The following is a 143,076-nucleotide window of genomic DNA, read 5'->3' on the forward strand; positions in this document are numbered from 1 at the left end:
CTCTGCCGGGAGCTGCTGGCTTCTCACGGGGGGAGGGAAGGCCTGGGAGGAAACGGGGGACAGTGGGACATCAACAGGGGGAGTGACAAAAGCTGAGAAAGCACACGTCTCGGCGAGTCCCGTGAACCCTTTCCACTACCCCCTCCCCGCAGTCACAAGACAGGGCTGGACCCCTTCCTAGGCCCAGTTCTCCGGGCATTTGACTCCTTTGCATAAATGTTAGGGTTGGTAGCTTTCCAATATTTCTAGCTGGAGAGCACTGGGACGGGTAAAAAAGGAAATAATGATGGATTTGCAGTCTCTTTCTTTCGATTCCTCTTCATTCATTGGCTAAGTGTCGGTTGCCTAGGAAACCGCGTGCATCTCGGCGGCAGAGTCGGCTGGCAGGCTACCGGGCCTGTGAGCTGTTTATTAAGTGGTGAATGCAAGCAGGCAGTGGGAAAATCCGAAAGCTGCGAGTCTTGCAATCTCAGTGTGTGTAAAAACATATATCTTGCTTTAAGAAAACGACGCTTTAAAAATTTACTACCAAATCAGCTATGTAATGTCCCCTTTCTATCAGACTTCAATTAATTAACACAACTCTGTGGCCACGTAAGAGATAAACGCAAAACCACTTGAGAATGTGCTCCTGAAAATACTCTGAAAAGTGTGAGAGCAAATAGGATTTTAATAGCTTAGCGGGTACCTGACTCACCTCGGCCACACAATGCTATTCATAAAATAAAGGCTGAATTTTATTTTACATGTGTAATTTCTACAATGGTCTCAGGAAGGGAAAATTTAGAAATGTCAGTGCATCATTAAAGTTAATAGCATGTAAGTGATGATGAAATATACTGTTCTGACGCCTTCGTGTCTGATGTACAACGACCGAGACGGAGAGGAATTGTGTGTAATACACAGACAAACAGAAACGCTTGGATGCTGGAGGACCCAGCTGAGAGCGATTTGTCTTTCTCTTTGAAAGCCCTCCACCAGCCTCTCCTCTGAGAGCTAAGCAGAATAAGGGTGATAAGGGTTGGCAGATAAACTGAAAACTTCAGGGGAAGACTTGGCTGTCGTCAACACATCCCTCCGACACAAAACCAGCTCCTCGTGAAAAGTTAAATGCGCAGTATCGTACTTCCAAGTTGGGGAGGGGCCGTGGAACAGTTAACGAGAACGCCCGCTCGGTAGAGGCGGGGATGCGGGACAGTACCGGCAAATGGTGTGAAATGAAGGCAGGCCTTGAGCCCAAAGTGCTGAGTCCTCAAGGGCATCCAGGCTTTCGGAAGGATGAGTTCCACCCTCGCCTTATCCTAAGCCCCTTCCCAAAAAAGAAACCCTCGAGGAAAGGGTCCTTTTATCCACGTAATCTTGAACACGCGTTTCCACGCCGGGCCCTCCGCGGAGATTTGGCGGTGAAACGGGAGCTAAGAAATAAACCGTTAGGTGCGGGAGCTGGTGGGGCTCAAGGTGTCGGGCGAGGAGCTCATCCCCGGGAGCGCTGCGCTCGGCGCCCGGGCGGGGCTCTAGCCGCTCGGCGCGCGTCCACACCAGCAGTGTGTGTGCGGCCGTCGCTTGGGTCCTTCCCGCGCGGCTCGGTCCCACCCGAGCCGCCACCCCCAGGTCCGGGTGCTGACACTAGGCACAGCCCTTTCTGCCTGGACGCGGTCCCCTTGCCCAGGGCTGGGAGCCGGAAGCGGGATTCCGGCCTGAGTCTTGTCTTTAACTTGCTGTGTGACCCCGGGCATCACTCGCCCTGGACGCTTCTGCATCTGTGGGAGCTGGGTTAGTAACTCGGGGTCAGGGGCTGGAGCTCCGCAAGCGGGCATGTGGGCCGACCTTCCGCCCCTCTGCCCCCGTCCGACCCCTCCCAACCCTGGCTCCGGCCGCCGCGTCTGGGGACCTCTGCCCAGAGCTGCAGTCGGGCACAAGGGGTGTTTGGGGGCGGCTGGGCTTTTGTTCTCTCTGTCTCTCTTTGTGCGCAGGAATTGGGCTGAAAGCCCCCCTTCCACCCCCAGCGGGAAGGGAGGCGATGACAGCTTGCTGACACTTCTGGGAGGGTCTCACTCAACAGCTGCGGGCTGCGCTCCGCCGCGGGAACCCGGCTCATTCGGGCCCTCTCGCCTGAGGATGAAAAGGGGTCACGTCACCTCGCAGAAGACCCGTCAAGGGTCAGGGTGGAGGAGGGGAAGCTTCACGCCCAGAATTGCGGGAGCCAGGTTCCAGCGCGCGCTCTCCTCCTCTCTCTCTCTCTCTCTCTCTCTCTCTCTCTCTCTCTCTCTCTCTCTCTCTCTCTCTCTCTCTCTCTCACACACACACACACACACACACACACACACACGAAAACTAACAAAGAGATCAGCTCCTTCTTGGACTCTGTAGAAATTGTGGGTTTGAAGGAGTGTCTGGGCTGAGCCTCTGCGCACGCGCGCGGGAAGCGCCTCGGGGTCTCGGGTGACCTCTACCTCGCGGTGCTGCAGTTTTCAGGCGTGTCCCTCACCCGCAGCAGCGGCAAGAAGGTCGGGGACCACGGGGCCGCCTCGAGGTCCGGCGCCTGATGGATGACGAGAATGTTGGCGGTGGGGCGGGCGATGACCTCCCTTGGAACCCAACCCCTTTCTGGACAATAGATGGACTGAACCCAGTGCTTTTTAAATGCTCAGCTCTGGGAGGGTAGACCACGCATTTTCCAGCTCTTTGTTCTGCCGCAGCCCCGCCCCCGAACCCCACCCTCTTCCGACCGCTGGACAGTCTACCCCGCGCGGCCGGCCACACCCACCCCATCCACTCCCAAGGAACAAAAGCCGACCCGCGGGGTGGAGGGGGCCTGGGTACCAGCCGGGGAGCTGTGGACTCTTGGAGAGGGTCACGCAGGGCGGAGGAGGCGCGGAGGTCGCCCCAGCCATGGATGCTGCCGCCACAGAGAAGGGGCCCTTGGCAGGAGACAAAAGAGAGGACGCGCGGATGTTGGGGGGGGGGCGGGGCGGAGGGCACCCTGGGGCTCTTGGGCCTTAGGTGTCCAAGGTCACCGCCTTCAGACCCCAACAAACTGATCACACAGGACTTTCTCCTGGGGCAGCCTGTCCTCTCCCAAGACTCTGTGCGACCGAGGTTCGGCCGCAGGACAGCCGTTGGCCTCTAAGCGCTGGGGAAAGGGGCAGTGGTCTCACCAGGGAGGGTGGCTTAGGGATCTCCGGCCCTGGGCGGAGGAGGGCCGCAATCCTCGCTGGTAGCGAAACCTGCGCCACCCCGCCACCCCTGACACCTGCCAGCACCCGGAGCACAGCGCTCTCCTTTCTGGCGCACCTGACACCCTCTCCACGGGCTCCAGTCCCCTGGCTCCCACCCGTTCAGTGCCAGCTCTCCCCCCAGACACCCGGCCTGCCACCCTGGTCGCCCTCGCGTCGCCGCCCTCCGCCCTCGGTTCCGCCACCCACCCCGCAGTCGCAGGGCCCAGCTTTTCCACATCCTCCCCACCCATCCTAGACAATGCGCACGCCCCCATCCTACCCCCCGCAGCCCCCATGCCTCGCCCGTTCCGCCAGCCTGTGCTGATTGGCCGCGGGCCCGTGGTCCAGCCCCTTGGACGGTCCCTGGGGCCCGGAGCATTACGTCAGCGGGGCCTGGAGAGCGCTAGCCCGAAGGGGACTGGGGAGCTCGGGCTGGGGGCGCGGCCTGCGCGGGCGGCCCCTCCCTCCTCGCATAAAAGGCCGAGCCCGCTGGGCGGACGCTCTCAGCCGGCTGGTTCCCGAGCGCGTTCCCGGTGACCCCGCAGTGGGTGTGTAGGCGGACGGACAGACTGACCAGACGCCGACCGGGGCCAGAAGAAGCGAGCCGGCACCATGCGTGAGATCGTGCACATCCAGGCGGGCCAGTGCGGCAACCAGATCGGCGCCAAGGTGGGCGCGGCGCCCGGGCGGGGCCGGGGTGGGGCCGGGGTCGCCGGCCTAGCGCCCTTCGGGGTTGCGGGCGCTAGCGTGGTCCTGAGCAGGCCCGCGGCTCGCCAAGCGCAGACCTTCCCGGCTGCTTTGGGCCGCAGAGCGGGACGTGGGCCCGAGGCGACTTTCGGGGGGCATGGGGAGGAACCTCGCAACTTTCTGCTGTAACTCGTTTGGAATCCCGGTCCCACGGCCTCCCTTTCCTCCCGGCTCTTCTCCTAGCCCGGCACGCGGGCCTGAAGAGCGCGGGGGTGTGTCCGCCGGGCTGTGTGCGCGGCTTTGCGGGCGGGGCCCCGACGCCAGGAGAATCGATTTGACGCGCTCGAACCCGACTCGAGCAGCGGGGGGAGGGGCGGAGAGCGATCTTCCTGAGGTCTCTGGATGTGCTTTGAACCTAAAACCCCCCTCCTTCAGCCCCCTCCGGTCCCTGTTCCCCTGCCCGCCCCCTAGGCGCCGCTGGGGTCCCTGCGCGTCCGCCCCTCCCCGCCAGACCCCCGCCTCCTGCCGCGAGCAGCTGTTCGCCCGGGAAACGCCCAGTTTCACTTCCGTGGCCTTGCGAAATGCAAGCCCTGCGGCTGTGCAGGTCCCGCTGCCTTAAAGCTCCTAGAGGTTGGGTTATCGGAACTGAGATCGGGGATTTTCACTTTGAGTCGCGGCCTCTCTGAGGGGTGGGGCGTGGCTAAATGCAAGCTTTTTGTGTCTCAGTTTTGGGAGGTCATCAGCGATGAGCATGGGATCGACCCCACCGGCAGTTACCATGGAGACAGTGACCTGCAGCTGGAGAGAATCAACGTGTACTACAATGAAGCCACTGGTGATTGTCTTTACCCCTTCCCCTCTCCCCCGGGGACTGACCCCAGGAGTGTGGCCCCAGGGGAGGGTGGACTGGCGGATTTAGGATTCCCATCTTTCCCTGAGGTTTTCCAGCGGGCGCCCCTTTGAGACTCCTGTCATCCTATGTCCTTTGTTTGGGGGAAACAAGCAGCGCCTGCAAAAAGGAAGCTGGTACCAGGCCCTCCTCTCCCGAGCTCTCTGCCTGCAGGTCTGAGTCCCGCTCTGTCCCCGCAGGTAACAAATACGTGCCTCGGGCCATCCTGGTGGATCTGGAGCCGGGCACCATGGACTCGGTCAGGTCTGGACCCTTCGGCCAGATCTTCCGGCCCGACAACTTCGTGTTTGGTGAGTGACTGCCATGGCTGATGGCCTGGGAAGCACATTTTACGCTGGACAGCTCAGGGTGGAGCGGTGTGACTGCCTTGGAGAACGTATAGAGTTGTGTGTTGATTTTGTCTCAGTATACCCTAAAACAAAATGCCGTTCAACCTCTAATAGCCAGGTCCCTAACCCTCCTTATTTATCATCATGTCCACGACCAAATATTTTAATGTCTGGCCATTTTAACGACAACCTGAAATAATCTGCTCGGAGCACTGACTCCCCGAGCTCTATTAAAGGGTTTAGGGAAAAAGGAATCGAAGGCAGTCATCAGGGACTTATGAAGACTCTTTCCCTCCGGCAGGCCAGAGCGGTGCCGGCAACAACTGGGCCAAGGGCCACTACACGGAGGGCGCGGAGCTGGTGGACTCGGTCCTGGACGTGGTCCGGAAGGAGTCAGAAAGCTGTGACTGTCTGCAGGGCTTCCAGCTGACCCACTCGCTGGGCGGCGGCACTGGGTCCGGGATGGGCACCCTCCTCATCAGCAAGATCCGCGAGGAGTACCCCGACCGCATCATGAACACCTTCAGCGTGATGCCCTCGCCCAAGGTGTCGGACACGGTGGTGGAGCCCTACAACGCCACGCTGTCCGTGCACCAGCTGGTGGAGAACACGGACGAGACCTACTGCATCGACAACGAGGCGCTGTACGACATCTGCTTCCGCACCCTGAAGCTGACCACGCCCACCTACGGGGACCTCAACCACCTGGTGTCGGCCACCATGAGCGGGGTCACCACGTGCCTGCGCTTCCCGGGCCAGCTCAACGCCGACCTGCGCAAGCTGGCCGTGAACATGGTGCCCTTCCCGCGCCTGCACTTCTTCATGCCCGGCTTCGCGCCGCTGACCAGCCGGGGCAGCCAGCAGTACCGCGCGCTGACGGTGCCCGAGCTCACCCAGCAGATGTTCGACTCCAAGAACATGATGGCCGCCTGCGACCCGCGCCACGGCCGCTACCTGACCGTGGCCGCCATCTTCCGGGGCCGCATGTCCATGAAGGAGGTGGACGAGCAGATGCTCAACGTGCAGAACAAGAACAGCAGCTACTTCGTCGAGTGGATCCCCAACAACGTGAAGACGGCCGTGTGCGACATCCCGCCCCGCGGGCTCAAGATGTCGGCCACCTTCATCGGCAACAGCACGGCCATCCAGGAGCTGTTCAAGCGCATCTCGGAGCAGTTCACGGCCATGTTCCGCCGCAAGGCCTTCCTGCACTGGTACACGGGCGAGGGCATGGACGAGATGGAGTTCACCGAGGCCGAGAGCAACATGAACGACCTGGTGTCCGAGTACCAGCAGTACCAGGACGCCACGGCCGACGAGCAGGGGGAGTTTGAGGAGGAGGAGGGCGAGGACGAGGCCTGAGCCCCGCGTGCGGCTGGACGTGGCCGGAGGCCCTGTGGCCGGAGGCCGGGAGGAGAGCGAGGGGGAGGGGGGCCCGCGGAAGGAGAGAAGCATGGGCTGGGGTCACCGCGGCCGGGCGCTGGTTCACAGGTGCTCTTCACTGTTGCCCGTCCCTTTTTTTTTTTTCCCTCTTTGTAATATTGATGACATCCATGTAACATCTGAGATCTTTCTGAACTACTGTTGGAATGGCTAAAATCACATAAACGTCTGTGTCCTAATGGTGTCCTCTTTTCTGTCTCTTTATTATCGATTTAAATGTCACTTTCAGAACACATTATATTGAATCCTCTCAGAAAAGCGAAGGGATGGGTAAAATCTCACATGAATTTACTGTTCAATGTGGTAAAACTGAACCAACCACAAGCATACCCAATTTAAGAGGGGAGAGCAATCCGAATTTTAAGATGCCTTCAAGTAAATATGTTAGAGTTGAGAGACGCCTGCTTGAGAGCACACCGACTATTCCCATGGAGAAACCCTACTATACCTTTCTTTCCTCTACAAATAGTTACTACATGCGCACAGCACAGAATTCTAAAGCACAGAGAGTGGAAAGAAAGCCTCTCTTCCTCCTGTGTCTCTTGACGCATTTTCTTTCCCGGAGGGCAAGCATTCTTATATTGTTATCTTTCTTGCGTCCTCGCAGAAATTTTCCATGAGTCTTGAAACCTACTGAGATTATTCCCTTTTTCTTTCTTCACAGGTTATGATACCAATACTGTTCTGCTGCCTCTTCTCACTAAACAGTGTATCTTTAAAATACAGAGCGGCCGCCTCCTTTAAGTGGATACATAGTATCCGTTATGTAGCTGTACCGCATTTTATTTAATCAGTTCCCTACCAATGGACATGTAGGTTGCTTATGCTTTTATCTTATAGTGCCACCGCGAATAAGTCTGTGCATATATCATTGTGTGAAGTTCTCTAAGTGGAATATTCTGTCAAAGGGTATATGATGCTGTGACATTTTACGTTAATGAACTCCCCTGTACTTAGAAATCCCAACAGATTTATAAATTGTTAATAGACTAAAATTCCCAGGCAACCTTTCTCCCAGCAATTATGTTTATACTACGTTACAAACTATTTGCACATTAACTGCCTTTGGATTTGTATGAAATTATAAATTCTGGATTGTTGGAGAGTTTTACTTTTAATAGGTAAGCCACTATAATTTTCAGTTTGTTGTGTTCCTACCATGCAGCTTTGAAATTTGGGATTTGAACCCAAGCCTGCCTCTAGACTTGAACTCAATCACCAAAGAAGCTGTGGGATTTTAACAAGTGACTTTTAGTAAAGATTATATGCTTCTGTGGGATCAGTTATACTTTGTCAAAATGTGCCAGTGTTCTGCCTTAATCCGGGCCAGTCAGTTTCTCATTTTGGGAAGAGAAGTGAAGCGTAATAAGCAAATGTGCAAAACATATTTACGTACCCCTCTAGGAAGAAAAAACACCAAGGAAACTAGGTTTATGATTTTTCTCTAATTTTTAGACAAATTCAAAATTAGAGAAAATATTACTTTAAATCTGACCCTGTGTTCATTTCATTCTGCTTGGTTCTATTCCTACTTAAGTGTGTTTTTTTCTTAAAGAAGAAGAACAAGGAGGAAGGGGAGGGGTGAAGAGGCTGAAGTACGAAAACAGTTTCAAAGAAGAAGTGCGAGCAGTGTCATTCTAAATAGTGTGAAAATAAGCTCATTCTACCAAATGCCCCCCAAGTGGGAATGAGGAGCGCTTTGCCTTCTGAATATTATACATCATAAAACTAGAGCCAGTGATGTGGAGGGTCAAACGGGTCAGGAACAGGGGATTCTGCTTTAATTTTCTACATTTAACAATGAACAGGCAGGTGCATTTCCTGCTGAGCTAGTGTAAAGCTTCCAACAACCTCACTGAAGCGGAACATTGGTTTGAAGAGCTCTGATCACTTGGGGCAGCTGCCAGGGCCCCCTGGATCCGCCCTTGGCCATGCCTTCCCACAACCTGTCAGACACATGATGGGTAACTTTGGAGACGAGAGGGAATCCTGCCAGGTGCCTCTTGGCATCCTGTAAGTGTCCTGCTTCTCTTTCCACCTTGTGAGAAAAGAGCTGACAGGAGGCACCCAGCAGGCCAGCCTGCCAGCCCGTCGGCACACCCACACACGCACACTGCCAGGGCTCGCTTCTGCCTGAGTGGAACAGGGGTGCCAGACCGACTCGTCAAGCAGACGCTACAGGGCGAAGCTTTAGAAGCCCATTTGTATAGTGACTTGAAATGCACACATAGGAAAACACTGCAAAAGTAGGAAAATGCACAGAATAACGGCTGAATTACGAGATACTTTTTGAAACTGCTACTTTCGCTTGTCACGTCAGCATTGTGTGATGGGATTTAGTAGTGGGGGTGATGGTGACGGTGTGTGTTTTCGACACCATTTCTACAGAGTAATTCTTCCAGCCCTCCCTGAGGTGCCACCGGGAGGACATTCACTTCTGGTCAGGCATGGTACCCGAATTACAAGACCCACTGGGATGTGACGCAGGATTCTGAGGCTGGGGTTAGGGAGGGTGAGCTGGAGTCACGCCAAGCATCTGAGAAGGAACGGGAACCCCAACGTGCTCCAGGTTTGCCTGCACCTCTGCCTCAGCCCTAAGCTGATGACCTAAGCTGAGCTCCCATTTCATCACTCACAGTGTTAGATTAATAGAAATTTGAGCTAAAAGTAACCTGAAGAGGTCATCTAGTTGGACTTCCTTATTTTGTAAGTAAGGAGACGGAGGCTCAGAGAATTTTGTCTCATTTCACAGAACTTTCTGTACAAATCAGATTTTGGACTCTGTTCTTTTCTCTATGCCGTACCTCCCAGGTCCTGTTGTTTACAAGGCCACACGAGGATCATGAAGGAGGGAAAGAGAAGTGTCCCGGCTTCAAGGAAAAACCCAAAGGTGTCCCTGGGCCCACACTCAACCTTCCCACATGGGCTGGGCACAGAGTCCAGTGTTTTGTCTCTGACGGGGTCAGTGTCAGGCAACGCTGAATCTCCTCATTCTAAAACAGCACACGTACGTCCTACTGCAATTATGGTTGCAAGAAGAATACGCCATCAGGGGGTACTTATTGTGAAAATGAGTGGGAAGCTCACGAGTATTCCTTGGAGTACCGCTTTTTACCCCATTTTCACCGTCTACGCCGCCTTTTACCCCATTTTCACCATTTACGCCGCCTTTTACCCCATTTTCACCATCTACGCCGCCTTTTACCCCATTTTCACCATCTACGCCGCCTTTTACCCCATTTTCACCATCTACGCCGCCTTTTACCCCATTTTCACCATTTACGCTGCCTTTTACCCCATTTTCACCATTTACGCCGCCTTTTACCCCATTTTAGTTGTAACGCGTACTACACAACACTACTCGACAACTATAATAATGCTGATTTGTTTCCAGTGTGTAAGAGAAATTCTCTTGCAAGGTCATGCTTTTCTAAATGGCTCAAAGTTGAGCCATTTACTTGAAAACAGACTCATTCATACCTGTGCTTCTTAGAGGCGTTTTCCCCTACCTCCCCGACCCTTCGTGCTTTTCTTAAGGCGTGCGTGCCGACACGTACCCTGAGAAGCTTAGCTTGGTGCGGTCTATTTCACTCAAAATGCTGCATAGTCATTTTCTATTTTTCTATTAACTGAGATATGATTCACATGACACAAAATTCACCATTTAAAAGAGTACAAGCCAGTGGGTTTTAGTATATTCACAGAGCTGTGAAGTATGACCACTGTGTGATTCCGGAACATTTTCATCACCCACACCCACGTGCCGCCCCTCCCTGTTCCCCTCTCCCTCCAACCCCTGGCAGCCACGGATCTGTCTCTACAAACTTGTCTTTTCTGGACATTTCATATACACGGAATCACACAACATGTGGTCTTTTGTGTCTGGCTTTTTAAATTTAGCATGTTTTCAAGGGTCATCCCTGTCGTAGCAGGTGTCAGTACTTCATGACATTTTACGGATGAATAATTTTCCACTGTGTGCAATGCCACCTTCTGTTTATCCATCCATCAACTGATGGACATTTAGGTTGCTTCCACTTTTTAGCTAGTAAGAATAACACTGCTATGAGCATTCATGCACACTTTTTTTGTGTATGTGTGTTTTCATTTCTCCTGGGTATATACCCAGGAGTGGAACTGCTGGGTCACATGGTATAAATTTATAGTCCTCGTGACTCCACCTAGGGATGTAGATGCCTTCAAGTTTGCCCAGGAGGCCAAGGTGGAATAGAGATCTGGTGAGCCTTAGGGTTTTCGTACTTGTGCATCTGTATAGAGTCTTAGAAACAGAGGGAACTGTAGAGATGGCACATGACTCCATCAGCTCATAAATTAGGAAACTAAGGCTCCAAGTAAGCAATGTCCTCAGGTCACTCTGTCCAGTTGAGGCTGACGTTCAGCTCCTAGCAACAGTGGCTTAGAGTTATTTTTTTCCTCTAACTTAAAACAGTCTAGAGACACCCAGTCCAGGCCCTTAGCTCTACAATATCTTCTTTATGCTCTACCCATTGCTGCCATTGGCTTTCAACCTCGAGTTCTTCTTGGGCTGCAGGATGGCTGCTGCAGCTCTGGTCATGGTGTCTGGGTTCTCGGCAAGAAGGGGGAAGGAGGGGGGTAAAGAGGCACCTTCTGGCTGAGTAGGCCACTTTAAAGACTTGTGCCAGGAGCCCCCTCCATGGCCTCTGCCTGCATTTCACTGGCCACGTTTTTTTTGCCGTGGGTGCGGAGAGAAGTAGGCTTTTAGACGCGCACACATTATCCCCCTGCCCCCGCCACCAACTCAGAGGTCCTTTTAGGAAGGAAGAAGTGGAGAATGGACACTGGATGGGTAACCAGAAGTTTCTCCCATAATCAGAGCGGGGGCTAAGGAGTGACATTAACCCCGATCTCTTAGCTCCCGCTGCAGGGCTCTCTGCAGACATGAGTTTGCAAAGTGTTTCATGCCAAGAGTTCCCATTTTCTAAAACAGGGAGCTGAAGACTGAATCGAAGAAGATTCTTGATTCAAATTCCTGGATCGAAACGTTTACTCCTCTCACATCAGGACCTTCCTAACTTTCAGTCAACTGATGACAGCACATACCCATGGCTTCTAGGGAAATTCCTTTCAATGATATGTAGTGCAGTGGTCATGTCAGCTTGCACCGATTGTGAACGTTTGTTTGGCCAAAGCAGTGGGATTTTTTTTTCATGAATGTGTTCAGTGTGACCTGCACACCTGGTCACTGAGGAGAATGAACCAAGGCGACTCTGGTGAATTGGGTGGGAGGAGAGGGTACAGGGCATACACGGGGCGTGAGCGGCTGGGGGCCACCTGGGTCACGGGGACAGCCTGCCCAGGAGGACGCTGGTACATGCCAGGGAACAATGCAAGTCAGTGTGCTGGAGGGCCAGCCGGGGCGGGGAATCTGTGGGACAGCCACTTCCAGACGCAGCGGAGACCCCGGGGGGACAGCTGAGAGGGACGAGCCTTCGGAGGCTAAGACGGGAAGATTCAAGCCTTGAGAAGGTCGGATCCTTCAAAGGTAATGCTCTGAAGAGCAAACTATGCTGCAACGAGCTAGAATCAAGACAAGCAACCGTTCAGCTTCTACTTTCTTTTAGATCTCTGGGCGGACAGGCATGATTTAGGGTCTTGTTTATAGGAAACGGGCAGGGAATCAACATTTACCAAGTGCCGACCGCGTGCCAGGAATGTTACTGTGGAGACCACAGTGTAGAGGGAACACAGCTCTCAGTCACGTCATTTACTAACGCTTAGTGAGTCACTTCACCTCTGTAAATTCCTTCATAAAACAGAGTCCTTACCCTACTTGTACAGAGGGTCAAAGGGCATTAGCTATGTGTAGTGATAAGAAAGTGATGACATATGCAGGATTTATTGAACACGTAGGTCACATATTTGTCTCATTTCATCCTCTCAGAGATGCTGTACAGTTTAGGTGCTTTTCATTGTGTTCAAAATCAATTCAAAATTTACTTACAGGGCTTCCCTGGTGGCGCAGTGGTTGAGAGTCTGCCTGCTAATGCAGGGGGCACGGGTTCGAGCCCTGGTCTGGGAGGATCCCACATGCCGCGGAGCGACTGGGCCCGTGAGCCACAACTACTGAGCCTGCGCGTCTGGAGCTCATGCTCCGCAACAAGAGGCCGCAACAGTGAGAGGCCCGCGCACCGCGATGAAGAGTAGCCCCTGCTTGCCACACCTAGAGGAAGCCCTCGCACAGAAACGAAGACGCAACACAGCCAACATAAATAAATAAATAAATTTATTAAAAAAAAAAAAAAAAAAAAATTTACTTACAAAAGGGGTAAGGTTGGGAGATTGTTGGCTCACGTAATTTAAAAGTCCAGGGGCAGACCTTTCTGGCTGTCTCGTGGCTGCATCTGGAGCCTCTAAATAAGTTCTCAGAACGTTGTCCTTCTCTGTTGCTCTCCTGGCTCCGCAGTTTTCCGTTGGGTTTCATGCTGCGGCAGGGTCTCCCCTCCTGGTGGCTACTCTAGGTTCATTCCACCCTATTCCTAGAGACTCAGAGAAAAGAAGAACCCAGACCGGCCAGACAGATGTTGTGTGCCCATCCCTGGATCGGTCATGTGGTCAGAGAAAAGCAATGCTGGTTGACTAGCCTGGACTACCTGTCGTCCTGTGAGGTGGGCGAGTATGGGCCACATGCCTGGCAGTCTCACCCTCCCTTAGGGAACTGACCATTCCTGGTAGAACTCGGGTTAAGTGACTTGCCCTCAAATCATTCAGCCCTAAGTGGAGGACCTGTGTATAAATCCCAGGGTTTTCTGAGTCCAAAGTGCGTGATGTTATATATAGTTTTAAGAGATTAAAAACTAAGAAAAACAGATTTATCCACAATATTTACCAATTCAGGTCACTTCATCTTTGTGGGTGGATCACATCTCCTTCTGCCTGAAAAACTTCCTTTACGTTTCTTGTAGTGCAGACCTGCTGGCCACGAATCTCTCGGCTTTTGTTTGGCTCAAAAAGGTATTTTGCCTCACTTTTCAAAGATATTTTCACTGGATATAGAATTCTAGGTGGACAACTTGTTTTCTGTCAGCACTTTAAAGACATAATTCTATGGTCTCCTAACTTGTGCTGTATGAGACATCACCGATAATTATCAACCTTGTTTCCCTGTATGTAATGTTTTATTTTTCTGTCTAGCTGCTTTTAAGATCTCAAGATGATCACTATTTTCCAGCAGTTTTAAGGTGATGTGCCTTGGGGTGCTCTCCTCTTTTTTATTCTACTTGGGGTTTCTTGAGCTTCCTGAATCTGTGAGCTTATAGTTTCATCGAATTCATAGAATTTTCTACCATAATTTCTTCAAATATTTTTCCAGCCCCCTACTTTATTCTGAGATTCCAACTGCATGCATTTTAGACTTCTTTTTCAAAAAATTATTTATTTATTTTTGGCTGTGTTGGGTCTTCGTTGCTGCGCGCTGGCTCTCTCTAATTGCGGCAAGCGGGGGCTACCCTTTGTTGCGTTGTGTGGGCTTCTCATTGCGGTGGCTTCTCTTGTGGAGCACGGGCTCTAGGCGCGCGGGCTCCAGTAGTTGTGGTGTATGGGCTCAGTAGTTGTGGCTCGTGGGCTCTAGAGTGCAGGCTCAGTAGTTGTGGCGCACGGGCTTAGTTGCTCCGTGGCATGTGGGATCTTCCCGGACCAGGGCTTGAACCCGTGTCCCCTGCATTGGCAGGTGGATTCTTAACCACTGTGCCACCAGGGAAGCCCCATTTTAGACTTCTTGACATAGTTTCACACTTTACTGATAATCTGCTCACTTTTTGTTCAGTCTTTTCTCTGTGCTTCAAGTTTGGGCTGCTGTGCCTTCGATTCACCGTTCTCTGCTGTTAATCTCATACAAGTATTTTTCATCTCACATGTATATTTGATTTCTAGGAGTTCTATTGGTGTCTTCTAAAAACTTTCCATTTCTCTCCTCTTCGTGTTCATGTTTTCCTCTACTTTCTTGAGTGTATGGAGCATATGATACACTAACTGCTTTATGGTCCTCGTCTGTCATTTCATCATCTTTGTCATTTCCAGATCTATTGCTATAACTGATCCTTCTCGGGGTTATGGGCCATATCTTCCTGCTTCTTTGTATCTTTTGATTGGATGCCAGACATTGTGAGTTTCATGGTGTTGACTGCTGGATTTTGTTATAGTCCTTTAAACGTTCTGGGACTTTGTTCTGGCACACAGTTACGTTACTTGGAATCAAATGGTCCTTTGGAAACATGCTTCTAAGCTTTACTAGGGTAAATCCAAAGTAGTCTTTGATCCAGGGATAATTTAACCCCACTATTACAGCAATGCCCACGCATGACGAGGTGTTTCCAGTCTAGCTAATAGGAACACAAATCATTCCCAGCCCTGCATGAGCTCTAGGAGCTGTTTTGTCTACTGCTTTCCAGCAGTTTTTCCCCCGTTCTTGAGCAGTAGTTTCCGACCTTACACTTGCACATTTGTTCTCAGCCAAAGACACGAGAGGCCCTCTCTGCAGACCCCCAGAGCTCTCTCTGTGACGCTCCTTCCTCTTCTGTTTTCTGCCTTGTGCCCCCGCCTGACTTGGGCCCTCTGAATTCTGATGTCTCGGTCCTCAACTCACTGAGACCACCGAACCCTGTTTGGCTTCCACTTCCCCCCGTCCCCACTGCAGCCTGGAAGCTGCCTCCAAACCGTCAGCTGGGGCAATCCCATGCTAACTTCATCTCCCTTTCCTCAGTGGCCATTGATTGCCTGGTGTCCAACATCTTGAGAACCATTGTTTCATATATTTTGCCCAGGTTTTTAGTTGTTTCAGTCAGGAGGGTAATCCAATTCCTGTTGCCCCATCTTGGCTGAAAGTAGAATTCCTCTCTTCGTTTCCTTTTGATTAAAATGGTGGGGTTTTTTTTTCCCCTTCCAACTACTAATTCTCTTACGGCAGTATCTGTCCTGTGTATTTGCTCTTGTATTCCTTTGAGTTTGGACTTCATTTATGATTTTTCTTTCTTTTTACTTTTTTTCTCACTTCTTTCACCTATGTAGAAATTTTTTCCCCAAGAATCTCATTTCAGAGTTTTTGTAACTTTAATGCATTTTTCTTTCATGTCTGTTATCCTTTGCTTGATTTTTTTCTTTTTTAGATAATTTGAAATTTTAGGTTACAGTTTTCATCCATTTGAATCTGTTGTGTTTTTGGCATACTTATCTGTACAGACATTATTCTGCTTATAATTCTCCTCGCTTTTATTAATAATTTTGTATGAGATTTGAGCACGATTTTTTTCTGTTGCCCTTTTTAAAGCAAAATGGGTTTTCCTGTAGTTTTAGGCGGAAAAGAAAGGCCAGGATAGTTTAAGAGCTGCATGGCTCTATTGCTCCCCCTTGTGTTGTTTTCAGAAAGTGATTTTTTTTTTTTTCTTTAACCAGCTTACTTTCTGAGATCTGCTTCAATCTGTCTCCCTCCCTCATTTTTACCAGGACCTTTTCTTTCCTTTGATGCTGTTAATCCCATCTTCCATATTATGGACTCTGCTTCCAGCAGCTTTTCTTACTATAAGGCTAGTTCTGAAAGGGAGATTTGATTTTTTAGTTTGATTAGGGTCAGTTTCTTGGCCTGTTTTTGATGGGGGCAGTGACAGAAGATGGTTGAGGGAGACTCAAAGCTGTGACCCCGCCGCCGTCTTCCAAGGACCCTGGGATCCAGTCATTTCTGAAGTCTCGCTTTCGATCGTCACGCTTCTATTTCATCATCCATTTACTTCGACAAATAATCTTTGGGCACCTGCCCCGAGCGTGACACTGTGCTAAGGATACAGATAGGAATAAACACACTCCAGCCTTCAAGGAGTTTCCAAGCCGCTGGGGAGACAAATAGAAGCACAATTAAGTGCAACCAGGGGTAGCTGCTGTAAAGATGCCATGGAAACACGGAGAAGGCGTCAACGCACCCTCATTGATTTGAAATCAGGCCAATTTCCATAGAAAAGCAACATTTACATCCCCCCAAACTGGAAGGTCTAATGTGACTCACATATTAATGAGAATCAGGGTTCTTGTAGGAGACAACGGGCTGGTTTAAACGATAGCTCTTGAAACAGCCAAGCTGTTATTATAGAAAACGTGGCTGTATAATTAGTGCCGTTTCCTTCACAGAGCTGCGTGCTTGTCACCATCACCATGAGCCTGGCCTCCCTCGGCTTTGTTTTCCTCTTCCCCCAGCAATCCTGACAGGTGTCTGGGATGAAGCAGCGTGGCTGTGCTTGGTGTAGATGCTATCTCCTGCTCTTGGTGGCAGACACCCCAGACTGTAGCTTTCTGTCCTTCGGCGGAAAGGAGTCCTGCACTGAGTCCACCTGCATTCCTGACCCGCGCCGAGCCTCCCCGGCCCAGCCCCTCCCATCACCCCCGGAGGCCCACAGGCTGGCTCCTTGGCTGGCATTTCACACAATCGTGCCCCTTTGTTTGGATATTTCTCAGAAAGCCAGCGGGTGGATGTGAGTGCTGGCACAGGACGAGGGCAGGCTGCCATGCGCCCAGCCTCCACCCACAGCAGTCTTTGTGGGCAGATCTTCATTACACGGCACCGATGTGCGTGTCTTGCTTCTCTTTGTAAGAGTGAAATTTTTTGGTTGTTTTTGGGTTTTTTAGTGTTGAATCTGGTATTCAGTTGTGCAAAGGTTAAGTGAGAGATTTTAAGGAGACGTTGATGTGGTTGTGCTTGGGAGCCAGCAGCATCTCCATGTGCAATGCCTTCCTAGAGGTCCAGGAGCTCAGAAGCAACCCCTGAGGCCAGGAGGCGGGAGAGGGATGGTGTAAGCAAGGCCTTCCCCGTGTCAGCCTCAGCAACAGCATCCAGGAGGGGAGCCCGCTGAGGGCAAGCACCGCCCAAAGCTTTTGACCAAAAGTGGCGGGGGGAGAGGATAGGAGTGTGGGAGAGACGGGGTCGGCGGCCCCACCCCCGGCCGCCCCTCCACCAGCTGCCTTGGCTCACGGCCAGGCCTTGAGGAGGTCACTGCAGGGCCAGCGCTGCTCCTGGCTTCTAGGGGTTCAGCGACACCCCGACTCGTCATACAGGGGAGGAGTTCCCTTTGCCAGATAAAGTCTGTAAGATGAGGTTAGAAAGTTCCTGGAGGAAATGAGAAATTCTAGGGCTTGGAAGCAGAGGACTTCCAACCTCCGAGAGGCTCGTCCTAACTCGAGCGTCTCCCACGTGGGCTCCCTCCCACCTCCCCTTCCTGGCTTTGACGCTGCCTGAGATGGTCGCCAACCAGACACGCGCGGTCATCGGGGCCATCGTGGACCAGGGACGGATCTCCTCTCTCTCTCACCCCCGCCCCGGCGGTTCTGTTCTGTCCCCTCAGTTACCCCCAGACCACTGAGGTGAAGGCACCTCCCCGTGGGGGCTTCCTGGACAAAGTCTTCAGGGACGTCTCTCCTGCAGGTCTCAGGCCCTGGCCTGGCACCCCTCCCCCACCCCTGCCCACATCTCCCGTCCTGTCCAGCCGTCCTCACTCACAGCTCATTGTCTGTGATAGCTGTGTCCTTCAGTGAGGTCCACGTGTCCCAGGGACACGGGCCAGACTGATCACACCGCAGACTGTGGGACTCAGGGGGGCCCCTCGGTTCCTGGGAACATGTCTGCCCACAGTGGCATGGATGACCAGCTTCTTTTCATGTCCTCGCTTTCTTCACCCACTTTTAGACCGTTCACTGTGTCTCTGGCTCCCCTGAGCCTTTAGCGTGTATGCCCAGCAGGAAGTGACCAGAAATCTTGTGCTGTCAGAGCGCCAGGCAGCTCTGCCACCAGGGCCCGGGTGCAAGCACGTGTCATTCCACTTAGAAGCTGCGGGAACTGGGCAGGTACTTAATGCCTCCGGGCTTTCGTTTCTGCGCCTACGAAATAGGAGCGGTTGTTATGCCTGCCCCGTGGGTCACATACAGACGCGGCCCCAGAACAGCGCCTGGTACGCGGCAGCACCTGATATTACCATCCGTGGTCATTGCTGTTGTTGGTAACATTCGAGGTGGTGGTGAGAACTGTCACCTCCCGAACATGGTGCCCTTCTGGAAGCCCTGGCCATCTCTCAGGAGGCACGGCTGGTACCCAGGTCAGCAAGCGGGAGGTGGTGACACCGCGCACTGGGCGAGGAGGGGAGTGTGGAAACACTCTGGACGCTCCCCAGGTGTGACGCTGAACCGTACGAAGTCGCTGGGGCCCGAGGAGAAAACCCCAGATTTCTGTTAATGTGACCCCACGTGTGTCCTGAGCAGCAGGGTCTCCCAGGCTCTCCTGACGGCTCATCACAGGAGCAAGAGTGTCTGCGTCCCCAGGGGCTCCTCAAACTTTAACCTGCCGGCTCTTCCCTGGGGATGTAGATTCTGACTCAGTCTGTCTGGGGCGGGGCCCGAAATCCTACATTTCTAACCTGCGCCCAGGGACGCACTGCTGCCCCACCAGCCAGGGAGGGGCAGGGCCCCTGGATGATGTCGGTGGGTGTTGAGTTCTAGCTGCAGAGATCCCAGAATAAATGTTTTCCTTGCAGCATTAGCATATTAAAACCAAGATGAGACAAGGGGGTAGCAGAGTCTCTAGCAGCGTGTCACACTTCCACACCTCACCTGCTTGAAGGGGTCACAGTCTACCCATTTTGCTGCCAGCCCACGAAGCCTATTCAAAAGGACGCTTTTCTTCCCTTTCCTCACTGACCACTCACCGCAGACATTTACTGAGTGCCTCCACGTGAGAGAGGCTGGGCTACCGAGCGTGGGAAAATGTCTCAGTCATTCGGCATCCACACCTTTTTGCCGAACTGCATTTTGGTGTAAGCGCTCTGCCACCTGGCAGGGATCCCTCTGCCTGTGAAGATGCCTGTGGATGCGACCTGCTTCCAGGCCCTTCGCCCTGGTTGCCCTGCCCAGGCTAGAGACAGCTGAGGACTGGAAATGCTCCAGGGGCCTATGCGTCTTCCAGGGAGGTGACCTTTCACAGCCCAGCTGTTGGGACAGCATCCATAAACCTGTCCTGACCGACACCAAGCAGGCAGAGGTGGGGACAGGACCGACAACCCGTCACATGTACAGAGAGGTGGCCAGGCACTTAGCTCTGCTTCCCCCTGGAAACCCCTCAGATTTGGATATAATGAGATGAAAAGGGAATTCAGACGCTCCGCAGCTTCTAAAACTAGTTCTGTCTTGCTTCACCAAATGTTTGGAGCAGCTAATCTTCACTGATTTTGGCAGCTTTGTAACCATTTCACTTTTATGCCCCTGAATTGCTAAAAATCACTTCTTTCTTTTTATGAGAAAAGGGTTTTGGAAAATATTTCATTTGCTTGCTCTTCTCTTGAAACCCTCCATTCACAACTTCCACACCCATTCAAAAATCACACACATGAAAACACAAAAGACCCCAAAGAGCCAAAACAATCTTGAGAAAGAATGAAGCTGGAAGAATCATGCTCCCTGACTTCAGACTATACTACAAAGCTACAGTAATCAAAACAGTATGGCACTGGCACAAAAACAGACACACAGATCAATGGAACAGGATAGAGAGCCCAGAAGTAAACCCACACACTTATGGTCAATTAATCTGCAAAAAAAGAGGCAAGCATATATAATGGAGAAAAGACAGCCTCTTCCATAAGTGGTGCTGGGAAAACTGGACAGCTATATGTAAAAGAATGAAATTAGAGCACTCTCTAACACCACAGACAAAAATAAACTCAAGATGGATTAAAGACCTAAATATAAGATCAGAAATCATAAAACTCCTAGTAGAAAACATAGGCAGAACACTCTGATATAAATAACAGCAATATTTTTTTGGATCTGTCTTCTAAAGGGAAGAAAATAAATGCAAAAATAAACAAATGGGTCCTAATTAAACTTAAAAGCTTGTGCACATGAAAGGAAACCACAAAATGAAAAGCCAACCTACTGAATGGGAGAAAACATTTGCAAACGATATGACTAATAAAGGGTTAATATCCAACATATATATCCAACATATATATGTTAATATCCAACATATATAAACAGCTCATACAACTTAACATGAAAAAAATCAAACAACTCGATTGAAAACTGGGCAGAAGACTTGAACAGACATTTTTCCAAAAAGGACATTCAGATGGCCAACAGACCATGAAAAGATGCTCAATATCATTAATCATCAGGGAAATGCAAATCAAAACCACAATGAGATATCACCTCCCACTGATGCTGTCTCATGATGTCAGAATAGCTATCATCAAAAAGAACACAAATAACAAATGTTGGCAAGGATGTGGGGAAAAGGGAACGCTTGTACACTGGTGGTGGGAATGTATATTGGTGCAGTCACTGTGGAAACAGTATGAGGTTTCACAAAAAACTAAAAATAGAACAACCATCTGACTGAGCAATGCCACTCCCGGGTATAGATCTGAAAAACAAAAACTCTAATTTGAAAAGATACGTGCACCCCAGTGTTCACAGCAGCATTATCTACAACTGCCAAGAAATGGAAGCAACCTAAGTATCCATCAATAGATGAATGGATAAGGAAGATGTGGGGTGTGTGCACACATGTGTGCACACACGCACACGCACGCACACACACACGAATGGAATACTACTCAGCCATGAAAAAGAACGAAACTTTGCCATTTGCATTACCCTCTGCCTAAAGCATCAAGAAACACAAGCAAACAAGTGTGGCTGTGTGCCAATAAAACTTAACTTAGAGCACCTTTTTGGTAATAAACTTTTTGTAAATGACTGCTGACTTCTGCTCTATTACATTAAAATCTATTGGTCTATCTTGTACTTGGAATGGATGATTTTGACCATGCAGATGCCCTGAAAGGGTTTTAGGGACCCCCAGGGGGTCACTAGATCACACTTTGAGAACTACTGCTCTAATATTCTTGTTACACAAGGTAGTAAGTTTCTTAAGATGAAAGCTACCTTCAGTTGGACCTTCTGTTTCTTGCAGCCAAAAGCATCTTTGCTGATAAACTCCTAGGTAGTTTCTCAAGCCAGAAATCGGAAAACCAGCTTCTATCTTGGATCCTGGGAAATGGCAAAGCCCACCACATTTCCTCCTACCAGTTTGCTGTGCCGGCAGGAGAGGAGACATTGCTGATGCATGTCCAGACTTGGGAGGTCCCGAGAGCCCCCAGGAGCCTTGCTGGGCCCCAGAACATTGCAAGAGAGCTTCAGAAAGCTTCCATGTTTTCACTGGGAGGAGCATATGTAGCTGGGAGAGAGCCAGGAGAACCAAAGAGACATTGTTTAGACAACAGGTATATTAGTCAGGGTTCTTCAGAGAAGAACCAACAGAATAAGGAATTGCGGGCCAGGGAAGTCCCACCACCCGCCATCTGCAAGCTGGAGGTGCAGGAGAGCTGGTGGCGTGGTTCCAGTCTGAGTCCAAAGGCCTGAGAATCCCGAGAGTCGATGGTATGGTCCCCAGGCTGAGGGCAGAAGAAGACTGATGTCCCAGCTCGACAGTCGGGCAGAGAGAGCAAATTCTCCTTCCTCCATCTTTTAGTTCTATTCAGACCTCCGAAGGATTGGGTGACGCCCATCACATTGGGAAAAGCAGTTTGCTTCACTCACTTTGCTGATTAAAATGCTGATCTCGTCCAGAATCACCATCCCAGACACACCCAGAATCACATGTAACCAACTACCTGGGCACGCCATGGTCCAGTCACGTTGACACATACAGTTAACTGTCACAACGGGACCAGGAGGGTAAGTCAGCACGAACTCTCTCCTGGGGGACGACGGGATGTGGGTACGCGAAAGGCGTGAGCGTGGGTAGATGACAGTGAAGGGGGAGAGCAAGACCCCCTCTCTGTGGTGCTCTGGCATCACATATTCCGGCCCTAACGCGGAACCAGCCTCAGGGAGGAGAGGGGAGGGTGGAACCCCCAGTTGACAGAGGGTCTTCTGAATTGACAAAGATGAACCTACGTCGACTAAGCTGAGGTTGTCTTTTCCGCCAAACAGAGTCGGGGGCTCTTGAGATAGAAACTAAGGTTGCTTTTAGAAAATTTAGGAAACTTTAAAACATTTTAATAAACATACATTTTTAGTTTATGTGCTAAAAATTCATCTTCTCTAACAATGGACATCATCAAATTCAAAAATTTTGCCAATCTGAAGAAAAATGATCTCACTCTCATTTTATTTATGTTTCCTAATTATCAGCAAGGATAAGTACCATTCGTATGTCACTGGAGGCATTGTTTTTGAATCCACTACAGTGCTTCTGAATTCTGTGCAATTAATGGTCACAAAATAGGATGCTCTAGGATCTGAAGATGAATGCACGGGCACAGAAATGGGTGCTGCTACTTTTACCTTTAAATTGAATAGATATACAGTTTGTCCAACATTAAGTAGACTGCTTACGGGATGAGCTCTTCTAGTTCAAGCTGACCTCTGTCTTTGTGTGCCCTGCTCACCATGGATACTGAACTTTGTTCCAACACGCACCCCTCCTTGCCCACCTTCCTGCTCCCTCCGTCAGCACCTGCTGGGGCCAAGGCCACGGCACCAGGCTGTGTTCAGGATTCTGCTACTTCCAAAGCCTCCCTTCTCTTTCCCAACATTCTAATAAGAGCAACACGCACTTCTCTGAATCTAGATTCCACATGGACTGAGGCAAGTCATTCTCCGTGCTGTGCTATTTCTTCTCTATATTAAACAGCCTCCATTTGCTTGCCTGCGGGGGTCATACTCATTTATAAGTTACTTTTATTAAAAACAAGATGCTACACGGGATAAAGAAGGCTGCCTCAAGTCTCACCACTCTAACGCAAGAGTTTCTTTCTTTTTTTTAAATTTTAGTGTCTAATCCTTCCTCAACAACAGACTTTTACATGTTGATAATGCTGTATCGTTACCTAAGTATTTCCCTTGTAAGCACTGGACATCCATCTGCTATGTTTAGTCTACAAACATGATAAACCATAAAAACAATGGTATTACAAATTTGCATAATCCTTGGCTGTTTGTAAAATTCAACTATCATCACATCTCTTTATTTTCCTTTTTTCATTTACTTATTTATTCATGTGTCTATTCAACAAATTATTTATGGTGCTGGGCAATGGGGGTTCACCTATAAATAAGACAGACACTGTCCCTGCCCTTAAGAACCTCACAGTCTGGGAGGGGAGACAGACACCATCGTGTGATTTCCACGCATTTACCCATTTGAGCCAGGCATTCGTGTTGTATTTGCACAAGCACCAAAACAGAGAATACGTGTTTTCTAAATGATTTGCTGTTCGCATACAAGTGGCCAGAAGAGTGGCTGTCCTGTGTGTGTTTTAGCTGATGGAGTCATTTCCTCAAGGCCATAATAAAAGCAGAACCACGAAAGGGACCTGAAGACTCGCCATCCACCCCTGGGGTTTAATCTCCAGATACCACTCCCGCCCTCTTACTGCGGCAGGACCGGCCAGTCAGATAAAAACGCTCTTTTCAATGAGGAAAACAATTAAGCACTGAATATGTGAGAACAAGAAAACACGAGAAACACGAGATAAGAATAGGACCCACCAGCCGGCTTTGTGAGACGTATTTCTAACGGAACGATGTGAATGCAGCTCTCTCGCCAGAGTCCATCCTTTCTGGACTCTTCCGCGTTAATAAAGAGGAAGTCGGCGAGACAGTTAAGAAACTACCACTTATTCTAGTTTAACTCTAGGCCCGTTACGAGGAAAACTGTTTCACGTCTCAGGCCTAGGACTAATCATTAACCCTTGTAAAAACTTATTTAAAAAATAAAACTTAACGCCTACAAGCTGAAAGGAGAGCAGCCAGCCCTAACCCTAGGAGGCCTTTCGCTAATTTCAACCGGTATTAATGTCCCGCCCACTTTGTGGCACTGGCTTGTGCGTATATTTTTTGCTGAATTATTTGAACACAGATTACAGACATCACAACACTCCCCCTAAAGTGTCAGAGCACACCTCCTGAGGACAAAGACACCCTCTCCCACGACCGCCGTGCTGCTACCACACCCAGGACGCGCGTCACCAGCTCACAGGCTCACCTAACATGCAGCTGCGCTGCCCAGGCGTCGTGTGCCGGCTGGAACTGGCTGCCGGCCCTGCCGCCTGGGCACTGAGCCCTGTCTCCACCCTGTCCACTGCCTTCCAGAACCAAAAGCCCGACTTGGGGATGAGGCTGTCCGGAGACGTGCCAGGCACCTTCGCCCAGCAGCTCAGACCCCTGATGCGGACGCCTCCCCACGCCCGCGTCACCGAGGTCACGTCCCGACCCTGTGGGCCACCCTGACCCGGCCCGCGCTGCAGCTGCGCAGGCGTACTTCAAATGGCAAGTGAAGATGTTAATCGTGCATCGCAGGACTGGACACAGACATTCCGACCGCGGCCTGCAAAAACGTTGCCGAGAAGAACGGCTCTCGGCAGCAACGCCCGGGAGCTCACATTTCACTAGTATTATGTCAGCAGAGAGGTGCTCGTAACAGCAAATGCGTTTCAGCTTCGTAGAAAAGGGTAAGGAAATGCTCTGGAGGGAGGAAGATCAAACCGTTGAAGGCGGGAGGGAGGCGCTGCCCCATTCTCCTGTCCCTCGCCTATCTCCCCTCTCCCCGAGCCTGTCCCAGTATCAGCGCAGGGGGTCAAATTCCTAAGGTCCCAGCGGCCACCTGCAGGGACCATCACAGGGCAAGCACGATGACAAAGACTCAGCGCCAGGATGACGGCCCCGTGGCACAGACACTTGCTGGCCCTGGTCACTTGCAGGTCAGGGCAGGATGTGGGCCCTGCAGGGCCGCTGCCCGCTGCCCGAGGGGAAGAGGTCCTGGGGTCAAGGGCGCAGGCTCTTTGGAGTAAGGCGTTCTCACGGCTGTGGCGCCGGCAAAGGGAGCCTGCTGTGAAGACAGAAAGCCTGAGGGAAAGGGAAGGGCAGGGAGTGAATGACAATAGAAACAGGCTCACTGTTCTGACAGGCGAGACGCTCAATGAATGTGGTCCTTCAGTGAGAAGGAGTATCTTGTTGGACATTTAATCCCACCGGCAAGCTTTGGGCTTTCTGTTTTTGCCCTCGGTAACGCCCCCCAACAAAGGGCTGCAGCCTTGCTGGTGCAGGAAAAGAGGGAAAAAGTGGACACTGGATGGACCACCCCCCTTCCTTTCATGCAGACGGTCCTGCGGGCTGTATGGTGGTTACCTAGGAAACAGCGTGGATGTGAAACTCCAGGAAATGCGTGGTCAGGCGGCAGGAGATGCAATTGATTTTTTTTGGGGGGAGGGGGGGCATTGCGTGATGCCAGGCCATTTTCTTAACCCCTCCGCACCAGTTTCCTCATGTCCGAGGAGGAGATCAGATCTACCTTGTGTGTGTGTGAGGCGCCTCGGCCGGCTGGTGGACACAGGGGGAGCTCAGTGTGGATGCTTCCCTTCTATGCCCACTCACCAGGCACCACTGAATAACTGGGATGCAGATCTGGTAGAGAAACAGCTGAGGCGATACACGTGAAGAGCCGGCACTGTGAACTGGGCCTTGCCCTCTCCACCGCTGGGGACCTTCCACCACCATACGAAGGAGCATCGCTAACCTGATGGGTGACAGACTGCTGGCCCAGCTGACGTCACGCTGACAGCCAGACAAGACAGCGAGTCACTGGACCAGCGAGCCGCTGACCGCCAGCCCTAGTGAAGTTGCCCAGGACACGGGGCCCCAGAGGGACTGGCCCTGGACAAATCGCACTCAGCCACCCCTCAAACCTGGCTTAATAATAAGTGCTTTGTCTTAATCCATCAAACTTGAGGGCGGTTAGTTACAGAGCAAACGATAGCAGAGGGGCTTCCCTGGTGGCGCAGTGGTTGAGAGTCCGCCTGCCGATGCAGGGGACGCAGGTTCGTGCCCCGGTCCGGGAAGATCCCACATGCCGCGGAGCGGCTGGGCCCGTGAGCCATGGCCGCCGAGCCTGCGCGTCCGGAGCCTGTGCTCCGCAACGGGAGAGGCCACAACGGTGAGAGGCCCGAGTACCGCAAAAAAAAAAAAAAAAAAAAGACAGCAGAGATAATCACTATTATTAGGGCTTTCTTCCCGAGATGGCCACATTCCCCAGAATCCCCTCACCGACATCCTGTTCCCTACACCTGGCTGCCAGCGTGCTGAGAGCCAAGGAGAAGCCTGGGGGCTCTGAATACAGTAGTAATGCTCACCACGTCCCCTGAATAAATGAGGGCCAACGACAAAGTCTGGGCGGGGGGCACGGTGTCCACACAGAAGACTGCCCTCACTTCTGACAGGTCCAAGTTTGAGGGGTTCCCCAAACCACCCTTAGTTTCAATAATCTGCCAGAAGGACTCACAGAACTCACTGAAAGCTGTTCTACTCCTGCTTATGGTTTATTACAGGGAAAGCACGTGGGTTAAAATCAGCCGAGGGAGAAGAAACATGGGAGGTATCCCGGAGTGTCCGACAGAGGGCCAAGGGCCCCGTGGTCCTCTCCCCGTGGGGACACGGACACATTAAGCTCCTGCCGTCGACGTGAGACCACACGCATGGAGCATCGCCCACGAGGTCGATGACCTGAGCCTGTGAGCCCGGAGTTCCTACCGGGGCTTGACCACCTCCCGGCCTACCCAGCTGCCTCTCGCCCCAGCTCCTCCTGGACGCTGAGGCCTTTGGTCTCTAGTTCCTGGGAGGTCTCACCTGGTACCGTGTGGCCCAGAACGCCAACTGCAAGTCACTCCTTAGACACTCAGTGGCCAAAGCCCCCCAAGCAAACAGCTCACTCACATCAGGCAGGACGTTCCAGGGGCCTGGAAATCACCTCCCAGCAGCCGAGGGAAGAGACCAGACCTCTCTTGGGTAAGATTAATTCTTCACCACACAGGCCAGCCCTGGCTTTTGGCCAAGGCTCTCTTACAGCAAAGCAGTCATCTTTGAGCATCTATACTTGATCCAGTATTTAGCAGACTGAGCAATAGGGAACCACCCATCGATTTATCCTACAAGGCCAGTACATATATTTCCATCTTTTTGTACTAAGTTGATTCCTCTTTTCCCCTCGTGATAAACTTGTACGGCATAAAAATTAGCTGATGGTTGGGTCAACCCCGTTCTTCCGAAGCCAGTCACTTTATTGCGTCCTGAACGGGCTTTAACTCCATTTCTCACTGTACTTGATCATCGGCATCAGCATTAACATCAGACGTGCTGACATAAGGTGGCTGAGTCTCACCAACAAGGCCCGCGTCACCCCCGTAGCACAGTGTGGCAGCCTGACAAACCAAAGTCAAAAGGTCACACTTCATCAGAGTCCCACTGAGTCATCGACAATGGGACCAGGGCGCCGTCACAGCCCACGACGCTCCGTGAGTGATGCCACCCAGTTCTGTAGGCTTCCACTCGACCATTCCGGTTTCCAAAGCAAGCGTGGTGTCAGCAACAGACAGCCCCCCACCCTCTCGGCAGCCGGTGTACCCGGGCTAAGCGCCCCCGCCATCTCGTGTTCCGAGTCTCTCTCGAGGCACCAACATAAACGTTGGATTTCCTTCACTGCACACACCGTTTACTCACTCACTCCATCCTCAGCTCCCGTTCCACATTTACCATTTGAGTTCTAACAGACTTGTCCACCTCTGTTTGGAAAGGATGCTAGGCTCAGCCTCCGTGCTGGGTTGGCAGCAGCGATGGTAGTCTGGCAAGTCCCCCCTTCAGTGCTCCCGTCCTCTTCCTCGTAGGGGAGGGTTACAAGGCCCTGGAAGGAGAGGGCTTTCTCGGCCGCCAGGCAACGCAGCTGCATATTCACTGTTAACCCCGGTTTTGCCAGACAAGATCAAGGCACAACCCACCCGCTCTGGCCCTTAGGGATTCTGACATAAAGACGGGAGGGTACAGTGAGAGTCTCTTACTTAGGCATCAACCCTACTACTGGCCAGTGGTTGCTGCCCTGGTCCCAGGACCACTGCATCCAGAAAACGGAAGTTGAGGTGATGTGGGAAACGGCTGTACAGTCGTATCAGCATCCCTCCCACGTGTACCCCAGATGCCACAGAAAAGTGGAGGAACCTCCCCGGTGGACCATCCACGGCCCCCTTCCTGTTGAGTGTGACCACACATTCACAGAGGTGTGTAAGCCGGCCCTCCTTACAGGAATCATTGCCTGTTCCAGTGATCTACCCAACTATTTCTCAGGATGAGAGTGGGGTCCTCGATCTGAAGAAATGGGACTCCATGGTCCATATTGGTACAATACCTTCTATTCCAGTCCTTTTACAGTATTTTGTACAACTGCCTCTTCCACCAGGCATGCAAAACCTAACTCAGAGTGTCCACTACCACGGCGGGGCGGGGGGGGGGGGGGGGGCGGGCGGGTGGGAAGCAGCAACAGCCCCACCTGACGGCTGTGGGCATTACCTTCCCCTGGAGCAGCCTCCGTCCTTCCTGCACAGACTGTACGGCTGCCATTTTGTGCCTCAGAAGTATATCTAGATTCAGCCCATCTCTGCATCGCTGTGGTACCCACACGTCCACCGAGTTCGTGGACCCACGAGGCCACCTCAAGGATGGCCACCTGCCCGTCCCAACCTCTCCCGATCCCCGAAGGGGGAGCTTCTCATGGGCAGCGAGCACGCCCTACACTGATGCACCCCTCAAACTCCCAGAGTGACTCCTACAGGGCTGTGCCCCATGCGGGCGGCCCTTTAACAGGCCAGGCTCCGCTGCCCGTCTGCCTGACCCTAGGGCCAGGCCATTGGCCACAACCCCTGAGTCATTAAAAGCCCAAACACAGAGGCAAGTAGCTCGCCTTCCAGGCCGCTGAGCTGACTGCTTCCTTCCTCCTTCAGTAGAGCGGCAGCTCTCCAGACGGGATGCTGTGCGCTCGCTTCATAACTGCCAGCCACAAACCAAGCGGCCCTTTGCTGGTCAGGGGAGTTGCTGACAGGGCGACCCAGGTGGCTGTAGAGTCCAGCGGCGCCTCAGGCGGCTCCAGAGTTAGTCCTGGGGTAGGTGCCCTCTCCTCCTCGTGTTCCGTCAGCACCCTTTCCTGTACGAACCATCTCCATCCACTACGGGACGCTCTTCGCACGCCCCTCTCTAGAGAGCATTTCTCTGACGTCACCCAAGACATTACGGGTCTTTCAGGTTCCGAGGTTATCTTAGGTCCTTCAGCCATCGGGGCAGTTTCAAGTAATGTTCAAAGCAGGCTAGGAATGATCTTTGCAATGGAAATTTTCCGGAATTCTCCAGTGGGAATCCCAGCGGTCACTGCCAGGCGGGATCCACAGGCTTCTGTCGGAAGCCCCGGTCTGCACCCCACGCGGGTCACTGGACAGATAATCTCTCCGTACTTCGCCCCGGTCGCGTGAGCCAGCTGGGGGCTTCAGGCCATCTCGGTGACTACCCCTTGGCTGTCGAATCAACAGTTATAAAGCTGGGGGTGGCTTTACCTGCCTCCTGGTTTACAATACTAGGAAGGGGAGGCATTCTCCAGTCAGACACAACATCTGTCCCCACGAAACATTCAGGTAAAGGACACACCACCACTTCACAGAGTCTCCTGGAACATTTCAGTTTTCATCCAAACTTTCACCTCAGTCCCACCGACTCTTTCCTCCCTGTATCCTCCGAATCTAACTGTAGCTCTGGTAGCAGAGTGCACGCACGGGCCCCCGTGTCAAGGATCTCCCAAAGCACCTCCTCCCCACCGCCCCCCCCCCCCGAGCCTTCTGCCCCCTCACAGGCACACATCCTGGGCTCCCAGCTCGGGGCAGGGGAGGGGGATTGCCCAAGGGACCCGGGCTCTTAGCCAGTCTGTGCCCTGATTAGACTATGGGGCCGTCACCTCATGAAATTCTTGGTCAGCTGTCTCATTGTCATCTGTGCCTTCCGGCTTTCAGAATTCCTCCAAACCAAGGCGAACGAAGCAGATTTAAGGCCCTTCAACGTGGAGGAACCAGCAGAGGCTCCCATGGGTCCATCCGACTCCTGAGCGCTGCAGCAAGCCCTTTATTCTGATCCCATCAGCGTCTGCTTAACTTACCCGATAGTAACCGCTCACAGATTTGAAGCCCACTGGGACCGGCTCCGACCTTCCCCTTCGTCTCTTCCCCGTTATCTTGCAGACCTCAGCCATCTGTGTCTTTGGCTTAACTGTCCCGTTCGGTGGCAGCCCTGAGTTAGCTCAGAGCAGCCTGAATCCAAGCGTGGCGCAGCCTCAGGACGCATCCTAACAGCCCACCTTCACCGGGCTTACTGCAGAGAACCACCACGCAGGGATACTCATTCGCTTGTTCTTTGTTTCTCCGCATTTCTCACGCGTCCAGTGAGCTAACTTCTCAGGGGCTGGAGCCGTGGTGCGACCTCCACCTCCCATAACTAAGCGCAGGACAGCTCCAGTTCTGCACCTTGGCTGCCCTGGGGTCCCCTAGGAACCACAGGTCCATCACCCTCCACCCCATCATCCCCCCTCTCCTTGAACCATATGTTTCCGTGAGTCAGGGTCACACGAGCAAATGTCACTTCTGACACCAACTGTGAAGCATCTGGGCCAACTGTGAGGTTGGAGGGAACGGTCTCCAACACTATTCTTGCTTCAGATACCAACTGCAAGGTCAAAGGTCCCCAAGAGCACCCTCAGGTTTGATAATTCCCTAGGAGGACTCAGAACTTTACCGAAAGCTGTTATCCTCAGTTACAGTTCTGTTTTGTTTTCACAGGGAAAGGATACAGGCTAAGATCAGCCAAGGGAAGAATGCAAAGGGCTGAGTCCAGAGATGAACCAAACACAGGGTTTCTGTTGTCCTTCCATGGAGTCAGGACACGGCACTTCCCTGCATCCACGTGTGACATTGCGCACGGAGTATTGCCAGCCTGGGGCGCTCGCCTGAAGCTCTGTGTTCAGAGTTTCTCTTGGGCCTCAGGGGCGTGTCTGTGGACATCCCAGCCCACACACCAAACCCCACCACTCCCTCTCCCCACACGGCCTCCCCTTGGTCCTAGAGGTGCACACGGCAGGCATCTTTTTTGTACTAAGTTTCAGTAACCTGCCCTCAGGAACACCCTGGGAGAGAGGCTCATCTCTGCGCTAGAAGTGGGCTTGGAGCAGACTAGGCAGGAAGTTCAGACATCCTAGGATGTGGGACACAGTGCAGGGTCTGGTGGATATGACCTCTTGGCTCTACAAATGTCTCCCATGGGGCAGGGCATGGCCCAAACTGGGAAGACCATGCCTGCGGTTGGCTCAGATCCTGTTACTAGCGAATCTTACTGGCGCTTATCAAATTTTTAAACAGACTGCTTTCTTTCATCACCACAACTGTACTATTACCTCTGATCTCAGCTTTCAGGCACTAGATGATCCAAAAGCTACCTGTGGCTATCTTCATGGAACAGAAGCATGCTACAGCTACAAGGCTACCTGCAGAATCCGGGCTGCAGAAAGAAGCTCTGACTTTCCTTCCTTGCCAGGTTCTCAAGAAGCCTTAGAACAAGAGGCTAAGGGATTGGGAGGGCTCTCAAAAGGCTTGACCGCTGCAGATCACGTGCGGACGTGTGTGTCTGGAGCTGCGGCCGGTGGGCCACGCAGCCAGTTTGTCAGAACCTCTACGCTTTCCTCCTCTGCTTCAGGAAGTGACCAGCACCGTGCACAGTCTTACCGAGGACACACATCAACACGAGAGAACTCCAGGAACTCAGTGAACGGTCCTCAACAGTCGTCTGCCATTGGGCATGGTCTGGGCTGCCCAAAGGGGCCCTGGGGCAGAGGTCAGAAGTAACGGCTGTGCATGCAATCCCATAAATGTCTATGCCACCGCCCGAAATATTTACCGCAAACCGAGAAATCCATCAGATTGCCACTGTTGCTCTCACGCTGCCATTTAAATACGCTCCAGGCCCAACGTCTTAGAGCCTTCTCTAAGCCAACTGCCCTCCAACTTCAGATTGTGTTTTTACTCCCTCATTTAACCTGTAGTATTTTTTTAAAATAATATTCCTAAGCATACCTCTTGTGAAACCCCTGGTCTCTAAGAGCCTCTAACACCTGCCAGTCCAGGAACGTGCTCAGCAGATGGTAACAGCTGGTCCTCCAGGGCCACCAGGAACCTGGAAGCCCACCCAGCCCTGACAACTAACCGAACCCACGTCAACCTCACACTTACTCATCCCTAGTAGCGTTTAACCACAGATTTTGTCTGTATAAAACAACAGGGGCAACGACCAGGCGTTCACAATTGCCCACCTCTTACCAAACTTCAGTCCGTCCCGCCTCCACGGCCCCCAGGCTGAAGCAAGCACACAGGTGAACGCTGTACCTGTAACAGGCTGAGGGTCTGCTGACGACAGAACACTCTTCCGGCTGCAGGGAGCTGATTTCACATCTGCTTGTCCCACCCTCTCTCCCTCCCTGCCCACAAAGTTCACGCTAGCCCTGTTCACCCCTCCCTGCCAGAGAAAAGCCTGTTCTCTTTCATTCTGCATGCTTGTTGCACATTTCTGAGATCGAAGCACTCTCCCTACGGTAACACTCTTTTCAATTAAAGTTGCTCCATCTCTAAGTCTGAATGTGTTTTACTTGACAGTAGGGTCCCAGCTCTGGCCACTGCCCCCAGGGGTGACCCGTCCATCAGCTGGGGTGCTGACACTCAGCCCTGCCGGGGGTGACAGCCCCCGCAGCTGTGCCCACTCTCCTCCTTCGGGGCTCCTCCCAGCTTTTCAGCCTGTCCCCATAATATGGCTGATGCGCGGCGGATTCCTGAGCCCCTCAGCAGCAGCTGCTGGAGGATCAGGGCGGGCAGCTATTGGTCTGTCTGGGTCTCCTTGACTGTCTGACCACAACGCCGCCGTTCCAAGGACAGGAGAGGGAGAAGGGGGCCATCTTTACTACTTCGGATGCCAGGCCGTCACGCGGTTTTCTTTATTGCCAGTTTTGGGAGGTCATCAGCGATGAGCATGGGATCGACCCCACGGGCAGTTACCATGGAGACAGTGACCTGCAGCTGGAGAGAATCAACGTGTACTACAATGAAGCTGCCGGTGATTATTGGAAGCTTTCCTGCCCCCTCACCTTGCTTTCTGTTCTGCGGCAGACACAATGTATTAGGAACATGCAAATGACAAGGAAAGGCTTCCTGCATGCATTTTTAACTGCTCAAAAACACACTTCAGAGCTCCTGAAGTCTCCTGCATGTTTGTCATGACGAGGCAGGCCATTATCTCCCTTTGCAGAGCAGAAACCGCCTCTAATCTCCTCCTTTTGTCTCATGCTGGAATTTTCCCTGCTGAATTCTGCCGTAAAAGGCCCAGAGAGCAGGGCACTGTCTGTGATTCCTTTGCCGACCGCAGGTCTGAGTCCCGCTCTGTCCCCGCAGGTAACAAATACGTGCCTCGGGCCATCCTGGTGGATCTGGAGCCGGGCACCATGGACTCGGTCAGGTCTGGACCCTTCGGCCAGATCTTCCGGCCCGACAACTTCGTGTTCGGTATGTAGCGTGGTCCCCGGGCACTGGCTCGGGAGGCCCACTCCCTCCTAAGCCCCGTGGAGGTCACAGCTCACTGCTGAGTGCCCCGCTGGAGGCTGCGTGTCCACAGAGGCCCTGAGTCCTGGCCTAACTGCCTCTGGTCCACGGGCTGTCGCTTCTCTGGCCCCTCTCCGCACAGCTCAAAGGACGGGGTCCGCCTGCAGAGGGTCCGGCCCACAGCAGAGCAGCCTGGGGAGGGCAGAGAATAAAGAGCGAAGGGAAGCTTCCAACAGCAGCTCCCAGGTGACTGGTCATCTCAGAGGACCAGTGACAACAGCCAGGCATTTCCTGGAGCGAAGGCCAAAGGCACAGGTTAGGAGCGGCTGAGACAGCTGCTTGGGGCGGCCTCTTCTGATCACGTGTGCCTCCACCCTGCCTGTTCCTTGTAGCTGATTTAAGTATTTTAAATACTGAACGCAGGCCTGAGCAAACCGGCCGTGATCACGGGGCCCTTCCCCCAGAACCAGGCCCAGGTCCACCCAGTAATGAAACGTCCTTCCCCTACGATCCCAGCGCTACTGGCAGAGCGGCAGGAAGGGTGACATGGTCTTTGCAGCCCCACAATGACGCAGGACAACTTCACCTGAGTTGCCAGAATGAGGCGGCTGCCTGGAAGCTGACTCGGTCAGAGCAGCGCTGGTGACAGCTCTCAGCTGGGAGCCACCCAGCCAGTTCTGGGTCCAAAGTCCCCCCACCCGACCCCAGATTGTAGAGGACTCAGATTCCTGTTTCATGGGGGTCCAGGAAGAGACTGGAGATGCTTAGCTAGTGAAGAGAGCACCTGGGGCACGCAGCATGAAAACTGCAGGAACTGACAAGCACGGAGAAGACAGCGTCACCAGCTAAGGGCCCCGACCAGGACCCCGGGCTACGTGGCCTGTGTCGTTAGACGGGGAGGTACCTCCAAATGAGCACCTCCATAGCTGACTGTCCTTCCCAGGCCCCCTTCTGCGTGCCTTGCCTGTAACACCCCTCTGGAAGGAGACCAGTCAAGGACAGACTGGAGGCTAAATAGCCCAGCTTCCCTGACTCAGGGGGGCAACTCAGTGATGGGGTCTCTTACGGAGCCCAGTGCGGAATGCCGCTTCCTTCCTTCCTTTCCCCGCTCCGTCCCCACTGCCCTCTCAGGCTTCCTGGGATCAGCCCCCTAACAAACTTCCACTCAAATCCTTGTCTCAGGCCCAGAAACAAATCCAACCACCTACAGTCAATCTTCGACAAAGGAGGCAAGAACATACAACGGAGAAAAGCATCTCTTCAGCAAGTGGTGATGGGAAAACTGGACAGCCGTGTGTAAATCAATGAAGTTAGAACACACCCTCTCAACACACAGAACAATAAACTTGAAATGGCTTAAAGACTTAAACACAGACATGACACCATAAAACTCCTAGAAGAGACCATAGGCAAAACATTCTCTGACATAAATCGTAGCAATATTTTCTTAGGTCAGTCTCCCAAGGCAACAGAAATAAAAGCAAAAATAAACAAATGGGACCTAATCAAACTTAAAAGCAAGGGAAACCATAAACAAAATGAAAAGACAACCTATAGACTGGGAAAAAATATATGCAAATAATGCAACCGACGAGGGGTTAATTCCAAAATACATAAACAGCTCATACAGCTCAATATCAAAAAAAGAACAAACAACTCAATCAAAAAATGAGAAGACCTAAACAGACGTCTCTCCAAAGATATACAGGTGGCCAACAAACACATGAGAATATGCTCAATATCGCCAATTATCATGGAAATGCAAATCAAAACTACAATGAGGTATCACCTCCCACCAGTCAGAACGGCCATCATCAAAACGTCTGCAAATAACAAATGCTGGAGACGGTGTGGAGAAAAGGGAACCCTCTTGCACTGTTGGTGGGGCTGTGAATTGGTACAGCCACTGTGGAGAACAACATGGAGGTTCCTCGAAAAGCTAAAAATAGAGTTACCATATGGTCCCAGCAATTCAACTCCTGGGTGTATATCCGGAAAAGACAAAAACTCTAATCCGAAAAGATACATGTACCCTAATGTTCATAGCAGCACTATTTACAATAGCCAAGATATAAAAGCAACCTAAACGTCCACCGATAGATGAATGGATAAAGAAGATGTGGTACGTATATACAATGGAATATTACTCAGCCATAATAAAGAATGAAATTCTGCCATTTGCAGCAACATGGATGGACCTAGAGGATATTATACTAAGTGAAGTAAGTCAGACAGAGAAAGACAAATACTGTATGATATCACTTATATGTGGAATCTAAAAAAATAATACACATGAATTTATTTACAAAACAGAAACAGACTCACAGACATAGAAAACAAACTTACGGTTTCCAAAAGGGAAAGGGGGAGGCAGAGGGATAAATTAGGAGCTTGGGATTAACATATACACACTACTATATATAAAATAGATAAGCAACGAGGATTTCCTGTAGAGCACAGGGAACTACATTCAACATCTTGTAATAACCTATAACGGAAAAGAATCTGAAAAAGAAATATATGTATATATAAAACTGAATCACTTTGCTGTACACCTGAAACACAATACTGTAAATCAACTGTACTTCAATAAAATAAATAAAATATTTAAAAAGAGCATTTTATAATTAAAACTAATAGAGTAAAATCCTTGTTTCAGGGCAGGGGCACTGACCTCAGACCAAAGGGGAGGCCGCGGTGCACTTTTCTCGTGCACGTGTGAGACACGCTGCCGCAAGCCCGATGGCGGGACCCTCATAACAAACCTACGGCGTCTGGCGGGGCGCAGCAGGTTCTCTGCCGACCGTCCAGGCTGCTCCATCTGCAGCTCGGGTCCCCCAGCACCCCTCAGGTGGTTAGCAGAATCCAGTTGCCCGCAGTCTGGGGTCTGAGGCCCCTGCTGGCTTCCTGGCGGTCGGCCAGAGGCCGTGCTCGGCTCCTAGAGGTGCCTGCCGACACCAGTACGTGGCCCGCAACACGGCAGCCTCACCTTCAAGGCCACCAGGAGAGGACCTCCACTGCACTGAAACTCTGAAGGCTTCTGCCACCAGCTGGAGCAAATTCTCCCTTAAAGGGCTCACGTGATTAGTGAAGGCTCGGCCAGGTAATCTCCCTATTTTAAGGTCAACTGATTTGGGGCCTGAATTACACCTGCAGAATCCCTTCCCTCAGCACTGAGATTAGCGTTTGATTGAATAACTGGGAAAAGGTGTGTGCACCCCGGGGCTGGTGAACTTTGGGGCTTCGAGTTCTGCCTACCAGGAACGGACAGCCTGGGGACCGAAGCAAACATGGTTCCTGGAACCTCGGTTCCGACGATCTGGATCTGCGTTCATAAAGGACGTGAGTTTTCTACTTAGTAGCTGTAGGGCTTTAGGCAAGTATTTTAATCTCTCTGAGCCTTAGTCCTGTCCAGGAAGCTGCTCCAGAACAGGCTTTGTGGCTTCTTGTCAGGAATTCTGCACAGGGGACCGAGACAGGCTAGGTCTGGAATATCTTTCACTGTTTGAATATTTGATTTTCAGGTCCCTTTGACCACAGAAGTCTATGCGTCTATGTGATCATTCTTGTTAGAGTTAATATACTTGCTCATCAGAATAAGGCCTTAATGGATTGGTATTAAATTATCTTCTTGGTAAGGATTTTCATGAGGGGGTGGAGCCTGTGTGCTCAAGGTGGGGGAAGGGCAGCAAGAGGTGGGAAAAAATGAAAAGGGGGCTGAGCCAGCCTTACAACCTCCCTGAGGACTGGCTCCAGTTCAGTGGTTCAAATTTGCCAGTGCAGGAAGTTAGGACGGAAACTTCTGTCTTAGGCTCTGGACTCACAGCAGCAGCCCCGCAGGGACAGGCCCCACTCGGACGTACGCCTGCGCTTCCTGGTTCCCTTGTCTTGCTTTCACATCACCTCCTTTCAGCCCAGCAGTAAGGCCGGAGAGCAGGTCTGGGCCTGCGTTAACACTGGTCAGCCTCGACAGTTCACCTGTGCCCCATCCTCGGCTTCATTCCTCCGACCTCAGTCCTGGGATCTCAGAGGGACCCAAGCTCGCATGAATTACAAAACTACGCAACCAATGAAATGAGAACACTTTGAGAACACAATGAGAAATATCATACACAAAAATAAACTCAAAATGGATTAAAGACCTAAATGTAAGACCAGACACTGCACAACTCTCAGGGGAAAACACAGGCAGACACTCTATGACATAAATCACTGCAAGATCCTTTTGGACCCGCCTCCTAGAGGAATGGAAATGAAAACAAAAACAAACAAATGGGACCCAATGGAACTTAAAAGCTTTTGCACAGCAAAGGAAACCATAAACAAGACGAAAAGACAACCCTCAGAATGGGAGAAAACATTTGCAAATGAAGGAACTGACAAAGGATTAATCTCCAAAATATACAAGCAGCTCATGCAGCTCAATAACAAAAAAACAAACAGCTCAATCCAAAAATGGGCAGAAGACCTGAACAGACATTTCTCCAAAAAAGATATACAGACTGCCAACAAACACATGAAAGGATGCTCAACATCACTAATCATTAGAGAAATGCAAATCAAAACTACAATGAGACATCATCTCACACCAGTCAGAATGGCCATCGTCAAAAAATCTACAAACAATAAATGCTAGAGAGGGTGTGGAGAAAAGGGAACCCTCTTACACTGTTAGTGGGAATGTAAATTGATACAACCACTGTGGAGAACAGTATGGAGGTTCCTTAAAAAACTAAAAATGGAACTACCATACAACCAAGCAATCCCACTACTGGGCGTAGACCCTGAGAAAACCATAATTCATTGCAGCTCTATTTATAATAGTCAGGACGTGGAAGCAGCCTAAGTGTCCCTTGACAGACGAATGGATAAAGAAGATGTGGCACATATACACAGTGGAATATTACTCAGCCATGAAAACAAACGAAATTGAGTTATTTGTAGTGAGGTGGATGGACCTAGAGTCTGTCATACAGAGTGAAGTAAGTCAGAAAGAGAAAAACAAATACTATATGCTAACGCATATATATGGAATCTAAAAAAAAAAAAAAAGGTTCTGAAGAACCTAGGGGCAGGACAGGAACAAAGACACAGATGTAGAGAATGGACTTGAGGACATGGGGAGGGGGAAGGATATACACTGGGACAAAGTGAGAGAGTGGCATGGACATATATACACTACCAAACGTAAAACAGATAGCTAGTGGGAAGCAGCCGCATAGCACAGGGAGATCAGCTCGGTGCTTTGTGACCACCTAGAGGGGTAGGATAGGGAGGGTGGGAGGGAGACACAAGAGGGAGGGGATATGGGGACATATGTATACGTATAGCTGATTCACTTTGTTATAAAGCAGAAACTAACACACCATTGTAAAGCAATTATACTCCAATAAAGATGTTAAAAAAAAACACACAAAACTATGCAACTGTAAAAGTCACCTGCAAATCTGCACAGTATACACGTACTCCACGAGTTAACAAAAATTTGACTGTGAAACACCTAGTACACAGAAGTGTCTGGTTGCACATTGCTTCTCTATCCTGTAATTCACCAAATCTCTCCCCGCTTCACCCAAAGCAAGCAAGCGGTCCTCGACCATACGCCCCCTGCCGGCCAGTGAGGGGAAATGACTGGTCCAAGACGTCTGGTTTCCTCCCAGGCAAAGCGCACACACGTGCCTCTCACTCTCCCTCTTCACAGCTCTGTTCGAGCTCTCTCAGGGCATCCCTTTCCTATATAATGCGTCTCTATCTTCTTTAATCTCCATCTTTCTTCTAGTTATCAAAAAAATTTTAATTATTCCTTTATATCCAGACAGTGATACTAATTGTGAAGGGTGGATGATCCAGTTGTTTAAGGGCTGTGTACATCTAAGATACTCTTGCTCCTGGAGGCGCCGCCCACATCATATCAAAAGTATTTAAATTTACGTTTTGTAAAATTTTTACTTTATTATAACTTATATGTTATGATATAAAAGTTAAGTTGCATTTGACTAATTGATGTGCTATGTTTCATTTAATTAAACATTAATTTAACTATTGCAGGTTTTTCTTTTCATATTTTGGAGTTGTCACCTCCACACCCCATCTTCTCAGGTCCTGAAAACTAGCACGGGCTATGCTTACAGGTACCCAGTGGAAAACTGGCTTTGCTGATAAGATTAAAAGAGTAGACCTAACCAATACTTCTTCTAATTAAGAAAAATAAGAAAATATTGGCAGCAAGTTACAAAAGCATCAGACTACAAGTGTTCAACAAAATTTGGTATAATCAAATAATAAATGTAACAAAATTAATCCGCCCCGTAGTTGAAATGATGCTTGTTATGTTTTTGTACCACATGACAACTAGGCATAGATAATAACTGATGATAAACAAGCAGCATTTCTTCACAGTCAAATAAAGCATGTCTGGGACTTAGCTGGCAAACAAAGGAGGGGACTGTGAACAGGAAAACAATTTGGGGGTTTCTCTGAAGACTCCTGGCCGCACTAGTGAGGAGGTCCCGGAGACTGGATTTTTCCAGAACTTCAGTGCTCGAAGGTCCGATAAACACTCTTAAAATGTACCTCAGTATGATTTTATAGTTAAAAAAGGCGCTGCATATTTCACGTGCATCTTCCCTGGCGGATTTTACAAGTTTGGTGGTAGGTGGCTGCTTGCCCCTCTGCAAAGACTATTCTAGAGAAAGCTGTGCAGACCACGTGGTGGGGGGCACGGTGTGGGCCGGGAGTCTTGTGTTACAGGTGAAAAGCCTGGCAGTTGGGATGGGGCATGGGTGAGCCAGGGAGCCCCCGGAGAGCAGAGGGCGGTGACGGAGGGAATAGGACCGCAGCAGCCTGGCTGGATGCCCGATGCCTACTTGCTGTTCACCTCTGCCCTGCACACTTTCAGCAGAAGACAGAATGATTAGGCTGTGCAGGGCTCACTGGATTTCTCACCTCGGAGAGGGGAATACCGACGTCAGTCTTTTCCATAATCTGTTTGCCTTGAAAGTGAAACAGAGCAAACCCTGGGCTCTGGAGCTTCCGAGAAAATGACCAGCACCCCGTCTGTGCCCAGCTCGGCCCCGTGGCCATCAGCACAGCTGGCCTCCCCAAAAGTCTCTGGCAACTCAGATTTTGGTGTGAAGAAAGCCTGCATTCAGAAGACAGGTGGCGAGGGAGCCAGAAAGTTGGAAAGTGGGTGGGGGGGAAGGCTCTCTCGGGTTTCATGCCTCCTGCAGGGGCTGGTCCAGTCCGTGCCCTGCCCGCGGGGTGCCTGTGCTCAGTTCGGGGACGCCCATCGACCTGCAGACCCTCAGGGTTTGGGGGTGGGGAGGAACATCCTCAGCTCCCCGCTTAGGAGCTCTGCAGCTCGTCATTCCCACAACACCTTTCCTTGCTGTGCGCAGCCTCGTGGACTAGGGGCCAGGATTGTAACATGGAAGTGTCTGCACCGTATTACGAGGCACAGAGGAGGGCACATCGCGGAGAGAGTGACATTGACGCTGAGCCCTGATTTATGGAGAAGAGCTCCCTGGAAGGAGGGAAGGAAACAGTGATGCCAACTGCAATAGCTAAGATTGCTATAACACTATACAGTCTCCGGGACCTCCTCACTTGTGTGGTCAGGGGGTCTTCTAGGTGCTTTCCCATATTAATTCACTCAGTCCTCGAAACCGCCCCAGGAAGCAGGTACTGTTATTATTCCGCTTTACAGATGAGGCAATAGAGGCACAGAGAGGTCAAGTAACTTGCCCTAGATCACACAGCTAATAAGTGGCAGAGTCAGGATTCGCACCCACTCCATCCATCCAGGGCCTGTGCTCTTAACCACTCAGAGAATGTGGGGTGGGCTGAATAGGGGAAATTCACTCCAGTCCTGTGAACAGCCTTGGCCATGGGAAGCAGAGTTTGCTCAGAGAATTTGGTACTGTCCAGGTTCTCTAGGTTACGGGGAAAATGGTAGCGTTTGGGAAAAGATTACACATATTTGAGAATTTGTGAGATTATGTCTCATTTAAGTTATAGCAAAAGAATAACAGTATTTTTCATTCTCAATGTCCAAGACAAAAATGACTGAAACCATGTTTTAAAGGAGCAAACAAAAACATCTAAATAACCCACGAAAGGGAAAAAAAGGAAAATATCAAACATGAACAGTGAAAAACATACATCTAGAGGAGTGTGGAAAGACATACTTGTGTTCTTTAGTATTTTATAAATTTTCTAATTTTGTATTCAGAAAATACGTATACATGAAATGCGTTCTTACCACAATAAAAATATATATGTATATACAATGTATGTGTATATTACACACACAATATACTATACATTTTTTTCAATTATGAAAGGTCCAGATTGACAATTCTAGTAAAAATAATTCATGCTGGGACACGAAACATTCCAGAAGGTAGCTGAGAAACATTACATATATTTACTCTAAATTATTATTGTCTGGGGCAAAAATGTATAAACTGGTGGAGCTGACATCTTTAAAGTAAATTAAACTGGAGTTCAGACTGTTTATGCTTTAGACAGTCTTTTTAAAAAGGAAGCACCTCAAACGCTTCAAGCAAAATTCCTCCTTCATAAAGAGATGCTTTTACTAAAAACCTGAAAATGTGTGCAAACAGTCAAGGGAGCAGGCAAGGCTATTTTAGATGTTTCAGGGGAAAGAGAGATCGAGGTGCCTCATCCCTTGGGCCTTCTCTGAGGGCACAAACAAATAGGATGTGACTGTTCCAGGATAATGGATACAATTTTATTGCTAAGATGGTTCTTGGGTTTTCATTATTCTACAGAGGAAGCTGATGTTCTCAAAATTTCAGGACCCCAGCTAATATATTTCAACTAGATCCCATCAGTCACTTAGCAACGCATCAACCAACGGTAATTACCACCATCACAGTACCAGGCATTCAGAGGGCACTTTCACTAAGAGGCTCTCAGCGAAGGCAGGAGAGGGGGAAGGGCAGGCAGAGCCCTTTAGTAAGACAGAGGCCTAGCCTTCCACAGGGAACTCACACCTTCCCCTTCCAGTGTGAACTTTGTCATGTCACCCCAAAGTCCCTTAGGGGTGGGAGTGGCCCAGACGCAGTCGATGACATCAGGCCCAAAGCAGGAAATGGCCCACGGTAGGCAGACACTGACTCACCTCCCCCATCACCCTGCCGACAGCCAGAAGAGCTGTTCCTTTTAGACACAGAGAGAAGCCGGGATCAACCCCCTTCTCCCCAGACCTCGTCAAAGCCTAAGCCAGGGAACGGAGGTTCCGTGGGCCCCCTTTCCTGCTGTTGTCTGCACAGCTGCCGCGTGCCCATGTGGTGGTGTTTGGGACGCGCATGCGGCAGAGGAGGGCAGCTCAGAGTCCTCGGGTGTGTCACCTTAGGTCGGGCAAGCACTATTTCCAACTCTGCCCGCGTGCTTCTCTGATTATACAGGGACAGACATGGGGCGGGGGCCGGGGAGGAAGCAGGCCGGGTGCACACTGGGTGGCAGTGAGGCAGCCTTTGCTACCAGGGATCCCCAGGGGCCCAGGCCTGCGGGAATCAATGCTGTCACTTAATATTTGTGAACTCAGCAGTCAGCGAGTAAGCATCTCTCATCTTCACAACGTAACAAAACGACCCGACCAGGACACAGAGAAGTGGACACCCTCCACGCGTAGAGAGATGCCCACCTGTTAAGGTCCCCTTGTCCCCAATACCATCCCTTCCAGGTCTCATCTTCTGCTTCTACTCGGCCCCAAATCCCCACCTTGAATGAAACAACGAAGGCCAAGACACCGTAATCTCTAGAAAATCTTTGTGGAACTGTGTAATCACAGAAGTTACCTGGAGCAGAGCTGTTCTCTAGAGAGGTTCTGGAAGGCTCCAGCTGGTCGTGAAGAGCCCAGGGAGCGGAAGCTGGGGGTAGCGGTGGTGAGAAGGTCAAGCCAAGCCCTAGGCATGGGGGTACAGCATCAGTGGGATGGGCTGAGCGAGGGGAGCCCAGCAGCACCGGGAGGGAGAGAGGAGGAGGGAGCCTAGGAGACCCACCCCTATCCCAGGAGGGGGCACCAGGCACCTGCCTGCCCGCAGAGGGACTCCGAGGACTGGCTTCCCGAAGCAGGGGTGATGAAGCTGTGACTTTGCCCACCAGTAACATGACAAATGGGCTTAATATGTATAAGGACAGGATCACCTTGGGTTTTATGCGGGCATTTTTGCTCCATAAACTTGACCCGCTTTCATATAGAGCTTCTCGATTCCCACTCACAAAGCTGGCTGCAGGGCACCTATAATTATCATTTTATAGCTGGAGAAACCGGTCTCAGAGAGAAAAAGAGAGAAGGAAGCAGTCCCTGGTCTCCGCTCCCTGGCCACCCGTTCAGGATGGTTCGTAGGGATAATTAAGGTTGGAACTTACCTCACCCTGACTAAGCCTTTGAAACTCACCTGGGCTTTCTCTTTGTAGAGGGAAGCGAGATGCCTTCACTTACAGGCTTTGTGGCTGGTGGCTGGTCAACTCTTTGAGCCTCCTTTTCCAAGCCGTGAACTTGGGATGGTAATAATGTTTACTCTAGAACAGCAGAAATAGAATGTGAGCCACGTAGGTAATTTAAAATTTTCTAGTCATCACCGTGCGTCTGGCAGTCATTTAAAAAATTTAACAGAAGCAAGTGAAATTAATTTCAAAACTATATCCAAGATATTCTTTTGATAAGTAATCAATATACAAAATTAGTAATGGAATATTTTACATTCTTTAAACTTCGTGAGTCCATGAAACCGCATGAGTATTTTACACGAAAGCACATCCCAGTTCAGACTCCCAGGGTTCAGGTGTTGAGTGGCCACATGCGGCTGGTGGCCTGGAGGTGGAGGTCGAGCCCCATAGGGTGGCTGTGGGCACGAGGGGACACAACGCGTGGAAGGCACGTGCTCGGGCTGACGCCGGGATGCCGTGCTCGCTGGGACACCCAGGCGCGCACGCGATATTCTGCACATGTAAGCGGCCTGTGCGAGGACGCAGGACCCAAAGCACACGCGAGACAGGCCCAGGCGCCCAGGCACTTCTCCCGGCCCCTCCCCCACCGACCGCCTTCCACACGTGGGCAGAGGCGGAGGGCGCCCACCCCGCCATCCCCGGCCTCCTCGAAGACAGCCGCTCTCGGGCCGCACCGGGACCCCCATCCTCCCCGCCCCGCAGCCCCTCCCCGCGGCTGCACCCGCCGCCATTCCCACCCCGGAAAGGAGGAGATCGAGGCCGCGGGTCCGGGACCCTGCCCGGGAGGCAGGGAGCCTAGGGACGCCGCAAACCCCACGGGAAAGGCTGGGCTGCCCACCCCGGGCACCCCGCGCAGCCCACCCCGGCCCGAACCTCGCGCCGCGCCCCGGCTCCCCCTCGCGGTGCCGCAGTCCCCTCGCCCCGCCGCGCCGCCCCCGCGCCCCGCCCGCTGACGTCACCGAGCGGGGGCGGGGCATCCGCTATAAAAGGCGCGGCCGGAGGGGCGGCGGCAGGTTTCTGCGCCCGTGTCCGCCGCCTCGCGCCGCGCATAGCGTAGCCTAGGGCCCGCGCCTCCACCCGCTCCGCAGCCGGCACCATGCGCGAGATCGTGCACATCCAGGCGGGCCAGTGCGGCAACCAGATCGGCGCCAAGGTGCGCGCCGGGGCGGGCCGGGGAGGGGGCGGCGGGTCCCCAGGGTGAAAACCGAGGAGGGGCCGCGGAGGGGTGGCGGGTCCCCAGGGTGAAGACCGAGGAGGGGTCGGGGAGGGGTGGCGGGTCCCCAGGGTGAAGACCGAGGAGGGGCCGGGGAGGGGTGGTGGGTCCCCAGGGTGCGCTCCAGGGCCGGGGAGGGGGCGGCGGGTCCGCAGGGTGCGCGCCAGGGCCCGGGAGGGGCCCGGGAGGGGGCGGCGGGTCCCCAGGGTGAAGACCGAGGAGGGGGTCGGGGAGGGGTGGCGGGTCCCAAGGGTGTGCGCCAGGGCACGGGAGGGGCCGGGGAAGGGGCGGCTGATCCGCAGGGTGCGCGCCAGGGCCCGGGAGGGGGCGACGGGTCCCCAGGGTGAAGACCGAGGAGGGGTCGGGGAAGGGTGGCGGGTCCCCGGGTGCGCGCGAGGGGCGGGAGAGGGGTGGCAGGTCCCCAGGGTGCGCGCCAGGGCCCGGGAGGGGGCCGCCGCCCCGGGTGGCGCGTTCTCGGCGCGGGCTCGGGGCGGGGCCCAGGAACCACAGAACCTGCCGCGGTGCGCGCGGCGACGCAGCTGTGTGTGATTAATCAAGGCCCCTTTGAAATTTCCTCGAACCCGGCCCTTCTGAGGGACGCGGTTGGTATTTCCCTGGCTGACTAGCCTCTGAGATTTGGATAGGGCCTTTGGTCATGATAATCCGGTGGCCTCATATGGAATTTAATTTGTATATTTTGTCTGCAGTTTGAATGAAAAAATGCAGTGTCATTGGGTGACAGATGTTATGGAGACTTCTCGTGGGTCCGAAAGACAGGGATGTTAGATCCCTTAATGCGAGCACCAACTAGACAGAATGACGTATAACGTCGGAGTCTGATTCCCGCCTGCGCGGCGGCAGGTGGCCGTCCTGGGCTGTGACTGTCGCCCGCAGTGGGCGAGGCGCCACGGGCATGGTGCATGGGTGTGGGCGGGCGCCTGCACGAGGACGTGGTCTCTTTCAGAACCGCCATATTGCCCCCCCCAGCCCCGCCACCCCCTTTCCTGCTGCAAATTCACAATGCAGCCTGCAGCCTGCACCGTGGCCAGCTCCAGCCACTGCCTCCCGCGTGCTCCTGGGCTCCTGCCCGCGCTTCCCCACCATTCCGCTGCTGCAGTCAGTGGCCGGAGGGCAGTAAGATGTCAGCGCCTAACACTGCGCCGCTTGGAGAGCTGGGTCGGGTTTGTGCCAGGAAACAGGGATCCCTGCCGGCAGCCGCAGGGCGGGGTCCACCTGTGTGGGTCCTGCCAGGACCCGTCCATCAGCTGGGGTGCTGACACTCAGCCCTGCCGGGGGTGACAGCCCCCGCGGCTGTGCCCACTCTCCTCCTTCGGGGCTCCTCCCAGCTTTTCAGCCTGTCGCCATAATATGGCTGATGCGCGGCGGATTCCTGAGCCCCTCAGCAGCAGCTGCTGGAGGATCAGGGCGGGCAGCTATTGGTCTGTCTGGGTCTCCTCGACTGTCTGACCACAACGCCGCCGTTCCAAGGACAGGAGAGGGAGAAGGGGGCCATCTTTACTGATACTTCGGATGCCAGGCCGTCACGCGGTTTTCTTTATTGCCAGTTTTGGGAGGTCATCAGCGATGAGCATGGGATCGACCCCACGGGCAGTTACCATGGAGACAGTGACCTGCAGCTGGAGAGAATCAACGTGTACTACAATGAAGCTGCCGGTGATTATTGGAAGCTTTCCTGCCCCCTCACCTTGCTTTCTGTTCTGCGGCAGACACAATGTATTAGGAACATGCAAATGACAAGGAAAGGCTTCCTGCATGCATTTTTAACTGCTCAAAAACACACTTCAGAGCTCCTGAAGTCTCCTGCATGTTTGTCATGACGAGGCAGGCCATTATCTCCCTTTGCAGAGCAGAAACCGCCTCTAATCTCCTCCTTTTGTCTCATGCTGGAATTTTCCCTGCTGAATTCTGCCGTAAAAGGCCCAGAGAGCAGGGCACTGTCTGTGATTCCTTTGCCGACCGCAGGTCTGAGTCCCGCTCTGTCCCCCGCAGGTAACAAATACGTGCCTCGGGCCATCCTGGTGGATCTGGAGCCGGGCACCATGGACTCGGTCAGGTCTGGACCCTTCGGCCAGATCTTCCGGCCCGACAACTTCGTGTTCGGTATGTAGCGTGGTCCCCGGGCACTGGCTCGGGAGGCCCACTCCCTCCTAAGCCCCGTGGAGGTCACAGCTCACTGCTGAGTGCCCCGCTGGAGGCTGCGTGTCCACAGAGGCCCTGAGTCCTGGCCTAACTGCCCCCGGTCCACGGGCTGTCGCTCCTCTGGCCCCTCTCCGCACAGCTCAAAGGACGGGGTCCGCCTGCAGAGGGTCCGGCCCACAGCAGAGCAGCCTGGGGAGGGCAGAGAATAAAGAGCGAAGGGAAGCTTCCAACAGCAGCTCCCAGGTGACTGGTCATCTCAGAGGACCAGTGACAACAGGCAGGCATTTCCTGGAGCGAAGGCCAAAGGCACAGGTTAGGAGCGGCTGAGACAGCTGCTTGGGGCGGCCTCTTCTGATCACATGTGCCTCCACCCTGCCTGTTCCTTGTAGCTGATTTAAGTATTTACATAAGGTTCTTTGCTCTTAATTTTAAACCAATTGGGTTTTGTTAAACCATCTTCTTAATTAACTGCCTCATATGAACTAACCTTTTTGCTTTATTAGATCTCCAGTGTTTTTGAGGGTCACTGGTATATAGAAAAATTGTTCGTAGGTAGGAAGGGTTTCTAAAAGAGAAGAATCTGTCATCTCTAAATCTAGTGCAGAGTCAAAATGACAGAATCTGGAATTCCTTGCTAAAGTTTTCGTGTCTGATATTCTCCTTTCCCTCCGGCAGGCCAGAGCGGTGCCGGCAACAACTGGGCCAAGGGCCACTACACGGAGGGCGCGGAGCTGGTGGACTCGGTCCTGGACGTGGTCCGGAAGGAGTCAGAAAGCTGTGACTGTCTGCAGGGCTTCCAGCTGACCCACTCGCTGGGCGGCGGCACCGGGTCCGGGATGGGCACCCTCCTCATCAGCAAGATCCGCGAGGAGTACCCCGACCGCATCATGAACACCTTCAGCGTGATGCCCTCGCCCAAGGTGTCGGACACGGTGGTGGAGCCCTACAACGCCACGCTGTCCGTGCACCAGCTGGTGGAGAACACGGACGAGACCTACTCCATCGACAACGAGGCGCTGTACGACATCTGCTTCCGCACCCTGAAGCTGACCACGCCCACCTACGGGGACCTCAACCACCTGGTGTCGGCCACCATGAGCGGGGTCACCACGTGCCTGCGCTTCCCGGGCCAGCTCAACGCCGACCTGCGCAAGCTGGCCGTGAACATGGTGCCCTTCCCGCGCCTGCACTTCTTCATGCCCGGCTTCGCGCCGCTGACCAGCCGGGGCAGCCAGCAGTACCGCGCGCTGACGGTGCCCGAGCTCACCCAGCAGATGTTCGACTCCAAGAACATGATGGCTGCCTGCGACCCGCGCCACGGCCGCTACCTGACCGTGGCCGCCATCTTCCGGGGCCGCATGTCCATGAAGGAGGTGGACGAGCAGATGCTCAACGTGCAGAACAAGAACAGCAGCTACTTCGTCGAGTGGATCCCCAACAACGTGAAGACGGCCGTGTGCGACATCCCGCCCCGCGGGCTCAAGATGTCGGCCACCTTCATCGGCAACAGCACGGCCATCCAGGAGCTGTTCAAGCGCATCTCGGAGCAGTTCACGGCCATGTTCCGCCGCAAGGCCTTCCTGCACTGGTACACGGGCGAGGGCATGGACGAGATGGAGTTCACCGAGGCCGAGAGCAACATGAACGACCTGGTGTCCGAGTACCAGCAGTACCAGGACGCCACGGCCGACGAGCAGGGGGAGTTTGAGGAGGAGGAGGGCGAGGACGAGGCCTGAGCCCCGCGTGCGGCTGGACGTGGCCGGAGGCCAGGAGGAGAGCAAGGGGGAGGCCTGAGAACTTCTGAAATAGGTCGTGCATCCTTAGTGAACTTCTGTTGTCCTCAATCAAGCATGGTCTTTCTATTTGTATACTATGGTGCTCAGTTTTGCCTCTGTCAGAAATTCACACTGTTGGTGTAATAACGTGGGACTCCTCTGGAAACTGCCGTGTTGTCTAAGATATCTAAACTAATAAAAAAGCATGTGTCCAAATCCCGTGGTCTCTTAATTTTTATTCTTTCACTAAATGTTTCCTAAGTGTTTCCAGGTTTAGTAATTTTAAGAAAACAGGATTATTTCTACTTTCATGTTTTTAATTAATAGCCTTTCCGCTCTTTTGGTAAAGAGAGACCAGAAGGCATATTTTTAGCTTCACTGGCCCAAAGTATTCAAGGAAAGGAACCCAGGTGTGTGGAGGTGGATAGAGATGTGGGGACAAAGCCGGCCTTCCTCCTTGGCTTGCTGTGGTTCCAGCAACCCCGTGAACGTGTGGAATCCAGGGCCCCGGGCGAAGACTGTCTTCAGCTTAGCCACTTCTCTGTGAACAATGTGATGAATACAAAGACCAGTGCACGCTTGCACCTCTCAGATAAAAGGCACCGCGTAAATTCAACTCAGAGGAGCGGTCGTGAACACTACAAATGCTTCACTGAACGTTAACCTGAAAGTAAAGTAAATCATGATAGCAATTTATTTTTTAAGACAACGGTAGAAATTAACAACACTGAAAAATCAGGTTTCATTTTTGTAGCTATGAAAGCTAGAAGATGCTTATAGTATGTCATCATTGCTGTTGGATTAGGAGCAGTTTGTGGGGAGGCGCGGGGAGCCTGGAAAGGCAGGTGAACTGGGGGGTGACCCGCAGGCGGGTTTCAAAGGCAGCCCCAGGCTCTGGATTCACAGGTCACATGTCCTCGGGGACACGGTCACTGTAGGAAGTCTTCTGCTAACTTGTTGAATTCACCTGCAAAACGTAAATGCAGGTTGTGCTTGCCTTCTGGCATCAGATGCAACCTAAAAAAGAAAGATTATGGTTAATGGCACATCCCTTAAAAACCTGTTACCCTCCCTGTTGTTTCATGAAACCCTCAAGTGAGAAACTGCCCTGGTTTTCTTTCCATCACCTCTATTAGGAAGAAAGTGTAAGGTACATCTTATGAATGGTCCCAGAAGAGAGACGTAACAGTGACAGAGCACACACACTGTGCTTGGAACTGAATCAGGTAAGAAATAGTTTGACTGCAAACCTGACAGAGTGGGAGATGTAATTGGTGGTTACCTAAGAAAAAAATTCTTTTTAATAACATTGGTCTTGAGAGAGAGGGTTGGAAAGATGATAAAAAGATGAAGTGTGCAGAATCCACTGGATTGGAGCCTCTTGGAGTATCTATGTAGTGGGAAAACCCAAATCAGAATTCACAGCCCCCGTAGGCCTGTTGTTCAAGGTTCCAAATCACCCCGTCATTTTGGAGGATTGAGCAGGTCTGCATACAAGCCACCAGACAAAGGGTAAGTAAATGTTCCTGAAGCTTGTGAGGGTGGCAGGAACCTGCATTAGCCACCCGCCCTTGGCTGTGCAGCTGTCAAGACACCTCACCATCCTCGGGAGGCTTCTTCCTTTCAACAGGGCTTTGGTCAAATGTGGCTGGTCTGCAGTTTCTTTAATAAAGGCAGACTTCTGAGTTACACATTTTATTTATTGGCTATAAAAGTGAAGACAATAAGTTTTAAACAAATTAAAGGTTCTAGGATATAAGCACAAGTCTGACTTGTTCTGTCCACAATCCAGTTAGACGTTAAAAGGACTACACTGGGGCAAAATGCCAGTTACTGCATTTCCTGCTTCTCTGTGCTTTCCACGGGGTGGGGAGCTGAGAGCTCTAGGGACCTCAGTGAACATGAGGGAGGACGCATGGCAAGAGGGAGCTTGGAACAGAGCTGTCCCTGTGCGATGCTGGGCCTCCTGCAACCAACCACACGGGGACTGGGGGTGTGTGAGGGAACCCAGACTATCAAGATCACTGGCTTGAAAGGAGGATCTGCTGCTGGCATCTTTCTGAGGCCCTGGGGAAGGTTAATAACGCCACTAACAATAACCAGCGCATTTCCAAGTCAACGTTAATGCTATTCAGGAAAGTGGTATGAGCTGTACCACCGCAGAGAAAGGACCAGCTGCCCTCCAGAGGGACGGGGCTCACAGGGACAGTCACGGCCTCTGTTCTCAGGAGACAGAAAAGAACCAACTGCGAGGATGCTGGCAGTCACAGAAGGGCATGTCTGGGATACCTTGCACCTTCCAACGTGGACCAAGCTGGACCCTGAAGCAGAGACCCACCCTGCCAAACCTGCAAGTCCTCCTGTGTGGGGAGCCAACCCACTCCTATTATTTGTTCAGACGCCCAAGAAGGAAGGAGAGACAGCAGCTGCGATCCCGTCTTTTAGCCTCAGTGCTGTCTGTGTTCTCCCAGTAGTAATCTCAGTCTCGGGAAATAAAAACTGGGCTCCTCGTTAAAAATATGGGAGCCCTGTTCCGAGGCATCTACATTCAGAACTGCACTGGACTGAGGACGGGCAGACAGAGGGACGGACAGACAGATGGATAAATGAGGGTATGAATAAGACAGCTCTGCTCCTTGATAGCTGTTGGGATCATTTCGGGGTCCTCAACACAGCCTTCCCTAAGGTCTGATACAGAGGTCACTATCCCTGACATGTGCTCCTCTTGGGGCAGCACTGCCCCGGACAGGTGTAAATACGGGGCTGCCAAGGCAGCGTGGCCACTGCTGCTGACCCAGACTCTCACCCAGTTAACAAAGGATCAAATCACACGCTCCTGGAGAGTGGTGTTCAAACAATCACACTTTCCAGGAAAACGAGTAGGAAATTCCCCACTGCCAGACACACGGCTCAGCTGGAGAGGATGGACCCCTCGGGGGTAGATGCTAGATCCTATTTGCTGGGGCAGGTTCCCCACTGCATTTGGCACCTTTAGAAAAAGAAATGTGACTCTAGACCTTTTGAGGAATTCAAGTCCCTCTAGTCTCCCTCCACCTCTCCTGGACAGTCCTTGGACGATGCTCCCTACGTGCTAGTGGGCGAAGGAGAAACAGGCTGAAGGCGCTGGCTATTATGGGGGCAAGACAACCCAGTCTGACCAACGCAGGCTCTTTACCAGCAAGCGACAGCATCTCCCTGAACCACAGCTGCTCACCTGGAAAGTGGGGACAGTAACAGTGTCCACCCCAGAGGGTTATTCTGAAGATGAAATTATCTCTGGGCGCACAGTAGACACTTAAGACACGTTTGCTATTCGTCCATTATTCTATCTGTACTGTGCTTCACAATGTAAGCAAGTCGTTATGAAGGTTCCAGTTATGTACAGCGTACCAACAAAATGTTCCAACTTGGAGACAGTTTATTTACGTTTGCTGGCGACCACAATCCACCGCAGTTGGAAAATTCTTACCTTAAAGAGATTTTAGACCTAAATGTAAGGCCAGACGCTATAAAGCTCTTAGAGGAAAACATAGGTAGGACACTCTATGGTATAAATTACAGCAAGATCCTTTTTGAACCACCTCCTAGAGAAATGAAAATAAATGGGACCAAATGAAACTTAAAAGCTTTTGCAGAGCAAAGGAAACCATAAACAAGACGAAAAGACAACCCTCAGAATGGGAGAAAATATTTGCAAACGAAGCAACTGACAAAGGATTAATCTCCAAAATATACAAGCAGCTCATACAACTCAATATCAAAAAAAAAAACCCATCCAATCCAAAAATGGGCAGAAGACCTACACAGACATTTCTCCAAAGACGAAATACGGATTGCCAACAAACACATGAAGGGATGCTCAACATCACTAATCATTAGAGAAATGCAAGTCAAAACTACAATGAGGTATCACCTCACACCAGTCAGAATGGCCATCATCAAAAAATCTACAAACAATAAATGCCGGAGAGGGTGTGGAGAAAAAGGGAACCCTCTCGCACTGTTGGTGGGAATGTAAACTGATACAGCCACTATGGAGAACAGTATGGAGGTTCCTTAAAAAGCTAAAAATAGAACTACCATACGACCCAGCAATCCCACTACTGGGCGTAGACCCTGAGAAAACCATAATTCAAAGAGAGTCATGTACCACAATGTTCATTGCAGCTCTATTTACAATAGCCAGAACGTGGAAGCAACCTAAGTGTCCATCGACAGATGAATGGGTAAAGAAGATGTGGCACATATACACAATGGAATATTACTCAGCCATAAAGAGAAACAAAATTGAGTTATTTGTAGTGAGGTGGATGGACCTAGAGTCTGTCATACAGAGTGAAGTCAGTCAGAAAGAGAAAAACAAATACCATATGCTAACGCATATATATGGAATCTAAAATAAAAATGGTTCTCACGAACCTAGGAGCAGGACAGGAATAAAGATGCAAACGTAGAGAACGAACTTGAAGACACGGCAGGGTGAAAGGAAAGCTGGGACGAAGTGAGAGAGTGGCATGGACATATACACACTATCAAATGTAAAACAGATAGCTAGTGGGAAGCAGCCGCATAGCACGGGGAGATCAGCTTGGTGCTCTGTGACCACCTAGAGGGGTGGAATAGGGAGGGTGAGAGGGAGACGCAAGAGGGAGGGGATATGGGGATATATGTATATGTATAGCTCATTCACTTTGTTATACAGCAGAAACTAACACACCATTGTAAAGCAATTATACTCCAATAAAGGTGTTAAAAAAACGATTTTAGAAAATGTCATGGGTGAGATTTGTCTAGAAAGGATGAGCCCCCCCTTCCCCCCACTGTGAGACACCAGGACCCGGCTTTGTAAGGATGAGGCTGGACCTGTTTGGAGTTAATCCTGGAAACTGGCCCTAAAGCGGTTCTTGAGCTGCCTGCAGTCAGAGAGGAGGAACTAGAAACAGCAGCTGAGGAGCGGGTGGGAAGGGTCATCCGGGCAGCTGAGGGGGGTGCGTCCCCCTTCCTTCGGTATCTGCCAGGCCCCCTCTCCACGGAACCGGAACGAACCTGCTGCCAGCACAAGACTGTTTACTTCGCGCCCGCAGGGGCACACCACCCCCCTGCCCACCTTGGAGGTCTGGGGCCATCTTCCCACCGCTGGCCAGTGGACAAGGCCAGGAAGCTGCAGAGCGAGGCCCCTCCTCCCTCCTGTGATCAGACAGAGGCCAGCACCTGACCCACGACCTGGGGAACCCAGGCACCCTTAGCGCTACCACCACCAGGCCAAGACCTCTGAGGACAGCTCCTGCCAGCTGCCCTCCACCAGGGTTGGGTTTACGTGTCAACTTGGCTGAGCCACAGGTGCCCAGACATTTGGTGAGACATGATTCTGGGTGTGTGTGTGAGGGTTTTTCGGGATGAGAGTCACATCTGAATCAGCAGACTGAGCACAGCAGACTGCCCTCCCCACATGGGTGGGCCTCATCCAATCAGTTGACGGCCCAAATAGCACAAAAGGCTGACCCTCCCCTGAGCAAGAGGAACTCCTCCTGCCTGTCTTCAAACTGGGGCACTGGCTTTTTCCTGCCTTCAGACTCACACTGCAACATCAGCTCTTTCTGGTTCTCTGGTCTTCAGAGTCAGACTGAACCACAGCATGAGCTCTCCTGGGCCTCCGGGCCTCCAGCTGCTGACTGCAGATCTTGGACTTCTCAGCCTCTGTAGCTGCACGAGCCAATGCCTTACTCCCATAGTAAATCAATCCTCTCTCGCTATAGATATATTACATGTCCACACACGTATACGATATATAAATACGTGTGTGCACACGTACAGCTGACCGAGGGCGATGCGCCTGACTGCCCATCGAGCTCTACCCTGCTGTCTCCTGGGCCCCAGACCACCTACACCCACACCAGCATTCCATCCACGAAGGCAGCTACCATGTGCCGAGTTCTTATTCGTCTGAACTTGCACATACATCCCCATTCATTCCTCAGAAAGTTATCTGAGATGACAGGCATCCCCATCCCCACGTGACACACAGGAAACAGAGGTACAGAAACACGTCCACCTGCTTACGAGCACGATTCATCACCAGCACCGCCCCCCCCCACCCCCGGTCCATCTGAGCCCCTGCTGTGCTGTAGCCACCACGGCTGCAAATGCTGCTCAGGGCCCCCAAACCCTGACTCTGGTCTCCAGGCGCGACTCTGTTTCCCACCCCTCCCCTCTGGCCCACACAGAGCCCAAGGCCCCACCTCTCTGCACACGTGGACTCCGGCCCTCGTCCTCTCCTTCCGGGTCTGTTCTCTGGCCCCAGAACCTGCAGGTGGACTCCACAACACACTTTCCGGACCTGAGTCACCACTCAGGGACCCCTGCCACCCACAGATGTGGCCGTGCGATGCTCGCATTCTTCCTTTCACTGTGTACCAAGTGCTTTGAGGCTGAACTAGACCGCGTCCGGGACAGAGGCTGGCCTGCTCGCTGCTGCTAGTAAGGTGCCAGTAAGGGGCCGCGTGGCCTCAGAACGGTAAGTGGAGGAGCAGAAAGAGACAGCTAAGCTGTGCCCGGAGGCTGGGTGGCCCTGGCCAGGCAGGGAAGGGGCAAGGGGCTGGTCACACGTAGCCGGGTCTGAAACCAGATCCTGATCTCTGCTGGGCCCCCAATTCCTGAGATCTGAGAACCTCCTCAGAAACGTAGTGTTGTGGGCTGAGCCGTGCCCCCCAGTTCGCATGTTGAAGTCCTAACCCCAGTACCTCAGTGTGACCGTGCTTGGATATCAGGTCTTTAAAGAGGTATTATGTTAAAGTGAGGTCACACAGGTGGGCCCTAATCTAATCTGATGGGTGTCCTCATGAGAAGAGATCAGGACACAGACGCCCACACAGAGGGACGACCGTGTGAGGACACAGGGAGAACATGGCACCTGCACACCAAGGAGAAAGGCCTCAGGACAGACCAACCCCTTGCCACCCTGGTCTTGGACGTCCAGCCTCTAGACTGTGAGGGCCTCAACGTCCGTAGTTTCAGCCGCCCAGTGTGCGGTCTTTGTCACAGCAGCCGGAGCTGACGACCACGCACGGCGAGCACCCCGTGTCTCCACTGCAGCGCGGTGGTCACACCCTCCGTGAAGCCCCACCCTCTCCTGAGCCAGATCAGCCCTTCTGCTTCCAGGGGCCCGTCCACGCCAGCCCCGGAGGGTCCGAAGGGCGCAGGCTCTGCTCAGCGCCAACTCTGACAGCAAGCTGGGTGGCCCCGAGGACCAGGCGTGCTCGGCAACTGGAGGCGCTCAAGCAGAGGCTGGCTAGACAGGCAGGCGGCGGTGTCAGTGCTGTGCGATCTAGGAGGGAGGGCTGGCCGAGCGGGGGATAATCACAGCGACCACTGTCTTATGCTTTGTATCTGGGACTCCTGCAGAAGAGTTTGTTAGGAGGAAGGGCTCAACTGCCTAAAAACAAAATCTAAAGTCACTGAACTTGAGTGATCTCTGAGGTCTCTGTCTCCAGGAGATGCTGTGGTTCTTCTCCAGCAAAGCGAACAGAGAGAGACAAATTGTCACAGGCAGACAAATTGTCACAGGTGGGCAGCACCCACCCTGCACTCGGCCCCCTTCCAGGAGAGAAAGGCATTTGTTTCACACCTGATTATCTATTTGTAGTACAATCTTGAGCGACACACTTGTGCCTTTAATTCTTTAATCATAAATGTACCTGGCAGGGAAATGAAACCCCAAGTTCGTCAAAAGCACCTGCACTCGGAGTTGCCCCCCCTGGGGTGAGAGGCCTGTGCACAGAGCCGGAGGGCGACCTTGGTGCTCAAGGAATCAACCCTCTTTTTGTGGGTCCAGAATTAACCACCGTGTTTTAGGTTCACGCCCAACATAAACGGCTCTTCTGACAGAGGAAGGGAGCAAGTGTAACACTTTACTCTCAACTCATTTTTTCCAAAGAATCCTGCTGTAAGAAAATGACCTTCCATAAGAGAGTGTACTAAAACCATTAACATCTGAATGGCAAGGGAATATTTTTCTCCCATATTGATGTATTCTGTTGCTAGGAGATGGGTCTGGAACAGAATTCCTAAATTAAACTTTCTCGCAGACTTTTACTGAACCTGGCTCTCTAAGGGAACACACTGCATTTATCACGAGCCTCAGTGTGCAAAAACCTGTCATTTCTGAAGTTAGAAGACAATTAACCAGGTCAGCAAGTATATAATACAGGCATCTTACCATCATATTAAAATAAGAGTATGTTTATGAGAGGCAGCTGTGCTGTGGGGGGAACGCACTACATTAGGAGGAAAAAACCCTCGGATTTGTCGTTTACTAGCCATGCAACCTTGGAAGATTACTTAACACGTCTCAGCCTTGATTTTCTCATCTGTAAATTGGGACAAAATCTTTTCCCATAAGGTTGTTGTGAAGTATGTAATCATATGTGAAATGCCTTTTAAATATAAAATGCTCTTTGAACACAGGAATTAGACAGGAATTGTAGGAATGCTATTTTACTGCAGAATAAGAAGCGTGTCTCCCACATTTAAAAATTCTCTGAGACATTTGTTAAAATCGATCACGGAATAACTAGTATGATTAGGAGGTAGAGGAGCTGTTTCTACTCTCCCTGCTGGACCGTGGGGACTCTCAGCTCAAGGACCACCACTGACCTACCAGGCTGGGCTGGCCTGCAGGGCATCAGAATCGGCTCATGGAGGGTCAGGGTGGGGTGGGGTGGGGGAGGGTGTTCTTAGGTCACTAACAACGCCAATTTCCAAAGAATTCTGTACAATTCCAAAGACGTCCTGAGTAATGACAGCAGCTCTGGAATTCATATACAGTCTCTGAAGGGATCAAGGCTCACTTGGGTATTTATTTTCCAGGAGGTGTGCTTAAAAAAAAACAAAGCCAGGCCACTAGCTCCTGGTCACACCCCATTTTCTCCTTTAGGATGTGCACATCACTGCATATCAAGGAAATTCTGAGCTTGCCCAACGTGGAATTTTCATCTGGATATAAGCACCAGCAGAAGCTGGTTCCCGTGTCAGCCAAAGTATTTAAATTATAAATTTCTGTTCCATATAAAAAATAATGGGATTGAAGAACAGAATTTCTGCTGACATGTCTTATTAGGTTCTCTGGTGTCCCCAGGCTGGTTGGCAGAAACGGGGCTACACAGACAAGGAACGTGTCTCTGCCATTTAATCGAATGGGCCACCAACATAGCTGGCTTGGCAGACGCTGCTGTTTCGTGATTCTGAATAACAGGTTCTCCTCTGATGTGTACATATTTAAGGCTGAAATAACACGAAAAGTTTACAACATAATTTTAAGTGGGGGAAAAAGCAGGAATCAGAGTTGAATATGATTGTATCTATGTTAAAAAAACTAGAAAGGAGTAGTACACAGAGATGCTATTAATGGAGGTATTTAAATGGATGGTAAGCAACAGGCGATCTGCTTTCTTCTTTTGATTTTACAAACTTTCTTTACTGGGTGAGTAGTGCTTTTATAACGAAAGTTCCCAAGTGATAGGTGACTGTTTAGCTTGATGTGCTGCAGCCCTCAGAGCTCCTGCCCTCGGATTCCAGGGCTCCTTGGCCCCCTGTTCCCTAAACACAGCAGGACTGTTGGTTCACACGGGACAAAAATCCCTCCTCTCGGGCGGGATGCACCTGAAAAACCCAACCCTCATGCTTCTTCTCTTCCTAGAGCTTCTCCCGTTTACCTCCCAAGCCCCCAGGGCAGAGTGCTGGCTCACGCCGGACTCACCGTGACCCCTTCACGTGTTTGTGTATGAAGTCGGCATGGAAGCTCGGGACCAGAGGATCCTTCTCACCGTGCACGATTAGGGTGGGGCACTGAACCAGGGGCAGCAGGTGCCGACAGATGTTACCTGAAAGACACGGAGACTGTTTTCCCATGACCCTCCTAGGGGTGCGGAGGCGCAGAGCGCGTACAAACCTCCCCCACCCCCACCCCCCGCCCTTAGCATCTGTCTCTACGAGACTGGCCTGGATCAGTCGGGGTCTGAGTGCCTTCCAGCTCTAACATTCTTTGGGTTTCCTTTTCTGTTTCTCTCCTGGCTTTTTTCTTTTAAGCTCTACTAGTGAACAAGCACTCTTGCCTGATTTAAATTCATAATTCATGGAAAACAGTAGTTAAAACAAACAAAAACCCTACAAGTCTCTATATTACGTGGGGCCGTTCGCTGTCTGCCAAACGATGGTAGGCGCTTGCTACCTGAAAAGCTCCTCCCTTGAAATAGTGTCTTCAGTGGGGCCCTAAGGCCCTCAAGCCTGTGTCCCTCACGGTGAAGATACAACTGCAGCTGTGCAGAAGCTGCTGTCCATCCATCCCGCCCCGACACCCCTGACAGAGGCCCTCACCCTGATGTGTCACAGCATTTCTCAGGCTCACATGGCACAAGTCAGGCTCCACTTCCTGTCCTGCCATTTCCTGCTGGGGAAATCTTGGGGGTGCCCTAACTCCATGAGTTTTTTGGCCTCTCTCGGTTGATCAGGGACAATCATACATCCCCGGGGTGGCTGTACCACTAAGAGGAGGCACCCTGCTCCCAGCAGGCACCCCAGAGCTAGCCCTGTCCTCCCCAGCTGCCCTGAGAAAGCCGGGGTCCCTGGGTGCTGTCCAGGCAATGGCTCCTCCCTCCTCTTGGGTGGGGGTCACTGCCTGCTGGCCCTGGGGGGGGCCACACCCGCTACTGAGCAGCCCCGTGGCGATTAACGCCAGTGTTCCCGAGCCCACCCCGCGTGTCAGGAGCCGTCCCAGTGACTCGGCACCTGTGAGCCACAGGAGGTACAGGCTTTAACTCATACAGTAGGTACAACTGCTCGTAAATCAAGTATTTTTACAATAGTAGTGGTTAACTTTTTACTAAGCACTCACCCTGGAGTTGGTACTGTACCGAAGCCGAGCGTACGTAACCTCACGTGACATAACCTCACATATGATAATACATATAAAACCTCACATATATAGCCTCATGTATAGTATATAATCTCACATAAAATATATATATATGAAGCCTCACATATATAACCTCACATAGAATATATATATAAAACCTCACGTATGTAATCTCACATAGTATATAAAACCTCATATATATAACCTCACATAGTATGCAAAACCTCACTTATATAACCCCACATACTTTACATACACGTGTGTATGTATAAAAACACCTCACCTCACCTATATAATCCTCACAGCAGCTTCCTGGGGTAGTTCCCAGTATCTCCAGTTCACAGACCCAGAACTGCTGCTCAGAGAGGCTAAGTGACCTGCCTGAACCCACTCAAACGGCAGCCGCGTGGCAAAGCCAGACTCCACCCCGGGCCTGACTCCAGATCTGGCGATCAATCCCTAAACTGAACTGAGCAGCCAGAGCCTTGAGTACAAGAAAAGGGCTCCTGTCAGAGGAATCAGTACTGAAGGGAGATAAGTTTGTTAACAGCCTTGCCGTAAGACGATTCATACATTTCCAGATTCTCTGTATCATGACACTTTCTCCCTCGCTTTCTCTCTTTAACACACTGCATTTTTTAGAGTTTTAGGGTTACAGCAGGACTGAGTGGGAGGCAGAGAGCTCCCACGTACCCCTAACCCCACACACGCACAACCTCCTCCATCGTCGATACCCCATCAGACACTTCTTACAACAGATGAACCTGCACGGACGCACCATCACCTCCCTGAGTCTGGGGCATCCCCCGGGCACACACTCTTGGTGGACACATTTGGTGGGTCTGAACAAATGCGTAATGACGTGGATGCAATGATGATATCATACAGAGCATTTTCACTGTCCTAAAATTCCTCTGTGTGGCTACTCTAAGATGTGTGCAGTGGGATCTCGTTGTTGTCTGGCCCATCTTTTATTTGGGTTGTTTTCTTATTGTTCAGTTTTAAGCGTGTTTTGTATATTTGGATACAAGTCCTTTAGCAAATATTTTCTCCCAGTCTGTAGTTGTCTTTTCGTTCTCCTGAAATACATTTCAAGGACCTGTTTCTATGGGTGGATACTGCATTTGAACAGGATATACTTGCTGTTTTGAACTTAAACCAAAAAAGTAACATTTCCCAATGTCCTTCTCATTATGAAAGTTTTGACAGATGACTCATTCTGGAAATGATTACTGAATAGACCAAACTGGTGCCTGAATCACAACAACTTTGTATCTGAATGTGCTTCAAGATTAGATCTTACCTAGTCTCGATTCTTCTAGCAATTAGAAAAGTGAGAGACTACAAATGTAAATAGCTATAAAAAACAGACTTTAATTCAGAATTTCTCTTCAGGATGTCAATTCTTCCTGTTACTGGAAACCATGTTAATTTTTCAGATAAAGACAGGAAGACATCTGTCACAGCTAAAGCGACACAACTTAGCTCGGAACTTGGGAAAGGACTGAATACTTTCTTCCTCATACTAATTCTTCTGGGGCTGAAGGTCATGACAGAGAATCCCTCCTTTTCTGTCCTAGTAACAGAAGATGTAGTGGGGTGACACCTCTAAATGTGAAAAAGAGAAAATCTGGTGTCTGTTTTCTAATTACCCATCCTGGAATTAGAAAGTGAAGAGTATCTGAGGCTTCTGGAGAATGATTTTGCCATCATACACACAAAGGATTCGAAGGAAAAAGAACAGTCTGCTATGAGAGACTCAACAATGTGACCCTTTGTACACATGGTCTGTCTCTGGTGCAAGGCGGGTCTATCACACAAGAACTCGCATTGTACATGATCACCAGCACCCTCTGTTCACACATCACTGTGGAAGGACAGTGGGCGAGCGTGTTAATCCCCGAGGAATCCTCGAGCATCTGGGGGACTCAAGCAGCCTCTCTAATGAGCAAAGGGACCGTTAAATAGCTCATGTAACCTACCATCTGGAAGATGCTTAAACTGTTTTATGCCATCCACCCACTTTTCACAGGTTCTGGCAAAGTAGTCAAACCCATAGAGGGCTTCCAGAGGCTTTCTTGTTCTCTCACTCCATTTAGACACGTCTCGGATACCTGAAAGACAGATGTGTGGGCAAGAATGGGTTTAGTCTCAGATTGGAGTTCATCCGTAAATACTCCAAGCGCAGTGCACTCAGAGCTGCGGCACTGGCTGTCCTGCCAGCTGGGAGTGTTCCCCCAGTCTCCTCGTGGCTCACGCTGGCTTCGCCCAGGTCGGCCGGGCCTTCCCCAACCCTGCCCTCCATCACTCTGCTCAGGGCTGGTCACTTTCAGTGGCTTCTGTGTCCGTGGTGAGGGCCAAGTGCTGGGTCCCCACCAAGATGTGAGCTCTGTGTGTGGGGTTTTGCTTTGTTTTGTCCCCCACTGTGGCCCTCAGGCACAAAAGAGGGACCAGTAGATTCTTACCAAGTGAATGAAATTAGATCTAAAATTAATGCTTTCTGTTAAAGGTATAAGATAAAAGCAGACATTCCCCTAATTAGGGTCATCTGAGTGAAAATGACATTATTTATAACAGGAGTTCTTTCTGAACTGCATTTACGTACGTTGAGAAATGCACACACATCATTCATTCTCATTTCGGCCACTGAAGGCACATGGCTGTAACTACTAACTACAAACTCTATTACAGATGACTCTCTGTCAGGAAAGGAAATAATGGCTAAACGCCGCCTTTAAAGTGAGCTGCCGTCTGAGGCAGGCGGACCCTGACAGACAGTGCCTGCCTTTCACTTGCTCACTCTTCTGAACCCGCAGACGGACGCCCAGGGTTGAGTCCAGAGGCTGAGGACGCTGAACTGCTCCTCACAAAACTGAGAAGACTCCAGATGGGGTCAAGGGCGGGGTTGGTGGGGAGATGCAGAGAAGAAGCCAGAAAATGAAGAGGTGGCAGGAGACCTGCGAAGAAGGAAGAGGAGAGAGGGGCTGGCACGACGGCATGAAGACGGCCCGTGAGAAATGCCCCAGAGATGGCTCTGCCCTTGGCCGTGTAGCAGACCACACCCTCGGGAAGGCCCTCTTGCAGTGGAACAACTAGCTCTCTCATAATATACAATTTTTGTTGCACTGCTGGAGTTTGCAGTAATTGATGGAAACTAGAGTGTGTATGTGTGTGTGTATGTGTATGCGTGTGTGTGTGTGTCTGTGTGTAAGAGAACCCTGAAAACAGAGCGAAGAGTGGTAAGACCACTCAAAGGCAGGGTTGCTTCGGGGGAAGGTGACTGTTGGCTGGCGGAGGGAGGACACAGCTGAACCTGAGATGGAAATGGCCCCAACCTGGTACCATCCATAGTTCCCAAGAGGAGCAAACGGACATCCTCTCTGAAGGAAAGTGTTCTCAACTTATGCTCACTGTCTTTTTTGTTTGTTTTCAGATTAAGAGTAAGCAAATATCCACTCCTCATCAAAGATCACAAGGCGGGCTTCCTTGGTGGCGCAGTGGTTCAGAGTCCGCCTGCTGACGCAGGGGACATGGGTTCGTGCCCCGGTCCGGGAGGATCCCACATGCCGCGGAGCGGCTGGGCCCGTGAGCCATGGCCGCTGAGCCTGCGCGTCCGGAGCCTGTGCTCCGCAACGGGAGAGGCCACAGCAGTGAGAGGCCCGCGTACCACAAAAAAAAAAAAAAAGATCACAAGGCAATCAGAACCTTTGTAAAAATAACGAAACAACTAGAAAATTGGAAGAGAAAGCTTAAGAAATTTTGCAGAGCCCTACACACAGAGACACGGAGGTGAACAGAAACGGGGAGAGGGAAATGCTCGGTCTACATAGTTCAATCAGTCCCCAAAGGAGGAGATGGAGGAGGGACAAGAGGGGGAAGGTGGAGGCGGGGCCGGGGGGGAAACTCACTGTCAGAGGGAATCAGCAGGTGACAGTGTGTCTCAGAACTGATAAAAGAATCCAGACAAAAGTTAAATGTAGTCCAAATAGGATAAACAAAAAGAAATCCAACACGGGGTAGTAAAACAGAAGTGTACCAAAGAAAAAGAGAAAATCTGAAAAAGGGCCAGAGATCAGACATATCACTCCAAAGGAAGGACAGTCAGACCCACACAGCAGGTACGGAAGGCAGAAGACGCCAGAACAGCAGAGAAGATGCGCTTCCACTTCTATTTCTGTACTTATAGCCAAACCGTGTTTCAAGAGTGCACGCGAAATCAACATTTTTAAGTAAAAGCTGAGTTGACTATTACCGGACCTGCCCTTAAAGAACTTGTGAAGAACAATTTCAGGGAGAAGAGAGAGGGCCTTAGAAGGGACACGTGAGGGGGAAGGAAGAAAGGTGAGCAAAGAGCTGACAGACGCGTTGGCAAACGTAAGAGCAGCTCAATGTTACAGGTCATTTATGCCTCAACTAAAAACTCACCAAGGCAATGAGAAAATAAAACATCGTACCATTTCCTCACATGAAAATTGAATAGTTCTGTCCAGAAAGAAAGCAAAAAGACAAGTCACACACTGGTAACACAACTACTAACACAATGACTAACCAGCAAGGAGTTAGTAATCAGGTTACTAAAAACCAAAAAACAAAGTAACGCTGCACCTCAGTAACGTTGTGCTCATATCAGAAGTGCTCCTCTACGCTTGAGGGGGGTGGGGTCTCCTGGGTGCTGGTTCTGTTGTTACACTTCCTAACATACACCTGTGAAACATACTGTGTTATTTACATGTATCATATATTACACAATAAAAATTTAAAAACCAGTAAAAAGACACAAATAGGTAAAATGCAAAAGAAGAAACCCCAGCGGTGCATAAACACATGAAAAGATTCTCAATTTCATTAGTAACAGGAAAATGCAAATTAAGACCTCCGATAAAATACCATCTTACACCCATTTGGCCAGAATTAAGAACTCTGATAGTTCCAAGTTCCTGTTGAGGATCTAAGCTAAGGTGGTGGAAGTGTAAGCTTCTTTTGCTGGAAAATGATCTGCCACCTGAAAGCGGCACGTCTGCAAGCACGGTGCAGCCACCCCAGCACGGGCGTCCTCCCCAGGGAGGTCTGCTCACACGCTGAGCACGCACCCAAGGATGCTCACAGCAACACTAGGAGGAAAGAGAGGGAGGATAAAGTGCAACAGGTGTGCCCAACAGAACGCCACGCAGCAACGTCACGAATGAACCTCAGGAACGGCGTTCTAAGAAAACTGTGGGTAAAAAGTGAGTCACAGAAAATGCCATATAGTACGAAGGCACCCTGTTTAGCTCAAAAACAAATAAAACTAAATTATGTGTCGTTTAGGGATATGAATGTATGTGACGATAGTGTCTTCAAGACGGCACATGGATGGACAACTCAGGCTGGAAGCAGCGCGCAGGCCAGCAGTGACTGACCTTGTGCTCCTTGGTGGGTCCATTCACGTCGCAGGTGTTGCCTTATATGGGTCAAATATTATACAGTTAAACTAAAAATTCAGCTATGAAATAATCAAAATAAAAATATTATCTATTATATGTTTGACATCATATTTAATTTATAGAGATGCTATACATATATGCATTATTTATATAAAATTAAGTATATAAAATATTTGTTTTATAAATATACATTGTTTTATAGTATATATCCTATTATATAAGATACATGTTAAAATACATATTTTAAAGTGTATTACCTTATAACACATTTAAGAAGGAGCGGAAGTAAACGACGGGATGTCCGCCTCAGCGAGGAGGCCTTCCCGAGGAGGGTTTTGTTTCTTAGTTTTGTTTCTTAGTTTTGTTTCTTAGTTCTGTTAATTGGGGCAATGGAGGCTCAGGAGCAGTGGCGACGCAGGAGGGAAGCCACGGCGGGGCCGGGCGTCATCACCCACACACCTGCTATCACCTCCTGAAGAGGAACAGAGGGGCCGAAGGCTGGAGCCAGGAAAGTGGGGGAAGCCTAAGTCAGTTGCACTTTTCGCCCCAGGGACCCCCAGATCTCAGTGCGCCGTCCTCTCGTCCCGCGAGCCCAGTGGTCTCAATTCGGGCAGCTTGCTGGGGGCTCCGCGACTCCTGAGTTGCCACAGCTGGAATGCCTGGTGGGCGAGGAGGCCACCAGTACAGGCCTGGGTAGCAACCGCAGGCTGGAGGGAAGCACCCCTCTGGGTCCCCAGCAGTCACAGCGCCGGTCCCCTCTACCAGAGCCTCAGCCTTACACCAACAGGCAGTGGGCCAGGTCTGCCCACGGGCTGCACTCTGCCAGCCCCTGTTCCCCGTCTCTAAAAATCCTCAGAGATAAGCTTGAAGGACAACCTTAAAAAGTGTGACTAGCACAACAATTCTTTATCAAAGTATGCGGGTTCACGTTTGAATACAATGTTCCCTTCCACACTCACTACTTGAAATGAGCCTGGAAATAACACTTCATGTCAACCCCCTCCTTCCTTGAGGGTCACTATCACAGTAGGAAATGTAAATACGAACTTTACTTATTAGGCTTTTCCTGACTCATATAAAGTGTCACTTCTGGAAATAGGAAACTTGAAAATACAGACTAGTTAAATTGCATTACTCCCCTGAGAACTCACCACCTTCCCACATTACAGCTGAGGAAACGGACGAGACATGACTTGTCAACTCACGTCAAAACAAGGCCTGAGAAAGGTCGGGGGAGGGGAGGCTACTCTCCAGGTGGAGGGACTTACCCTGATAAATCTCCTCGTCCTGGTCGGTCACGTAGGCGTTGGCCCCCCAGATCACCATCTTGTTGATGTAGGACGGGTATCTTGCAGCTGCAATGAGGGCTGTTATCCCACCATCACTCCACCCCAGCAAAGAGACCTTCTTAAACTTCAGCATCTGTGACAAATACCACGAAATGCACAGCGCAGGTTACGGCTCCTCGCCGCGGAGAGGGCTTGATGATCCTCAAGTATCAGAATCGACACAGCTGTGGTGTGTGGAGTGTCAACTGGCCATTAAAGAAAAATCCTAGAGTCCACCATCTGACGACATAAATGCTTCTCTCAATTAGCTGTGGTGCAAATATGATGGTCATAAAAACCTAAGTACATAGTACTGTTTTGACTGATGAGGGGACTACATCTTCTGGTTGGATAAAGTCTCAAGGAACCAGAAACAGTGGAGATCAGCTGTACTTGGACGTGACAACGTGTGTGCACCCGTGCAGGTCTGAGCGAAGACTTTGAGGACAGGTATGCAGATCAGAGAGGGAAACGGGAGAGTCGCTGCATCTGGTAAAGCCACTGACTGCAACTATGGGAAGAACTGGCTACAGGAAGGCCGGGAAAGAATGATGGTGGTTACACTGGTCTTTGGGTGATCAGCCAGGCTCCGAGAGTGTGTCTGACAGGGAAGATGAGCATCTCAGAGACGCTGCCGAGAAGTGAACACTGAATGACTGGGGAAGTTTAAAGAAGTAACGAGTATCAGTCTAAGACATCTGCTGACGGGACTCTAAACTGGTGTGACTACTATGGATAATACTTTGGCACTATCTTGTAGAATGAATATCTGCATCGCCCGTCACTCAGCAAGTCATCTCCTAAATGTGCACGGAGCTCTCACACACGTGTACCAGGACAGGTCCGGGAAGTCCACACCAGCAGTGTCTGCAATAGCAAAACATGAGCGCCACAAGTCCATGCACAACACGATGTTCACCGCACTTCCGTGTACAACTGCATGCACACGTGCACACACACACACACGGCAGCTTAGAAATGATTTAGCCAGCATCAGGAGGGGGGAGTTAAGACACAGTGTATCCATACAACAGAATACTAAGTGCCTATCATAAAACTGAAGTAAATTTGTATTTATTGGCATGGAAGTAACTCCTTGATCAACTGTTCAATGAACAGTAAGCTGGAAAATCATCAGGTATAGTAGGATGCCATCAATACAGAACTGTGTGCTTATACATGTAATAAGATTGCCCAGAAAGGCAGAGCCTCAAAGTCTTGGTAGCAGTACCTCTAAATAGTTAGATTGTTTGATATATCTGTTTTCCTCTTTATACCCATCTGAACCCTGAATTCTCTATAGGAGTCACGTGGTATTACCCTTGAAGAAACAACAAACAAAAACAAAATAAATGAAGACAGGCCCAGCCACCCTCCTCCTCTGGGCTCTTGCCTAAGAGACCCACCTTCATCAAATCAACAGCATCTTTTGCATCCCTTTCAAAAAATTCTACTGGGAAATCTCGATCTGGGGGTCTGGAACGTCCGTACCCTCGGGGATCCCAGGCAACCACCGTGAAGAGCTTCTTATTCAGGTTCTCAATCTGAGGTCCAAAATCAGTCTCTCCACTCCCTAAAAGTAGTCACTTGGTTACACTCCAGTAAATGCTTTCATTGTTTCAAGCACACTACATCAGAAGCAGAAACAACTACAAACTTAAAGTGACTATAGTTTCTACTCAAAGTTAGACCTCAGCTGTAAACAGCAAAGCAGCTTCCTTTCCTGCTGGAGTTCAGACCTACCCTCCACCTCCCCCTAGTGGCTACTCTGAGAAGGACAGAGGTCCTGATTTTTCATTTGGTCCTGTATCATTTCAGCACGCTTGATCTGTCTTCAGCTTATTCGTGCTTTTTATTTAAAAAAAAAAAAAAAAATCATGAAACTTCACAGAAATAAACTTACTGATACAACATGCTTCTGGGTTATTTTTTCTTTCTTTTTTTTTAAAAATGACTGTTACAAGTGAGAGAGGTCTTAATAATATGTGTAGACACATGAATGAGATTTGATCCTAGTCATTCAAAGCAGAATTCTAAAATCCCAGATGTCTTTTACTAAGCTAATGTGAATAGCCCTGAAGGTTTTATTTTCTGGTTATAACTAGAAACCAGAAAATTAAAGTAAAACACTGAAATGAGGGGGGAGGGAAGGGTGTGGAGGGAAGAAATCAAGTTAGGTTGTTTCATGACAACTGTATGAGCCAGCGCATGTTAGCAAGTAGAGCCACGCTCTCAGGCCGGCGGCGGGCCTGACCGGCAACCCCCAGCCTGCCCACACGGTCATGGCCACCGTGTGCACAGGCAGGGTTGTCTTGTGTGGTCCACACAGTGTGGAAGGCCAGACTCTCAAGGAGCCCAGTCCAGGGTCAAGTCAGCATCTCATTTCTAAGCTCTGCTTGATTTCTGGGGACTCATAGCTCAGGTCACAAATGGATACTAAACGTCTCGCTTAATAAACGGGCAGTTATTAGAAAATGTCTTTCAATGCTGCAGGATCATTTAATGTCATCAAGGATGATGATGTCACTCTTCCTGACAAAATACACCTTCTTCAGCATCAGGTAAATCACCCAGAAAACCCAAGCTGAAAACGTAACTGGATTTCCAGCATACGTCTACTGCTCTGACATCTCAAGCTTCTCTCATGATCACTGAACTGGAGGGTCTTCCAGGGAACTGTGCTGAAAGAGGGGCAGGAGGTGAGAAGGTGGGAAAAGGCAACAGTGTAACTGAAGACCAACTGCAGAAACAATAATACCTGGCACACAGGTATACATTTGAAGACCAGTGCAAAGACCATTTGAATACTAAAACCTTAATGAAATTACTTTAAGGAATAGTTACCAGTATATGATACCTGAGAAGGAAACACATGAACACTGGTTGCCCATGGGTAGGGGAACTGTGTGCTGGGGGACAGTAGTTTAGGGGAGAAACTTGCTGTTCGATATTTGAATCAGGTTAATGTTTTACACAAGCAAAAACTAAATTGCCAAAAGCTTTTTATACCTGGATAATGACAGCAATACTGAAACAATGGCAAACTGTTCATTGCTTTAGCTCTACGTCAGCCATTGGAGTAAATATGGTCCTCCCTTACAACAGCTCGAGGGAAGAAGATACTCGATACTACCTGGACAGAGACGCGTCAATAGCTACAACAGTGCCACCATCAGCTGAGGCTACATCGAGTGGAACCATCATGTGACTGAAAAATTTTAGCATTTTACTTTTAAGAGAAGGAAGCAAATCATAAGGAAATAAGTATATACTGGGATTACTTAACTAAATTAAAAATAAAACAATACTAAAACCCTTAAAACCCAATTTGAGATGCCCTGGGATCACTGGAAATTCTCCCCCACCCCGAACTTTCTACATCTAAACTACTCATCTATAAGAGGAGATCGCAACCCACCTGGCTTTACCACGCTCCGTTCACGCCAAACTAATTCCGACCTTCAAAAAGGCTTTAAGCCCAGTTTTGTTCTTAGCTCTGATCTTAGCTGAACATATAGTCAAGCACAACAGGGCAATCAGTCCAACTTTTAGCAGCAGAAGTCTCACATCCTGGAACCCCTCAATTCCAGGCAAACTGGGCCGCTGGTCACCCACTCATCTCCTTCCTTCACCCATCCCTTCTTCCCACAATGCTTTCCTTGACCCGTCATCCCTCTAGGTTGTAAGCAACTACACAGTGTTGGACTTGCATGGGAGAAAACTGGGTATTTAAAGGAATAAAAACTGCATAAAGTAGAAAGGTTATCTTTCTACATCACCTAAAATTGACTGTAGCAAGTATTACTTAAAGCATCTCGGCAAAGCACTAAAGTTAATCATCAAGCCTGGGCATCTGGGATTGTGAGCACAGCACAGATGACACAGCATGCAGAGCATTCGGTAAAACCTCCAGACCCAGCATTCCTGGGAGCAGCAGGACAGCGTGCTCTCCACCTCCAGTCCGCAGGTAGTGCAGGTGGACGCCGTTCACAGCCACTTTGGCAGAGGTCACAGAGGAGCTGGAAGAGAAAAGCCCCATCCCCAGAGGAAAACTACTGAGCAGCACAAATGTGAGGACAAAGCCAGGCTTTTATACACGAATCGGCTGCAGTACCCTCCCCAGGTCCCTCGGATTATTCTGATAACGTGCTTCAGTTTTCCAGACCTAGAAAGGGACCCGTGTGTTTCCTCCCCACCACACTGCAGATCTGGGCTGCGTCTCCATGTTTGAACATCCTACAGCACCAGCTCAGGGCTTAACCCACAGAGGCACCGAGAGGCCTGCTGAAGTCAAAGCCACCCTACAGGCCCACGCTGGGGTGCCAAGGTGCAGGCTGATGCGGGAGCCCCCGCCGTGGAATGCCAGGTGGGCACGGGCACAGACCCTGGAGCCACTCGTCTAGGCCTCAGCAGGTCCAGAGGAGGCACCCGGACCTTAAGCTGCGTTGGTGGCGTTCCCAAGGATGAGGCTGGTCTCAGGGTCCAGGGGGAAGGCCCTGATCCCGAGGCTGTCCTGTAGGCATCTGGCCTCTCCATTCTCCAGCCAGCCACATGAGGGCCCCCTGGTCAGGAATGCCCGTCTGCACCAATGCGGCCAGACTGGTTTTAAGATGTTGAAATGTTTCTGCGTTGACTGTTAGATAGGCAGGTCCATATCAAAGCCCTCCCCACGCCAGCCCTCCCTGGCCCAAGACCTCCCGCGCTGCAGCATCTAACCGTGTGCCACCCCAGGGGCTCTGCCCTGGGCAGCGTCCTCAACTGCTCTCGCGGAAGCTCCAGGATGGCAACGTGAGGGTGTACACCAACACGGCACACACAGGGCCCTGCATCAGGCCCTAGGAGCCTCCCATCAACTCCCCGGATGGCTGCGGGACACGCAGAAGGGACGGGAAGGCGTGCCAGGACAGATGCTGGAACAAATCTGCCGGATACAGGCACATCGAGTCTTAACACGCAACTTCTGGAAATATGACAGACCTGAGTGGTAGTAAGGCCTGACATAACTACTGATACGAGCTCGTCATCTACAGAAATATTACGGGAGGAGCAATAACAGCAGCACCGAGCCATGGTCGCGTCGCACAGACCCTGCTGTTACTTGTAACATCCTGCTCCTCGGACAGCTCCAGAATCAAGATAAAGGCGAATAAGGCTCCACTGATAGAGTCATTTCAGGAAACGATGGTTTCCTGACACATCCATTCATCGGCAAGAGAAAGCGTCGTCTGCACACCCTCAGGGAGGGGGAAGCTGTCAGACGCCTCTGTTCAGCACAGGAAACGAGGCAGCTCCCCAGACAGACACAGATGCCCAGCGCTCGCTCAGCTCAACTAAGGGAGACTGTGCACCTCTATCACTCCTCGTGCCCTCAAGGTTCTCGAGAGGCCCCCTTCCCAGCAGTGTGAAGGACATGCTTGAAGAGGCATTTTGCACAGTGAAGATGTCATGTATAATGAGGCCCCCCCCCCATCTCTCTCGAGGTCCGAGCCACTGGGTTTCACAAACAGGGGCTGCTGGCTCTCAGGCCTGTACCCCTCCAGGGCCGGGCTCACACGGGCTTCCCTTTCGTGGCCAGTCCGAAGTCTCTCCAGCCAAAGGCCTTGGACTTCCCTCTGTGCTCTGCCATATTGGTGTTTTGATTCCCCATTCCAAATTTCTTTTCTTCTAATTATCCCCATCCCACATTCTTCTGGCTGCCTAAGAAGATAGAGATAAAACCTGGCAGTCTAGAATTGGGCGTGATGGGAACTCAATGGCAGGGAAGGGTTACTAGGGCGGAGGACTTTGAAGGTGGCTTCAGAGAGATGGAGAGATTCTATCAGGCTTGGGTGGAGGTACCTGGAGCAGACTGAAAAAGCAGCATCTGAGATGAACTTCCAAGATGGGTACAACTCTGAAGAAAGAATGTGATGGGGAGGGTGCTTGTAGAAGAAGAAATGGCATGACCAAAGGCCCAGGGGTTGGGGACACACGTGGGGACCGGGCAAGCTCAGCCTGGCAAGAGCACGGGGGTGGAGAGGGAGCAAAGGTTGGGGCCAAGTGGGGAAGGGGTTTGCAGCCAGGCTATCGGGCAGGAAATGTGCCTGGCGTTCTGTCACCAACACCTTGTCTGTCGTCACACCTGAGGGACCTGCCATTATCCACCAGCCTACGCCTGGGGTTACTGGAGGCTCCCAAAACCTTGCATCCATCCCCAGGTTGGGGAAACAGGACAGAAAACTGTTGGTGTACAAAAGCAAATCAATTTCAAACATAAGAAAAAAGTTTTATTTGAAAAAATAATAGTTATCGAATTATCTTCCACATAAATATACTTGAAAGAAGTGTTGCATTTTCCCTCCAGCTTATCAAAGGGCTCTCAGATGAGTCAGGCCTCCGTTAACATTGTTAAAAGAGCGCTGAGACAAAAGCAGGCTGCAGAGGCCAGGTCTTGGAATGGCCCTGACATGGGCTCATCACTTTGAACCCCATTCAGGACACCAAATTTTCCAAACTCTCAGGTAGGAAAAAGGATAGAAAACTTAAAGAAAAATGAACCCCTTTCTCTTGGGCTGTCAATTTCTCCCTCCCATTAATCACTTCTCTAACCCAGGTGTTCTTAAGCAGGTGTGTTCATTACAATCACCTGTGGAGTTAAAAATACACCTGCCTGGGGCTTCCCTGGTGGCGCAGTGGTTGAGAGCACGCCTGCCAATGCAGGTGACACGGGTTCGTGCCCCGGTCCGGGAAGATCCCACATGCCGCGGAGCGGCTGGGCCCGTGGGCCATGGCCGCTGAGCCTACGCGTCCGGAGCCTGTGCTCCGCAACAGGAGAGGCCACGACAGTGAGAGGCCCGCGTACCGCAAAAAAAAAAAAAAAAAAAAAAAAAAATACACCTGCCTGGGACAATCCTGGGAGACCCACTCAGTAATTCTGGGGTAGAGCCGTGGCATGTGCTTTCTAAAACACCGAAACTGAAATATTATTCACTCGTTCACGTATATCCTGAACCCCTACTTTGGGCTGGGTGCTCCATGTTGCCTGGGAGGTGGCAGGGAAGACAGTTTAATCTGCAACCAGCAGTACTACGCACTTTGCCAAGTACGAGGAGACGCTGGGGTGCACGCAGCAGACAACACGTTCACCACATCCTCAGCAACACCTACACAGCTACACGCTCGGCCCCTTTTTACGAGAGCATTTCCTGCCCCCACTATACCAGTGGGACTCAAACTTAGATTTGAATCATCTGGCAAACCTTCAAATCTCCAGATACCCAAGCTGCATTAAATCAAAATCTCTGGGCTGGGACCCAGGCATCTGTAGTTTTTAAATTCTCCAAGAGACTCCAATAGACAACCGAGGTTGAGAAACATTGTATTGAGTTAATTTCTTAGAGGAGAGAAGAATCCTGTCTACTGTTTTAAAAACAGCCTGCAGGAAGGCCTGCTCAGCCGAAGAGCCCAGATCCTGCCTCACTTTTGTCCTGGAATCCCTCCTTTTGGGAGGCCGGACAAGCAAGTTTGTGGAAGGGAAGGGGGTCAGGAGCAATACAACAGCAAGTACTTCCTGATGAGGGAGCTGAGCTGCCCCCTCCCGTCAGGAGGGAGAGATCCCTGTGGGAGCAGGCAAGAATGTAACCAGCTGAGGCAAAAAATTAAACTAGAACTAACATACAGTTTAACTGTTAAACTAGATAATGTCCTCTGATAAGAGCTTACTTATCTCATTCATTTTGCTGTGTGATGTACATTAGACTCCACCTAATTTTACCGCTGAGGAATAGAGCTTAGGTAACTGGCCCCAGTCACTCTGCTGGTAACTTGCAAAGCCAAAATGAGCGCCTGAATGTCGACACCTGGAATGTCACACTTCGCTTAGAAATTAAAATGGGGGCCACCTAATAAGTCCTCCATATTCTCTGTACCTTGTATGTTCAGCTATTTCTTTTGTACCTTTTTTCCAAAGTAACCATTAGCTACAATAAAGCATTGGCGATGCCCGGGGCTTGGATTAACATGAATATGGAGGACTTATTTTTACATCTTTTATACACTGTATTATTATTTAGATATTCATATTTGTATCGTTATTAATTGTAACTACTAATTACTTAACTCCTATCGTGTCCCAGGCCTTTTACACTCATTGTCTCAAACCCTCGGAACAATTCTGCAAGGCACGAGGCTTAGAGAGGGTAAACAGCTCGCTCCTGTCGATGCTTTTTCTGTAACCTCGCGGCTGAACAGTCCCCAGCGGGGCTCGGCACCGCGGCCACATTCACCCTGACTGCTGGACAGAAGGTGAGGCAGGCGCCAGGGGCAGGCGGGTCCCTGATGCTCAGACAGAACCTCCCCAGGTTGAACTGGAAAACATCTCTCTTCAGGCAGGCTGTTAGGTTCTGTAAAGTTATTAATATTGTAAATGCACGTAACACACAATTTCAGGTGGAAAAGGCTTTCCTGCCCAGGCCTTGGGATAAACCACTTTGCAGATTATGAAATACAAAGAGTCAGAGTTCCAAACAGCAGACTTACAGGGAAGGTTTTGGAATGCAACTCAATTGTAGGTGAGGCACCCGCTGTTCTGAAGCAAAGGTCTTACAGGAGTGCTTTTACCTACTTAACACTGGACTGCCTTCTTGTTTCCAGATTAACCAACACCACCGCTTGTTTTCCCCATCACAGGTCATATCAATTTGCAACTGCATTTATAAAACGGCAGTTGAAAATCCAGAGAAGCCTGTTTTTCAGAGATATTTCAGGAGGAATGATTTGCACTGCTAAGTGGATGGGGCCTTCTTGCAATCATTTAATAACTTATCGTAACCGATACTGGTGCCATCACAGGAACCCCATTTCAATCCCTTTCTGCAAATGGGACACTGGATAAATAGGCATTTTTCAACGTTGACTTACAGAGCTGCATGGTCAGATCTTTCCTTTCTCCTTCCAAATGAGAAGCTTCCCAACAGGTGAAGTTGTGAAGGCCAGGTACCTTCCTAGTCATGAGTGGAACTGACCCAGCTCACGAGGGTGGGTGTGTGTGTGTGTGTGTGTGTGTGTGTGTTCACGCTGCTCCAACCGCATATCCTGCGTACTCTCCCTTGAGACCGACAGCACCCACTTTTAAGACTGGGAGTCAGAGACGGATCTACTTTTCTTGCTGCTGCTGTATCTCGAATCCTGTGCGGGAGGGCATGTCACAAGACAGAAAGGCAGATTCCTGGGCGTCTCCACAACCTGCGCCCTCAGCACCTCGGGGAGCCATCTCCCCGCTTCCCGAGGTGATTCTTCTGCACATTAAAGCTCGAGGCGGGCAAGTGGGGCGAAGGAGACCCAGGGCCTTGGGGCCCGCGACTCCGAGAGCTGATGGGGCGCAGGCACTGCCAGGCTGGCCTGACAGGAGCGCACGCGAGCACTGCCCGCCGGCGTGAAGGGCTGCGCGGAACGCGGGCCGGGAGCGAGGGTCTCCCACCGCCGGACCCTCGCCGCTCCCGGCGCCGCACCTCGGCCCAGCGCCCCGCCCCGCCCCTCGCGCTCGGGTCACGGGTTAAAGGGCAAGGGGCCGGGGAGGCCATGACCACGCGTGTCCTCAGCCCGGCCCCTGGCCAGCGGCTCCCCTCACGCCGCCGCGAGCGCGCGGACAACGACGCGGGGGCTCCCGAAGGGGAGCGGCGCCATTACCTGAACGCAGCCACGGGCTCAGCCTGGGGAACGTGGATCCCGGGCTTCAGCGTGGAGAGGAACAACCGCAGCCGCCGCGCGCCCCAGAGAGCCTGCGCCGCCGCCGCCGCCGCCGCCGCCATGGTCACTGGTCGCGCTCGCGCCGGAAGCGCGCATGCGTTGGGTCTCCCGGCCACCCTGAGCCCGCCCCACCGCGCCGCCCCGAGCACGCATGCGCCGGGCCCCTCGGCATCCCTGAGCGCCCCGCGCCGCGCCGGAGGCGCGCGTGCGCGGGGTCTCCTGGCAGCCCTGAGCCCGCACCTGCCCAAACGCCCCGAGCACGCATGCGCCGGGCTCACAGGCAGCCGTCGCCGCTCGGCGCCCGGTCTGGACTCACGGTCCGAACCCCTTGGCTTCTCGCTGGTCCCTGACAGGAACTGGGCTCGCGATCCCCGGAGACGCCGGCACAGAGCGTCTTCCCTGGGTGCCAGCTCTGGCTCAGCCGGGACCGGCGTCTCGCCCTCACGGAGGAGTGGGCCCGGGGCCGCCGGCCTGGCTGCTGACTGGGATGATGGGGTTGGTTTATTTTCTTCCCAGCGCCTCACACCCACTAGGATCCGCGTCCTCAGAAATCCCAGAAATTAATGAGTGTCGGCGAGGGCGTGGAGAGTGGTGCGTGGGGGGGGGAGCCGCGAAAATTAAATTAGAGCTTCCGTTCGATCCTGCAGACAAGCAAGGCCTCGGGTACCTGCGCTCCGCTTCCCAGCGTTACTCACGGGAGGTTCCGAGACGGAAAGTAGGACTGTGGGTATCAGGGGCTGGGGGAGGGGGAATTAGTGTCTAATGGGTCAGAGACTCAGTTTTGCAAGAAGAAAGGAGCTCTGGAGAGGATGGAGCTGATGACAGCACAACGATGTGAATGTCCTTAACGCCACAGGCTGTACCTTTTTTTTTTTTAACATCTTTACTGGAGTATAATTGCTTTACAATGGTGTGTTAGTTTCTGCTTTATCACGAGGTGAATCTGTTATACATATACATATGTTCCCATATCTCTTCCCTCTTGTGTCTCCCTCCCTCCCACCCTCCCTATCCCACCCCTCTAGGTGGTCACAAAGCACCGAGCTGATCTCCTTGTGCTATGCGGCTGCTTCCCACTAGCTATCTGTTTTACATTTGGTAGTGTATATATGTCCATGCCACTCTCTCACTTCATCTCAGCGTATCCTTCCCCCTCCCCGTATCCTCAAGTCTGTTCTCTAGTAGGTCTGCGTCTTTATTCCCGTCCTGCCCCTAGGTTCATCAGAACCATTTTTTTTTTAGATTCCATGTATATGCGTTAGCATACAGCATTTGTTTTTCTGACTTACTTCACTCTGTATGACAGACTCTAGGTCCATCCACCTCACTACAAATAACTCAATTTCGTTTTTTTATGGCTGAGTAATATTCCACGGTATGTATGTGCCACATCTTTATCCTCTGTCCTTTATCCCCTATCCTTTATCTTATCCTCTTTATCCTTTATCCACTCATCTGTTGATGGACACTTTGGTTGCTTCCACGTCCTGGCTGTTGTAAATAGAGCTGCAATGAACAGCTCTATTTACATTGTGGTACATGACTCTTTTTTGAATTAGGGTTTTCTCTGGATATATGCCCAGTAGCGGGATTGCTGGGTCGTATGGTAGTTCTATTTTTTAGTTTTTTAAGGAACATCCATACTGTTCTCCATAGTGGCTGTATCAATTTACATTCCCACCGACAATTTCCCCTTTTATGGCTGTTAGCATTTGCCTTATGTATTGAGGTGCTCCTATGTTGAGTGCATAAATATTTACAATTGCTATATCTTCTTCTTGGATCGATCCCTTGATCATTATGTAGTGTCCTTCTTTGTCTCTTGTAATAGCCTTTGTTTTAAAGTCTGTTTTGTCTGATATAAGAATTGCTACTCCAGCTTTCTTTTGATTTTCATTTTTGCGTGGAATATCTTTTTCCATCCCCTCACTTTCAGTCTGTATGTGTCCCTAGGTCTGAAGTGGGTCTCTTGTAGACAGCATATATATGGGTCTTGTTTTTGTATCCATTCAGCCAGTCTACGTCTTTTGGTTGGAGCATTTAATCCATTTACATTTAAGGTAATTAATGATAGGTATGTTCCTATTACCATTTTCTTAATTGTTTTGGGTTTGTTATTGTAGGTCTTTTCCTTCTCTTGTGTTTCCTGCCTAGAGAAGTTCCTTTAGCATTTGTTGTAAAGCTGGTTTGGTGGTGCTGAATTCTCTTAACTTTTGCTTACCTGTATAAAGGTTTTAATTTCTCTATCAAATCTGAACTAGATCCTTGCTGGGTAGAGTAATCTTGGTTGTAGGTTTTTCCCTTTCATCACTTTAAATATGTCCTGCCACTACCTTCTGGCTTGCAGAGTTTCTGCTGAAAGATCAGCTGTTAACCTTATGGGGATTCCCTTGTATGTTATTTGCTACTTTTCCTTTGCTGCTTTTAATATTTTTTCTTTGTATTTAATTTTTGATAGTTTGATTATTATGTGTCTAGGCATGTTTCTCTTTGGGTTTATCCTGTATGGGACTCTCTGTGCTTCCTGGACTTGACTATTTCCTTTCCCATGTTAGGGAAGTTTTCAACTATAGTCTCTTCAAATATCTTCTCAGACCCTTTCTTTTTCTCTTCTTCTTCTGGGACTCCTATAATTCGAATGTTGGTGCGTTTGATGTTTTCCCAGAGGTCTCTGGGTCTGTCCTCAGTTCTTTTCATTCTTTTTTCTTTATTCTGCTCCCTGGCAGTTATTTCCACCATTTTATCTTCCAGCTCACTTACCCGTTCTTCTGCCTCAGTTATTCTGCTATTGATTCCTTCTAGAGTATTTTTAATTTCAGTTTTTGTGTTGTTCATCACTGTTTGTTTGCTATTTATTTATTTATTTATTTTTGCGGTACGCGGGCCTCTCACTGTTGTGGCCTCTCCCGTTGCAGAGCACAGGCTCCGGACGCGCAGGCTCAGCGGCCCAGCCGCTCCGCGGCATGTGGGATCCTCCCGGACCGGGGCACGAACCCATGTCCCCCGCATCGGCAGGCGGACTCTCAACCACTGCGCCACCAGGGAAGCCCTGTTTGCTCTTTAGTTCTTCTAGATCTTTGTTAAATGTTTCTTGTATTTTCTGCATTCTGTTTCTGAGATTTTGGATCATCTTTACTATCATTACTCTGAATTCTTTTTCAGGTAGGTTGCCTGTTTCATCTTCATTTATTTGGTCTTGTAAGTTTTTACCTTGCTCCTTTGTGACATATTTTTTTGTCGTTTCATTTTTGTTTTTTTTGATGGGTGGTGCTGTATTCCAGTCTTACTGGTTGTTTGGCCTGAGAGGTCCAGCACTGGAGTTTGCAGGCAGTTGGATAGAGCCGGGTCTTGGTGCTGAGATGAGGACCTCCGGCAGGTCTCACTCTGATTAATATTCCCTGGGGTCTGAGGTTCTCTGTTAGTCCAGCGGTTTGGACTTGGAGCTCCCACCACAGGAGGTTGGGCCCAACCTCCAGCCTGGGAATCAAGATCCTGCAAGCTTCGTGGTGCAGTTAAAAAAAAAAAAAAAAGATAGGAAAAAAAAAAAAAAAGAGCAGTACAATGTCAAAGAATAAAAAACAAAATAAAATTAGAAAGATAAAAAAATATGTTAGGGGGGCTTCCCTGGTGGCGCAGTGGTTAAGAATCCACGTGCCAATGCAGGGGACGTGGGTTCGAGCCCTGGTCTGGGAAGATCCCACATGCTGTGGAGCAACTAAGCCCGTAAGACACAACTACTGAGCCTGTGCTCTAGAGCTCATGAGCCACAACTACTGAGACCATGTGCCACAACTACTGAGCCTGTTCTCTAGAGCCCACAAGGCACAACTACTGAAGCCCACGTGCCTAGAGCCCGTGCTCTGCAACAAGAGAACCACCGCAATGAGAGGCCCACACAGCACAATGAAGAGTAGCCCCCGCTTGCCACAACTAGAGAAAGCCCATGTGCAGCAACAAAGACCCAATGCAGCCAAAAATAAAAATAAATAAATTTTTAAAATATATATATTAGGAAAAATAAAGCTATAATTGAAACAACCACAACAAGGTAAAATAAAGCCACAACAGAAAAAAGAAAAAAAATGGGGGTCAGGGAACAAGCCAAAAGGAGAGAACAATAATGAAGTATAAAGAATAAAATAAAATTAGAAAAATAGAAGTATTAGGAAAAATAAAAATATAAAAGAATTAACAACGATGAATCAACACGGTAAAACCGAGCTCCAATCGAAAAGAGGAAAAACGAAAAAGAAAAAAAAGCCTTGGCTATGGGGGTGGAGTTTAGGTGGTGGGGTGGAACTTAGGCAGGGGCGGGGTTTAGGGTGGGGCGGGACCTAGGGGGGTGTGGGGGCGGTGCCGTTTAAGCGTGGGGTGGGGCCTAGGCGGGGCGACGTGCAAGCATGGGGCAGGGCTTCTGCTTAGGACCTGCGCAGAAGGGGAGAGGCAGCTTGTGGAAGGGAGGGTCTCTGGAGGGCGGAGTTCCGGGGTTTGGAGGTAAGGCCCTGGGTGAGGGTGTGCGGGTGGGGTTTAGGCCCAGCACTTTGGATGGGGTCTCGAAGTGTAGAGGTTGGGAGGGGGCGGTGGGGGGGGGGCTTGGCTCTGCGGGGCAGGAGGGAGGCTCCGAGGGCAGAGGATTAGGCCCGGGAGCCCAACAGGCTCCCCGGGGCCTAAGTGGACAGGGAAAGCGCTGGCCGCGTTCCCTCCCGTTCCTTCGTGTCCCCCCATCATCTCCCCCATGTCTCCCCCGTCTTCGCTGCTGGACCCCTAACCGTGGGTGGGCCCCGCTGGGTGTAGGAACTCCTCCCCTCCCCCAGCCGCCCCCAGGGGTGCCGGGTCGGAGGTCAGGCCTTTACTTGTGCTCCCCCTTCCCTCCCTCCCACTCCCTCAGGACCCGCGCGGCTGGAGGGGGCCTCGGTGGGCAGAGCACCAGGCCCGGGATCTCAGCAGGTTACAGGCTGTGCACATAAAGATGGTTAAGATGGCAAATTTTATGTGTATTTCACCACTATTGACTGCTTTTTCTTCTTCAGACCAATTCAAGCTTTAAAGGTTATAAACATCTGCAGTCGAAGATTCAGTAGGGGAAAACAACAACTACCCTTTAATTCTGGCTACTCTCCTGCCCTACCTGAACTGAAAATACCTGGCACGTTCGTGGCTGTTGCTTAGCCTTGGCTGGGATTGGAGATTCCTACCGCTTCCTTGCACGTTACGTTATTTCTCCTCCCAGACCCCCTTCCACTGTGATAGTCCTGCAGGCACAGTGCTTCCACGTGTCACAGCCATGCAAAGTTCTGTTACCTGCAGTGTCCTCACTGGCCCACTGGAGTTTCTTGAGCAGTAAAGGCAGGTTTGGCTTAAATACGGGTTACGCTAAAATATTTATGTTCTTTCAACATACAGCTATCACATCAATTTCCTGCATAGAAAGAAAGAGAGATATGTAATACTCCAGCTACTATTGTTTGACGTTCAGAATCTTGGGTGGGGGTCGACCTTTTCTTATGTTTTCCTGAAATGTTGATTGGGATCTCTTGTCAGAGATGATCAGGGTTAAAAATAATTGTACAATTTTAACACCAGTTATCCTACTGGTCAGCAAAAATGGTAGTGCTGAGGTTTAGCCTATTGGTGTAACCATTTTTAAGTACACACTTGAGAAGTAGCTCTGTGTGTATAGCACTACTGTGCGGTTTAAAAAATAACTACTATTCGTTAGAGTCACAGGTGTAGAGAACAGTCTTACGGTTACCGGGGGACACGGGGGGGAGGATAAACCGGGAGATTGGGATTGACATACACACACTACTATATGCAAAACAGATAATAAGGACCTGCTGTATAGCACAGGGAACTCTACTCAATACTCCATAATGGCCTTTGGGAAAGGAATCTTAAAAAGAGTGGATGTATGTATAACTGATTCACTTCGCTGTACACCTGAAACTAATACAACATTGTCAACCAACTATGCTCCAATAAAAATTAATTTAAAAAATAACTACTATTTTTGTGCCAGGCACCTTGTGATGCATTCTTTTAATCCTCACATCAACCTTATGCACTACTGCCCTATTTATAGATGAGGAAACTGAGGCTAAGTTAGGAAGCAGGCCCCAGGTACACAGCCAGAGCGGCAGAGGGGAATTTAAGCCTGCTTGATTTCAGAACCCTGTACCTGGATTATACCATAGAACTAATCCTTCAGTGATTTCCTTGTAATCAGATGCTTCTAAAACCTTGACCATATAAAGACCTAGTTCTATTTACATGACTACAGTAATTAGAAAAACTTAAAAAAAATAAACACCACACATTAAAATGTACATCAAAATACTATTTAAAATGTTTTGTGAGAAATAACTCCTTGTTGCTGAAGATCTAACTTCGTATTATGGACCCAAAGCAAAGGTCATGACCATAGCATCAAGTGGAGACTCTCCTCAGCACGATGCGTGACCTGGAAGTGGGTCTGACTTAGCAGTGTCAACCTTAGGGTCTGAATACCTTTCTCGGAGCCAAGATGAATAGTCTTATTTCTCACGTTGTAGTCTATGTCGTCTCATTTAATTGGTTTCTGCCCAAGACTAGTGTTTTTGTGGTGCTTGGGCCTTGTATTGAAACTCCTCAGGTATAAATTTGGCCCTTTTCACCCCAGTTTTTAGAGAGTGGAGGCCGAAGGAAGGGCCTCTGAGCCAGGTGTGAAGGACGGCAGTGCCGCAGGCTCTCGGATCAGTGGGTTTTTCATCTTGAAAGTCAAAATGCAATGTCAAGAAGCTCCTCTTTTATCAGCAGCTTCCCCTCTCCTGCCAATAGCAGGGGTGAAAAGGAAATGCCAACCCATGTGGTAAAGTCACAGTGGAGAATCTCAAACTGTTTCATTTATACAAACACATGGCTTACATTTGAGGTACAAAATTTTATTTTAAAAAGTCCATTAAAGATATCTTATGCTTTTTGCCTCTGAACATTGATCATGCAACCTCTTTGGAATTTAGAAGAGAGGCACAAGGGATGCATTTAGAAAAGAAATCATCCAGCCCCCTCCAGCAAGCCTGGGACTGTTTGCCCCTCCAGTTTTCCTTTTGGGCTATGTGATCCAATGCTGTGTGGCAACCAAGTAGTGAGCCTGGATATGTGTGGATAGGAAAACAGGTTCACTACTTTATAGCAGTGCTGTCTTCAACTAGGGCAGTTTTGCCCCTCCAGGGAACATCTGGAAATGTCCAGAGACATTGCTGTTTGTCACAACTAGGGATGGGAGGAGGGGGAGAAAAGCACTATTGGCATCCCACAGGGAGAGGCCAGGGTTGCTTCCAAATGCCCTACGATGCACGGGACAGCCCTCCACAACAAAGAGCTATCTGGCCCAAAATGCCAACAGTGCCAAGGTTAAGAAATTCTGCTTTACAGTACCACCGACTGGAGGAGATTTAGAATCAGAACCAACGGTACTGTTATGAACCCACCAAACACTAGGATCTGTTCTGGCAGCCAGATGACCTTACCGCACCCTGCGTGCCTCCCTCCCGGGAGGGCTGAGCACAATGGCACACCTGCTCTGCCGAGCAAAGGGCGGGCGGTGACGCTGGGTGGCCTGGTCACGTCAGTCTCCTAGCCCTCGAGTGCCTTCACTCCTTCTTGGTTTCAGGCGGGCTTTGAAAGGTTGAGTGCCACAGGCACAGCTAGCAGACTCGGAACCTGTCCTTTTACAGCCTAGCTCACAGAAAAAAATGAAGTTATTTCTACAGTACCCTGGGGTAAACTGAGGAAGCTGCTCAACACTGATCTGCCCTGAGGCTCCAGTCGTAGCCAGGGGTGAAGCGGTCAATACTCCCAGCACACCTGCTCCCTCTTCAGGGCACGCAGGTTGGAAAAGTACCTGAAGTGTCAGAATGCTAGGAAAGAACCTTTGTACTCGTCAGAATCAGTAGCAATTCTGTGCAATGACAGCCTGGGAAAGTCTCCTATTTTTGTTCTCTATTTTTCCCCCCTTGTTTGTACTCCTTAAGATCGCTTCCGTTAATTTACAGAGTGAAGATGGCATGTAACTCCTGAAGCCTGTAGTGACGGATACAGAATTTGATCCTGCAGTTAAGAGAGCCTATAATTTTGGAACGAACCGTGGTTGTGACAGAAAAAATCCCATTTGACGAGAACGCAGCATTTTACAGTGCTTTGGTGACAGCGCAGAATCAGAAAGCTGATTTAGTTTATATTCTAAAATAGTCATCTTTTTTTCCTTGCTCGAGCAAAACGTCAAGAAACTGAATGAACAGCATCACTGAAGGTTATGGAATAATCTGAAAGAAAATGATCTCCCTTGAATCTCTCTCCCTTTCAAAACGCTATTAGGCTTCTTTTTTGATTGGACCTTGGCCATGAATAGGTCTTCCTGTGTAGTGGGTTGTTTGCTGTAGATTTCTTTTCCCATCCTCCGGCTATGAAAGGCAGGAAATGATTTTTACGCACAGAACCCGTATCAGTGAGGAAAGAATTCTGAACCTTCGGAGGCAGCAGGCTTTCGGTGGGCCGCTCACCGAGTGAGGAGAGGGCCTCACGCTGCAGGAGCCCCCGTGGGCTTAGTTCTGGCTGCTGTGTGTCAAGTGGCTCAGCAGGTCTACCCTGGAACACTGGTAGAGCGCCCAGGCCAGCTTCCCCACGGTGGCCCCCTTGCTGCCTTCCCTCATCAGCCACTTTTGGAGCATCTGGTAAACCTTTTCTTTTAGTCCATCTCGCTCATAGTCATGGTCAATTTCATCAATCTGAGATTGGTAGAAGCCCAGCTTACGGGCACAGTCTTTCCACTGCCTGCCCAGATTTTCTCTGACTGGGTCCAGGTGTTTATCAGTCAGACTAGTGGTATTATCTGCCAAATAGAAAAGAGAAGAAGGCATCAAGCTATGGCCATTTGAACGTCTAGCTTCAAAGACCTGTATAAAGTGAAGAGTCCCAGGAAACGGTGAAAAAGATAACTTCTTCATGCTATGGTTGTGGGCTCATCGGTTGATACTTTACCTGTCTGCCAGCCCACGTGGAGGAACCTCTTCCCCCCGCCCCGGGAGGTGCAGGTCTGAGGCACAGCCCGAGGCTTAGAGAGCAAAACCCCTCTGGTTACTAGGCTGCGCTGTACAACCTGAGACACAGCCCTTGTTTATATCACACATTCCTGATGTAAGGGGGGAAGACACCATTTTTGTTCCTTTTGGGCATATTTTCCACTGACATCTGGCCAGAGTTAAGGTCATTCAACTCAGGATAGCCTTCACCCAACAGTTTGCTTTCCTCTTACTTAATCAAGGAAACTGAGACCACCGGCTGGGAACTGGTTTCATTACACTGCCTTCCCTTGTCTTTTAATGGATGAGGTATTTTTGGACTTATCTCTCCCCTACCCCACGTGCTGTCCTCTTTCCTCCTACAGCCATAACCTCTCTCTTTCTACTTGTTCCTTCCTCTCAGGCCTTCGTAAAAATAGTAAAATGAAGCAAAATAAAAGTATAAAACCACCAAAACACCACAAACAAACCCAATTTCTTGATCCTCGTCTGACCTCAGTAAGCTGAATGTGAGAAAAAAGACACCTCATTTTCCCCCAACTCCCCACAGTGCAGCTTCTGCCATCACCACTGGACGTCAGGCGTCCAAAATTCTGTCAACGCTTCACCAGGAGAGGGACCCTGGGTTTCATCAGATTCTCAAAGGTACCCTTGTCACCTCCAAAATTAGGAACTTCGGCTCTAGATTTTAAAGACTAGCCTTCAAATGGGTTAGACTGGGGATTGTCAAACTATGGCCCATGGGCCAAATCCAGCCCGCTGCTTGTTTTTGTAAACCAAGTTTTATTAGAACACAGCGACGCCCATTCGTGTACATACTGTCTGTGGCTGCTACTGTACTACGGTGTTAGCTGAGTAGCTGCAACAGAGACCTCAGGACCAGTGAAGCCTAGAACATTTACTACCTGGCCCTTGATTTTAAAAAATTGCCCATCCTAGGGTTAATTAGAAAGCTGGGTTCTTAAATCACATTGCTCTGGCCTCGTGACTGCTTTTCCCAGGCTGCGTTTTGGGATGTCGCGAGGCTGCATGGCGAACGCCCCGAGAGAAAGCCCTCTTAGTTTATTGTGTGTGTGCACTTGAGGGCACAGTCTTCTATCTTCTACAGAATCCCTTGGATGGGGACCTGAGGGAGCTACTGCTGCTAGGTCTAGGTACTAATGCTGAGGCGATGATGATGATGGTGTCTTTAACGCCTGTGTATCTTAGAATGTGCCAGGCAGTGTACTAAGCTCTTTATTCATATTGACTCGTTTAACTTTCACAGCAAATCCACGAATTAGATATTCTGATTATCTCCTCAGTAAACATAAATAAGTTCCAAAGCAATTACATGGAAATTACAGAGCTATTTTAGAGAGGAAAGATAGGGCACTTTCACAGAGAATAATCAGTGAAATATTAGATAAGACAGTTCAAGGTTACTATAGATGGGTCCTTCAAGGGCATCTTACCAAAGATATCTTGGTACTTAGAAGCTGGGTCTCCTTTCAAGTTCATGTACGTGCTGTCCAGTACCAATGGACTCATTCCGCCAATCTCCATATAATTATTGTTTCCAATCTGAACGCCAGAACATTTGTATATGCCATATTTTAAAGACTCATCTGATTAGAGAGAAACACACAGGTAAGTACATCTAGACTGAGAGCAAGAGAAAAAAGTACTACGTGGTAAAGGGGCAGGGCTTTACTCCAAATGCTTAAGTTAAATTATTTATCCTATGCCACCCTTTGAAATTTTCTTCTTTAAAAGGTGGCTGAATCATCTCACATCCATTAGGATGGCAACTATCAAAAGTATAGAAAATAATAAGTGTTGGCAAAGTTGTGGAGCAATTGGAACCCGTATGCACTGCTGGTGGAAATACAAAATGGTACAGCCACTGTGGTAACCAGTATGGTGGTTCCTCAAAAAATTAAAAATAGAATTACCATACAATCCAGCAATTCTACCGGGTATATACCCCAAAGAACTGAAAGCAGGGTCTCAATCAGATATTTATACACCCATGTTCATAGCATTATTCATAATAGACAAAAAGTGGAAGGCACCCAAGTGTCCCACAGCGGATGAATGGATAAACAAAATGTGGTCCATCCATACAATGGAATACTATTCAGCCTTAAAAAAGAAGGAAATTCTGACACAGGCTGTAACATGGGTGGACCTTGACGACACTGTGCTCAGTGAATAACCCAGTCACAGAAGGACAAATACCATATGATTCCACTTATATGAGGTCCCTAGAGCCATCAAATTCATAGACAGAAAGTAGAAGGGTGGTTGCCAGGGGCTGGGAGAAAGGAGAATGGGGAGCGATTGTCTGATGGGTACAGTTTCAGTTTGGGAAGAAGAAAGGGTTCTGGAGGTGGATGTGGTGATGGTTGCCCAACAGCGTGGTGTTCATCACCAGTGGTAGTCTCTGGCCTATATGAGACAAAAAATGAAAACATCCAAGATTGATTTCTTACCTTCAGAAAACAGCAAGCAAGCGGAAGAATACAAGCAGATACCTTCACTTACATCAGAGATCAGACATAGTGGAGCTACTGAGATTCGGGTCAGAGTGGAAGATGCCTACTAGATGCAAAGACCTGTGGCCTGACACTTGTGGGCAGCTGCACTGACTTCTACCCAAACCAAGAGCCTAGGCCAGGTGGTCTGATGGAGACTTATTCCGAGAAGGCAAGGTGTGTCTGGTGGCTGAAGACCCCAAACAGCTTGTCCTTTGTTCACTTATAGTCTACAACAGAGCTAATGGCTGCTTTATTTTCAGGAAAGGTTAAAAAACAGAACAGTGTGACTGAAAGGCCTGTTTACCTCTTGATGGGAAGGAGCTGAATGGAATGGTGGATGTGTCTCCCAGTAGGTTGGTCTCAGGCACTGGAGTTTTATACAGGCTTGGCATGTGGCCTGGATTTGGCCCATCCCAAACTCCTGGACCTGCGGTTCTCAGATCCACTGGTCTTGCTCCAAAACCGAGTGATGTACACAATCCATTTCTCCAGTATAGTAACTGGGGCTGGCTGGTTAGCCCTGCTGGTTGCTGTACCGCACTACCGTGACTGGTTGCACCGGAATAAGCAAGGCCTTTCAGCCCTGGGTTCTGAGCATTCTCATAAGGTCCCTGCTGTGCAAAAGGGTCATGGGAGACCCTCCGTCTCCTCTCTTCCTGTCTCCTGTCAGCCACATTCTGTCTGGGCTGCTCTTCCGTATGCCTGTCCATGCGGCTGCCGTAAAGATGGTAGTTGGCCTCCTCCTGGAGTTTACTGTGCAGCAGGAGGTCCTCCTCCTGCTGCTGCTGCTGCTCTGGGGTGGGAGCGAACCAGGAGTCCTCCACAGGACCCAGCCCGAATCCCTGTGAACTGTGCAGGGAACTGGGCTGTTCTGTGGCTGAAAACAAATGAATCAGCGTCAGAAAGAGTTTCACGAAACGTTAAGAGTAAAAACCTTAGCACAGTCATGAATCTGTACCTTGGAGTAACACATTGAAAACTCTGAGAACAAAGAAAAAGCGTTTACCAGGTGCTTTTCCTCCTGTGAGTTACACAGGTAATAAGCAGCCATCCCTGCCTGGCAGTGTGAGAGCACGAGAGAAGTTATAACCAAGCAGCAGAAAAGTGGGTGTTGTAGGAATGACCAAGGAAGAAAAGGACTTGTGTTGGAGCAGAGAAGGTGTCCCCTTGTTGTGACGCAGGGCTGGAAAATAAGAATGGCAGCAGTTCTGAGCTAAGCACTTAGCTCAGAACTGCTGCCATTCTTATTTTCCGTGGATTCTTTTATTCTTTAAAAGCCCTATAAGAGTAGGAGCACTTATTACTACAATGATGGATGAGGCTTACAAGAAGTCAAGTGATGTGCCTCAGAACAGACAGCTGATAAGTGGCTTCAATATCCTATACTCTGCTTTCCCTTCTGTTAAATGAAAAAAGTATCCCTGCTTGAATCTGAGGCCAACCTCTCTGCATGTACTCTGGACCCAGTCATCCCTGACCTTCTCAAGGACTTTGCTCCCACATAGGTTCCCGTCTTTTTCCTGAGCTGTCACTTCCTCCCTATCAGATATATTAGGCCTCTTGTGTTCAGGATACTTTATGATTTGGGGGAACATGTTGTTACCTAATATCTCAAATATATGTACCTTAACTCCGAATATATTAGAAAGTCCTTTAAGCCAGCTGTTATATTTTATAGCTTCTTCTGTTTCTCATATAGTTGTAAATAGCCTTTTAGACAGTATAGTGAGTGAATGAACAAACAGATAAGTGAATAAATAGATTTTCAATCACAGTATAAGTTACCTGAATTTGACCTGCTTGGAGACATTGCTACGCAATCAATTTGGAGAGACTTCATTCTCTTTACAATTTCATTTTGGCCCAGATACTCTTTCTAGAATTAAGAACATAAAGACATACTTTAGTAAACAACAGAAAATACTGGGTTGGCCAAAAAATTCCAGAAAATTGTTGTAAGGAAGAACGGATTTTTCAGAAGGTAGAAATTTCACATAGCTCTTACAAGCAGTAAATACTTCTTTAAGAAAATAAACTTTTTCCCCTAAATAGCCAAAACAATCTTAAAAAAGAACAAAGTTGGAGGGCTCACACTTCCTGATTTCAAAACTCACCACATAGCTACAGTAATCAAAACAGTGTGGTATTGGCCTAAGGAAAGACATACAGACCAATGGAATATAATGAACCCAGAAATAAACCCTTGCATATATGGCCAATTGATTTTTTATTTTTTATTATTTATTTATTTACTTTTGCCATACAGCATGCGGGATCCCCAACCAGAGATGGAACCTTTGCCCCCTGCAGTGGAAACACCAAGTCTTAACCACTGGACCGCCAGGGAAGCCCCTGGCCAATTGATTTTTGACAAGGGGGCCACGACCTTTCAGTGGGGGAACACTGGTATCTACATGTGAAAGAATGAAGTTAGATCCTTACCTTTCAACATACACAAACATATATAAAAATTACCTCAAATGGATCAAAGATCTAAGCTTAAGAGCTAAAATTATATAAGAAGAAAACACAGGGGAAAAGCTTCATGACATTGATTTGACAATGATTTCTTGGATATAACACCAAAAGCACAGGCAACAAAATAGGTAACTGGACTACATCAAAATTAAAACCTTCTGTACATCAAAGGACACTATCAAGAGAGAGAACAGACAACCCACAGAGTAGGGAAAAATTTTTGTAAATCACATAAATATAAGGGATGAATATCCAGATTATATAAAGAATTCCTATAATTCAACAACAAAAAAGAAACAACCCAGTTCAAAAACAGGCAAAGGACTTGAATAGATATTTCTCCAAAGAAGACATACAGATGGCCAAGAAGCACATGAAAAGATGCTCAACATCGTTACTCAAAGAGAAATGCAAATCAAAACTGCCATTCATTACAATGGCTATTATCAAAACAAAACAAAACCCAGAAAATGAAAAGTGTTAGTGAGAAGGTAGAGAAATTGGAACCCTTGTAAGTTGATGGTGGGAATATAAAATGGTGTAGATATTATGGAAAACAGTTTGATGGTTCCTCAAATGTTTAACGTATAATTATCATACAATCCAGCAATTCCACACGTAGGTATATACCCCAAATAATTAAAAGCGAAGACTCAAAAAGATACTTGTATACCAATGTTCATAGCAGCATTATTCATTATAGACAAAAGGTGGAAACAACTCAAGCATCCATCAAAGATGAATGAATAATCCAAATGTGACGTATACGTACAATGGAATATTATTCAGCCTTAAAAAGGAATGAAGTTCTGATACATGCTACAAAATGGATGAACCTTGAAAACATTATGCTAGGTGAAATATGCTAGACACAAAAAGACAAATTGTATGATCCCATGTCTATGAGGCACCTAGAATAGTCACATTCATAGAGACAGAAATTAGAATAGAGGTTACCAGGGGCTGGGGAGAGGAAGGAATGGGGAGCTGTTGCTTGGGATACAGAGCTTCTGTTTGGGATAATAAAAATGGAAATGGATACTGGTCGTGGTGGTACAACACTGTGAGTATACTTAATGCCACTGAATTGTATACTTAAAAATTGGTTAAGATGGTAAATTTTATGTTATGTATATTTTACTACAATTAAAAAAAAACTTCTTCCCTTATAAAAATAATAATACTCATTATAAAAGATATAGAAAATGTATAGGATTATCTTTAAATAGAAACCTACTCAAGTGAAACAATTAACATTTTGTGTTTCCTACAAGTTTCTTCCCCTGGTCGTATCTGCACTATGGTCTTAACAGAGTGCCTGCTACATAGGTAGATGATCAAAAATATTCAGAATCAACATATGAATGATTTAGGGGAGAACGACACAGGATATTAACTATGTGTACAGTTTGTACATTTTGTATGTTGGTTTTTACATTTTGTATGTTGCTTTTTACTCAACACATAGGCACTTTTATGTTATTTTAATTTTTTTTCTTTAATTGGAGTATAACTGCTTTACAATGTTGTGTTAGTTTCTGCTGTACAACGAAGTGAATCAGCTATATGTACACCTATATCCCCTCCCTCTTGGACCTCCCTCTCGCCCCCCATCCCACCCATCGAGGTCGTCACAGAGCACCAAGCTGAGCTTCCTGTGCTATACAGCAGGTTCCTACTAGCTATCTATTTTACACGTGGTAGTGTATATATGTCAATCCAGATCTCCCAATTCATCCCACCCTCCCCTTCCCACCCTGTGTCCACATGTCCATTCTCTACGTCTACGTCTCTATTCCTATCCTGGAACTAGGTTCATCTGTACCATTTTTCTAGATTCCACATATAAGCGATATTATACAGTATTTGTTTTTCTCTTTCTGACTTACTTCACTCTGTCCCTAGGTCTATCCACATCTCTACAAAAGGCACTATTTCGTTCCTTTTTATGGCTGAGTGATATTCCATTGTATATATGTGCCACATCTTCTTTATCCATTCATCTGGCGATGGACACTTAGGTTGTTTCCATGTCCTGGCTATTGTAAATAGTGCTGTAATGAACACTGGGGTACATGTGTCCTTTTGAATTATCGTTTTCTCAGGGTATGTGCCCAGTAGTGGGATTGCTGGGCCATATGGTAGTTGTTTTCAGTTTTTTAAGGAACCTCCGTACTGTTCTCCATAGTGGCTGTATCAATTTACATTCCCACCAACAGTGCAAGAAGGGTTCCCTTTTCTCCACCCCCTCTCCAGCATTTATTGTTTGTAGGTTTTTTGATGATGGCCATTCTGACCGTGAGGTGATACCTCATTGTAGTTCTGATTTGCATTTCTCTAATAATCAGTGATGTTGAGCATCTTTTCATGTGCCTCTTGGCCGTCTGTATGTCTTCCTTGGAGAGATGTCTGTTTAGTTCTTCCACCCATTTTTTAATTGGTTGGTTTGTTTTGTAAAAGCAATTGTTTTCTTTTTACAGTTATTACTTATTAGACAAAATATATAAATACAAACTTCTTTTAAAAGATTCAAACTGCTGAATTACACAGAGCAACACTTTAATGTCGTCCCTTCCAACCCCCTCTCTTCCATTTTCAGAGGGAATCCTTATCTGGAGTATGTTGTGGACCTTTTATTCTCTCTAGGCATTTGCATATATATTCTGGAAATATACAAATATTTATACATATGTGTGTGTGTGTGTGTGTATATATATATTTACACATTTGTGTATTTCCAAATTTTAACTCTCACAAAGGTGCAAAAATCTCCTGAAGCTAAATCTTTGAGCGTACATGTGAGTAGGATAGATTACTAAGAGCAGAACTACAGCAAAAGTTATGTGCTTTTAAAAGTGTGATAGATGCTTCACCGTTCAATAAACTTCAACTTTCACTTTTACCAATACTACATGAGATTGTCTGTTATTCTGCATTTTCACAAACACTTGATATTATCAACCTTTCAAAACTACTGTCAATCTAATGGATGAAAAATTATAATCAATTCACTTTGCTTTTCGGTTAGTGAGACCATATACCTTTTTCAAGCTTTACTGTCCATTGATGGATTCAGCTTGTTTATATTTTACTCAGGATTTTCATATCTACATTGTTAAGTGAAATTGTTCTGTAAGTTTCCTTTCTTGTATCTTCTTTTCAGGTTTGGGAATCAAGGTTATTATGCTAGTCTCATAAAATGAGTTTAGGAACGTTCCTTCTTCTCTATTATCTCGACAAGTTGTATACAATTGGGGTAATTTCTTCATTGAATATTTGATAGAAACTGCTGATGAAGCTATCTGGTTGTGGAATTTTCTTGCAGGACTGATTCAATCTCTTTTAATAGCTATGGGAATATTCAGGTTTTCCATCTCTATTTGAGCCAGTTTTGCTAAATTATACAGTTGACCCCTGAACAACATGGGAGTTAGGGGTGCTCACCCCCTCACAGTCGAAAATCCAAGTATAATTTTACAGTTGGCCCTCTGTATTCGTGGTTCCACGTCAAGAATTCGACCAAGTAAAAGATCATGTAGTACGTATTTATTGAGAAAAATCTGTGTATAAGTGGACCCGTGGAGTTCAAACCTGTGTTGTTCAAGGGTCAACATACTTAAAGCTGTTATTGCCTTCTTGGTGAAATGAAACTTTTATTGTTATGAATCATTCCTGATTGCTGTGGCAATGCTTTTTTTCCTCAGGGACTATCTTTCCTGATGTCCTTTTGATGACTTCCTTGGTTTGCACTGGATGCCTCTCTTTTATAGTGTAGGTATCCCTCCAAAGTCTGCCAATTGTTTTGTTTTTTCTTAATTTTTTTAACATCTTGATTGGAGTATAATTGCTTTACAATGGTGTGTTAGTTTCTGCTGTATAACAAAGTGAACCAGCTATATGTATACGTATATCCCCATATCCCCTCCCTCTTGCATCTCCCTCCCACCCTCCCTTTCCCACCCCTCTAGGTGGTCACAAAGCACCGAGCTGATCTCCCTGTGCTATGCGGCTGCTTCCCACTAGCTATCTGTTTTACATTTGGTAGTGTATATATGCCACTCTCTCACTTTGTCCCAGCTTACCCTCCCCCCCTCCCCATGTTCTCAAGTCCATTCTCTAGTATGCCTGCGTCTTTATTCCTGTCCTGCCCCTAGGTTCATGAGAACTTTTATTTTAGATTCCATATATATGCGTTAGCATACGGTATTTGTTTTTCTCTTTCTGACTGACTTCACTCCGTATGACAGACTCTAGGTCCATCCACCTCACTACAAATAACTCAATTTTGTTTCTCTTTATGGCTGAGTAATATTCCATTGTATATATGTGTCACATCTTCTTTATCCATTCATCTGTTGATGGACACTTAGGTTGCTTCCATGTCCTGGCTATTGTAAATAGAGCTGCAATGAACATTTTGGTACATGACTCTTTTTGAATTATGGTTTTCTCAGGGTATATGCCCAGTAGTGGGGATTGCTGGGTCCTGTGGTAGTTCTATTTTTAGTTTTTTAAGGAACCTCCGTACTGTTCTCCACAGTGGCTGTATCAATTTACATTCCCACCAACAGTGCGAGAGGGTTCCCTTTTCTCCACACCCTCTCCAGCATTCATTGTTTGTAGATTTTTTGATGATGGCCAGCCTGGCAATTCTTGACTATCTGACTGTGTGTGTTTGTGTATATCTTAAAATCTCTGTCTGCCTGCCCGTTTTATTTACTGTAGTCTCCCTTTCACGATTATAGCAGCATGTTGCTGTAAGACTTAAGATAACAGCTTGTTTCCTGAGTGTGTGAGGAGGGGAGGTCTCTGTTCCTCTTGGTTGGTTAGTTGGCAACAGTCTCTGACAGACCTCTCTGATCTCAGGCACCAAACTCACTGCTTCGGCCCTGGGCACATGCTGCTTCCATCTGCTGCTTTAGCACAAGACGTGAGGAGGGAGGAGCCAACTTTTAAGACTGACACAACCATGGCTCCCAAATGACGCCGCCTACCAACGTCCCGTGTGACCACCCACTTCTTCTACGCGCTGACCCGAGACGTCTTCCTCTGTGACTTCTTGATTATCATGTTTGGGGCAGCCTTTTAAAACTTTTTTCCTGTTTTATGTCTCAACAGATATAAATAATTCTGCTGGCTTTTTATCTTTCAAGAATTCCTCAAAATGACTGACCCACCTATGGTACTTTCCATCCTGTTCCAGTAATGTTGTGCTTTTGTTTTCATATTGGTGATATATTTTCTCTCATTTCATTAGTTTTGACAGAGGAACGGGTCTGGTATGCTAACTTGATGATATCTGCATAAAACTGTCTATTTTGTTGTTTGTGGTTACCAAGCTAGCTTACCTCAAATCTCAGTAATAAAGTATAATGCTTTGGTTTTCGTGACTGACAATATATATGCTTCAATATGTTAGCGTTTTGAGCAGCTGCTATGTTACCTACCTTTAAACTCTTCACATCCTCTTCTACATGTTCTTCTAATTGATTTAAATAAAAAGGCCTAAATTTCTCTTCAATGCCTATATATAAAAAAAATAGTACTTTAAATTTCTTAAGTATTTTCTAGAATAAAATTAAAATATTACCAATCTATTATCTTTGAATTACTTACCGTAATCTGTGGGCAAAGCAGGGAAATATAAACTTAAATGCCAAATCACTGACTTTCATAAAGAGACTAACGAGACTATCACACAGACAGAACGAAGGACAGGATATCACTGGAAACCCAGGACTCCTGCCTAATAATAGAGTTTCTCTGGCTGCAGCACAAAGCCCTACCTAATACGAGTTAATTTCCAAATGAAAAAAGATGGGTGGACTCCTTGTTTCTGTCCCTTTGGCATGTGAGTTACTATAGGGTGGAACACTCAGAATAAGGATCTGGTATAAAGTTAGAGCTGTTGGCCTTAAAAGAAAAATGTAATTTCCATTTTTGGGAAGATGGAATAGACATACTTTTCCTTATTTCTCCCACTAAGTATGACAAGAACCCCTATATGTTATATTATATATAAAACAAACATAAGGAGACTGAAAGGAGGAGAGACAAAGTCCGAATAGCTAGGGACTCTGGGATCTGAGGAAAGACATGGCAGTGAGCTTACTGGATTTTTTTTTTTTTTTCTGCACAGATCTCAGACTTGGACCTGAAGAAGCTAGCAACCCAACAAAAAAGCCCAACAAAAGCCTGTTCTTAAAAAAAAAAAAAAAAGCCTGTTCTTTCTGGCCAGAGGGCTAAGCAAGGGGAAGCCTAGCAAGACAGAGTGCTTAGTCCATAACCACTCTCCAGCCAAATGCCATAGAAAAATCATGACTCCATCCCCCACCCCCACCAGCAAAGACTGAGTGGGGAGTTGAGACTCCCGACCCCAGAAGACACTGACAGGGTGCTCCAACACCCCACCAGGGTGATGTCAGAGAAGGCCAAATAGGAGGCCAGAACTTTCCTTCCAGTCAGGTGGTAATGAGCCCCTCCACTCCTGTGGTGTCAGTGGACAACAAGGGTAGACTGAACTTGCATCCTCACCTTGCAGTAATAAGATGCTCCTTCCCTATCCCGATGGGGAACTATCAGAAGAGGCCTTGGGTGAGTCGGGACTTTCACCTCCATTGCAGTGTCCATGGAGACCATGTGGACTCCACTGAAACCCTCACCCCTGACCAGTAGTAACGAAAAGCCTCCCACTTCAGGTGTCAACAGGGCCAAGTGGGGAAACTGACTTCCTTTCACCTGGTGCTAACAAGGTGGCAGTCACCCTTTCTTTATCAAAGCCATGTCAGAAGAGGCCAGTTAAAAACAGAAGGCTTCACAGTAAGAGAGTGTACAAGTTTCAATAGAAAAATCATTCATCATACGAAGACCCAGTAAGGTCACAAACTGAATGACAGAAGACAACTAACAGATGCCAACATCAAGATGACAGAGACAACAGGATTCCACATCAAAGATTTTTAAACAGCCACGATAAAAATGCTTCAAGAAGCAATTATGAACATGCTTGAAACAAATGAAAAAATGGAAAACATCAACAAAGAAACAGAAGATATGAAAGAAATTTCAGTGAAAGTTTAGAACTGAAAAATAAAATAAGGCAAATAAAAAGCTCAGTGGATGAACTCTACAGCAAAATGGAGGAGAAAGAGGAAAGTCAGTGAAATGCAAGACAGAACAATAAAAATGAATGGAAATTCTAGCCAGTGCAACAAAGCAAGACAAGGAAATAAAAACCAAACAGATCAGAAAGAAAGAAATGAAAATGTCCCTGTTTGGAAATGACATGAAAATCTAAAAAAATCTCCAAAAAATCTCCTAGAATCAGTTAGTGAGTTCGACAAGGTCACAGGATATAAGATTAACATATAAAAAATCAACTCTACTTCTATATTCTAGCAATGAATAAATGGACACCTAAGTTAAAAATACAACCTACTTATAACTGCTAAAAAAAAAAAAAGGAAACAGATATATAGGACTTGTATGTTGAAAACTATACAACACTGATAAAGAAATCAAAGACAATCTAAATAAATGGAGAGACATATTGTGTTCATGGATTAGAAGACTCAATATAGTAAAGATGTCAATTCTCCCCAAATGGATACAGAGGTTTAACACAATTCCTATCAAAATCCCAGTAAGATTCTTTTTTTAGACATAGACAAGATTTTTCTAAATTTTATATGGAAAGACAGGAACTAAAGTCATTAAAATAACTTTTTAAATGAAGAAAAAAGTGGGAGAAATCAGTCCATCCAATTTCAAGAACTTATGTCACTAGAGTAATTAAGACCATAGATACTGGAGTAGGGATAGATGCATAGATTAACGGACCAGAACAGAGAACCCAGAAATAGACCCACACAAATATCCCAACTGATTTCTGACAAAGGACAAAAAACAATGCAAGGGAAGAAGGGCAGCCTTTCAACAAACGGCGTTGGAATGAGGCAAAAAGAAAAAAAAAAAGCAAACTTCAACCTAAGTCTCACACCTTATAGAAAAATTAACTCAAAATGGATCATGGTATTTTCCCAGTAAGACATAAATTAAATAACTGGCAAGAAAGACAACCAATATTTAGTTCTGTGTTATCATTCTTATGTTAGCAATAATAAATTTTCCTTGACAACAAAAAAAACTTAACAGAGACTTAAATGTAAAACCGTAAGAATTTTAGAACAAAACAGAAAAAAAGATTTGGGATCTAACCCTGACAGTGTCCTTAGACTTGACACCAAAAGTATAATACATAAAAGGAAAAATTAATGAATGAGTCTTCATCAAAATAAAAAACTTTTACTCTGTGAAAGACCCTGCTAAGAGGATGAAAAAAACCAAGCTACGGACTGGGAGAAAATATCTGAAAACCATATGTCCAAGAAAGGAATACTATATAGAATATATAAAGAACACTCTAGGGCTTCCCTGGTGGCGCAGTGGTTGAGAGTTCGCCTGCCGATGCAGGGGACACGGGATCGTGCCCCGGTCCGGGAAGAGCCCACATGCCGCGGAGCGCCTGGGCCCGTGAGCCATGGCCGCTGAGCCTGTGCATCCGGAGCCTGTGCTCTGCAACAGGAGAGGCCACAACAGTGAGAGGCCCGTGTACCGTAAAAAAAAAAAAAAAAAAAAAAAACCACTCTAAATTCAACAGTGAAAAAACAAAATCCAATTAGAAAATGGGCAAAAGGCATAGAGCAACATTTTTCACCAAGGAAGATACACAGATGGCAAATAAGAACATGAAAAGATATTCACCAACATTAGCCATTACAGAAATGCAAATTAAAACCACAATGAGATATCACTACATACCTATCAGAGTGGCTAAAATTAAAAAACAGCAACACCACCAAATGCTGGTAAGGATGCAGAGAAACTGGTGAGAATATAAAATGGTACAGCCACTCTGGAAAACAGTCTGGCAGTTTTGTTTTGCTTTGTTCTGTTGTTGCTGTTGTTGGCATGTGTGATCTTGTTTTTTGGGTTTTTTTTGGCCGTGCCACGCGGCTTGTGGGATCATAGTTCCCCGACCAGGGACTGAACCTGGGCCTTTGGCAGTGAGAGCATGGAGTCCTAACCACTGGACCGCCAGGGAATTCCCAGTTTGGCAGTTTGTTTAAAAAAAAAAACAAAAACCCTAAACATGAACCTACCATAGGACCTAGTTCTTTCACTCCTGGGTATTTTTATTCCAGAGAAACAAAGACTTATATTCACACAAAAACCTGCAACATGAATATTTACAGCAGCTTTACTCCTATGAAAGAGCAACAGGAGGGACGCTTGTGGTGATGGAAAGGTTCTGTATCCGACTGTGTCAGTGTCAATATCCCAGTGGTAATGCAGTCCTGTAGTCTGGCCAGATGTTATCAGTGGGGGAAACGAGGTAAAGGGTACACGGGATATCTGTGTTATTTCTTATAACTGCATGTAAATCTACAATTACCTCAAAATAAGAATTTTAGTTTAAAAAAGTGAAAAAGGCATGAGAGAAGAAAGCAAGCCAGGATAAGATTCAGCAAATAAGAAAACAGGCAACTAAATCAATCACCCCTCTAACCCTTTGGTGGGAGTGGTAGGTAGGGCTTCAATTTTGTTTTCTCATAGCAGAAATATGAGAGCAAAATCCTTTGTAGGCTCCTACGTTCCTTCCTGCTATTTATTTTTTCCTCACCTGATTTTCTTATTTCCTCTGCCCCTTTCCTCTGATTTTCTTCTTTCCTCTGCCTCTAGGACTTTAGCAAGATCCTGGGCAACACAAGGGAATGAGAAGAGGTACACGGATGTGAGATGTCCGTGCCCCTTTCCTTCTCCTTCTATTATTGGCCCAATCCAAATGACAAAATCACATTTCCAGAGATGCCAGCTTCACAAGGGAAGGGAAATGAAATAAAAGCTAAGAAATAAGAAGGCCTGTGGAAGCAACCCATTCAGCAGATGAATGGATAGACAAAATGTGGTCTACATACCACGGAGTACCACTCGGCAGTGAAAAGGGAGGAGATTCTGACACAGGCTACAACGTGGATGAACCCTGAAGATACTGTGCACAGTGAAATAAGCCAGTCACAAAAGGACAAATACTGTGTGATTCCACTTACATGAGGTCCCGGAGTAGCCAAATTCAGAGAGACAGAAAGTAGAACGATGGGTGCCAGGGGCTGGGGGAGAGGACATGGGGGGGTTATTGTTTAATAGATACAGTTTCAGCTGGGGAAGATGAAAAAGTTTTGGAGACGGATCGTGGTGATGGGTGCAAACATTGTGAATGTACTTAATGTCACTCAACTGTACACCTGAAAATGGTTAAAATGGTAAATTATGTGTCACGTATATTCTAACCCAATTTTTAAAAAGTTAATTATGGGGAAAAAAACCCCACAAAGAAACAAGAGGACCTTATATGCCTTCATGCTCTGGGGAGGGATGACAACTTTTCATTAAACAAAGTGTTTGGAATCTAGAAAATCAGTTGAAATCACAAGTGGAACTCAGTTTTCTAAAAACTCAAAGCAACTTCCTGTCGGCATCTCACTAGGAAGATCACCACGCGGAGACCGTGCAGCCACGGAAGATGCTCACCAGCAAACGTCGGCCGATCTTCTGGATTCACCGCCCAGCACTGCTTCATGATGCTGACGGCCTCCCGCGGGCAGTGCCCAGTGATGTCCTCCATGTCCGGCCTGCTCCCAGATTTAATGTACATTATCAGCTGCTGCTCACAGGGAGCATCTATAAAACAAAGAGGAGCTTAAGCTGAGCTCTCAGGTCCTGCTCCTCTCAGGCAGGGAGGTGACAGAACTTGGACAAAGCCTCTCTGCCTAGGGGACGCTTCCAGTACAGCTGCCACATCCAGCAGGGGCAGAATGGCCCTGAGACAACGAGCCGATGAATTCCACCGAGGAGATGATCAAACAGCATTTTAGTTTCTGCAGATGAAAGAGAGAATTCGCAGCAAAGCTGACTCCTCGTAGAACAAATGGAATATGTGAATAAAGCCAATGCCACACTCCAGATTTTCATACAAAGACAAATACGGGACAGCGCTTGCCTTGGAGGAGCTCAGTTTAATTAATAAGAGTGACTTAAAATGTAGAGTGATAATGGCTACTCGAGAAGTAAGTACAAAGGGTTCTGGTAACAGGACCACGACTAGAAGGTCAGAGAAGGCTTTGTTGAGTGCAGAACAATAGGCAGGAATTATCCAGGTAAAGAAGCGGGAAGGAGGATTCAGAGAGGAAGATCCAGGCTAAGAAAGCAGGATATGAATAGACTGGAAGTTGCAGAAATCATGATGCATCCCAGAAATTATGAATATTTCAGCGTAACTGGGCATATTGACTAAAGGAAGTGAGGAAGGAATAAGGTTAGAGAGAAACAAAAGCCAAATCAGAAAGGACCCTGTACTCCACACTGAGGAATCTGAACTTTACCCTGAATGTCAAGGGCGCCTTGGCAGGAGTTTAAACAGATGAGTGAGACGGTCTGATTTGCTTTTTAGGTCGAGCAGTTTGGCTGCAGTGTGAATGGCGGGCGGCGCGAGGAGACTGCCATAGGAACACAGAGGGTCTGACCTAGTGAGGGCCCTGTGGGGGATGGGGAGAAGCGGATGTACCTTGAATCAGATATACCTTGAGCTCACAGTTGTTGTTTTTTTGCTTTTTGTTTTTTTTTCCCGGCCACGCCATGTGGCTTGCGGGATCTTAGTTACCCGACCAGGGATTAAACCTGGGCCTTCAGCAGTGAAAGTGAGGAGTTCTAACCACTGGACCACCAGGGAAGTCCCGAATTCATAGGTTTTGGTGTCTGATTGGATGTGGGAGATGAGGGGCAAGGTTGAGTATGGGATGACTAAAATTTCTGGTTGGGCAGCTCGGTTGGTGGTTGGTGATTCCATTTTCTGAACATAAGAGCAAAGCTGAATGAGCTACTAGGACAGCACGGAGAAGATGGCTTTGTTTTGGGGGGACGCTGCTTTGGGGTTCCCCTGGTACGTGGACTGGGTCTGACTAATAGACAAGTGGATATCCAGGCCAGGGCTGGAGATTTGGGAGGCGTCAGCAAAGAGGTGATCATTAAACCATGGGAGCTGATAATCACCCAGGAAGAATGGGCAGGAGAACATCCATTAGTTTAGATACTTAACAGACTGAAGAATGGCTCATCTGTTCTCCTGCACAAACCACGACTTTCTCATCTTTATATTCTCAATTCTGAGTAAAGTCCCACAGTAAGTACTGAAAAGAAACAATTTCTGAATGAATGAAGGATTAGGGGACGAATGAAAGTATGGAGTGTATGCCCTGAAAGGGTTAACCCCTCATAAGCAGAAGCCGGCAAGCCTTCCTGTCCGGCAGGAATTATGGAATGTTACAGCACCTCCCAAGCTTAGACGTGTTACCAAGGCTCCTACCTGTCCTACGATCCCTGATTCCTAAACTGAGATGACTCATTCTTTCAACAAACACTTCCTGAGCACCTACTACGTTCCAGGTACTGTATGTGTAGATACTGGGGAAACAGCAGTGAATGGAACAGATGTGGTCCTGGCCCTTGTGGAGCTTATAGTCCAGTCGGTAAGACAGACATTAAATGAACAAACAATGATACATCTTAACTGACTTCACTGAAGGCTCATATTCTGTTGAACAACTTTGATTAGTACCCAAGTCCCACTCCTCTGTAACTGCCTTACTTTCATACGGCTCCTTGTTGGCAAAGATGGCCCAGAGCACTATGGCGAAGCTGAACACGTCCGACTTCTCGGAGGGCCTCGAGCTGACGTCGTTCAGGTGCTCGGGGGCCATGTAGTGGAGGGTGCCGCCGTTCTTCGTGGTGCTGTTTCCTCTCCTCTGCGCAGTAAGCTCCTCTTTCATCAGCTCACTCCACGTCTTAAGGGAGGCAAGGCCAAGGTCAGCTATCTGCAAGGGAGCAAACCCACGGGATTGTTCTGTGAAGGCTACAAGCAAATCAGATTTGCCTTCAAATCTGGGGCTTCTTCAGTAGATGTGAGGTACAGTAACATTTCCAGAAATGGTTGCACTAGATAAGTTTAAAACAGCGACTTCTGAACAGGCCAGTAGCAACTGTATGTCCTCAGCCATCTAGAAAATCTCCCTTACGAAATGTCTATGTGTCAGGTTCAAGCCCTGGTCCGGGAAGATCCCACATGCCGTGGAGCAACTAAGCCCGTGCACCACAACTACTGAGCCCACGTGCCTAGAGCCTGTGCTCCACAACAAAAGAAGCCACCGCAATGAGAAGCCCGCACACCGCAAAGAAGAGTAGCCCCCACTCACCGCAACTAGAGGAAGCCCACACACAGCAACAAAAATCAAACACAGCCAAAAAATAAATAATTAAACAAACAAATTTATAAAAAAAGAAACGAAACAGAAATGTCTGTGTGAAATTCTGGTATCTCAATTCTTATGCAATAAAACCTGGGGGTGGGGTGAGAAAAGCAGATGTTTCTGAGATGAACACAACAAAACATGTTCATTCTAATTCCTCATTTATTCTGCATATATTTTTCAACTATTTCTGAGGTTAGGAAAAAAGAGGTACTTTCTTCTCAGCAGATTTGTATAGCTGGTGGTACTGCATCTTCTATTTTCCCAAATGGTGTCCAGAAGCCCAAGGACGCGAAGTTCCGAGGATCCCAACACTGAGGATAAGGACTGCAGTGCTACCTGTTCTGAGTCGGGAGCCTGAACCTAAGAGAAGATGGGATGAGAAGGAGGGAAAAACAGACAAAAAAAGCAAAGAAAAACTACCAGGAACAAAGAGGGAGGTGGCAGGGCAGAATGACAGAACACTACAGTTAAGACATCAGAGGTGACAGTTTCACTTTTGCCTCAAGGAATCCAAGCATTTGGGGATGATTTCTGGCATGTGATTATCTAAAATCCTCAAATTCTAACCCAGAACATAACAGATAAGTTATTAATGTAAAGAAGAACCTTCTTTTAAAGACACAGGAATAAAAACCCCCATCCAGGACTAGAACAGAGTGTGAGAAGCAGAATCTTCTGGTGAAGGGATGCCTGTGTAAGCAGTTCCCAAGTCCTCCCCCAGATGCCACTTCCCCTTTCAGATGCCTGCGCTTGGATTCCTGCTGCCAAAGCCAACTAGATGTGATGCTCCGCCTAGTGAGTGCTTGCTCTTGAGTGAGCAAAAGAAAAGCCCTTTGCCTTCTTCCTTTTACTACAGTGGAAAGAGAGTTTTCAACAGGAAACTGAGTTTGAAAAAGGAGATGATGGGACTTCCCTGGTGGTCCAGCGGGTAAGACTCCACACTCCCAATGCAGGGGGCCCAGATTCTATCCCTCGTCGGGGAACTAAGAGCTCAAATACCTCAACTAAAGATCCCGCTCATGGCAACGAAGATCCCGCATGCCACGGGTACAGCCAAATAAATAAATACATACATACATAAATACTAAAAATAAAAAAGGAGATGAAAGTAAATGAATAAATAAAAAATATCAACTCCATCAAATCTGCATCTTGCTTTTCCTTCCTTGGTAGAGCTTTCTGGCACCACCATTACCAGTTATGAGCTCCACTAGCTCTTCTTTTAGCATGTATCATGTCCGAAAATGGATTTACAGTGGACAATTAAAAACTAAAATTACCCCAATCCTCCAGAAGCCTTGACTATGGTTTACCTTAATGTGAAAGTCACCATCGATGAGGATATTTTCAGGCTTGAGGTCCTTGTGTATCACACCTTCTCCGTGTAAGTAGCGCATTCCTTCAATGGTCTCCATAATTATTCTTCCTTTCACAGAGAGAGGGATACTGATCTAAAACGAGTGATAGTAAGTCCGTGAATGGAAAGGTAATCAAAGAGGCCAAAGCAACCGTTTCCTTCAAGAGTAGTGGGGTCTGAACCTTAGGACAGAGAGACCAGGTTTCCTTCTATCAGGCCCTGCAGCACGGCTGTCATTGCAAAACAAGCCCCCCTTTAAGAGAGATTTCATCCCAACTGCTGAGGGTGTTCATGCTGTGCTTTGTCAGTGTACAAATAAAACTTCCACGCCAATATGGTAATATGCAAAAATGCTATAAAATTAAGCTCCTTGAGAACGAAACTATATTATTATTATTATTTACTTAAGATGTGTCCTGACTACCTTGCATGGTGCCTGTAATATTTGTTGAATGAATGCATATATATACAAAAAACACAAATATTCTCAATGGCGTACTAATATGATGTGCTACTATATATTAAATATATAAACAGTGTCATAAAAATGTATGTATGAAATAAGGTTAAGAGAAAAAAGAATACAAGGGAATGTGCTCACATTGATCAAAAACATGTAAAGATTAGGGCTTCCCTGGTGGCACAGTGGTTGAGAGTCCGCCTGCCGATGCAGGGGACACAGGTTCGTGCCCTGGTCCGGGAAGATCCCACACGCCGCGGAGCGGCTGGGCCCGTGAGCCATGGCCGCTGAGCCTGCGCGTCCGGAGCCTGTGCTCCGCAACGGGAGAGGCCACAACAGTGAGAGGCCCGTGTACCGCAAAAAAAAAAAAAAAAAAAAAGCAACAACATGTAAAGATTAATCTATGAGACGACACGATGTGGTTAAAACAATGCTAAAGTGAATTTAACATCTGTTTGGTGATTTGGTATCAGATACGTCAAGCCTTTGTAGATTCTCGGGTCACTCTCACTTAAAATTATATTCTAGTTATATGAATATCAATGTTTAATATAGACAATTTCAGTTTCTATTAAACAGTTTTGCTTAACATTGAAAAACACAAACTCTCACTGTGTGTGTGTATGTGTGTGTGTGTGTGTGTATATGCAGTCCCTAGTTTACAAATAGGCTGTTTCCTAAAAATTTATGTGTACATTAGTTGCTGATAAACAGGAAAAAAATTTAAATGATGGAAGTCAGATTCCCAAGTCAATCCCCTCAAACATCTTCAGCCATAATGCGGCTCACTACAGCATTAGTAGCCTCATCACCACGTACAAAAAAAACAAAGGCCAGAGATCCTGCCTTTGTCCTTGGTATACCTTTGGACTTGGGAAAAAATTCTGAGCATGCCAAGTAGATCCCCCTTTTTTCCCTCTCTTTGTTTGTCTCCCTTATATCCTCCTGAATTTCTTCTTGAGCCCCAACGGATGCACCTTATCTTAGCCTGATCCATCCCACAGGATGTCTCTTGTCCCAAACGATCTATCTCCCAATCAAAATGCCTACTTGCTTCACAGATCATATCTTGATGGGGAAGAAGAGGAGTCTGATCAAATTACAATACAACCAGTAAGTGACTATCGTTTACCTTCCCCGCAACTATCTGTGAGATTTGTCCGACTGAAGAAGAACTGAAGAACTGACATAGCTTCAGGCAGCTGGGGGGTGGGGAGGGGAGAAGACGGGAAGAGGGGGGAGTATCTGCATAAGGACAGTCGTAGCTCCCCCGCAGGCACTCTCTACTGTGCCCACCCCAGTTCTTTGCGTTCCCCACACCGGCCAGACTCTAGTTCCTTCGCTGGTGCCCTTCCCTCTGCCTGGAACGGTGACTTACTCCCCAGTTCTCTGCTTCAAACCCTCTGCTTGTCCGTCACACTCCCGCTCCAGCCTCCTCCTTCTGGAATCCCTTCCCATCCATCCCACGCTGGGGAGAGAGCCCCTCTTCTGTGTTCCCAGAGCTCGCTATGAGTGTGTCTATCAAAACAACGCCACACCAGATCGTTCATTTCCTGTCCCGTTACTTGTCTGTGTCACATTTGCTATTGCTCCCTGGGCAAAGAGCACAAGGCCTTGCTCTTAACAGGTATGTACGCTTTTAAAACTGCTTTAAAGTTATCTGTCTTTGGTAAAAGCAATATTAACCTTCCTGTTCTAAGCCTTCCTTACCCAGTATTGTTATTCTAATGTTCTATATTTAACCTATAAGCTTCTTCAATGGCATCAAAATGCAATCACTAATATTCCAACTTCTCATACAGTCATTTATAGTGTACATCTTATTATTTATTTTTTTTTTTTGCGGTACGCGGGCCTCTCACTGCTGTGGCCTCTCCCGTTGCGGAACACAGGCTCCGGACGCGCAGGCTCAGCGGCCATGGCTCACGGGCCCAGCCGCTCCGCGGCATGTGGGATCCTCCCGGACCGGGGCACGAACCCGTGTCCCCTGCATCGGCAGGCGGACCCTCAACCACTGCGCCACCAGGGAAGCCCTATAGTGTACATCTTTTAATCAATCAATATTTAATTGTAATCCATTATGCATGCACCCCCCCATCAGACCACGTGCTTTGTAAAGACAGTGCTTGCCTCTGAACTGTGGATCTGAGAGTGGCTGACAAAAGCCTCCTACAACACTGAGACCTAGAGATGACCCTCCGAGAGAGGGATGGACACCTGTCTGTAGGCACTGAGAGGAGGGCGAGCCCACCTTCTGGGCATGGAAAGTCAAGGAAGATTTAATGAGGAACTGACTTTAGAAAATCCCGAATATCCAGCCTTTCACAAAGGATTCGTGTGCACCAAGGGGCTGGCAGGGCGCGCTCTCGGGCCTGGGTACCTGGGCCTTGAGCGCGCGCATGAGGTCGCCCTTCTCCACGTACTCCATCACCAGCGAGTAGTTCCCGTCCTCCATGATGACGCCCAGCAGCTTCACCACGCGGCTGTGCCGCAGCCTGTGCATCATCCCGCCGTCCTCCAGGAGGGCCTCATCGTACCTGGGCGAGGGAAGGGGGTTCAGGCAGACAGAGGCAGCCCCTGCTCCCTTCCTGCCCCCAGGAACGCCGTGGCTCGGGATTCCTTGGAGCATCGCCGCACACGCTCTGTCACCCCTTGTGCATGTGCTGGTCTCTACCGGACCCAGACCACAAGCTCCGGAAGGCGAAGCGGTTGCCCGTTCACTCTACATTCCTCTCTCCCAGTGACCAGCAGCGAGTGCTCAAGAAATGTTACACGGACGAACGAATCAACGCAAAGTATCAATTCATGAACAGCAGCAGCGAAACGCGGCCGGAAAAAAGGACTGTGCTGGACAGTGTGATAAAAAACGCGGTCTCTCTCATAACCACTCTGGCGAGAACAGAGGGAAGTAAAACAATGCCACCAACTGCCTTAAAGAGAGGGTTCGTGGAACCTCTAATTCATGAACCAGCTTTTTGTTCCTGTACTTAGGGCTGGTTCTCACCAACACGGTGAAGCAAGGGCATCCATCCGCCTTCCCTGCTCCCTCCCATTCCCTTCCCATCAGCCCCTGCGGCCCCTGCGTTGCCCTGCGTCTTCTTCCCTTTCTCTTTGCCTCCTCTTCAGCTTTCTTCCGTTATTTACCAGCCCTGAGCTCTTCCCTAGCCAGCCTCCGAACCCTCATCAGCGATTCAAGGATGTTAATATCCACCCTTCAGGGTTATCTCACATAAAGCCCGGGTGCTGACCCTTGCGCCCCATCTGTCTCATTCTAAAGCCCGTGCTGCCCGTATCCACCGCCCTGGCCAGTCACGTGGCCCATCTGCCTCTGCCTCCAACTCACTCGGTGCGCTTGGGGCCCGTGTACACCTTCTTCAGGACCACGAGTCCATGGGAGCTGTGTAAACACAGAGACACCTTCCCGAAGCCCCCGCTGTCCAGGTCCTCCCGCCTCAGGAATTCAGCAGAGCTCATCCTAATGTCATCCAAGGACATGTCTGGTTTCCTTCTGAAGGCTCAGAATGCCCCCAAAATACACAACTGGTTTTTTCCCCTCAGAGCTGTGCCCTGTGAAGAAAATAAGAGGACACATCAGTGCAAAAAAATCATTATTCAAAAAATATACGTAACGTTCCACCACACGCTTGGTGTGCCTTTATTTTTTGAAGATAGATTTATAGTCTCTAAGATGAAAGTTTTTCATATTTCCAGGAATCACAGACAACCACAAATCTTTCTTCCTTAGACTTTCATTTCTAGCAACATGAAAGACTAAAAACTCTCCTGCTACAAAGGACCCGTATACATTGGATAACATAATACAAACATCCATTCAAGTGCATAGCTAGGCTCGGCAGAAAGGAAAAGAACTCCAGGGACGGAAAACAAACAGCATGTGGGGCAAGGGCCACGCGATGGCTGCCGTGGGCTGAACGTCCGTGTGTCCCCCAGATTCGTATGTTGAAGCCCGAGCTCTGACAGTATTAGGAGGTGGGGTCTTTGGGAGGCAATTAGGCCATGAAGGAGGCCTCACGAACGACGTTAGTCATCCAGGAGGCCTTATAAAGAAAGACAGGAGAGAGCTTCTTCCTCTCCTCTCTCCGCACCCATCCCCCTTTCTCTCCACCATGTGAGAGTACAAGGAGAGGATGGCCGGCCATCTGCACACCAGGAAGCAGGCCCTCACTAAACACTGGATCTGCTGGTGCTTTGACCTTGGACTTCCAGCCTCCAGAACTGTGAGAAATAAATGTCTGTTGTTTAAGCCGCCCAGTCTATGGTAATGTGTTACAGAAGCCAAGCTAAGAAGTGGCCCTGTGGGGCACCACCAACCTCAACATCCAAAGGTCAGGGTTTAAAACCCAGCCACAGACAGGAGCTGAGGTCAGGACATGCAAGAAAAGAGGGTTGGAACAAAGACTCTGCCCTTAACGTGGCCCTTCTCAATGTGCTACCCTACCCCACAATGAAAGGATGGACTACAAAAAAAGCAGTCCACTAGCAAAGGGACTTGTCTGTCTCAGACTGAGCTTGGGGTATAAAAAAAAGTCTCCGTGTAAATTCATAACCCTGGGCTTGTCTTCAAATAGATTTGGGCTTTAAATTTACACTCCTCCTACCTCTTATGGCCAGGATCCCCCAAATTAAGAACTTTTATACAGAAAATGGTCACAGGCTGATGACATCCCTGGGTTATAAGGTTAAAGCAAACTAAACACCCCCAAGGCAGACCAGACAGGATTCCAACAAATAAAGCCTAACTTAACATGTGCTCCCTTTCCAAAATTATAAAACACCGGAAAAAAAAAGTCCACCATGAGCCAAACCCAGCATATACAACAAACAGCAGTGTTAGGCACCGATTGTTCAGGTAAGTAAACTACTGAATATCCTTAGAAATAAACAGGTTTAAAGTAATTATGAACAAAAGAAAAGGAATTTGAAGAATACAAAGAGGACAATGCACTATCTAAAAAGAGTAGGAAGATATGGAAAGGACGAGGATTGGAGACTTTGAACACAGGGCCGGAAAGTATGCAGTATGTGTAATCTCAAAACACAGCTATTTGCTTCATCCTTCTTTCCTTCGTCCTTCCTTCATTTATCTTTCCCAAACTGAAATGAAAAATAAAAATCCTTGGGGCCCAACATGCGACACCAGTACGCACCCACCGGAGTATCCAGAATTAAAACGGCCACCACCGCATGCCAGTGAGCCGGAATCCTCACACGCTGCCGGTGGGAACACAAAATGGTACAATCACCTGAGAAAATCCCAAGGGAAATGTAAGCATATGTCCCCAAAGACCTGAACAATGCTCACAGCAGCTTTAGTCATGACCATCCAAAACTGGAAACAGTTGTCCATCAATAGGAGAATGGGCCAAAAAAGCACCCTGTGGTGTGTTCACAGATGGACTCTACTACTCAGCAATGAAAGGCAATGACCTAATACACACGACAATGTGGAAGAGTAACAAGAACATTATGCTAAGGTAGAGAAGACATCAAAGGATCCACAGTACATAACTTCATTTACACGAAGTTTCAGAACAGTCAGACTCATCTGTGGTGGAAAGCGGTTGCCCAGGGACGGGGTGAGGGACCATTCTGGGGGTGAAGGTAATGTTCTACCATCTCAGTGGGGGTTTGGGTTACACAAGCGAAACCAGCTGTCAACGCCCAACAGATGTGCACTGAAGAACCGCAGGCAAATTTTACATCTAGAAAAATCTGTAAACATGCTGAACTTGTTAGTGGTATGTGTGCTGAAATATTTACGGGCAATTTACCTTGCAGACCGATAGCCTGGTGGACAGAGAGGGATAAGTATATGGATAATTATATGATAGAGCAAGCAGAGTAAAATGATATAAATACTGCATATATGAGAGTTCACTGTAAAATCTTTAATTTTACTTTTTTGTTTCTATATATTTAATTTTCATTTTTTTCCCATACACCCCTCACCCATTTGTCCTAATAGTACATTTGTCAAAACTAAGAAACTAACATTGGTATGTCACCATTAACTAAACACTCTACTTTTTTCTGATTTCACCAGTTTTTCTACTAATTTCCTTTTTTGCTCCAGGATCCAATCCAGGATACCACACTGTACTTTGTACCTCTTGATTTTTTATTGTTTTGTTTTGTTTTTTTTTACCTTGTGACCCCTTCACCCATTTCTCCCACCCACACCAACTCCCTTCCTCTGGCAACCACCGATCTGTTGTCTGTGTCAATGAGCTTGTTTCTTTAAGATACCACATATACGTGAGATCATGCAGTATCTGTTTCTCTGTCTGACTTATCTCACTCAGCATAATGCCCTTGAGGTCCTTCCATGTTGCTGCAAATGGCAAGATTTCATTCTTTTTATGGCTGAGTAATATTCCATTGTATGTAGACCACATCTTCTTTATCCATTCATCCATCGATGGACACTTAGGTTGTTTCCATATCTTGGCTATTATAAATAGTGCTGCAATGAACATAGGGATGCACATATCTTTTTAAGTGAGTGTTTTCATGTTCTTCAGGTAAATACCCAAGAGTGGAATTGCTGGATCATATGGTAGTTCTATGCTTAATTTTTTGAGGACCTTCTATACTGTTTTCCGTAGTGGCTGCACCAATTTACACTCCCAACAACAATGCACAAGAGTTCCCTTTTCTCCATATCCTCGCCAAAAGTTATTTTTCTTTTTGATAATAGCCATTCTAAAGGTGTGAGGTGGTATCTCATTGTGATTTTGATTTGCACTTCCCTGATGATAATGGTGTTGAGCATCTTTTCACATGCCTCTTTACCATCTGGATGTCTTCTTAAGAAAAATGTCTATTCAGGGACTTCCCTGGTGGGGCAGTGGTTAAGATGCCGAGCTCCCAATGCAGGGGGCCTGGGTTCGATCACTGGTCAGGGAACTAGATCCCCCATGCATGCCGCAACTGAGTTCGCATGCCACAACTAAGGAGCCCGAGTACCACAACTAAGAAGCCAGTGAGCCGCAACTTAGGTGCCAGCCTGCCACAACTAAGACCCAGGGCAACCGAGTAAATAAATAAATAAATATCTTCTTAAAAAGTCTATTCAGATATTCTGCCCATTTTTTAAACATATTTTTTTTGCTGTTATTGAGTTGTGTGAGTTCTTTATATTTTTTTGTTAATAACCCCTTGTCAGATACATGCTTTGCAAATATTTTTTTCCATTCAGTAGGCTCCCTTTTTATCTTGTTGATGGTTTCCTTTGATGTCCAGAAGCTTTTTAGTTTGATAGTCCCACTTGCTTATTTTTGCTTTCGTTGCTTTTACTTTTGATGTCATATTTGAAAAATCGTCACCAAGACCAATGTCAAGGAGCTTACTGTCTATGTTTTCTTCGAGGAGATTTATGGTTTCAGGTTTTGCATTCAAATCTTTAATCCATCTTGAGCTAGTTATCGTGTATGGTGTAAAACAGTGATCCAGTTTAATTCTTTAGTATGTGGCTGTCCAATTTTCTCAACACCATTTATTGAAGACACAGTCCTTTCCCCATTTTCAGCCTAGCCCACCTTAAATGTGCTCAAAACACTTACAACTAGCCTACAGTTGGGCAAACTCATCTAACAAAAAGTCTGTTGTATGATAAAGTGTTGAATATCTCTTATAATTTGCTGAATACTGAAACAGAATAGCTGTATGGGTACAGAATGGTTGTAAGTGTATTGGCTATTTATCCTCGTGACTGCATGGCTGACCGGGAGCTGCAACTCCCTGCTGCTGCCCAGCATCATAAGAGAATTTCATACCACATACCACTAGCCTGGGAAAAGATAAAAATTCAAAGTATGATTTCTACTTAATGCCTATTGCTTTGCACCATCATAAAGTTAAAAAATTATAAGTCAAACCATCATAAGTTGCGGACCATCTGTATTCTTGGCTCTTTTGTAAGTTAACTGATCATTTATGTGTGGGCTTATTTCTGGGCTGTCTACTCTGTTCCATCGATGTATATGTGTGTTTATGCTGGTGCTATACTGTTTTGATTACTATAACTTTGTAATAGTTTGGGAAGTGTGGTATCTCCAGCTTTGTTCTTTCTCAAGATTGTTTTGATGACTTGGGGTCTTTGGTGTTTCTATAGAAATTTTAGGATTATCTGTTCAATTTCTATGAAAAATGTCATTGGAATTTTTATGGGAACTGCACTGAATCTGTGGTATGGACATTTTAACAATATTAATTCTCCCCATTCATGAGCATGGAATATTTCCATTTATTTGTGTCTTCTTTCCTTAATATCTTGAAGTTTTCAGTATATGTGTCTTTCATCTCCCTGGTTAAATTTATTCCTAGATATTTTACTCTTTTTGATGCAATTATAAATGGGACTGTTTTCTTAATTTCTCTTTCTAATAGCTCATTATTAGTATATAAAAATGCAAAATATTTTTGTATACTGATTTTGTATCCTACAACATTGCTGAAATTGTTCATTAGTTCTAACAGTTTTTTGATGGGGTCTTTAGTTTTCTATGCAAAATATCACGCCACCTGCAAACAGTGACAGCTTTATTGCTTTCTTTCCAATTGGTATGCCTTTTCTTTTTCTTGCCTAATGGTTCTGGCTAGGACTTCCAATACTATGTTAAATAAAAGTGGCAAGAGTGGACATCCTTGTCTTGTAACTGATTCTGTTTTTTTTTGGTTTGGCCGCAACTTGCATGCATGCAGCTTGTGAGATCTTAGTTCCCAGACCAGGGATTGTACCCTGGCCCTCAGCAGTGAGAGCGCAGAGTCCTAACCACTGGACCGCCAGGGAATTCCTGTCTTGTTTCTGATCTTAGAGGAAAAGCTTTCAGTTTTTCACTGTTGAGTATGATGTTAGCTGCAGGTGTAAAATCTTTTTAACTTTGCACTTTGAAATTTTTCTTAATGAAATGTTGGGGGCAGGAAGTTGTTTGTTTGTTTGAAAGTACCTGAAGGGGTTTCTGAAAATGCCTAGGCTGACAGCACTCCTGTGCGTGGGCTGCTGCAGTCTGGCTCAGGCAACCAACCTTCTACATCTTGTACAAAGGTTTCGGTGGGCCCTGCCACCCCAACAAAGCTCACATATCAGCACGGAAGATGATGCTATGAACCATTTTCCTGTAACAGGAGACTTTCTAAGCAAGAGGAAGTACCCTCTGGAAAGAAGCACATCTGCGGGGCAGAGACAGGGGTTGAGGGAGGCTGCCCAGATAAAGGGCATCAAGATGGAGGGGACAGGGGTGAGTCAGGGACTGAAGGTGAGGTACCAGAAGCCATTATGATGGTGCAAAGAGCACAGGCTTTTCTCTCATATGAACTCTAGCTCTCATTTATCAGCCCTGTGTCTTGGGTAACTTACATAAGCCTCAATTTCCTCATTGGCAAAAGGAATAATAATGACTGCCTCATAAGACTGCTAAGGATTATGTGAGAAAAAATATGTGAAAACACATGTGTTGCCTGCTTTACAGTTCTGGCTATGATTGGCCCACCGAGCCATACGCTCCCACGTTCATCCTGTTTCCCAGGCTTTCAAAATACGAGTGCGCATCTGGGGTCACTCTTCTCGGCAGCTCTCTGCTGACCAGTCCTTGTGAGGGTGGGGTGGGCTGGGGCGCGGGGAGACCGAGTCATCTGTCCCACTCTCCCCTACAAGCCCCCTGAGGGCACATTCTTCTCCTGGCTAGAAGCTGTTCCTCCTTCGGGTCTCAGAAACGTCATTTCCTCAGGAAAGCCACCCTACATCTTCCCATTAGACATTTTCACAGCACCCAGTACTTCCCCTTTGAAACAGGACAGCTGTAATCTGGGAGTTATTTCAATTCAGCTCACAGAAGGCAGGAAACTGTCTGTCTTATGCACTGCCTACAGTGCCCAGCCCAGAACCTGACATATGGCAGTTGGTCATTAAATACATAATTTTTTAAATACAAGAACTATTTAATCATCCAAAAATAAAGAATATAGTTAAACGAATTATAGAACATTCATAAGATGTAATATTGTACAACCAATATATTAACAGGTAGATAGCTAGCTATACATATAGATATACGTACAGGAAAAAAGACACAGTGAAAGACACAAAAATGTTAGCAAGGATATCTGGATGGTTGGGTGATTTTTACTTGTTTACACTTCTACTACATTTTCCAAATTTTCTACAATAAACATGAATTACCTTTATATTAACATTTATTTTTTAAAAGGGAATAATTCCTTCACTCAGTAGTTCTTTATTCTAAGGAATCAAATCAGAGATGCTGATACAGAGTATGTACAAGGATGTTCCCAGTAACATAGGTAAAACAGCAAAAGCACGTAAAACAACTGACAGATACAGGATAAGGGAGAATAAGCTGTGACCCATTCACACTATGAAATACATCTAGCAGTTTTCAAAAATGACGTTATGTATCAATGTTTAGTAACATTAAAAAAGGCTCACAGGGCTTCCCTGGTGGCGCAGCGGTTGAGAGTCCGCCTGTCGATGCAGGGGACACGGGTTCGTGCCCCGGTCCGGGAGGATCCCACGTGCCGCGGAGCGGCTGGGCCCGTGAGCCATGGCCGCTGAGCCTGCGCGTCCGGAGCCTGTGCTCCGCAACGGGAGAGGCCACAACAGTGAGAAGCCTGTGTACCACAAAAAAAAAAAGAAAAAAAAAAAAAGTCTCACAGACTGAGTAAAGAAACAGGAAGGAATTATAACCATGCCCTGAAATATGCCCATGGGGTATTAAGATTCAGCTCTCTGCTTCAGCCCAGGTCTTGTCTCCTCAGAGCTGCCAAGACCAACTAGGACCTGCAGTGCCTCCTACAAGTGCGATGGAGCTCCGGGGAGGGGAGCCTCCTCACGGGTCGGCTGCACTTTGCGAGGCTGGCTCCTGACCCCAGCTGGTTCTCCTCAGTCTGCGGTTTGCTGGTTTAGTCTGGTCTTACTTAACCTTATGCACCTTTTGCATGGTTTCCAATGATTTCTTTTGTTTTTACTGTTTCCCCCACTATTTCTCCATGAATGATTCAACTTTATAAGCACTGAATATCTTAGGAAGGACTTGTGAGTAACTTAGATACCCAAGAGTCACAAAAACACTGAATGTAGGCAGGTAGAAAACAACATTACAAAGCCATGTTACAGGGTACTTAATGAAGGCACACTAGCCTGTTACGTCGCCTTATGATTAATTTCAACAAAGAATGTATCTATTTTAATGGAATTTATTGTTTTCTGTATATTTAATTCAGGGACTTAGGGAAGCAAATCTTTTCCATTGAAATTAACTGAAAATCCCAAGAAACTACACAAATTATCTTCTAAGGCAGGGTAAGTCTATATATCAAAATATTCATATCTATATTCAATTTTGTTAGTCAATTATATCTCAGTAAAACTAGGGGAAAATACAAATTATTAACAATATATAATACCAAAAAAACAGGCAAAACTCATCTACAGTATACCCAGTCAAGACAGTAGTTCCTATTAAATGGACGCAGGAGGCTGTGAATCACAGAAAGCGCAGGGGCTTCAGGAGTGATGGCAATGTCTCATTTCTTCTTAATGTTTACTTTGTGATACTTAATACAGCTGAACAGTTATCACTTGTGTACTTTTCTGTGTATGTTATACGTCAAAAAAACAATTTTTTAAAACTTTAAAAAATATTCATATTTACCTTTAAGTGGTAGAGGACTGTTTTTTCAATTTTTCAATGATGACCATACATAATGAGTCTGACAGAAAATGCTGGCTGCCTATCTATCACTGCCCCCCTTTTTCCCTGCTAACAGAACTCTGTTTTTACTCAGGTATCCAATGGGGATCTCTCAAGGTTCTTTGATTATAACTGCTTGATACTTTGCCCCAGATAAACAAGAGCTCTGCGCAAGGAAGATCTAAATGCTGAGCAAGAGAGAAGAGACTGGAAGAGTTCAACCCGGCGTTATCATGTACGTTACCACATTATGACCCTCTGACGTTCCAATTTACAAATAAAGAAACTAAAATCTGGAGTTTAATGATTCACCTAAAGTAGCATTTCCTGGAACTCAGCCTTTATCTCTTCACGCAAACTTCTGCTATCAGCTCACTAACACATGCTACTTCTCTAGAGAGCAACCAATAATGTCTTTGTTAAAATCAGATGCAAAGACTTAATCTTACAACTGCTCACCTATACTAAATAAGTATGCGACAGTCAGAAACATAGGGAACGTACAGACTAAATTTAAAAAACATACGAAACTCAGTGGTTCGAAATCAGTATTCTACAGGTTAACTAACACGATCGTTTTTGCCAGAGTATGATATCCAACCAAAGCATGGGAAGCTCTGTGTATTTTTCAAATTCCCAGATCATACTGGTGGTATTAACATGTTGTGGATTAATAAGCACCCAATAGTTATGCGTGATTTTGGAAATTGCTATTTAGGGATTTTTTTCTTAATTCTCATTAATAGTCACAAAACTGAAAGTACAATATAGCTCAGACAGAGGAAAATGAAAGTTAACTGTTATTGCTGTTTTATCAGTAATAATAGTGATGATGATGATATCCCCCAAATATTTTAAGCAAGCTCAGCCTTCACCTTTTGTGTTTAGAAGGGCTGCAGTTTTCCAAATTTATAATAGACTATAATTTCCTCCCTACTCTTGCACCTACCTGATGGTTACAAAATGCAGATCAGGTAAGAAGTCACTCTACGCTCCAAAGCTCACTCCTGCCTTGATTTCTTCATGTGTAAATCGGGGGAGAATTAATAGTGGTCTAAAGACCAAAGGACTTCTGGAAAGTTGGTTGAATATAACAGCCTCAGGCTTTGTCCAAGATGCACGAGCAAGGAAGAGCCAAACGATCAGCAGGAGACAAAGAAATGAACAACCAACACCCCCTTTGTGGGGTTTTGTCCGATGCTTAGGAAAAAAGGATGTAACTTATCCTCTACAAAACTCAAGAAACCAAGAACAAGCCTAACGAAGAAAAGAAATGTATGTGTGTAGCCAGGACATGGAAGCAACCTAAGCGTCCCTTGACAGATGAATGGATAAAGAAGATGTGGGACGTATATACAATGCAATATTACTCAGCCATAAAAAGGAACGAAATTGTTATTTGTAGTGAGGTGGATGGACCTAGAGTCTGTCATACAGAGTGAGGTAAGTCAGAAAGAGAAAAACAAATACCGTATGCTAACACATATATATGGAATCTAAAAAATAAAAAATGGTTCTGAAGAATTTAGGGGCAGGGCAGGAATAAAGACGCAGACTAGAGAATGGACTTCAGGACACAGGGAGGGAGAAGGGTAAGCTGGGACGAAGTGAGAGAGCGGCACGGACCAAACGTAAAACAGATAGCTAGTGGGAAGCAGCCGCATAGCACAGGGAGATCAGCTCGGTGCTTTGTGACCACCTAGCGGGGTGGGATAGGGAGGGTGGGAGGGAGCGAGACGCAAGAGGGAGTAAACATGGGGATATACGTATATGCATAGCTGATTCACTTTGTTATACAGCAGAAACTAACACACCACTGTAAAGCAATTATACTCCAATAAAGATGTTAAAACAGAAACAAAAACAGAAACTCTCAAGAGATTATGAACATTTCGTAAAAGCACACGCCACTGACCACCGAACAGAAGACGCCTTCTAGGGTGACAGCAACCTCCGCTTCGTCGCCGTTAACCCTTCTTTCCCACTTGCCAGCACACGTCCAAGACAACGCGGAAACACTTCCGACTGCTTCGCAGTTCGCGGCGAGCCCAGCGCCCCAGTCAAAGGTCCTTCCGAAGGGCGGGGGAGGAGGCCCGGCCTGGGACGCCTGCGTAACCCTGTTGCGGCGAGAGCAGGCACCGCTGAGGCTTAAGGGCACAGCAAGGAAAACCCACCATCCCCCAAAACAACGGTGGCCACGTGACAGTCTGTTCCTACTTCACGCCGTTATCGCGCCCAAGGCAGGTGTCCGCCCTGTCCGGACAGACCGAAACCCCCAGCCAGAAAGGAGCCCGTCTTGGCGCCCGACTCCCCGGAACGCCACGGACCACGCCCACCGCCTGACCTCCGGGAGCGTCGTCGCCCGCCCACCGCCCGTGCGCCGGAAGCGGAAGCCCCGACCTTGGTCGGAGGCCGACCCGCGACACTATCTGCGCCCCCGCTTCCCCGCGCAGCTGTAGCGAAGGATTCGCTTTCGCTTCCGCGGGAAACTTTCCCAGGCCCGAGACCGGGTGAGGGAAGAGGCGGCGGGGGCAGCCCGGAGTTGCTCCGACGCCCGGCAGCCTCGCCGGCGCGGGGCTGGGGTGGGAGCCGAGCCTGACGGTGGGGGCGGGGGTCGCCGGGGCGGAGCAGTCAGCTCACCGCGCCCGGCTCCGCGGGCCTGCCGTCCGCCGCGTGCAGCCCAGCGGGTCAGCGCGCTCCGGCTCCTCTCCGGGTGGGTCGCCGGGCCCCGCGCTCCGGGAGGCCGGTCCGGTGTCCACGTCGCCTGCGGGCCGACTGAAGGAGCTTGGCTGGCGGAAGGCGTGGACTGCTCGCTCCGCCTCCGCGCCCGCTCCTGCCCCGGAGGAGGACGACGAGAGTGCCCGCCCCGCGCCCGGCGGGGCCTCCTGGCCGCTTTTTAAATCCCAGAAGATCGCGGCTTTGCTGTTTCAGAGCGGGATTGGGAGGCCAAGAGAAGAGAGTTAGTGCGCCGAGTCATAGAAACCACTCACGGAAACCTCCCAGGCGGGACAGGCAGCTCGGGAGGCACTGGGTTGCTTACCCAGGGGATTGTGAGCCCTGCGGGTCAGCAGCGCTGAAACCTTAGGCAGGTAGCTACCAGTCTCTCATCTCCTTCACCTGTAAAGTGGGGATAATCTGCTCTGTCGGGCTGTGGAGGAAGAAACTGGGTACTTATTTTGCAGCCCTATACAAAGGTGACTGGGAAGTCTCAAGCCAAATGGGAAATGTTTGCTGTAGTGTTAGGTTAAAAAGCTAATTATATTCACAGCGTGATTATATACTGTAAAAAGATACATACATCAAGAGAGTGAGATGCCACAAGATAAAAATATTTGCAAAAGGCATATCTGATAAAAGTTACCCAAAATATACTAAAAGTGCAAGAAAAGGAAAAACGCAGTTGAAAATGGGCAAAAGATCTCAACAGACACCTCACCATACAGACTGCAAATAAGTATATGAAAAGATGCTCAGTATTACAGGGTATTAGGAAATTGTAAATTTGAAAAACCAATGAGATACCACTACCTACTGTTGATCTAAAATAAATTGACAGCCAACTATTTCTCCAGCAAAAACAGGTTTATTATAAAAAGAATTGCAATTTGGGGGAACCATGGGAACCTGCATGCAAGTCCCCAGCGAAAATGGAAAGGAGGACACTTTTATGTGGGGAAAGGAAGTTGGGAGGGATGTAGTAAAAAAAAAAAAAAAAAACCAACAGTCCATTGCTTTTCATTGGCTGAGTTGTTGCCAGGAGAGAAAAGGTCTCTGCTATTTTTGCAGGGTGTGAGACTTCCCCCTCCCCCTTTATGACCTCCTGACTCTCTTTCATTGAGGTTTCTGTTCTTTTTTGTTTGTGTTTTTTACATTTCCCCCTTTTGATCAAAATCTTTCTCTGAAAGCATCTGATCAAGCATGAGGGGTTTTTTTGGTGTCAGTGGCTTTTTGTACCTCAGTGCCAGGGAGGACCTTTCCTGGGTACAGTCTCACATCAGAGGGAAAATGCAGATTTCAAACCTACTGAGATTACATTTGAGTATTGAAGAGGAGCAGAGAGAACTGTGAGGCACTTTTCATCTAAAGTTCATATGTTACCAAGATCATAGACACTGGAGATCATCTGAGCATGTCATCATCAAAGGTTTGGTGACAAACTCCAACAGGCCTGGAATGGATATTTTGGGAAAGATGTCTCATCAGATGTCATCTGCTTCAATTCTGGGAAATCTTGACTTTCAGGTCACCAGATGATGTGCAGGTCTAGTCAGGGTTTGGCACTTTCTTTAAGTGTGTCATGTGAATCCAAGAGTCAATTCCTTGTAGTTTGGCGGCACAAGGGTTGGTTTAGCAGTACTTGATAGGGGCCTTGCCAGCAAGGTTGAAGAGAGTTTTTCTGGAGGTAATTACTCCAGTAGATGAAATCTCCAGGTTGCAAGGTATGATTCTTAAGGTCTTCATTTTCTGAGAGACGCTTAAAAGATTGCTCTACCAAAATACAGTTATTCTTAATTGAAATAATTAGGCCTTTACAATACTGAAATATCTCTTATCAAGTCGCAGAAGAGACAGGAGTGAAGTGCATTGGGTGTCCTGTGACCATCTCAAAGGGTGAGAGTTTATGCATTTAAAAAGGAATAGGGGGCTTCCCTGGTGGCGTAGTGGTTGGGAGTCCGCCTGCCGATGCAGGGGACGCGGGTTCGTGCCCCAGTCCAGGAGGATCCCACATGCCGCACAGCGGCTGGGCCCGTGAACCATGGCCGCTGAGCCTGCGCATCCGGAGCCTGTGCTCCGCAACGGGAGAGGCCACAACAGTGAGAGGCCCGTGTACCGCAAAAAAAAAAAATTTCTGCTGTGGAAAGAAACTATTAAGAGAATGAAGAGAGACAACATACTGGGAGAAAATATTTGCAAAGCACATATCTGATAGAGGATTTGTATTCAAATATTCTTTAAAAACTCTTAAAACTCAACAATACAAAAACAAACAAAAATGGGCAAAATATCTGGACAGCTCACCGAAAACAATACACAGGTGGCAAAAAACATGAAAAGGCTTTTAACGTCATTTGTCATCAGGGAATTACACATTAAAGCAACAATGAGTTGTTTACTTATTGTCATCACTACACACCTTTTAGAATGGCTAAAATCAGAAACAAAACACAAAAATACCAATTGCTGGAGAGGATATGGAAAATAAGCGGCTTTTTCGTTGCTGTTAGGAGTGTAAAATGGCGCAGCCACTGCAAGAAAGCTCGGCAGCTTCTTAAAAAGCTGAACAGTCTTACCTGTGATCCATCAATTATACTCCTTATCTACCCGAATGAATTGAAAACTCATGTCCACACAAAAACCTGAACATGGATGTTTATAGCAGCTTTATCCATAACTGCCAAAAACTGAAAGCAAGCAAGATGTCCTTTAATAGATGAAGGATAAACTATGGTACATACATGCAATATTATTCAGCAATAAGAAGAAATGAGCTATCAAGCCACAGAAACACATGGAAGAAACTTAAATGCATATTTCTCAGTAAAAGAAGCCAGTCTGCAAAGGCTACATGTTGTTTGATTCCAATTCTATGACATTTTGGAAAAGGCAAACTATACATACAAAAAAAGATCAGTGGTTAAAAAAAAAAATCAGTGGTGGTCAGAGGTGTGGGTATGGAAGGGAGGGATGAATAGTTGAAGCACAGGGAATTTTAGCACAGTGAAACTATTCTATGATACTGATAGTAGATACATAATATCAGACATTTGTCAAAACCATAAAACTTTACTACACAAAGAGTGAACTTTAATGTATGTGATTTAGAAAAATAATAATTTAGGAGGTCTGGAGATTCCAGGAAAAAATGTAGACTGTGACAAGGGAGTCTAATTATATTACAAAAGTATGAAACAACCACCCCAAGGAGGGTGGGGGCAGGGGGAAGGGACTTCAGCCACTTTGGAGTCCACAGGCTAAAGGCAAAAGGAACTGCACACGGGACGATGCTCTAATTGATAAAGTTGATTCCCACGGTACACATGTTAACAATTCTGACACTGCCATACGTGTTTGCTGGACCTGAACAATTGAGTAGTGGATGGTGAAAGCCAGAGTTCTTGTCATTAGAATGGGAATTTACAGATTAGAAAGGGGAGGAGGCTAGAATAATCCACGTGTAAGGGACAGAGTTGATGATGGCAAAACAATGTAGATACAGATGGCTACATATATTTACACATATATGTATATATACATGAGTTGGTGGCACACATACATTTCTTTGCTCTGCCAGCTAAGGGAGCCTGAAAGAAATCACACTGTACCATAGCAACCAGCACACCTAGTGACCAGATCTTGTTTCTAAAAGGGTTCCCAATGGCCAAAGTTGGAAGACAATGAGCAAGATAACTTAAAACGTAGCACTGGATTATAACCTAAAGTAGAAAATCATATCCATGAGTGCATATTGATACAGATAAGTGACTGAATGAATAAATGGAGGGGAAACAGATCTCCTACGCAGAATTCCAAATAAATTATGTATGTATTCCAGTCTAAGCGAGTTGGAGTATAACTCCCACTCTTTAAGTGTGGGCTCCACAAAGTGACTTCTTTCCAAATCACACAGCATGGAAAGGGGGAAACAGTACAACTGCTTCAGCCAGCTGATCAGATCAAGTTCAACATCAGCCATCATAAACCATATTGATAGTATGTGTCCTTGATATGGTGTGATGAAAATGGCACTTTCCCTCTGTGAGCTTTCTCCCCAAAACCATAACTCCAGACTAATCATGAGAAAAAAAATCAGGCACATTCCATTAGAGGGACAACCGGTATACCTGACCAGTATTCTTCAAAACCAAGAATCTCTGAGAAATCTCACAGGTAAGAGAAGCCTAAGAAGACATGACAAATAAATGTAACATGGTATCATGGATGGGAGGCTGGAACAGAAGAAAAGACATTCGGTAAAAACCAAGGTCATCTGAACTATGGACTTTCGTTAATAATAATGTATCAGTGTTGGTTCATTAATTGTAACAAATGTGTCATGCTAAGATAATAAAGGGGAAACTATCCATACGGTATATGGAAACTAATTTCTTTCAATTTTTCTATAAATCTAAACTGTTCTTTAAAATGGTCTATTAATTTTTAAAATGCTAAAAAAAATCAGCTGTACTTGTGTGGGTCTATTCCTCTCTCCCCTCTTCAGTTGATCTTGTATCTATTCCTTTGCTACACCACATTGTGTTCATTACTGTAGCTTTAGGATAGGTCTTCAAACTGCGCATTGTGGAGCCAAATGTATGCTTTCTCAAAACTGTTTTAACTATTCTAGCTTCTTTGCCTTTCTCTGTACATTTTAGAATCAACTTGTCTGTATTTATCAGAAATTCTCCAGGATTTTGACTGGAACTGTATTAAACGGATGTACAAGGGGATGTACAAGGGGATGTACCAGGGGATGTACAATGGATGGATGGGGAGAATTGACATCTTCACACTACTGATTCTTCCAATCCACGAATATGATGGGTTTCTCTATTTAAAGAGCTATTCTAATTTTTTATCAGCTGTTTGCAGTTTTCAGTACAGAGATGGTGTACATGTTTTGTGAGATTATTTCATTTTTCTATCATAAATGTTGTTTTACTTTTGGTTTCCAACTGTACATTGCTAGTATATAGAAATACAGTCTGCCTTTGCTGGTTGACCTTGTATCTTGTGACCTTGCTAAACTCTCTTATTAGTTCTAGACCATCTTTTCTGTAGATCTTTGAACTTTTCTATGTAGACAATCATATAATCTGCCAACAGTGGCAGTTTTAGTTTTTCCTTTCCAGTACGTGCACTGACTAGTTCTTCCTGTGTGATGTGGGACAGGGGTGGTGGAAGTGGACATCCTTGCCCTAGTCCTTATTTTATCAGAAAAGTTTAACATTAGCTGTAGGTTTTTAGATGCTCTCTATCAGGTTGGGGACATTTCTTCCAACCCAAGTTTGCTGAGAAGGTATTGTTTTTGCTTTTCAAGAATGGCTTTGAAGGTGACCCTGAGAAGGAATCTGAGGAGGGCGGCCCCAAAAAGGGTCTGAGGAGGATGGAAGAAAGAGAATCTGAGGACTGTTCTGAAAAAGTCGGAAGAAAGTGGCGTCAAAAAGGAGTCAGAAAGAAATGTCCCTGAGAGATCAGATGCTGATTCGAGGATAACAGCTCTGAGTGAGGGAAGGTTCAGATGAAAGGAAGAAGATGCACACGAAATACTATCTGGTGGCGACTTCCCTGGGGGCACAGTGGACACGACTCCGTGCTCCCAAAGCAGGGAGCCCAGGTTCAGTCCCTGGTCAGGGAACTAGATCCCACACGCCGCAAGTAAGAGTTCGCAGGTCACAACTAAGGAGCCTGCAAGCCACAACTAAGACCTGGTGCGACCAAAGATAAATAAGTAAATATAAAAACAAAACAAAAAGAAATACTATCAGGTGATGCATTAGGTGGAAAAGAGAAGAAAGAAGAAAGAAAATGAGGATGGAAAAGGGTCTGAAGATGGTGGGGGGTGGAGGGGCAGGGGAGGGGGAGAGGAAGGTGAAAGGTGTGTGAAGAGGGGCATCCAGCGGGAAGCTGGGACAGTCTGATGGGGGCGGGGCTGGGATACTGAGCAGAAGGGCCCTGACCCCAGGCAGCTGCTCTGTCCTGGGCAGTGACGATGACCGTGACGATGGGGGGAGCGGGTGGGGGGAAGGGATCTAATTCCTCACACCTGCTTTGGGGGAGACACTCCACCTACACGTGCCCCCCGAGTCGTGTTCCCCGCGCTCGCACACACTGACAGGATGCCTTCTCACTACTGCTTGGAAACCTCGTTGTCACGGGCACGCGGGGATTGTAAAAATACGTTAAGTGGCTGATCAATTAAAGCTTCACAGTCATGATGCAAGTAAAAAAAAAAAAAAAGATGGAAGAAGCAAGTCCAAACAGAGCACTCAAACACGAGCTGTGAACAGACTCCACTTTTCTATGCAAACAGAAATTCAAAACAAAACCTAACAAATCCAGTTCCAGGCCAGAACTACAGAAAAACACCACTACCCGCAAAGGCTGAAGACAGGGAGATGGAAAAATATTAGAAATGAAAAGAAAGCCTGGGAGAATATGGACATCTGTCAGGAGAGAATCCGGGACAACCAGCGGGCGACGGGAGCCGCGAGTCGGCCTACAGGACCCTGGAGACACAGTCACATCACCCCACACACCTGCTGCTCTGTCGTGCCATCGTTTATTACACACACCAGCACCTCCCGGCGTGGCCCCGAGGTCACTGCCCGAAGTACCAGGGGGGCGAGCAGGGGATGGGCTCCTCGTTCCAGATGGTCTTCAGCCTCTGCGCCCAGGAGGCCACCATCCCCTTTCTTTCTTCTTCTGATGCAAATTCAGGAGCAAAACTGATATGAGGGGCAAGGACTTTAAATCCACAGAAGTGCAGCGTGCCGTGCTATAGCCGCAAAGAAAGGAGAGCGATGAGAAGCCGCCCTGCACACGCCATCCGTTCAGTCACCAAAGGGGACAGAACACCTTTCATGCTACCAGTTAATCGAAAACAACGGAACTGCCCCAGAACCTCAGGACACGGCCGCTACCAGGGAGGTGAAGAGTGCTGGGCAGCGCCAAGTTCCAAATTCTACTCTGATAACTGACATTAATCTTTAATCTCTGCTGTTGAGTCAGACACTGAAGTTTAGGTTTTGACTGGTTAGGCAAATTATGGCAAGTCATGCGATGGAATATTCTAGAATGAGGTTATTTTAGCTACCATGTGCCACCATGGAAGGCTGTTCAAGATATGCATTAAATGTGAACAGCAAGAAGAAACGTGAAGCAGTATTTGTGGCACACCGTTTATGTAAAAAGATAAACATGATAAGCCTAATCATTAAAAGTATATATTTAAAAATATATATGGGCTGTAAAGAAATACAACAAATCATTCAAAGTGATTATTTTTAAGGGAGAAATTAAGGAAACTATTTTTGTATTTTATAATCTCACTTTTTTCTATGATATGTACTTCTGCAAACTGAAAAAAAGGTGAAGCTTTTTTAAAAGCAAGAATTTAGGCCTGGCTACTGGCGCCTAAGAGGCCCCTCGGCCTCTGCGGAGGAAGCTCGGGCTTCTGCAGCTGAGCGTCACTACCTGGAATGACTACCCCGTCTCCTTTCAGAGATCGTTTTTCTAGAAATATCACTGTCCTCCGTCTGCACTCCTTCCCTAAACCCACACCCTGTCCAGGCCTGCCCCATCAGGTGGGTGGGAGGCTGGGACCCACGCCACCGCCTGCGTTTCTAAAGCTCACGAACCCTCAACTACGTGATCTCTTCCGAGCTCGACACACACCCCTAACAACCTAGATGGGCAGCTTCCATGCACGTCTCTGGGTCTCCCAGGAGTTCCCTACGGCACAGGGGGGCTGGGACAGGGCCCCCAGCTCCCTTCCTCGGCTCTGCCCCTCACCAGGGCACTTCCGCTGACCGCCGTCCTCGCCGACCCTGGGCCCAGGGCGCGGAGGCAGCCCGGCGTCCACCTGGGAGCGCGGCCCGGAGCTGAGTCCCGGGCTCCTGGAGGCGGGGTGGGCTCTGGGGAGGCGCCCAGCCGCTGGCTCCATGGAAACATGCCCACTCACAAGGCTGCCGGTTGCGGGCCGGGGAGCCTTTTGCCAGGGTTCCAGGCGATGCTGCCTCAGGAAGCAGAGCCGGAGTGTGGATGGCTCTGCCCTCCCGAATCGTGACACACACGGGCCACCGTGGGGTTCCTGTGTACCCCAGAGCACACCAGCCAACTAGGTTTGGCCTGGCCTCTAACCAAACGATGGCAGAAGCTATCCTGATAACACGTGTTTTCCTCATTGGCCAGCCTTTCCAGTGCTGCCAAGTAAATCATTAAAGAGGGCAGAAGCTGTCACTTCCTGTACCCAGGGAAGTCAGAACGGTCTGGCCTTCAGGCCTATGTCACACCTCATTTGTACCAGGGGAGGTGCGGGTCAGGGAAGGGTGTGGCATACCTGGAGGGGCCACAGGAAGTATCGGAAGTCTCCGCTGACTCCAGTTTTACAGTACATGTCGGCCGTGCCGCCCGTGGTTATGGACAGGATGGCCAGTTTACCCTGCAGATGACACAGCACACGCACTGGTGGGACCCCAGAGGACAGGGTAGTAAAGGCCACTGTGACTCCAGCCCAGAGGTTTATAATGACCGGGAGGGAAAACCCGAGGCCAGCTCCCCTGCACCCTTCCCTGATGGAAAGACACACATTCCCATCTCCGTCCAGCCCAACTGCAGGTGACAGCTACATCAAATGGAGAGAGCAGGGGACAACCAGAGGAACGGACGGGGCGCACACAGAGCTGACAGGCCCCGGGGGTGGTGGAGAGCAGGCTTCAGGGACGCAGGGGAGGAGTGGATGAGGCGGAGGCCAGACCTTGGAGAGGCTGGGAGGGCAAATGGTACCGCCCGCAGTGCCCAGCTCCTGGGACCACTCAGCAAAGGGTGGCATCTTTTCACGGTCCAAGACGGATCTCATGACTCAGTGTTTTCTTTATATGCACTTATTTTCTGAGGATCTCAGAATTTAAAATGTCATTTGTTTTAGTAGGAAATCCATAGCTACCATGTCCTATGCACCTGCCAGGTTCCCCGCAACCTCTTCCCTGGGGGCAAGGCGTTATCCTGTTTTCAAGGTGGTTACGTGACACTCAGAGGTGAACTGGTGCGTGGCCAGTGACGAGCCCGCATCGTGGAGCAGGTGCCCCTCGGCAGCTGTCCCCGGGCCAGCCCAGGCCTCCCTGGCTGAGCACAGAGACAGACGTGGACGCTCTGTGTCCCTCACTGGGAAAAGCCCATGACCTCAGGAGCGACGCTTTCTCGCCCATGTAACCACACGGGGCCTTACACACGGTTGGCGCTCAGTGTTTGGTTAAAAAATGCAAACTAGGAGTGACTTGCTGAGATGCCCCGTCCATCCCCAATGGACGCCGCCCCTCATCCGGCCGTACCTTGAGGAGGCCGTCGTCGTAGAATCCCGGGATGTCAAAGGCAAAGCCCTGGCATAGCACCCTGTCCATCCAGCCCTTCAGGACGGCCGGCACGCTGAACCAGTACAGCGGGAACTGCAGGTGGAACAGGCAGGGAGCGCTGGGGTCACTTCCGCGTTCCTCTGCCTGGGGGTTCGGGGGAGCCTCCTCCCCGGGCCCGGGCAGGCAGGTGTCACCAACACGATGGGGAGGCTTCTCCCCCTTCTCTGAGGCGCGCGGTGTGGCGGTGACGGCTGGCGGGACGGGCAGAGCCGACAGCGTCCTGGTCGCTGTCACAGGTGGCTCTGCGTCCCCCGTGACGGTCTCTGACTGCTTGCCCCTGACTGAGTGGGCCGGGAGGTGCTGACCCCCAGCCACAGGGCCAGAGGGAGGGTGTGGGAAAGAGTTTGCCCGTTTCCCCACCTGGGGGTGAGACACGTTATCTGGGAGTCGGGCTGGGGTAGGTTATGAGAAGTCTGATCCTCAGATTCCACACACCAGCAACACGGTCTCCCTGGAGTCCACTCCCGTTAGGGTTAGAAGCCCTAACACCATATCCAACAATATCAATGAAAAGAGATAAACACGTGCAATAACCTGTTACCAAAGCTAGAAGGAAGCCCGTGTTTCACGTGCTTTCACTATGAATCTAACTCAGGACTTGGCACTGAAATCCCAGCTCCACAACCTACTGCTGTGTGACGTTGGCAAGTTACTTAACCTCTCTGGGCCTCCGTAGCCTGATTTGCAAATCATTCACAGCACTGTGGTGAGGGTTCAATGACACATCACAGTGCTCAGAACAGGGTAAATGCTCAGTGAGTGGTGAGCTATGGTCATAGTAGCAGTGATCGTGGTGAATGACATTTTTATCAGTGTTGAGCAGAAAAAAAATAAACATATATGCAGAGGCTCTGGGCAGAGTATGGGAAAAGGGGTGGGGTGGGGAAAAGACAAGTGAAAAGAGGCAAAGTAAATAAAGACTCTCACAGAAGGAACAGGCCTTGGCTGGTATTCACCTTCCAGTTACAGGAAAGGGGGAGGGGGGAAGCCTCGGGCTCCGTGTGCTCAGCCGGGAGCCGCAGCGGAAGGGAGACAGAGCTGCGTGGGGTTCTGCTCGGACCAGGGGCCGGACTGCTGGGCATCGTCACACGGCTGCACGGTACTGCGTGACTACCAGCGTGCCGGCGGGGAGCCACGGGCACTGAGCTGTGAGGAGGATGGAAGCACGGCCGCACTTGGACCACACCCGGAGTCAAGATCGCGGGGAGGGCAGACGCGGGGCGGGGCGACGCGGGGCGGGGCGACGCGGGGCGGGGCGGCGAGACGCGGGGCGGCGAGACGCGGGGCGGCGAGACGCGGGAAGGGGCGGGGCGAGACGCGGGAAGGGGCGGGGCGAGACGCGGGAAGGGGCGGGGCGAGACGCGGGGCGGGGCGGGGCGAGACGCGGGGCGGCGAGGCGAGACGCGGGAGGGGCGGGGCGACGCGGGAGGGGCGGGGGCGGGCAGACGCGGGGCTGCCGCCTCCGCTTGCACAGGTGTAGTCTACGGGGCGTTTCTGCGCTGTGCCTGGAAACTGACTCTGCGCCCACCGCAAGAGTGGTCTTCTCCCGCCCACGTCCCGCCCCTCAGCAGGTTGGAAAACAGAGACGATGTGGACCCAGGAGATCCCTTCCTGGGAGGCTGGATCTAGTGACGTGGGGCAGAGGTAGAGCGGCCAGATCGGAGAGAAGCAGCTGCCATGGGGAAGGGAGCAGACACCCCACACCCCGTGCAACTGCCCTGAAGCCCGTCACGGCCTGTCCTCGGGTTCCTGGGACCCAAGCGATCAGGGCCCTTTCGATAAATCCCCTTCTCTCCTGGCCTGACTTGGATTTCTATCCACCCAACGACTCCCCAAAAGCACATTTACTCTGCTGCCATGATGCCCGCCTGGCTGGCCGTGGACGTAGCGTCCTGGGCAGCTCTCGCGCAGTGAAGCCTGCCTGGGACAAAGGTGAGTGCGCACCAGGTGAGGGTAGGGGGTGAGGCCACCCACGGGGGCTTGACGACCGGGATCCTTAAGGAAGCAGTTGCATCTGGCCTAAATTACTATGACAAACACCCACGCAGACAAATCTGGTTTCCATGCAGCCCAGCACCTCCCGGGCTGGGGATCAGAGGACGAAGGCAGCACCTTCTGCAGGGTCAGACGTTTCGGGACCACAGGCTAAAGGGAAATCCCTGCTGTTTACTTGGGGGTCAGGATCTGAACGGGGGGTATGGGCTCCCTGGGTCTCCGGACCCAACGAGACAGAAGTAAGCGTGCAGATCGTAGCACCACCGCCAGGAGCGTGAACTCAGTATCGGGAAAGACTCTGCACACAGGACAAACCAAATTCGTTACCATAATCTGAGGGGAACCAAACCTGAAACATCACTAGGTCGGCCTCCTGGACCTTCTTCTGCTCCGCGATTATGTCGCTGGTCAGAGACCTCTTCTTGCAGGCCTCGTACGCTTCCACACCGTAGCTGAAGAACTCGGGGCTGGAGAGGGCGCCTGGAAGAACAGGACAGGGGTTCTCACCCAGGGGCAGCCGCGGCCCATCCCGCCAATCCCACCAGCGCCACTGCTGCCTGGACGTCACTCCCCACCCCCGGCAGGTCACCAGGCAGTCACGGAGACCTGAGCACGCGCCGGGCCCTGGGGTCAGACTGTGGACGCAAAGAGAGCAAGCTATGTCCTGACCTTCTCCTAAGGGACTCGCAGTCCGGTAGGAGACGTGGATGGGCAACCACATGGTAACACGCAGAACACGACCACTCAGCTTGCTAGGTGTAACGTTACGGCAGACGGGCCTCACACCCCACGGCCCAGAAGCAGCGGGCCTCACTCTGCGCATGTAACAAGCACTGCAGCTCTGCGGGGGCGGGTCAGGAGCGCACCCTGGGGATGAGTCGGGGTTCTGACGACGGAGTAGGAGTTTCGGGCAGCCAGGAGAATCAGGGGACCTTCTGGGCAGAAGACGCAGACGGGACAACTTGGCCAGCCCAGGAGTGGGCCACTGGGAGCACAGCCGAGGACCTGCGGTGAGAGGCCGGGAGGCCCGCAGGTGATGTGACTGCAGGAATGGACCAGGGCTTGTGAGCCCGGCCGAGGGGCTTAAGCTTCTCCTGCACACAGGGGGCTGCTCCCCATGTATATAGTGAACGCTCCAATTCAGCTCTGTTAAAGCTCACTGTGGCCTCAGCGATTCAGGAGAAGGGCTGGTAGGGGAGGGGCTCAGGCAGCAGCAGCAGGGGTGGGGAGGGGTTGGGCTGGAACCTGCAGCACCTAACCCTAACCCCTGACCCCGGCCCAACCCTAACCCCTAACCCCAACCCCTGACCCTGACCCCGACCCCAACCCCTAGCCCCCAACCCTAACCCCTGACCCTGACCCCTAACCCCCAACCCTAACCCCTGACCCTGACGCCGACCCCCAACCCCTAACCCTACCCCCTAAGCCTAACCCCTGACCCTGACCGCGACCCCAACCGTAACCCTAACCCTCTAACCCTAACTCTCGACAACTAGGCTGAGAGCCGAGGTAACACTCTGATCTAGGCCTTCAGTGGGTTCTCCTCAAGCATCATCATTCACCCAACCGCACTGGTCGGCGTTGGCAACAGTCACCGGTGGTTGAGGATCCCCACGGACCACACTACGCTCTGCAGCGTCACCTTTCTATGATCGTAACAACCCGGCAGCCTGGGTAATTCCCAACCGACCAGACAGGAGATGAAGGCTGAGGGCCGAGCTCAAGGCCACGGGTCCCACACGGCAGCAGAGGGGACGACGGGAGGCCCAGGTGCGGCCCCTGCAGCACGCGGCCTGCAGAGGAGCCCAAGGAGAGGCCAACCCTTCAGCAGCCACAGCTGAGAACATGCCAGGGCTCTGCTTCCTCCCTCAGCCTCCCCGGGGTTCATTGTCATTCAAAGCACCTGTTGGGACCCTTCTGTGCATGAGGTTCTGTACCGACCAGAGACCCTGAGCAAGAGAGCCTGTGTCTCAGGCAGGCTGCCGCCCACCGGGTGTGGAGCCCACAGAGGACACGGGGTGCTTCTGATAATGGTAAACGGACAATAAAATGTGCATGGGCCACGTGTACTCTAGATAAAAGTAAATATCAAAGCAAAGGTATCCAAATGTCATGGGAAAATGAGAATATTTTTATAAGTGAGGATATGGAGAGGACTTTCTTAGTAAGACAGGAAGTCCAGAGCCATGGAAACATACTGACTCATAGCTTGAAACGGAAGCTGGAGAAAAGTAAGCCTAAGTCAACAGGGGGACTGGTAAGTTACAGCAGGTGCCATGAAGTGCCGTGCAGTCATAAAGAGGCTCCCAGAAGCTCTAGTGAATCAAGCAAATCCCCACTTCCGTCCGTATCTGTAGTGTCTAAGCTCCACACAGATACACATTTTGTTGATGTTTAGAGTAAGATCTACAATGATCCACACCACAAAGTTCCGCCTGCTGGTCCCTGGGGGCCACGCGAGACCAGGAGGGCATGTGAAGGGGCTTGTTGTTTTCACCCTCTGCCCACCTGTTCACCACATTTAAGATACTTTATACAAAGAGCCTGTGTCACCTGATTCACTGAAAACCAGTGGCTCCTCCACGTAATACTCTCTCTCTCCCCAGTCCCTGCTTTGCTGTTCGCTCAGTGAAAAGAATTGTTTGGTTTATTAAAAGGGAATAGACAGGGACCTCTCCGGTGGTCCAGTGGGTAAGACTCCATGCTCCCAATGCAGGGGGCTCGGGTTCGATCCCTGGTCAGGGAATTAGATCCCACATGCCGCAACTAAGACCCCGCGCAGCCAAAATAAATAAATAAATAAATATTGGTTTTTTTAAAAAAAGGGAAGGGCTCCCCTGGTGGCGCAGTGGTTGAGAATCCGCCTGCCAATGCAGGGGACACAGGTTCAAGCCCTGGTCCGGGAAGATCCCAAATGCCACGGAGCAAGTAAGCCCATGCTCCACAACTACTGATCCTGTGCTCTAGAGCCCACGAGGCACAACTACTGAGCCTGCCCACTGCAACTACAGAAGCCTGCATGCCTAGAGCCCGTACTCTGCAACAAGAAGCCACCGCAATGAGAAGCCCGCGCACCACAACCAAGAGTAGCCCCTGCTCGCCGCAACTAGAGAAAGCCCGTGAGCAGCAACAAAGAGACAACACAGCCAAAAAAATAAATCAATAAATTAAAAAAAAAAAAGGGGAAGACAAGAAAAGACAAGGGTGTCAGCTATTACCATCAGCACTAAATACTAAACCTGGGGATCTTGTTAACCCAATTGCAAACAGAAGGAAATTAAAGGTAATTAATTTAAAATTAAAATTCCTGGAAAACCACAGGTGAAATTAGCATTATTTGCAGATGATCTGACTGTGTATCAGGAAAGCCCCAGAGAATCAGCTGAAAACTACAAACAGTAAGAAAATTAGTAGCAGCCACATACACGCACACACAGCCGAGTCCTCTTCACATGGAGCAGGGGTCCCCAACCCCCTGGCCCGGACTGGTACCGGCCCTTGGCCTGTTAGTTACTGGGCTACACAGCAGGAGGTGAGCGGCGGGCGAGGGAGAGAAGCGTCATCTGCGTTTACAGCCGCTCCCCATCGCCCGCATCACCGCCTGAACCATCCCTCGCCCCAGTCCATGGAAACATGTCTTCCACGAGACCCATCCCTGGTGCCGTAAAGGCTGGGGACTGCTGACACAGAGGAACAAAACCCACTTAGTAAGAATTATGTGAGAGCTGCATGAAGAACACTCGTGAACAGACCTGGAAGGCTGTAAGAGCACGTGAGCAAACGAGGAGCCACGCCTGTCACTGGAACAGAAAGAACTTCACGAGGCTGAGTCGTCCGTAAACTTAATGGGACCTCAATAAAGAGATCTGTTAGTGTCCTTCATCAGATGAACGGATAAAGAAGATGTGGCACATATATACAATCGATCATTACTCAGCCATAAAAAGGAACGAAATTGAGTTATCTGTAGTGAGGTGGATGGACCTACAGTCTGTCATACAGAGTGAAGTAAGTCAGAAAGAGAAAGACAAATACCGTATGCTAACACATATATATGGAATCTGAAAAAAAAAAAAAAAGGTCATGAAGAACCTAGGGGTAAGATGGGAATAAGGACACAGACCTACAAGAGAATGGACTTGAGGACACGGGGAGAGGAAGGGTAAGCTGTGACAAAGTGAGAGAGTGGCATGGACATATATACACTACCACACGTAAAATAGATAGCTAGTGGGAAGCAGCCACATAGCACAGGGAGATCAGCTTGGTGGTTTATGACCACCTAGAGGGGTGGGATAGGGAGGGTGGGAGGCAGACACAAGAGGGAAGAGATGTGGGAACATATGTATATGTATAACTGATTCACTTCGTTATAAAGCAGAAACTAACACACCATTGTAAAGCAATTATACTCCAATAAAGATGTTAAAAAAAAGATCATCTGTTACCTTTTGAATCTTGCCAGCCAAAGGTCGGCACTTGCCATCTGCCTCTACAAGGATTAAGTCACAAACTGCTGTGACCACTGACCTTCAACACGCCCTGAAAGGGGTTCAGGGTGGAGATCAGGAACGAGGCGCCCTGTGCTCCCGGAAAAACTGGCAGAACAGGTCTTCAGAGAGTTAGATCTTTCCAGAAGAAGAGTTTATGAGCCCAATTCTTGCATCTCTTCGTATCTAGAAAAGCACTAACGTCACTAACGGAGACGTGTGCTCCTCGTGACCAGCAGCAACCTTGTGCCGAACTGTGTGCTCTACTGCACGCACCCCCTTCACCAAAATCACACACATCCTGACCCCCCTCCCTCTTCGGAGCAGCTCCTCAGAGCTCTCGGAGCGGCTGCCCCCTGGGCTATAGTCCTCATTCTGCCCCAAAAGAAACTTAACTCACAGCTCTCACGTTGTGCATTTTTTTTTCAGTCGACAATCTGGAAAGCTAATTCAAAAGATTTTATGGAAAAGTAAAACTAGTCAGAAAAAAATAGAAAATAAGACAAGTGAGGGTGACCTAACTCTATCAGATATTAAATAAATTAGTTGCCAAAATAATTAAAGCCATGTGGTACTGAGTCATGGATAGGAAAACAAAAGCAGAATACAAAGTTTAGAAGAGAATAAAATGTGTGGGAATTCAGATCACAATGAAGGTGGCCTTTTAAATTGGGGCAAATAGCTGGATCATGTAATAAATGGTGATGAGAGAGCTGGGTAAGTACTTGGGAAAAACGACCCACACCTCACATCATACACCAAAGTAAATTCTGAATAGAGAATATACTTAAATTTAAAAAGTGGAGGGCTTCCCTGGAGGTGCAGTGGTTGAGAGTCCGCCTGCCGATGCAGGGGACACGGGTTCGTGCCCCGGTCCGGGAAGATCCCACATGCCACGGAGCGGCTGGGCCCGTGAGCCATGGCCACTGAGGCTGTGCGTCCGGAGTCTGTGCTCTGCAACGGGAGAGGCCACAACAGTGAGAGGCCCGCGTACCGCAAAAAAAAAAAAAAAAAAGTGGAACCTGTCAAATACCAGAAACTATAACACCTTTAAAAAATAAGCTTAGAGTTTACATGACACAAAATACACAGGTCAAAAGCCAACTAAACAAAAGTAAATGAAATTCTGCATGAAAAAAGCCACCATAGTAAAGTCAAAACTAAAAAAAAAAAATAGGTAAAAATATATTTACAATTCATATACAAAACTGTGTATGTACTCAGGGACCATTTTTCCACCTGTCAGACTGGCAATTATCCAAAAATTGGTTAAATGAGGAAACGAGCACTTGCAAACACTGCTGGGGGTAAACTGGTACAGCACCTACAGAAGGCAATTTGATATTATCTACGAAAATTCAAAACGCACGTTCCCTCTGACCAGCAACTCCATTCTAGACATACCAACACAGATAGGAAAACACGTATGGCCGCGACCGTGTGCTGCAGCTCTGTTATCACAGCAAAAGTCAGGAACAACCAAAAATGCCCATTAGTGGCAGCTACTCAAACCATGGCTCCTCCATACAATGGGGGACTCTGCAGCAGGAAAAAAGAAAACAACATATGTAACATGTTCCCATGTTTTAAAAAGCGGAGGGAAAATGGAGACTATGCCCTTAATTGTTTTAGGTACATCCAGAGATAGCGCAGACTCACTCCAGAAAGATGCACAGGTAACGGGTAACACTGGTTTCCTTGGGGGCTGGGGAACCGGGTGGCTGGGGACGGGGGAAAGGACTTGCCCTGAGACCTTTTTGACTTGAGAACTCTCCATCACGTGCAATGATAAGCTTTGTTTTCAAACTTGTTTTAATTTAAAAAATTACAAAGAAGGCAAAATCCCCCAAACGATCCGATTTAAAAATGGGCAGAGGATCTGAACAGACATCCTTCTGAAGAGAACACACAGATGGCCAACAGGCACGTGAAAAGATGCTCGACATCATAATCATCAGGGATGCAAATCAAAACCACAGTGAGATGTCACTTCACACCGGTCAGAATGGCCATCGTCAAAAAGACAAGAGACAACAAGCGCGGGTGAGGATGTAGAAAAAAGGGGACCCTCGTGCACTGCTGGTGGGAATGCAAAGTGCAAGCCACTGTGGGGGACAGTGCAGAGGTTTCCTCCCCAAGATTGAAAATAGAGCCACTATCCAGCAATCCCACTTCTGGGTATCTACCCAAAGAAAAGGAACACAGTAACTCACAAAGATATCTGCACCCCTGTTCACTGAAGCATTATTCACAACAGCCAAGATACAAAAACAACCTAAATGCCCATCAATGGATGAAGAAAAGGTGATATATAAACACAATGGAATAGCATTCAGCCACAAAGAAAGAAACCTTGCCGTTTGCAGCAACATGGATGGACTTGGAGGGTACATGCTAAGTGAAATAAGTCAGGCAGAAAAAGACAAATACTGTCTGATCTCACTTATACGCGGAATCTTACAAAACAAAACAAAAAAATAACTGAGCTCGTGAATACAGAAAACAGATTGCTGGCTGCCTGGGGCAGGGGCTGGAGGGTGTGCGTAATACAGGTAGAGAGAGCCGGAAATGCAAACTTTCAGTTATAAATGGCTGAGTCACGGGGATGTCACGCACAGCACGGTGACTACAGTTAGGACGCTGCATATATGAAGGAGCGGATCTTGAAAGCTCTCATCAAGAGGGGAGAAAAGTGAAACTGTGTGGTGACGAATGTTAACTGGACTTGTCATCATTTTGCAACATATACCAACATCGCATCCTTATGTTACACACCTGAAACGAATCCAACGTTATGTCAATTATACCTCAGGAAGAAGACACACACAGAGAAGAAAGTTTAAAAAACCAGAGCATTTATTCCATGACTCACCAGTGATATCTTTCCTCGTGGCCCTAGGCTCAAAGTCCATGGCATAGAGATCAGAAACGGCGACGGTGCAGCCCTGCCGGCTCAGTTCCGCCACCGCCACATCCTTCAGGGACCCGTTGAAAGACCGGGGCTCTTGGTGTGCATAGACGATGAGCACTTTCTTACCTAAATCCGGACAAGAAACCATTTCTCTTGAAGAATAATTCCTCTTTGTCAAAATGCAACAAGGACTAAGACGACAATGAAACGTGTAGGTGCATCACCGTGGCTGAAGCTAAGCGAGAAAGACCAACGCTTTTTATGGGTGACACGTTTAAAACAATGAGCATTTAAGAAAAATCTAATTATGTCATAGTTCACCATTACTTGAGTTTACTAACACACAAATATACGACGAGTCAAGTTACAATTCCTCAAGAGTAACACAACTGAGTTCCTTAAAAGCCCAATCTGTTTTGGTTATCCTCCGTAAGTTTTAGCCGTGTTGCCTAATATCATAAGAAACTACTGTGACTAATCTTTTGTGCTAACCCTTTGTTGGAAGGCATCAGCCACTGACACACAGCTCTGCTTCCTTCCCCTCCATCAAAAACTGACACTTGGGCTTCCCTGGTGGCGCAGTGGTTGAGAATCCGCCTGCCGATGCAGGGAACAGGGGTTCGAGCCCCAGTCCGGGAAGATCCCACATGCCGCGGAGCAACTAGGCCCGTGAGCCACAGCTACTGAGCCTGCGCGTCTGGTGCCTGTGCTCCTCAACAAGAGAGGCCGTGGTAGTGAGAGGCCTGCGCACTGTGATGAAGAGTGGACCCCGCTCGCCGCAACTAGAGAAAGCCCTCGCACAGAACCGAAGACCGAACACAGCCAAAAATAAATAAATTAATTAAAAAAAAAAAAAAAACTGACACTTAAGACATCAAAAATCAGATCCCTAGTCCCATGGGAGAGGCAGAGCCTGCATCAAGTCCCGCTTTTGCGGGGGAGGCTGAGGGCAAGAGGCTCTAAGAAGACCAGCGTTACAGGGCCTGGCCGTGTCATTAATACCGACAGCCTCTGGAGCAGTACTTTCCTCGTTCAGAAGATTCTGTGAGCTTAGGTACCGAAGGCAGCTGTGGGGATCTGTTTAAATCTTCCCTGGGAACGTCTGAGACCAAAATGTTTAAACTCTTCATTTATATTATTCTGTTTAGGCCCTTAAGGAGAAAATATAAAGGTCAGTTGGAAGCAAACAGCTCTGGGGCATTCAGCTGAGTGAAAAGGTTGAATCCCACAAGTGCAATTAATGATTAACAGTTTGATTTGAACCTCTCAGACTCATCTGTTATAAAGGAACTCTACTTGGTGACTTACAAGGAAAAAGGATACACACGAACTGGGGAGAGCGTTGCCTCCCAGGGGATATTTCACGAGGTCTGGAGACGTTTCTGGCTGTCACTTCCAGAGGGAGGCAAGGCTGGCATACAGGAGACAGAGCCCAAGGCTGCTGCTAAACATCCTACAAGTACAGACAGGTCCCCCAACACAGGGCTATCTAGCCCCAAAGGTCAGCAGTGCCGAGGCTGACAAACCCTAACAGACAACGCGATGTGTAAAATAACGTGAACGTTTATGTTCTGAAATGAAAGGATTTTCATCTTTTGCTGAAATGAAGAGATGTCACAGAATGGGATGGGTGTGAGTCGTGCTGAATCTTTAACCGTTGTAACTCTTGGGGCTCATTCACTCAATATCTATTTATTGAGCACCTACTATGTCCTGGTGCTCATCCCAGAGGCTGGAGGCAAAGCAAAGACAGGATAAGCATTAGATTTTGATGGGGCTGAAATGGACAGTAAGAAAACACAAAACGAGAGAATTCCAGATAGCAGTGCACATTATAAACAAGTTTTACACACTTCAGCGCTGTCTGGAGTTTTTATAACAAGGTATTCAATTTCTAACTAAAATTTTAATTTAAAAAAGCTTAACTCCCCCATGGCTAATAGTCACCTGCCATATTCTAGAAGATGGGTATTTTTCTCTCCGGATGCTGCCAAGAGAAGGGTCTGCAGTGAACTCTGGGCACAGAAGGACTGTGTGTGGTGGGGGCTGGGCTCTCAGGCGCAGTCACTCTCCTCAGTGACCCCAACAATCTAGAAGAGAAAACAAACACTGAGGGGCAGGGGGAGAGGTCGAGGCACAGCCACAGACAGGTTCAGGCAGAGGGAAGAGCGAGGGTAAGGCAGGCGGTGGGAGCGGAAGCCAGGTGTTCAAGGAAGCCTGCATGATGCACCTGGGGTTAAAACAGAGCGCTGGGTGGTGGGAGATTCGGTCCAAGAGATGGGTGGGTCTGCAAGACAGGGGCAAAGACTTTACCCTGAGCCTAACAGAAAGCCATTGGAGCATGTTATGCAGGAGAGTGATGGGACCTGATCACCTCGGACAGGTCAGCAGTATCACTCCAGACTCGGGGAACACCTCATCCTGAGATCCCTAGGGCCAGGGCCCAAAGACATTTTGGTTTGGATAAAAACCATTTAATTTTAATGCCTACAGCAGGGCATGCATTCCCCTCTTGCTTTGCTGGGCCCAGTTTACCTATTCACATCACCCACCAGGCCCCTGGAGGCCGCTGAGTTTCTGACTCCCGCTCTGGTCAATTCTCCTAGTTGTACAAAATAAGAAACTGAGGCCCAAGTAGTCGGCTACTAGCCCAACACTTCCCCCACTGACCTTCCCTACCTACTGCCCCTGCACAGCAGGGGTACTTTCCCCTTCCTCGGAAATTAATACACTTACCAGGTCAACAGGAAAAAAGAGCCACGTGGTTGTTAAACTCTATATATCACATCAAATGGGCTGATAATTTGATGTACATTACTTCGTCCTAATCTCTGCGACCGTTTCTCTCTTCCTACACTTGTGTTCTTTCCTTCCCCCCTAGAACTATAAATAGCCGTGCAGGAAGCATACACTGAGTACACGTTTCTCTCCTCGAATTTCTCTGGCTGAGAATCTCAGGGACTAAAGTTAAAGAAGCTGAGTTCCAGGGCCTGGTACAGACTGGACGGTACGCGGGGCAGAGGCCGAGCCGCAACAAGGCCGGGTCACCGCGACGCCCACTCGCTGACCCCGGGCTGCCCGCTTCCCGTCTGCAACTGGAGTGGGCGGAGGGCAGCGGCTGACGGCAGCGAAGGGCCTGCTCACCCTGTGCCCCAGCCTCGTACCTGCAGAAGAGGAGCCTCGGGCACGCGGGGAGTGGGAACCCGCAGAGACCCTCGCCCTGGGTAGGGTCCCCAAGCCCGCTCCCCGGTGGGCGCAGACACTCACCGCAGCCAGAGCCCGCGCCCAGGACGAGGGCAGGACTCGGCCTTCCTCCGGAAGAACGTCCGACGTCCACGACACGTTCTGGCAGCGCGAGCCACGCACTCGCAGACGTCGGGGGGCAGACGCGCTTTGCGAGCCTGACGCTGGGAGTCCGCCAGCGGGGCCCCGCCCCGAGCGCAGCCCTGGCCACGCCCACGAACACCGCCCCAC

The 143,076-nt window shown here is 48.6% G+C and overlaps 4 protein-coding genes across 22 annotated transcripts; 2 read left to right on the forward strand and 2 right to left on the reverse strand.

Moving 5' to 3' along the window:
• Positions 1-3,735: 3,735 nt before the first annotated feature.
• LOC136128737 (tubulin beta-2B chain) lies at positions 3,736-6,507 on the forward strand. Of its 10 annotated transcripts, none has more exons than XM_065884573.1 (5): positions 3,831-3,887; positions 4,632-4,740; positions 4,995-5,105; positions 5,446-6,054; positions 6,400-6,506. In XM_065884573.1, the coding sequence occupies exons 1-5, from the start codon at positions 3,831-3,833 to the stop codon at positions 6,504-6,506; spliced, it is 993 nt and encodes a 330-aa protein (XP_065740645.1). The 10 variants fall into 10 exon arrangements, with proteins under 10 accessions (XP_065740637.1, XP_065740645.1, XP_065740638.1 ...); XM_065884566.1 differs by having other exon boundaries at positions 5,446-5,599; positions 5,672-6,506; XM_065884571.1 differs by having other exon boundaries at positions 5,446-5,568; positions 5,815-6,506.
• A 39,128-nt stretch (positions 6,508-45,635) lies between these two features.
• On the forward strand, positions 45,636-49,682 carry TUBB2A (tubulin beta 2A class IIa). Of its 10 annotated transcripts, none has more exons than XM_065886502.1 (5): positions 45,669-45,725; positions 47,351-47,459; positions 47,796-47,906; positions 48,621-49,229; positions 49,575-49,681. In XM_065886502.1, exons 1-5 carry the CDS (start codon positions 45,669-45,671, stop codon positions 49,679-49,681), a joined length of 993 nt encoding a protein of 330 aa, XP_065742574.1. The 10 variants fall into 10 exon arrangements, with proteins under 10 accessions (XP_065742575.1, XP_065742574.1, XP_065742566.1 ...); XM_065886494.1 differs by having other exon boundaries at positions 48,621-48,774; positions 48,847-49,681; XM_065886500.1 differs by having other exon boundaries at positions 48,621-48,743; positions 48,990-49,681.
• A 967-nt stretch (positions 49,683-50,649) lies between these two features.
• On the reverse strand, positions 50,650-77,168 carry BPHL (biphenyl hydrolase like). Its single transcript, XM_065886021.1, has 7 exons — positions 77,047-77,168; positions 71,296-71,399; positions 68,787-68,953; positions 67,321-67,474; positions 62,612-62,743; positions 59,475-59,598; positions 50,650-50,737 (listed from the first exon to the last, which is right to left on the reverse strand). The coding sequence occupies exons 1-7, from the start codon at positions 77,166-77,168 to the stop codon at positions 50,650-50,652; spliced, it is 891 nt and encodes a 296-aa protein (XP_065742093.1).
• An 8,520-nt stretch (positions 77,169-85,688) lies between these two features.
• Positions 85,689-109,838, reverse strand: RIPK1 (receptor interacting serine/threonine kinase 1). The gene is made up of 10 exons (XM_065885748.1): positions 109,687-109,838; positions 108,724-108,880; positions 105,840-105,977; positions 103,866-104,091; positions 101,753-101,902; positions 96,610-96,686; positions 90,470-90,560; positions 88,989-89,561; positions 87,620-87,772; positions 85,689-85,975 (listed from the first exon to the last, which is right to left on the reverse strand). Exons 1-10 carry the CDS (start codon positions 109,836-109,838, stop codon positions 85,689-85,691), a joined length of 2,004 nt encoding a protein of 667 aa, XP_065741820.1.
• Between the last annotated feature and the right edge of the window lie 33,238 nt (positions 109,839-143,076).

This window comes from Phocoena phocoena, chromosome 10, assembly GCF_963924675.1.
Source record: "Phocoena phocoena chromosome 10, mPhoPho1.1, whole genome shotgun sequence".
NCBI classification, from domain to species: Eukaryota; Metazoa; Chordata; class Mammalia; order Artiodactyla; family Phocoenidae; genus Phocoena; species Phocoena phocoena.

Coding starts and splice junctions, on each gene's coding strand:
- LOC136128737 (XM_065884565.1), top strand. CDS start 3,831: ATGCGTGAGATCGTGCACATCCAGGCGGGCCAGTGCGGCAACCAGATC. Junction 4,741..4,994: donor GTACTACAATGAAGCCACTG/GTGATTGTCTTT, acceptor CTGTCCCCGCAG/GTAACAAATACGTGCCTCGG. Junction 5,106..5,445: donor GCCCGACAACTTCGTGTTTG/GTGAGTGACTGC, acceptor TCCCTCCGGCAG/GCCAGAGCGGTGCCGGCAAC.
- TUBB2A (XM_065886503.1), top strand. CDS start 45,669: ATGCGCGAGATCGTGCACATCCAGGCGGGCCAGTGCGGCAACCAGATC. Junction 45,726..47,350: donor GCAACCAGATCGGCGCCAAG/GTGCGCGCCGGG, acceptor CTTTATTGCCAG/TTTTGGGAGGTCATCAGCGA. Junction 47,460..47,795: donor GTACTACAATGAAGCTGCCG/GTGATTATTGGA, acceptor TGTCCCCCGCAG/GTAACAAATACGTGCCTCGG.
- BPHL (XM_065886021.1), bottom strand. CDS start 77,168: ATGGCGGCGGCGGCGGCGGCGGCGGCGCAGGCTCTCTGGGGCGCGCGG. Junction 67,475..68,786: donor ATGCTGTTGATTTGATGAAG/GTGGGTCTCTTA, acceptor TATTTGTCACAG/ATGCTGAAGTTTAAGAAGGT. Junction 62,744..67,320: donor GGACGAGGAGATTTATCAGG/GTAAGTCCCTCC, acceptor TCTGTCTTTCAG/GTATCCGAGACGTGTCTAAA.
- RIPK1 (XM_065885748.1), bottom strand. CDS start 109,838: ATGTCCTTGGATGACATTAGGATGAGCTCTGCTGAATTCCTGAGGCGG. Junction 89,562..90,469: donor TCCAAGCAGGTCAAATTCAG/GTAACTTATACT, acceptor ATTTGTTTTCAG/CCACAGAACAGCCCAGTTCC. Junction 87,773..88,988: donor CAGCTCCTTCCCATCAAGAG/GTAAACAGGCCT, acceptor CTCTCTAATCAG/ATGAGTCTTTAAAATATGGC.